General features: G+C 42.2%; 1 protein-coding gene and 1 long non-coding RNA gene across 12 annotated transcripts; one reads left to right on the top strand and one right to left on the bottom strand.

Annotated features, from left to right (window-relative positions):
- Window positions 1-27,995: 27,995 nt before the first annotated feature.
- Window positions 27,996-38,298, bottom strand: LOC146346700 (uncharacterized). Its single transcript, XR_014790017.1, has 3 exons — window positions 37,958-38,298; window positions 35,837-35,968; window positions 27,996-28,915 (listed from the first exon to the last, which is right to left on the bottom strand). It is a non-coding gene; the product is annotated as an uncharacterized LOC146346700 (long non-coding RNA).
- Window positions 37,757-131,988, top strand: OXR1 (oxidation resistance 1). Of its 11 annotated transcripts, none has more exons than XM_084848956.1 (16): window positions 37,757-38,100; window positions 58,915-58,997; window positions 64,463-64,570; window positions 65,422-65,541; window positions 66,461-66,613; window positions 71,873-72,057; window positions 75,941-76,686; window positions 78,981-79,146; window positions 87,509-87,668; window positions 93,605-93,673; window positions 110,138-110,218; window positions 121,085-121,210; window positions 124,508-124,660; window positions 125,887-125,982; window positions 127,386-127,459; window positions 130,070-131,986. In XM_084848956.1, exons 1-16 carry the CDS (start codon window positions 37,944-37,946, stop codon window positions 130,203-130,205), a joined length of 2,613 nt encoding a protein of 870 aa, XP_084705082.1. In that variant the 5' UTR covers window positions 37,757-37,943; the 3' UTR covers window positions 130,206-131,986. The 11 variants fall into 11 exon arrangements, with proteins under 11 accessions (XP_084705082.1, XP_084705072.1, XP_084705071.1 ...); XM_084848952.1 differs by lacking the exons at window positions 37,757-38,100; window positions 93,605-93,673 and adding exons at window positions 38,440-38,602; window positions 38,794-38,833 and having other exon boundaries at window positions 87,509-87,672; window positions 110,142-110,218; window positions 130,070-131,988; XM_084848946.1 differs by lacking the exon at window positions 93,605-93,673 and having other exon boundaries at window positions 65,422-65,535; window positions 87,509-87,672; window positions 110,142-110,218; window positions 130,070-131,988.
- The last annotated feature ends 12,191 nt before the right edge of the window (window positions 131,989-144,179 follow it).

The raw sequence follows: 144,179 nt of genomic DNA, 5'->3' as shown, positions 1-144,179 counted from the left end.
AGGTTGGTTTCTCTGGAATCCAGCTTCATTTGAGTCTGCAGCAGAATTCTCTGCCATCCCTATGCCTGCTACTGATGTAAGCAACAAACTGGGATGGGTCAACTCACAGGAGGATTCCTCTAGCAAAACAGTAAGCAACAGATGGTTCTTTAGGCAATACAGGACCAGGATGTCCTGGGATATCTTTGGTGGTCCCAGGCTCTCTATCCTCCCCATCTGGATTTGGGCCTGAAAGACTAAGGAAAAGTGTGGGTGCATGAAGAGTAAGTTGTAAGCAAGCACAAATTGTGATATTGTACACTATTACTTTTTAAAAATTTAAAAAGGCAAATAGCATCAGCTGTGGAGGGATATCAAAAGAATGGGTGCACCTCTGCTGTAAAAGATTTCATTTGGTCTTGGTAACTTTATTCTTAAGCAACACTAGCAGGAGTCCATAAGATAAAAAGGGAAGCAGGAAAAATGTCAGAATAAGAATGCAAGAAGAGGCCAGCTTGATCAGACCAAAGGTCTGTTTCCTTTGTGACCGAAAGGAACTTCTCACAGGAGGACATGATGAAGGCATCAACTTCCACTGTTGTTTGTCCCCAGCATCTGGTTGTTGTTCAGTCGTTCCGTTGTGTCCGACTCTTCGTGACCCCATGGACCATAGCACGCCAGGCCTTCCTGTCCTGCGCTCTCTCCCGGAGTGTGCTCAAGTCCATATTCATTGCATCGGTGATGCTATCTAGCCATCTTATCCTCTGCCGTCCCCTTCTCCTTTTGCCTTCAGTCTTTCCCAGCATCAGGGTCTTTTCCAGGGAGTTTTCTCTTCGCATTAGGTGGCCAAAATATTGGAGCTTCAGCTTCAGTATCTGTCCTTCCAATGAGCACTCAGGGTTCATTTCCTTTAGGATGGACTGATTTGACCTCCTTGCAGTCCAGGGGACTCGTAAGAGTCTTCTCCAGCACCACAGTTCGAAAGCATCAATCCTTCGGCGCTCAGCCTTCCTTATAGTCCAGCTCTCACAGCCATACATTACTACTGGGAAAACCATAGCTTTGATTAGACGGACCTTTGTCGGCAAGGTGATGTCTCTGCTTCTTACTCTGCTGTCTAGGTTGGCCATAGCTTTCCTCCCAAGGAGCAAGCGTCTTTTAATTTCATGGCTACAGTCACCGTCTGTGGTGATCTTGGAGCCCAAGAAAGTAAAATCTGTCACTGCTTCCATTTCTTCCCCTTCTAAATGCCAGGATGTGATGGGGCCAGATGCCATGATCTTAATGTTGAGTTTCAAACCAGCTTTTGCACTCTCCTCTTTCACCCTCAACAAGAGGTATACTGCCACTGAACATGGAGGTTCTGTTTAGCTGCTATTGCTAATACCCATTGATACATCTGCCTCAGGGAAGGGCTGTGGCTTAGTGGAAGAGCACATGCTTTGCATATAGAAGGTCCCAAGTTCGATCCCCGGCATCTCCAGGTAGGGCTAGGAAAGAATCCTGCCTGAAAAAAAAATCGCAGAAATGCCAGTGTCGATAATACTGGTCTAGATGAACCAATGGTCTGACTTGGTATAAGGCAACATACAAAACAAAGAATAACATCTGTAACTTTTAAAAAGAACTCCATAAGGTCAGCTTCCTATGTTCACTGAAGAATAAAGCTGTTGTAGGATTTTTACATATTTGGAAGGGAAACATTTGCTCTTCTCTTCTGTGACTACTTGCAGAGTTTTTTCTTCAATATTTACCTATCAGCTATATTCTGCTCTGAGGCTGGCTTATTGCCATCATATCTAGGCTTCATCCCTCTTGTGCTCTGGTTGTAACACAGTTTGGTCAGCTATTGCATAAATAAAATGATAGCCCCCTGAGGCAGGACAATTAGTTATATGTTCAGCTTTATAATTCTTTGCTATAAGCGAAAATATACTTCCAGTAGTTTGTCCTCTGCAAAAATAACTGATGTAGAAAAAGAACAACTAGTAGCTATGTATGTGAACATAAAAGCAATGTTGGATCAGGTCAAAGATACATCTAACCCAAGATGCAGCATCCACCTTCCTAGAACAGCGAGGCAGATCCTTCTGGGAAGCCCATAGTAGGACATTACAGTACTAGCTTTCTCCCACCATTGCCCTCAGCAATGGGTATTCAGATTTATATTGCTTCTTCTAACCATGGGCATTCCGGCTGTCATGGCCAATGGCTGCTGATAGAAGGTATCAAAGGCAAAGACTTCAGAAGGTGTACAGGAAGGTGTGCAAAACCTCAGGAACTCTGTTGACAATCTGGAAGGCAATGAAAAGTGAACCCTGTGGACTTCGAATTTAGTCAAAACTAGAGTCCCTTTCATGTATTAATTATGCAAAGGAGCTCCATGTGATTAAAGGGACAGAAGGGATGCACTGCTCATCCTGACACCAAATCCAGACTGCTCCCACCACCTGATATCCACACACTGAATGTGTGGATATACCATTCCACGCCTAAGAAGGGGACACCTATGCACATAGACCTTTGGGGGTAAAACTAGCTAAACAGATAAGGGCACAAAGGCAACAACAACAAAAAATCTGACACCTTCCATACAATCTGGGATAAATTTATGGATTTTATTAACAAAGTTCTCAGAGAAAGCCACCAGCATTTCATAGACAGATATGGAAAGACACATTTAGATAACTACGACCAAATCTTAAACCCCTGATGAACTTCTATGGATAAATATATAAGGTTATTAATATTGAATCTCCTGTCAACTTTAATTGGATTTCCTATATAATGTTTGTGTTTTGCTAGTTGAAAAAGTTGTAATATTTTATGTTGTTGTTTATTTGGTCAGTTACTTCCGACTCTTCGTGACTTCATGGACCAGCCCATGCCAGAGCTTCCTGTCAGCTGTCGCCATCCCCAGCTCCCCCAAGCTCGAGTCCGTCACCTCCAGAATATCATCCATCCATCTTGCCCTTGGTCGGCCCCTCTGCCTTTTGCCTTCCACTTTCCATCAGCATCTTCTCCAGGGTATCCTGTCTTCTCATTATGTGGCCAAAGTACTTCAGTTTTGCCTTTAATATCATTCCCTCAAGTGAGCAGTCTGGCTTTATTTCCTGGAGCATGGACTGGTTTGATCTTCTTGCAGTCCAAGGCACTCTCAGAATTTTCCTTCAGCATTTTATATACTCAATATTTTATATACTCATTAATTACATTGAAAACATGTGATTAAAACTCAATAAAAATAATTATTAAAAAAAACCCAGAGTTCCAGATCCCGTGGAAGCCTACATCTGTAGAGGTCTGCCTCCATGGGCTTCCCCTTTTCAGCCATTTGCTCTCAATGTGTGGATGTCAGGGGCAGAGAGCTGTGCGGCCTCAGGGATGGAGCCAGCGGTGTGGCCCCACTGTTACTTCATTTGTGGGGATCCCTTCACACTATTTGTGCATGAAGGTGGCCCAGGTAATGCCATGATGTAACACAATTACCTCTGGATTCAGAAGCTGGAATTCCATTGGGTTGGTACAGACCCATTTTATGGAAGCAAACTCCACTTGATTCAATAGGGCTTGCTTCCAAATAAGGCCAAGGAGGATTGCAGGTTTTATGTATCAGATTCCCCCCAGCTCTAGCTTTTAACTAACAAGTGGCAGTCAAGCCTCTTCATCACAACACCTAGTACTACCTAAGCTTAAATCTATGCATCTTTTAAATTAAGGAAGGATGCCTTCCCTATACTTTGGCTGTGGAACAGCTTTTTGCAGTACGTGAGAGGATGTGCACTGATTAGACTCTTCATTGACTGTAGGAGGGATACTAATTTTAGTGTGTTTTTGCCTGTGAAGCAAAACCTGCTTGCATTTGTGCCATAAATCTGGCTGTTTTAGGATACGGGGTATCCCATCACTGAAGACACCTCCGCTGTACAACGGGGAAGATTTGTTTGTTGTAGATCCTTTGGGCTCATATGATCTGTTCCATTATTGTTAGGAAGTGTTCTTGCAGCCTATCTTAAATAAACAAACTGCTAGTCCAACCAGTATTTCATTATAGGTCTTTTCTCCATTACACCTTCAGACTGCAGCACCCCAACCCAGCTTTTTGCTGCTTCTTTCCATACTAACATCTAGAGCTCAGCAAGAGGCAGAAACTGGTTTTGCAGGCTTCTGTAGCATGTGAAGAGGGGTGTGGAATGTTTACTGTAATTAGTGCTTATAATATCCACTTGGATTTGTGTTGGCAAGTACTGATAATTTATTAGCAAGTGCTTTCTGGTATTTATTTACCCATTATGTTTATATCCACCTTTCCTCCAAGCATCTCAACATGACATGCATAGGGTTCCCAAGCAGTGTTGCAATGCAGGTGGCAGTTGCCATTTTTTAATTGTAACTACACAACTGTGTCCTAGGTTGCAACAACCTAGGACAGACACTGATGCAATGAAGCTTTTCCTGGCATGCAAGTAAGGTTTAAAGCTTCACTTCCTAAATGTCTATGACTGCCATCCTATACACATGTACTTAGGAGTATGTCCTATCAAACTCAGTAGGATTTACCTGAGTAATGCATAGGATTGTACTTCACAGCTGCACTTCTGTAGTTCCCCTCTACTCAGCACTAGTTAGGCCTCATCTGGAGTACTGTGTCCAGTTCTGGACACAGAACTTTAAGAAGGATGCAGACAAACTGGAGAGGGTTCAGAGGAGGGCAACAAAGATGATCAGGGGACTGGAAACAAAGCCCTGTGAGGAGAGACTGAAAGAACTGGGCATCTTTAGCCTTGAGAAGGGAAGACTGAGGGGAGATATGATAGCGCTCTTCAAGGACTTGAAAGGTTGTCACAGAGAAGAAGGCCAGGATCTCTTCTCAATCATCCCAGAATGCAGGACACAGAATAATGGGCTCAAGTGACAGGAAGCCAGATTCCGGCTGTACTTCAGAAAAACTTCCTGACTGTTAGAGTAATATGACAATGGAACCAATGACCTAGGGAGGTGGTGGGCTCTCCCACACTGGAGGCATTCAAGACGAGGCTGGACAGCCATCTATCAGGGATGCTTTGACTTAGATTCCTGCATTGAGCAGGGGGTTGGACTCGATGGTCTTACAGGCCCATTCCAACCCTACTATTCTATGATTCTATGACACAGTGTTTGTTTGCCATACAGAGCAACATTGCTCCAGTACACCCTTCCCTGTCCTTCCTATAGAGAAGTGGTCAGCAACTTGTGGCTCTCCAGATGTTTTGGGCTACAACTCCCATCAGCCCTAGCTAACTTAGCCAATGGTGAGGCATCATGGGAGTTGTAGGCCAAACCATCTTTATAGCCATAAATTGCCCACCACTGCTAAAGAGTTTGTATCCAGAGATGGCTGCATCTTTCCGTTATGCCCGTCCAGTCAAAACAACCCTGTTCCCCCTTAATGTTCACATTTTTCCAGGGCCTTCACATCTCTAGTTCTACCCCTTTTAAGCTGGGCCACATCCTCAGCATTGCTTTGATATCAGATGTATTTTAAGAGTTGGCAGCCCCACGACATCACAAGGCCCTGCCCCATGCCCGTCCAAATAATGTTATGTGACATGGTCTATGATAAACCTCATGGAACAACGTAATAAGAGAGAAGATGCCTGATTATCATTATATTATTTACTGAACACATTTTATACCATACTTTCCCAAGGAGCTCAGGAAGGTATGAGTGCCTCCGTCCCATTATCACAACATGGTGGGATTGAGTAGGCTGACATACTTGTTCAGGGGCACCCAGGAATCTTTGGGGCTGAGCAGGGATTTGAATCAGTTCTCATTCCACTACACTACACTGGTTTGATGTGTTAATGGAGCCCCAAAGAGATGCATTTGTTATTTTCATTGATATAATCCAGTTTCACTCAATAATGGATCTAAATGGATATTTACTATATTGTGTAAGCTCAGTGATTACCATCCATGCCCCAATATTTATTTATTTATTTATTTCATTTCTATACCGCCCAATAGCCGAAGCTCTCTCCAATATTTATTCTGAGAAAAGGCCATATTTCTAATTGCACCTCTGTATTAATTTCTTGCCACCATTTTACTTGTGCAGCTCAATCCTATGCATGTTTACTCAGAAAGAAGCCCCCCTGAGTTCACAGTGGAGCTTATGCCAAAGGGTATGCAGGATTTCAGCTATAGACCATTTATTGGAGGGAAAGAAAGAGGACTGGTTCATTCTGGAGAGCTAGTCTGTGGCTAATATTGCAGCTCAATGCTTGCAAATCTAGGCATTTCCTTATGTGCAAAGCATGAATATTTTCACACCACTGCTCTGTTCACCTGCCTCTCTTTCACTATCTGAAGATATTTTGTGACATGGTGGCCAGTATGACAGCTGCCATTCTCTAGTCCCGCAGTGCTTTCCTCTTTATAGCATTTCAGGGTGCAATCCTGTGTATGTTTGGGCAGAAAAAAGCCCTACAACTCCCAGCATTCGAAGTTGTAGGACTTTCTTTTGTCTAAACATGCATAGGATTGCACCCTCAGTCTTTCTTGGTTCTAGAGATGACTGTACTCCCAGAATTGACATTTTGTTTTGTCAAGAAATGGCAACTGAAAACCAATAAACAAGAATTCAGCCCACTAGCAGAGGATATATTTACGAAGTGGAATAGTCAGGCAGCATATGCTATGAATCTAAAGTAAGAGATAGAACTGTCTAAAGAAAAGCTATTGAAATCCATTGCCTGGTAGATATCTACAGGTTTAAAAAAAAAAAAAAAGAGAGCGAGAGAAGGAAAACAAGCTACTCAAGCTATACAGATACAGGAATGGAATACAACATACACGGAAATAGATCGGATATTAAGCATCTGCTAGGTGCCATCTGTTCTGTGCCGTCTCTCTTCCCCTTACAAACAGGAAGAAAATAATTTCATTAGATATAATTTCATCTTAGTAGAGCATGTTGATCTCTACTCCTAAAATTCAAACTATTTTCTGTTTTGGTCAAGAGCTCTTATTTAAAAAAAACATTTGTTGTTTTTTTTAAAGACCCTGAAATTTATGGGAAATATAACAAATATGTATCCTGCTACAGCAAGGGTTAACACATGTACAACTGATGTAAGCTCATATTATGAAGCTCATCCATTCACCATTGAATACAGTGGATATATATACCTGACATGGACAGGAAGGTCTGTCTGGAACTATCTAAATGTAGCAAAGGGCTCCTTCACACAGAGCTTTTATCCTGCTATTGAGATTGCTCCTTCATTGAAGTTTGCAGGCTCTTCCCATGTCGCCTGTGATGCTGCCATGACCCTCCAGGGCATCTTCTGCACTAAATGTCCTTTGTTCTGTTTTTAAATAGATCACAGATAATGAGCAATCAAATTACCCCAGGTTGTATTCCACTTCAGTTTCCTCCCTGAAAAGAGTAAAAGCAGCAAGAACAGGAGCAAGATCAAGGAAAGATAATGGAAGACTCAGATAAGGAGAGAACAAGGGGGGAAGGAGAGGGGGGAAAGGAAGCACATATAAAGGGAGTCCATTGTGATCCTGCATTTAAAATGGAAGCAGAAAGCCCTGTTTTAAATGCAGGATTTTAGGCTGGTGTAGAGATGCCCCAAGTGCACTTACTGCTAGATTGAAGCTGTGACCAAAAAACGTTCTCAACAAGAGCTGTGAATTACATGTTCACAGAGCTAGCAGCTCCAGAATAGATGTATACTCAGGAGCAAAACCACCTTACAAACCGGGTCTTTGCCAGTATTATTTAGTTACTGGTTTTTAAATGACTTCCTTGTCTTAAAATGTGAATAGGTGGTAATGTTCACTTTTGCAAAAAACAGTAACAACTTCTTTAGGGAGATATAGAGCTTTATCCTATGCATATTTATTTGGATATCAGTCCCACCCCTTTTAATGGATCTTACTTCTAAGTAAGCATGCCTTGGATTGTAGTCTCAACTTTTAATTTTTGCTACTTCAGGGACACTGTCCAGAAAGGAACACCAGAATTCCTTTCACATCTTTTCGTTTTCTCTGGACTTCTAGTAAACCAAAGGCAAATCAAGAAATGTATCATTCTTAAATGCTTGATATATTAAAGGTCAATGATATATCATCACCGAAGGTTGTTTTTGTTGGATTTTAAAGCATTGTACATTTTGGCCGTGAACTTAGATTTTATCTTCATGCCTACAGTATAAATGCTCTTGCCTGATACTTCTGCATATAATATACTGGAAGTCGGGTGAGGACAGAATCCTGTTTGTTTTATATGCCTATGTTATAGGAGTGTATTTAATCATTCATTTTTAGATAACTTCATTAATATTGAAAAGTGTGTGTGTGTGTGTGCACATGCACGCCCAATCTACACCTACACACACACACTCACACAGATAATTGATCCGAAAGCAGCATTTTTATGCATGAAATTCAATTTTAAATAAGTAGAATGATTAGCAAAATAAACAAGTAAATATTTGTCCATAAACATACCAAGACATGCCTGATTATCAGAGTTCCATCTACCTGCCAAGCAAGACTGCCTAACCAAATGACAGCTGCCATTCAGTCCTTGTCATTCAAAGGGTCCTCATCCAGGACACAGTAGCAAACTAGAAAGCCAACAACCTTTTCAGTGCAACCCTTGAAAGGCCTAGATTTAAAATGAAGTCCTTACATTTCCTTCTCCCAGGTCTCTCAGTCTTATCACTATTCATCCATCTCCAGGGCTGGCTCTTGCTTTAAGGGATCCTCAAAAAAATGTTTTCTTGCACTGGTCCCCCCCCCCCGCCCACTAGCTTTATAGAAGACCATCCTCTATTTGAAGGGTTGCCCAGTCAAAATCTACTTTAAAGAACACTAAGAAGTGAGAGCAGGGGCCTTGAAGTTGCCCATCAACAGCCCACACCAGGACAGCAGACTGAGAAAAGCATGCAGGTCACATGGTCACAATCTTCCATGATGGTGAGATGTATTGTTTTTTAATTTAAATTTTAGTAATTATTTCTGTGTATCTTCTAGACATATACATTAACATGTGCAAATTTTATGCAAATGTGGTCTCCTTTTTGGCAATGCATTTCTTTTTTGGCCACCCTAGTTTAATTGGCAGCAGTGGTGGAGAGCTACAAGATACCATTTTAGATTTTCCACAGTGCCCCAACAGTATCACTCTGGGGGCACTGTGGGAAATTTAAATGGCAGGTCTTAGCTGCTCAGTGCAGGGGCCCTAGGGCAGAGTGCTAGAAGCTGCCCAGCAGTGCTGGGCGCTAATGCCAAGACTGATGATCTTTAGTAGTTTCTCATGTGCCTACTATATTGCCTCTCCTCATAATAAATTAGACAGACTGAGAAATACTTCAGATTATTTGCAGTTCTTTGTTAGACTGACCTGTTCATATGTCCCTTAAGTTTCTATGTAGTTTGTGTTGCAACCCTTAAGCTTACTAGGATGAACTCAGACCTGGTTCCCACAATCAGCAGATGAGGTGATGACAATGTTCTTAGCTGCCAGTAGCCACTGTTGACAATTGAATTTTCCTTTATACTAAAAGAAACAAACAACAAACCTCTGAACATCAAAACCTTGATATCGGGAGAAAATTATTTATCCCAGCTTCCTCCTTGATGTGCTCATTTTCTATATGCTGAGAATCTTTTAAGCATGGGGAAACATTCAACCATGCCATCCCATTTCTGTAGTCGGATGCGGTGTGTACTGTAAACAGTGTTACCACCTCTTCTTTGTGTAAACTACTGAGTAAAAGCGGGGTGGTGGTGTTGTTTTACTATAAACTATAGTAAAAAGTTTACTGTTTGTGTAAACTTCTGAGTAAAAGATGCTTACGATTATACTGCTGGTCTTGCATATCTTGCTTGTGGATTTGTATAGACTAGAAGGTTTTTACGGGTATTCCTGTCTTTTAAAATTGAGGGAGATAATTCCTGGCTCAGTCTTGTCCGTCTGAGATGACAATTCTTCAAAGATGACTATGAGAAGGTATCAGGGGTCACTGTACAATCCCCTAGGTATTCCTGGTTGCCTAGCAGCAGTAGCCACTCACAGTTAGGGCTGGTTAAACAGAGGAAAAGGGAATCAGGACAGGGGCTCTTTAAATGAGTATAACTCTGAGGGATGAGGATGAGGTGGGGCAGCACAGGACAAAGCCTGAAGGCTAGAAGCTCAGGGGAAGAAGAAAGAAGGAGCTGGAGTCAAGAGGCTTGGGAAGAGTGGCTGAAAGGAGCAACTAGAAGTAACAAAGACTGGAAGGCAAAGAAGGGAAGAAGAACAGCTGAGCTTCCTTGAAGGCCAGGGACCTAAGGTAGAGGAGGGTCTGCATCTTCTTCTTGAGGTGCCATCTCCTATCGGTGGTTAGCTATCATTACAGCTATTTTCATTTTTGATGCTGCTGCTCTGAATAGTTGTATAGAAGTACAGCTCGACCATTCCCTCAGATTCTTTAACCACAATGTTAGTCTTCTTCCTATTGATCTTTTTTCCTTCCATTGTCCCTTGTAAAATGAGTTGGGGTATGGCATATTTTTCTCCTTGGATAATATGACCAGGGTATTGTAACATTCTTCTTTTGATGGCCTTTAGCAATTCTGTTTGTTTGTTTACTCTGTATAGTACATTCTCATGTGTTACTCAATCATTCCATGGTATTTTCAGCATGTGTTGGCATATACACATTTTGAATGATTCAATTTTCCTCAGATTGTTCTTTTTAAGTGTCCAAGCCTCCACTCCATAGAATAATATTGAGAACATGTAGCATCTTACAATCCGAATCCTTACTGCAAGATGTAGGCACCTACCTGTGCAGACAGCAGCAGTCAGAAGCCTACAGGAACTGGTGGGTAAGAAAAGACTGGCTTATTCCCCAGCAAGCTCAGGAACAGGTCATCCAGACTCTGCAACTTCTCATCACCCTCAAACAGCAGTATGTAAGCAGTCCTCAGATTCTACAGCTACTGCTCTGGGGTTATGTAATCCAACCCACAGCTACCTGCACCGTAGATCTTCAGCCTCCTCCAGCAGATACTTACCAGTATTGCCCTGAGAGTGTCCATCCCAGTACTGCAGCTACTTACCTCACGATGTGATCCAGGACCCCTGCAGATTCTTACTGTAATTGATTGAGAGACTCTGTGCCTTACTCTGAAACTACTTACTACAGGTACCTAGAGGAAATTCTGATCCTGCAGCTACTGGTTTGACTGATTCTGTGCTGTAACAGAAATCAATAAAGTCTATAATTGCTGCATTTATGTGGTCCCCATAGTCATTTGGGATGGAAAGAGGACAGAAGGACATGTTTCCCTTGACAGAGGGGGCACACATGACAATGACAAAGATAACAATTCGAACACTCAAGGAACTCTGCCTTTCTTCCTCTCCCACCCTGCCCCCTCCACTTGGCAGTGTATAACTTTTGAACTATAGGAAAGAAGTCATACAAGCCATAATAAGACCTTGGACCAAAATCTGTGAATTTGTTGAATCCAGTCCAAGTGTCGGCTTTGGCCCTGGCCCCTGAGGCAGGTGATGCCATTCATGCACATGAGAGAAAGAGGATTATATATGGGAGTGGGGGATGAGCACATGTGTGGGAGAGAAGGGGCAGGCTGCCCAGGGAGGTAAAACGGGTTCCTTTGTGAACAGTAGGCAGATATAATGACTATTTTATATCTCATAATAATTATTTAACACTATATTTAATAATATCATTTAATAACAACGGTAACAATACAGCACCATCAATGCTCATGGCACTTTATACAGGATGTCCCTGCCTTGAGGAGCTTACAGTTTAAAATTCAACAGAGAACAAGCAACAGGGGACGGGAGCATAGTACATGGAAAGAATGTTCAATTATTTCAGCTATATGTACTGAGGGTTTGTTAGAGGATCAGTAATGGCAGGAATTGGGAACTGAGAGCATTCAGGGAATGCCACTTTTCCACTGTAGCCAGAAGGCTGGGTGGTCCGGCTGGTCTAGCAGGCAGCCAAAGAGACAGAGGCACAATTCAGTGAAAAAATGTGGACCCAGTTGTCTTGGCAATGGGGCCATAATCCCACAACACCACAAGACTTGGCAACGTGGGAACTGTCAGCCTGGTTGTTGAAGCAAAGATGATGCAGTCCCCAATTCCTCAAGACCTTTAAGAAGGAGCAGAGAGGATACATGACCCCGGAAGCTGCTTTTAATGGCTGGGATTTGGAAGACAGTAGTTCAAGGTTTCCCTTTGGCTTTGCAATGTGCCAGGAGCAAGAGCCCTGGGAAGAAGGAATGTGGGGGTGTTTGCTATCCTCTGCCTCAGTCTGAGGCCATTACTGTTGTCTCAGGAACTGCAGTCAGCCTCCCCTTCCTTAATCTTCCACAAAGAAAGAGAGGCAGGCAGTGGATGTGTGTGCAAGAGAGACAGGAGTGCAGCACGAGAGAAACAGATGGGTAGTGCAAGAAGGGAGGGGAGAGACAGAAAAATAGGGTGGGGGTGGGAAGAAAAAGGACAGTGATAAATAAGCAGGGCTGGCAAAAAATATTTTGCTTCCTGAGGCAGAGCATCATATGATGCTGCCCCCCCCTTCACCCTTGGGTGCATAATACCTAAAGCCAGCCAAGTTATTACCTGCATTGACACTTTCAGAAAGAGTATCTGAAGCAAATAATGGTGACTAGAGAAGTTCTAGTCAAATTGCAATAGAAGTTCTGTTGAATAACAGATCAACACTAGGTCCAGATGGTATCCATCCAAGAGCTCTTAAGGAACTCAAATATGAAATTGTGATCTTCTAACAAATATATGTAATATGTCATTAAGATTGTCCTCTGTACCAGAGAACTGGAATATGCCAAATGTAACACCGGGGGATTCAGGAAATTATGGGATGGTTAGCTTATCATCCAGGTAAATTGGTGGAAAATGTTATGAAAGATAACATTATCAAGCATATAGAAGGACAAGTCTTGCTGGAGGAGAATTAACATGGCTTCTGCAAAGGTAAGGCCTGTCTCACTAACCTTTTAGAGTTCTTTGAGAACATCAGCAAGCCTGTGGATAAAGACAATCCACATTGTTCAACTAGACTTTAAAAAGGTTTTGACAAAGTTCTTTGCCAAAGCTTCCTGAGCAAACATGGGATAAAAGGAGAGGTGCTCTTATGGATGGGTAAATGGTTGAACAACTTGAATTAGAGTAGGAATAAATGGACAGTTCTCTCAATAGAAGTATGTTACCAATGGAGTCCCCCAAGGATTTGTGTTGGGACCAGTGCTTTTTAACTTGTTTGTAAATGGTAGTAAGCAGTGAGGTTGCCATTTTTGCTGACAGCATCAACAATTTAGGGTGATTAAAATAAAAAGGGATAGTAAAGAGCACCAAAAGGATTTCTCCAAACTGGAGGAACAGGCATTAAAATGGCAAATGTAGTTCAGTGTAAGTGTAAAGTGATGTATGTTGATGCACCCCTCCTCCCCCTAAATTCATATATACGTTGATGGCATCTGAGCTGCTGGTGCCTGGCCAGGAAAGTGAACTTGAGCTTGTGTGGGTTAGCTTGATGAAAATGTTGAATTATTGTGTGGCTGCTGTGAAAAAGGTGAATTCCATGTTCAGAAATCATTAGGAACTGAATACAAAATGAAGCTGCCAGTATCATCATACTTTTATATAAATCTGTGGTATGACCATACTTGGAATGCTGTGTACAGTTCTGATCACTGCACCTCAAAAATACCACACAGCAGGACAAGGTGATGAAAACAACCAAGAGGCTGGAGCGACTCCCCCTCTAAGGGAAGGTTAAAATATTGGGGGGGGGGTTAGCTTAGAAAAAGGGTAAGGGGGACTTGACAGAAGTGTATAAAATTATGCATGGTTGGGAGAAGATGGATAGGGAGAAGGTTTTCTTCTCCTCTCCTAATACCAGAAGTGCCACCTAGTGAAGCTGGTGGAAGATTCAGGACAGACAGAAGAAAGTACTTCTTCACACAATGCATAGTTAAAATATGGAATTTGCTACCACAAGATGTACTGACAGACATCAGTACACAGCTTTATTGCACAGCTTTAAAAGATTAGTTGAATTCATGGAAGACAATGGCTACTAGTTATTAGCTCCAGTATCAGAGGCTGTATGCCTGTCAATACCAGTTGCTGGAGAACAGGAATGGGAGTGTGCTATTGTGCTTATGGGATATTTGGTGGACCATGGCGGGAACAGAATGTTGGACTCTATGGACCTTTGGTCTGATCAAGCAGGGCTATTCTTATGTTTGCTTGCTTGCTTGCTTATTTATTTTCTATACTGCCCAACAGCAGAAGCTCTCTGGGCGGTTCACAAAAATTAAAACCAAACAGCACACAATAAAACAATTTAAAACATATAGAACATTAAAACCACAGTATAACAATACAACCAGAATGAAACCTAAATGTTCTCATTTTGACACCTTGGGTATTTTGTCACTTCTCTCCCTTCCTGGCAATAAAAGAACAACAATAATAAACTAAGGCTACAATCCTATACACACTTACCTGGGAGAAAGTTTCATTAAATGAAATGGGACTTCTTTCTGAGTAGACATGCACAAGATTGCACTGTAAATAACATAATTTGCTGCCCTTTTATAACACCCCACATCAGCTGCCTGAGGAGCTGGCTTTGCCTTATGGTAGGGCTGGCCTGCCATTGAGTGAGAGAAAGCAATACAGGAAAGATTATTTTCCAGTATGCCAATTAGGAGGGGTGGAAAAGTTCTGTGCACTGGATTTACCAGCTAAAACACTAGGCCTTTTATCAGCAATAATGTTAGTGTGTTAAGTTCTCTGCACAGGGTCACAAGAATATGTGCTGTTGCTAAGAATAGAAGTAGGAGTCTTCTGACTTCTTTCTCCTTTTCTGCTTTAGCCACAAAACCCTGTTTCCTTTTGTTGCTCAAAATATGTTAAATTGAAACTTAACATTTTACTAAGTATGGCTGTAGAATCTTATACTCCTCTATCTAACCGTGCGTAATTCTGCGTCAGGCACCATGGCAAATAATATTCACTGTGTAATACTATCTGTTCACTACATTTTTGTACAGTGTAAATAAAAAGAGAACTTCACAATGTGCTCTTGGTATTTATTTTTAAAGAGAGAAGGAAAAAAATAATCCGATTTATATTAGTACTAGTGTCCCTTCTCATCAGTTAACAATTTCCTGATTAATTAGTTAATCCCTCAGATCTGTAGCTATCTCATTATTTATAATGCTTGTGTCCTGGTGTGACATGCTGACAACTTAAACATATCAAAAGTTAAACCATTGGTTCATAAACCTATTTGCTTAGAAGTAATTTCCATGGGCATGATTCAACATTTAAATTTGGATGATTTCAACTGAAAATTAAACACATGCTTAAATCAACCCTAATAAAATAAATGGGGCTGAAAAGCAAGGCTGGCCCTACCATTAGGCAGAGTGAGGTGAGCGCTTCAGGCAGCAGATGCTGGGAGGTGGCAGCTATATGTGTTGGGAAGAAAAGCTGGGTACCAATCAGCCGGGCCTGTGCCTACCTTGTGCTCCATAAGATAGCTTGTTCCCTTCAGGTGTGGTGGAGGATGTTGACCCAACACCAGTGTTGAAGAAATATTCAGTTGCCAGTCCAGTCACTTTTTGTACATGGAATGGGAGGGGGTGCCATCTTGTTCTTTGCTTCAGGCAGCAAAATGACTTGGGCCAGCCCTGCTTAGAAGTGTCCAACGCTGGTTGCATTGTATCTCAAGTATGTACATACACATGTTGATCTCTCAAGCAATTGTACAGATGTACACCCATAGGCTTTTCCACATGATCAGGAACCCTGTACAATTGGGATTTCTGCTTGCACAGAGATGCCTATGTGCATACAATTTACCCACATAGAATCTCCATTCTAACCTTCCATCAGATAGGTGGAAGACAGGGATTGCGGGCAGGGCCAGCAGGCATGGTCCCACTCATCTATGCTTTCATGAACTCATGAGGCGCAATTGTGAAAAGGGGCTTATGTGTCTTAATTTTTACGAACCTTTACATAAATCCAGCAAGACTGCCAAAAAAGGTGGTGGTGGTGGGAGAGCACTTTATGCTCCATATTCTGTCCTCATTCTCCCTTGCTGGAGGCAGGATGGCCATCTTTTGGTATGCTCTAGCTCAGGATTTCCTATATCAAGTAGGGTTTTTTGACTAGATAGCCTACAAGAGGAATGGGCTTTAGGTAGATCTCCAAAAAGTTTGGGACTTCAAGTCACATAAACTCCTGCCAGCATAGCCAATAGTCATGAATGCTGGGAATTGAAGTCCAAAACATCTGGAGCTCTACTTTCTGCCTAACCCTGGCCTACAAGACCACTCCAACTCTATGATTTTGTGATGGGGTGTTACCTAGGGGTGGAGGAGAACAGCATGGACCTTTCATGTATTTCCATTCAGAAAGCGTCCCGTAGCCATTTAGCCAGCCATCTCCCTAAGAAAAGATGTGCCTGGCTGCATTGCTGCTGACTATTTAAAGAACATTTGCGGTCATTCTGGCCCTACTGACCATCTCCTGTCTAGCCTCCCCCCTCCCCCACCCAGCCCCATCTCACAACAATACAAATGCATCACATCAATTTGTGTGAGTTTCAAATGCATCAGAGGATAGATTTCAACTGGTAACTTGAGAACCATTAAAATTTCTGCTGGGGAAGAAATACAAACTTTGCAAGCCCATTAAATCAACTTGTCACATTGTCTTCCAGTTTACATGGTTGAATCTGTCTCAAGCTTCCCATTTATCTTGTGAAAGCGCATCCTCTTAGAGCCCAATAGAGCAGGCATCTTTGTGGGAAGGCAGCTATGAAACATTTTGGTATATAAAGCAGCACCATGTTTTGCCAGGAAAGTATCACAGTTCCTTGTTGCTTATCATCCTCAGTTGACAGCCGTTTAAATTGTGCAAGCAAGTAGACCATACACCAGCCCTCCATGCCTGGTGGAAGATTGATGTTGGAGCTCAGACGAGCAAAATTACAGAGGAGAAAAACAGATTTAGTTTATTATTTCTGATGACAGGGGGGAATATATATCAACTGCATTTAGATGCACATATATTACATTTAGAGACAACAGAGACATAGAGCAGTTGTATTCTACACATTTTTAAAAAATATTTTGCATGTAACAGAGGAGGCCTAATACGGTAAAGCAATTGCATTTTACATTAAAAGCCTCAGCAAAAATAGCAATATACTCTCAAGCAGGCGTAACAACTTTGTCTTCAGTTCAATTTTTGCCCTTTAAACCAAGTCTGGATTTGACAATATGAAAATTGAAAATGGCTAATTTGAAATGAGACCATTACATGATTTATCTGCAGCATTAGCCTTTCACACAGTGTGCTACTATAAGGGATGCTTGAAGAATTCGCTTTAGCAAATTCAGATACAAACTGACGCACCTCCCAGACTAGGGTGTGGATCAGAATGTAGCTGTCCATTGGATTTTGCACTTCTCTGAATGTTGTGATAGTTCTCAGCTCAAAACATGCATCAAGATGCATTTAAAATGCATATTTTGAGAGAAAATAACTTAGAAATGCATACTTTGGATGAAAATACATCTAGAAATACATATTCAAATGTACATTTTGAGCAGTTTTTTTTTTTTTTTAAATGCAGATTAATGTGGAAATGGCACAACAGACGCATGAGTGAACACATGTAAAAGTGACATGAACCGGAAATAGACTGATCCATCAATCCCCAGCTGCTATTTCTAATGATTTGTTACCACATGTTCCTTGGTTGTGCAAAAATCACATTTCTCTGCCAGGAAAATACATTAATACAAATTCATTAATCCAAACTACATTAATCCAAACAAATGATCTCTACCCTTTGTTCTAGGACGCAAAAACTGGTTGCCTATGACTGTCCACGTCTCCTGCCATCTCTGAAATTATTTTTTTTGCCTGATTGTCTCCCCTCCCTCTCTCATAACACTAGAACCCGGGGTGGAAGATTCAGGACAGAAACTGGTTGCTGGGAGATTCAGGACAGATAAAAGGAAGTATTTTTCACAAAGCGCATAGTTAAACTATGGAATTCGCTACCAAAGGACATAGTGATGGCCACCAATTTGGATGGCTTTAAAAGGGGGTTAGACAAATCTCTGGAGGAGAAGGCTACCAATGGCTACTAGTCCTGATGGCTATATGCTACCTCCAGTATCAGAGGCAGTATGGCTGTGCACACCAGTTGCTAGGGAACATGGGTGGGAGGGTACTGCTGCACTCCTATCCTGCTCCTGGGTTTCCTGTGGGCAGCTGGTTTGAACAGAATGCTGGACTAGATGGACCCTTGGTCTGACCCAGCAGGGCTCTTCTTATGTTCTTGAGAGACAGGGAAGGGACTATAGCTTAGTGTAGAGTGCATGCTTTGCAGGCAGAAGGTCCCAGGTTCAACCCCAGGCATCTCCAGTTAAAAGGATCAGGTAGCATGCGATGGCAAGGACCTCTGCCTGAGACGGTGTCGAGCCACTGCTTTGCACAGATAATACTGGGCTACGGACAAATATTCTGACCTGGTATAAGGCAGCTTTCTCTGTTCCTATGACAGACTTGGCCCAGGGGCTTCCAAGTTGCTGAACCCAACTCTAACAAAATCGAGTCTCCTAATTTGGGAACATCCGAATGTCATGTGACCTGGCATAGAGCCAACTCTGCTCTTTGTATGTGTGCCTTGCCTGGCAAGACTTCCAGCATCTGTTATTCTGCATATGCAAAACAAAGAGGAAGGCCATTTCACCTTCACTCCTGATGCACCCCAAATCAATTTCACACTTCTAAACTTGAACACCCTCCTCAGCATTCTGCTGCTGGTTATACTTGCTGAAAAACTGGGGCCTCTGGATCCAGCACAATGTCTTGCCCCATCCCTGGATCCAGTATAGTGACTCCCTTCTCCTCCGCTGGGAAACAGCTCAGGCTGTTTCTCAATTTAGCACCAACATTGAGATGTGTGTCCTTGAATTATTAAAGCAATCTGGAGACTGTCTGTTTTGCTTCTTCAGGGAAAATTTTAGTATCAGTAATGGACCTCAAAAGGGTTGAATGCCTCAATGCATTATAGAACTCACTGTAACTAATTCAGTTAGTTCTATAACCACACGTTTCCTGTGGCTACTGTTGGAGTTACTCCAGAGGGGTGACTGAATCACTAAAGCAGAGAGGGCATGTTTCCTAAAAAGGAAACCGATATCCCGCTCCTCAAAGCACTTCACGTGAACTAGAAGCAAACAGCACCAGTGAAGCACTTAGTTTGCAGGCTGGAGCCCAAACCATTAAAAAGCAGAGCTGTCCTTTGCTAAAGCCAATATAGCACTTACAGTTCCTCATTCAATCTGAAGACATATACAAAAATGCTCCACTCACAAATGAAAAGGTATGTCTAGTTTGGATTTTCTAAAGTATTAGTTTTGATATTTAAACAAACATTTAATGCAGCAATCCTATGCACGCTTACTTAGGCATAAGTCCTATTGAAATCCGTAGGATTTACTTACATGTAAACATGCACAGGTTTAGGCTGCACAGTCTATAACAGGGCTGGGGAAAAGTCCCCCTGCTCACTTTGGCTGGACCTTTTTTCTGATCAAGGTTGGGAAATTTGGGGACATTCTTGAGGAGGGAGAAATTCTCAAGACTTTCAAGGGAGAAAGTATACTTGCAAACTCATTATGAGGCGGTTCAAGTGCTTCTTAATTACCCCCCTCTAACCATTTAACCATGCTGCCAGCCAGTGGTACAGGTCTCATGTGCTTTAGAAATGGGTCCACAAATGCCCATGGAAGACGCAGCATGATGTTGTTTTGTGGTTACCATGGCATTGTACTAAAAAAAAGATGGCTGCCTGCATGAGCTGCTCAAGGGGACAACTATGTTTTTCAGTACAATGCTATGGTAACCACATGACATCATGTTCTGTGAAAAGAAAAGAAGCCCTGGGACCTCCTCATTATGAGTTTGTAAATACTTTATTTCCTCACATCCCTACGATCTAAACATCCATCTCCTCCCCTCCCAATCTTCGGCAGGGTCTTCATCCCTAGAAAGACCCAGACCACCACAGAATTTACCTGGATGGAATGTGTGGCCCAGCTGTAGTCATTATTTCTTCCACTTTGCAGATGAAATTGAGACAAAATATATGTGTAAGTCTTGCCCAAGGGTATCTAGCTAATCCCTGTCAAGCCACACATTTGAACTCAAACCTCACTGCACTTTTCAGGTTTTCTACTTAGATGGAAACCTTTTTATGCTGACTCATCTTCTTATCCTTGAATGTCTGCCATGGAATCCCTGTGCATTGCTAAGGATTCTGGGACATATTCTAAGGTTAATGTGGGGCACTGGCCAGATTTATTGGGCCTAACGTCAGCCTGTGAACTGGAACATAACAGTTCTCAGTTGTTACCCTTGCAGGTAAGATCGTTGCTGCTGGGCAGGCTGTCATTTAGGGACATTTGCCAACTCACTGAGGAGCCCTGACAAACATCTGAAGAACATCAGGGCAACCCAGAATACAATTTGAAAAGCCCTTGCTGTATCTCCAGATACCATCATCTCCAAAGCTGTGACTGAGTTCTGCTCTTCTCCCAGTCCATCCCACTCTGCGGGACCTTTTCCAACTGTCACAATTGACAGTTGGTACTCCTGCTCAGCAAGAGAAGTGTTCCATGACCTGAGAGTGAAGATCTGCCTGTCTCCTGGGTAAACCCAGGGGGTTTTAGGGGAAGGGGCATAGCTCATTGGTAGAGCACATGCTTTGCAAAAGGTCCCAAGTTCTATCCCCAGCATCTCCAGGTAGGTCTGGGAAACATTTCTGTCTGAAACCTGGAGAGCTATTGTCAGTTGGTATAGACAGTACTGAGCAAGATGGACCAGTGGCAACTTCCTATGTTCCTAAAGCTCCAGAGACACTACCACCACATCTGAACTAATTAAGGACGGCAGTCCTAATTAGGTTAGTCTCTGCTAGGTGGGAAATGGTTTTAGGATGCAGATGCTGCTGGGACCGGGAAAAAATAATGCCTGTTTTCCTCCAAATCTAGCAGTTACTTAGATCTCTATCACAGATCAGAATATATGGGTCCTTTGTAAAGCAGAGTTCAGAAATAAAGAGAAAATGGTAGTCAAAATCATTAGCAAAGTTGGAGATTATTTTTAGGTAATAGGTAAATTTAGCCCTAGGTAAAATGAGTCAACAGAAGCCAAACTGGGCACTGTTTAGTGACTGGAAGTACCTTAAAAGAGTATCACACACATCACAGCGCATTTGAAATGTCTCCATGTAGATCTAAATATATAATTTGATACCATCGACCATGGTATCCTTCTGGATAGGTTGTCTGGGTTGGGACTGGGAGGCACTGCATTACAGTGGTTCCGCTCCTACTTGGATGGCCGACTCCAGAAGGTGGTGCTGGGGGATTATTGCTCTGTGCCATGGCAATTGTGCCATGGGGTTCCACAGGGCTCTGTTTTATCCCCGATGCTGTTTAACATCTACATGAAACCGCTGGGGGAGGTTATCCGGAGGTGTGGGCTGAGGTGCCATCAATATGCGGATGACACCCAGCTCTACCTCTCTTTCTCATCAAATCCAGGTGAGGCAGTGGCTGTTCTGAATCAGGGCCTGGGCACGGTAATGGACTGGATGAGGGCCAATAAACTGAAACTCAATCCAGACAAGATGGAGGCACTGTTAGTCAGTGGTTCGTCTGCCCAGCTAGGTGATATTCAACCTGTTCTGGAGGGGGTTGCACTCCCCCTAAAGGATCACGTTCGTAGTTTGGGGGTGCTCTTGGATCCAGAACTGTCACTTGAGGCACAGGTGAACTCAGTGACACGGAGCACTTTTTATCAGCTTAGGCTGGTATACCAATTACGCCCTTATCTGGACAGAGATAGCCTAGCTGCAGTTATCCATGCTCTGATAACTTCTCGTCTGGATTACTGCAATGCATTATACGTGGGGCTGCCTTTGAAAACGGTCCGGAAACTTCAGCTGGTCCAAAATAGGGCAGCAAGATTGTTAACAGGGACTGGCCAGTGAGCTCATATTACGCCAGTACTTTTCCAGCTGCACTGGCTGCCAGTCCATTTCCGGGCCCGATTCAAAGTGCTGGTATTAACATTTAAAGCCCATAATGACTTGGGGCCAGGTTATCTGAAAGATCGCCTCCTCCCATATGTGCCTGTCCGGACCTTAAGATCATCGTCAGCGGCCCTCCTCCGTGAGCCCCTGCCAAAGGAAGGGAGGCGGGTGGCTACTAGGAGGAGGGCTTTTTCTGCTGTGGCACCCCGGCTCTGGAATGAGCTTCCTAGTGAGGTTCGCCTGGCACCTACATTGTATTCCTTTCGGCGCCAGGTGAAGACCTTTTTATTCTCCCAGGCATTTTAGCATTTTAGCTTTCTGAATTTTTAGCTTTGTTGTTTTAAATCTGTATTTTAAACTCCTGCACTGCTGCTAGGTTTTATTGTGGTTGCATTGTTATATTGTGGCTTTAATGTTCTATATATTTTATATTGTTTTATTGTGTGCTGTTTGGTTTTAATTTTTGTGAACCGCCCAGAGAGCTTTGGCTATTGGGCGGTATAGAAATAAATAAATAAATGCTTGTAACTGACAAACTGAGAATCAATAACAAGAAATATTTCACAAACTAGCATATGGGGTAAATCCAGCCTTTCTTATGATCCAAAGGTTGGTGAAAGCAGATACTGCATGTGGCCAAGAGTTATTAGAAATTTCAAGGTGTTTTTTTTTTTTTAACTTAAATTAAAATTATGCATTTCCAGAGGCTAGACACAAGCTATTTATAGTCTGCAGATCGCATTGTGCATATTCAGACTGAGGCTAGTCATACCACTATGAGAAATGAGTGTGTGATTACTGTTGACACGTTCTTTGTCTCTTAGGTCTCGAAACTCAGATTTTGTACAGTCCATGTGATCTAATACTTTGCAGCTGCACATTATTTTGTCTATTATCAAGGCACCCTGGGAAATCTCAAATTCTGTGCTCTGGGTAGTTTCTATAATATAATTATTTTAACCCCACCTCTCCACCGCCATCTTGATCCCATTAAGCTCCAACTATATACCAGGCACCATATGGGCAATAAAATCAGTTCTTTAACCAACACAGAAGATTAAAGTCATTGTTCTCTAGATAAAAAAAGAGCTAGGATGACACATTTGGAAGTTTTTAAAAATTACTAATTTTTATCCTGCCATTTCTCATGGAACTCAGTGTAGAACAGAGGTCGGCAACATGTGACCCTCTAGATATTTTAGCCTACAACTTCCATCAGCTCTGGCAAGCACAGCCAATGGTGAAGAATGATGGGAGTTGTAGGCCATAACATCTGGAGGGCTACAAGCTGCCCACCTCAGATAGCATATATGTTCTTTCCCCTACTTTTATTGTCAGAACAAGCTGGGTTAGGCTCTTTGTGTGTGACTGGCCCAAGGACTAACCTGATGAGCTTCATGGAGATTTTAACCTGGGTGTCCTCAGTACTAATTTGACGCTCTAACCATTGCATCACAAGCTAGAGTTGTAAAGCTAGAGTTGTAATGGCCTCAAACATCTATGTCTTCTACAATGAGGGAACAGAGACAGGAATAAACATTTAGTAGAAGGTAACTGAAATGAGATGGTGGCTGAAACCTTTGCACACTTACTTGGGAGCAAGCCCCAAATTAACACTGGGGAAATGACTGGTCTTACTGTTAGGAAAGGTAGTGCAGCCCATCTCAAATGGCATTTGTCCGAGTACCTTAAAGGGGAACAAATTGTTTGATATTATATTTACCACAATGGGGTGCCATTTGACTTTTCAGCTTCAGGTAGTCAAACCCCTGCATTGTCATAAAGTGGGATTTCTTTCCAAGGGAATGTTGGGAATGAGGCTGCAGTCTTAATTGTACTTACTTGGAAGTACATCCATTCACATCACAAAGATTTACTTCCAAGTAAAGGGAGGGAGGGCTAATGATTAATTCAGCCCTTAGTAGAAACTACCACAGAGTTTCTGCCTCTCCTACTCTTTCTGGGGAATTTTGTAAGGAATTCCTCCTACTTATTAGCCAGCTACAGGATTCCTCGATAGAAGGTGACAAGTGAGACTTGCAACACAGTGTTGCAGCGTGGAGTCCTTCTATTCAGGGTTCCAGGCAGCTATGCCCTCTTCTAGGATATTCCATTCCACCCCCTCCCATTTCCTCCCACCCCAAGAGGGACTCAGCATTTTGTGGCCATTGAGCATGCTCAGTCTTCACTGGGCTGTGGGGGGGGGGGCTGTTCCCCCTCTTAGGTTTTCCCCCTTTAAGATTTTTTGGGACTTCTGCAAACCTGAGGGTTCTCCCAAGCCTGCTGATACTTGCAAGAGGAAAGGGATTGTCATACTTATTAGTCAAGTACTGATCAGTAGTATTTCCAGTAAATACAGTTGAGATGATCAAGGCTGCAATTCTATGCACACGTATGGGAATGCATCCCACTGACCCGTGAAACTTACTTCTGAACAAACTTGAATAGGAATGCTCTGTAATATCATGTACATCTACTTGAGAGAAAGCCATACTGAGCATAGTGGAATTTAATTCTGACTAAGCATGAACAGGATTTGGCTGCACTTCTGTGTATACTTACCTGGCAAAAAGTCCCACTGAACTCAATAGTTTAGAATAAACATGATGGGATAAGGCTGTAACTATTTTAGATGCTAAAGTAAATAACTATTTACTTTACTATGTAAAGTACATGTACTATTAGTTCCTATACAAGACACAAAGGCAGCAAGTAAACTTGGTTATCTAAGCAATAACATCTGACAGGCATGACTTTTTTGCTTTTAGGCTCATTAGGCTTCATAAGGTAACAGTAAAATCTGAATGCATGCCAAATATAAGAATCTTATGAGATAGTTAACTGAAATGAAATATTATACAAAAATGGAATCTAATACTCATTGCTGCACAAGTAGTCCTTAAGCCTACAAGAATAAAAAGGCAAGATTTGTGACTGAATTGCTGTGGATACAATCCTTTGCAAACTGGATGGATTTAAGGCTGCAATCCTATTCCCATTTACTGAAGAACAATCCCCTTTGAACACAGTTGAACCCACTTCTGAGTGGCCATGTATAGAATTGCAATGTACATTTTCAATATTTTATTTATTTATTGCATTTATATCCTGCCTTTTTTCCTCTTGCAAGGAACCCTATAGGGCTTGTATGTTCCTCGTATGTTGTTCCTACAGCCGGTGTTTGCTGCAAACTCTTTCCCCTGAGGTATAAATGGAAATATGTAATCTGCTGGGACAGTTTTAGTTCAAATGTGGAACTGGATTTCTTTATGTACTTATGTTAGTGATTTCAATGTTTTAACATTTCCATATTAAAAAATAACAATGAAACTTTTGTATGCATGGTTGGAGAAAATGCAGTAATACAGTCAAGAGCTTTACTGATTGTCACATACCTGAAGAGGGTACACAGAATTTCCAGGTCTAGCCCATGTAAGGGCATGTCAGTTGCATAAAATGTATGCCTAATTCAGCCAAAAACTAAAACAGCTGCATAAAGAGGTGAATATAGAAAGGAGCAACTTTAAACATATATTCTGGATTTGCCCTATGGTGGTGTCATTGTAGCTGAGCAGTTTTCAGCATATTGATGAATCTAGTTCTTAATACTGTGTATACTGTACATATTTATTTATTTAATTTATATCCTGCCTTTCCACTTCCTCTGAAGCAGGGGCAGGCAACGTTAGTAGCTCCAGGCACCAATATTAACCCCCCAGCTCCCCGGAGGCTGCACTACCGAATTTTGGTGGTGGCAATGGCAAAACAGTTGGCTGCTTGCTGCTGAATTTTGGTGGCAAATAGCCAATCATTTTGCCACTGTCACAAAGTTGAGAGGGGGCAGCGGGGGGGGGGCAGCACACTTAAGGCTGGGTGTATGTGCATGCAGACTGTGGGCCATGAGTTGCCCACCCCTGGGGGTGCTTATAGATCCATCTTTATCATTAGAGGCACAAGTGTCTTCTGTAGTATGAAGCACCTTCTACCAATTTAGGCTTGTATGCCAGTCTGATCCTGCCTGGATAGAGACAGCCTGTCTTCAGTAATCCATGCCCTGGTAACCTCCAGTTTAGATTACTACAATGTGTTGTACGTGGGATTGCCCTTGAAGATGGTTTGGAAACTTCAGTTAGTACAAAACATGGCAGCTAGGGAACTGACTGGAACTAGATGCTATGATCACATTACACTAGTGTCTATCCTCTTCAGTGGCTCCCAGTTAGTTTCTGGGCCCAATTCATAGTAATGCCGCTAACCTACAAAGCTTTCCACAGTTTGGGGCCACAGCATCTGAAGAACTACCTCTTCCCACATATTTTTACAGAAGCCCTGAAATCATCCTTGGAAACCCTGCTCTAAGTGCTCTCACAGGCTGAGATTTGGCAGGTGGCTACTTGGCAGCATGCCTTCCCAGTAGTAGCCTTCCCCTCCCCTCTACCCCCAATTATGGATACTGTCACAGGAACATAGGAAGCTGCCTCTTGCTGAGCCAGACTGTCAGTCCAACTAATCCAGTATTGTCGATACTGACCAGCAGCAGCTCTACAGGGTTTTAGGCAAGAATTTTTCCAGCCCTACCTGGAAATTCCAGGGATTAAATCTGGAACATTCTGCATGTGGAGCATATGCTCTACCACTGAGCCATGGCTCCTCCCCAGAGAGGTCCTCTTGGCACCTACTTCATTGTCTTTTTGAAATACCTTTTCATTTTCTCAGGCATTTCAAACCTCTGTATCTCTGTTGTTATGCTGTGTTTTAAGTAGTTTTATCTTATAGTTCTTCTTCTGATCCCTGTTGCTTGACTCTGTTGCTTTTAATTGACTGATTGTTAAGAACATAAGGAGAGCCCTGCTGGATCAGACCAAGGGTCCATCTCGTCCAGCATTCTGTTCACACAGTGGCCAACCAGCTGCCCACGGGAAACCCACAAGCAGGACATGAATGAAACAACATCCTCTCACCCATGTTCCCCAGCAACTGGTGTACATAGGCATACTGCCTCTGATACTGGAGCCATCAAGATGAGTAGCCATGGATAGCTTTCTCCTCCAGGCATTTGCCTAACGCCCTTTTAAAGCCATCAAAATTGGTGGCCATCACTACGTCTTGTGGTAGCCAATTCCATAGTTTAAGTATGCACTGTGTGAAGTACTTCCTTTTATCTGTTCTGAATCTCTCACCAGTGAGCTTCATGGGATGACCCCAGCTTCTAGTATTATGAAAGAGGAAGAAAAATGTCTCCCTATCCATATTCTCCACACCATGCATAATTTTATACACCTCTATCATCCCCTTACTTGCCTTTTTTCCAAGCTAAGCAATCCCAGCTGTTGTAACCTTCCCTCATAGGGGAGTTGCTTCAGCCCCTTGATCATTTTAGTTGCCCTTTTGGGGTTTTTTGTGTGTGTTGTTCCTGTTTTTAAAGATCAATTTTTATCTTTGTTTCTGTTGCCCTGAGAGCTTTTAGCTATAGGGCTGAAATAAATATTAGAAATAAATACATTTCCCTATGTTGTTCCTTGTGTTTCCATATGCTATTTTAGGTTATATATACCAATAACATGAGAATTATCTGATTCATGAAGCAACCTGGCTCTGCAGAGCTGCTATAGTAGCCAAGAAAATTATTCTTCTGCATTAAAAAGCAACTACCTCGCTTGAGATTCATTACTGCCTAGAACTTTCCTGTTTGGCAGCCAAAGAACGGGTGACTTATAAAAAATGGAATGTGCTCGATACTTTTAAGTACTATATGGTTCCTTGCTCTTAAAATGTGTTTTAGTGAATGCTAACTGAAATTGGATTTGTCTTCATTTTTTCCTGAAATTCTTTCTTTTCCCTTCTATTTTAGTTTCTCCTTGATATAATGTCATATTGTGTGATATGTGTGTTACTACAACTGTATTAGTGCTGGGCTAGAGAAATGGGAAGGGGATCGCTGTCTGGGTAAAAAAGGATGAATCAGATATGGATTAGGGGAGGATCTACTGCAGAAGCAGGTAACGTTTGTGAGCCCGTGGGCACGTTTGGAAATTAGAGAAACTGTCCTGGACACCAACACAAAATGGCTGTCATGGGAATTCCAGAGGCATTCACAGGAAATTAAGATGGCAGCTGCTGGAGGCCCTCACTTTGTTTTGAAGTGAGCCCAGATGCTGGTAGGAAAATATATTACTTTTTAAGTGAGAGGGGTAGGCACCTTGGTGGACACGAGAAGCATTGGTGCCCGCGGATGCCATGTTACCAGTCCCTGATCAACTGAGATTGCAGTGCCTTGGTATATTTTCTTTATGCTTTGTTGAACCTCTGGATATGACAATGGACTGGTTAGCATGTAAAGACAATTTTTTTTAAAACGGTGAGTTGTTGTGAACGAGGCAGCATACTAGTGCACACTGCCCAATTGCTCCCTCTGCAAGCGGGCATGGCTAAAGAATCCACTGACCGTCTGTCTGTGGTTTATATAGTGTTTATATGAACCAGGACCTTCGGTTTGTTTTTCCCCCAGCAAGCCAGAAAAGCAACCCCAAAACAAACCCTGTGCTGCTGCGCTGCCTCATCCACAACAACCCACAAATTTTGTTAAGTTGTGGGTTGTCATTACATATAAACCAGTCCAATATGTACGGATTAAAAATAAAACGCTCATTACAAAAAACACACACACACACAACCCTACCAGGTGCAGCTTCTTTTCTCAATGCATCATTCTGATGGGTAGATGTGGCCCATGACTATATATGCCCTTTTATGTAGCTCTGAAAGAAAAAGGATAGTTATCACAGTCGGCACCTGGCAACGCTAGATGCACACTGATGGCATGCCCTAAGACTAGACAGCATGCTGGGGCCTTGGGGCAAATGGGGCTGTTGGTTCTTACTATGGGAGCACTGATTGCCCATTGTAAGTAATGGCCAGGTTTATCATTGTACCAACACTACATGTGTGCCTGGGCAAGGGCTAACACAGGAGATGTGGGAAGTTAAAGGACTACACCGAGCCCTATAGCAGTGTTCATCACTGCTAGACCCAAGGGCCACTGGAGGACCCCATCCACCTCAAGTGCAGCTCTCCACCTTTCTCTATCATTCTGTGTGCGTGCCTCTCTCTCTTTGTAGTAGCTGCTTACTCTCAACAGGGGCTGTCTAGCTTTATATTTCTTTTTGCTTCAGCAGTGGGCTGGCTGCTGTAATCTGGGCTAGCAGAGGCAGCTCATAGATGGGGAGCCAGGAGACCTGCCGCTCTTCAGCTGTAAGGTGGTGGTTGTGGGGGGCCAAGGGAACAAAAGACAGGAGCAATCAGGCAATTAGCTGTCCTCGGGGAAGGACCCAAGAGGAAAGGAGCAATGTGACTGGCTAGCTGCAGTGGAGCTCTGTGCAAGTGCTGGATGGGAAATGAAACAGAGAGAGAGAGAACAAACATTGTGGACCTGCCCTGGAAGGTTTTACAGCACTGAGTAGAGCAGAAGACTTAGAGATGAGAAAAGGGCCCATTCCAGTCCAAGGGCCATGAGCCTGTTGGAATAGTCAAACAAAATGTAGTCCAAGAATCTGGAGTCCAAGGGTTAGTAGCACAAAGGTTCAGCCATGGAGCAAAATCAGAAGTACAAGACCCTAGGAGCCAAAGTAAGCCATTATTCCAACTAGAAAGCTCTAACTGAAAGCTTATAGAGCCAGAGCCCTTCCAGGGCTAGGCTGCAGTTCATCACAGGCCCTTTAGCAACAGTCCTACTTGTGAGGGGGGTCTTGCTCCTAAGGAGCCCATTTGTCTTGAGGAGTCCTCCTTTGAATTAGAGCACTCCTTTTCAAAAGAACCCTACCGGCCTGCCTCATAAGACGATGACACACTAAGGGGCTAGGTTGTTGCCCAGAGGCGGAGTTTCTCTCTTCTTGTGGGGATGGACCTGCAGCCATCTTCCCCGAGGTTCCAGGCTCCCCAGGGTCTCCTGATATGGGCTGTGACATTGTCCATCTCCGGGAGCTCCAGCTCCTCCTCTGAGGAGGATTCCTCCAGCAGGGGCATGAGAGCTGTCTAGGGATCCCATCCCATGCATGCACCACTGAGCATACATGGGAGGGACATGATTGTATTGTAAATTGTTCACATTTAAGATCTAACTCAGATTTAATCAACAGAGAAATAAGGGAACTTTTTTGCTTGGCACATGCTTATCTGGAGCTCAAGAGTATCACAGAAATTTGGCAGGAATGTCTTAAAAAGGCTCACAACTTATTTAGGAGCTATGTGTGCAAGCAGAATTCTCAGAAACCTCACACAGCATCTACTGGCATTTTGCCTAGTATTCACTGCTGCAATTAGCACTTATTTTTATTGGCACCACATTTGTCCCCAAAGTAATTATGGGTCACTGCCACATGCTGTTCTATAGTTCTACCTTTTCCTACCTTAAATCTCCATCTTTTAGAAAAACGTCCCCCCTTGTTTCCTTTTCACCCATTTTGTCCTGCTTTTTTCCCATTTGATCTGGTGTGAAGTGGTGAACCACGGTAATCCACCATCAGAAGGAAAGACGCTGTATGTTTCTAAAATTAACTTCAATTATACTTACACAAAGGGCGGAACTAGACATTATATGGTACACACTTGTTCTCAACCCCCCTTTTTCTTAGTAACGCTAATGAAGGGCTGGGGAGGAGCAGGGGAGAATCAGTAGGCCCAAAGAGATTCTTATTTGTTTAACCCTTCCCTCACTCATACACTGCCATTTCCAAAATATCTCTAGCCTGCACTTTTCAATGCTTTTCTCCAGCCAAACCAGAAGTGAACCCAGATGAGCATTTGCAAGTGAGAATGGGAAGAATTAGATGCCCTGAGCTGGGGTTCTCGTTACCTCAGCAAATGCAGGATTGTGACCAAGGATTTGCTGAGATAACATCGAGTTATCTAAGAATATCTAGTTCGTAATGTTTAATGTTTTTAATGTTCTTGTTTTTACTGTTGTAGGGTTTTATTGTTCTAAATTGTTGTAAACCACCCTGATGGCTTTTTAGCAGATAAGGCAGTATATAAATGTTAAACAATAAATAAATAGTTCTGCCCAAAGTTGAAATCCAACTTAGCTGTTACCTGCCAAGAAATAACTCTGGAAATTAAATCAGCACTGGTTGACGGCACGTTTCCAGGCTCATTCCAGAGCGCTGGTGTTAATCTTTAAAGCCCTAAATGGTTTGCGGCCAGGTTATCTGAAGGATTGCCTTTACCTATATGACCCTGCCTGTGTTCAAAGGTCATTATTGGAGGTGCTGCTTGTTTGCCTGCCTGTAAAATCTATTAGGCTGACAGGCACAAGAGATATGGCCTTCTCAGTGGTGCCGCTTGATTATGGAACTCCCTTCCTACAGATTCACGTATGGCCCCTACAGTGCAGACTTCAAACAAGTCTTAATAACACTTGTCTGGGGTTGCTTTTTCCTGAGGTTGTGGTGTGGCAACTCTGGTACTAATTTAGATTGATTTGAAGTGTTTGTGGTGTGATCTGGCCTATGTATTGGTTAAGTTGCTTTTTTATTGTGCTGTAATTGGTTTTAAAATTGTTGTTTTATACAATTTCTTAGGTTTTTATGTATGTAATCTGCCTTGTGAGGGCTGTGCCTTAAAAAAAAGATGTGGAACCTCTGGCCTGTAGACTGGACAGCCTGTGGGGATACCTCCCCTGGGCCGCCAGGTTCTTCCCCAGGTCCCTCCTCTCTCCCAGGAGGTAAAAGCTCCTATCTCCGATCAGCAGCTGATCAGAGATGATAGCTTTTCTCTGCTGCACAGAAAAGAATAGAACTTTTGTCACTAGGCCGCATGGAAAAGCTCTTATCTCCAATCAGCTTAAAAGCTTTTCACTGCAGGAGAGAAGGGGTAGGGCCTAGGGAGGAAGCTATTGAAACAGAAATCCAAAAATGGAAGGTGTGTGTGTGGGGGGGAACTCACCAGTTGTATTTTTGCCTGCCATATAGCAATTAAAGGCACAAGGCCCTGCAGGAAAAATGATGACAGTCCAGTCTCCATTTGCCCCTCCTTTTCTCACATTTTCTGTAGCAAACAGACCATGTGGTAACAAGGCATTTGGTATGTACCTTCTATCTTGTTACCACGTGGTCTGTTTGGTAAAGGAAATGTGAAAAAAGGATGGGCAAATGGGACAATCAAGCATCAGAGAGGGTGTTGCTACTAATTGTCCAGCCAGGAGGGCTCTCACAGACAAGGTGTAGGATCCAGGTGTAGGTCTGGTAGCTTGCCTTGAAACATCTGACTATTTAAATGTGCTATGCAGAGCAATATACATGGCAGGAAATCTATATTTTGAATATATATATATATATATATATACACACACACACACACACACACACACACATACATATATATACATATATATATATACACACTTCGAAGGGATGTTATTTTTCCTACAGAAGTGTCTGAGTCATTTTCCTCAGACACCTGACTCATGTTTACATGATGTAAATTTCTTTAGTGGAACACACTAGGAAGCCATAGGCCTTGTCTGGGTGGATCTAATGCTATTTGCAGCAACCAAGAGTACAGTGTATGAGAAGCTGAGCTCTTGTGTAGTAATGTAAAGCACATATACCAAAATTACTCCAGGATATAATTTCAGTCAGAGTTCACCACCCCCATCCCAAACCTCTGTGTTAATAATGGATTATAATACTATTATTAGTTAGGCACCAAAAAAGCCTAGGCACTACACAAGTTATTAAAAAGTCATAACCTGGCTTGCAAGCTTACAAGGAAAAACACATAGCACACAGATAAACACAGAAAAAAAATGAATGTCATGTTTCAGATCTGAGGCCTTTACAGCCAGATTCGATGCCTATTTACTCAGATGTGTGTCAAGTAAGTATGCAAAGGATTGTAGCTGTAAAACAGTAACAGAGAACCCCTGTTGAATTCTGTATGCAATGCTTTCCTTTCCTCACCTGAATAAGTCACAAACATCCCCCTCTGCATTTAGGGGGAAAGAAATTTCAAGCAAAGTTTGACTACACTGAGTTCTTGGAGAATAAAATTGCCCAAGAACATCAGAGTTTTGGAGTCCTTTACCACTGTCCCACTTTGCTTTATAACATAGCACCTTGCCAGGTTTTTTTTTTTTTTTAAATATTTGGCTATGGCTCAGAGAAAGAATAATATAATGGGATATTAACTATGTAAAATCTTACTTTTTAGCCGCCATGAAAGACAACTGGAAGGTTTGTTGGCAGGGTGCATTTTAAAACTCATAAATAAGAAGAGCCCTGCTTGATCAAACCTAAAGTCTGTCTAGTGTTGCATTCTTTTCCCAAGAGTGGACAGTCAGATGTCACTGGGTCAGTTCACACGTAATGATAACCCAGGGTCCTGCTGCAAGCCAACAACAAACCATGGCCACCTTTATATTCAAGGGCTTCCATACCCCCCCCAAACCTTTTTCATGAAGCCTTTGGCACATGGCCCTTAATTCTCAATGTCCACTGAAACCAAGCCTCAGGCTGCACTCCTAAACACACTTACCTGGGAGTATAAAAAACCAAGATAGTTGCACTAGTCTATGAGAAAAATATTCAAAACCCACAGTTAGTCAAACCTTTATTGTTGTTGTTGTTCAGTCGTTCAGTCGTGTCCGACTCTTCGTGACCCCATGGACCATAGCACGCCAGGCCTTCCTGTCCTGCGCTCTCTCCCGGAGCGTGCTCAAGTTCATATTCATTGCATCCGTGATGCTATCTAGCCATCTCATCCTCTGCCGTCCCCTTCTCCTTTTGCCTTCAGTCTTTCCCAGCATCAGGGTCTTTTCCAGGGAGTTTTCTCTTCGCATTAGGTGGCCAAAATATTGGAGCTTCAGCTTCATTATCTGTCCTTCCAATGAGCACTCAGGGTTGATTTCCTTTAGGATGGACTGATTTGACCTCCTTGCAGTCCAGGGCACTCGTAAGAGTCTTCTCCAGCACCACAGTTCGAAAGCATCAATTCTTCGGCGCTCAGCCTTCCTTATAGTCCAGCTCTCACAGCCATACATTACTACTGGGAAAACCATAGCTTTGATTAGACGGACCTTTGTGGGCAAGGTGATGTCTCTGCTTCTTACTATGCTGTCTAGGTTTGCCATAGCTTTCCTCCCAAGGAGCAAGCGTCTTTGAATTTCATGGCTACAGTCACCGTCTGCGGTGATCTTGGGGCCCAAGAAAGTAAAATCTGTCACTGCTTCCATTTCTTCCCCTTCTATATGCCAGGAAGTGATGGGGCCAGATGCCATGATCTTCATTTTTTTAATGTTGAGTTTCAAACCAGCTTTTGCACTCTCCTCTTTCACCCTCAACAAGAGGCTCTTTAGATCCTCTTCGCTTTCTGCCATTAGGGTGGTATCATCTGCATATCGGAGGTTGTTGATAATTCTCCCAGCAATCTTAATTCCGACCTCTGATTCATCCAACCCAGCATTTCTCATGATGTACTCTGCATATAAGTTAAATAAGCAGGGTGACAATATGCAGCCTTGTCGTACTCCTTTCCCAATTTTGAACCAATCGGTTGTTCCATGTCTGGTTCTTACTGTTGCTTCTTGACCCTCGTACAGGTTTCTCAGGAGACAGGTAAGGTGGTCTGGAACTCCCATCACTTTAAGAATTTGCCACAGTTTGTTGTGATCCACACAATCAAAGGCTTTAGCGTAGTCAATGAAGCAGAAATAGACGTTTTTCTGGAATTCTCTTGCTTTCTCCATGATGCAGCGAATGTTGGCGATTTGATCTCTAGTTCCTCTGCCTCTTCTAAATCCAGCTTGTACTTCCGGTAGTTCTCGGTTCGCATACTGCTGAAGCCTAGCTTGTAGGATTTTGAGGATCACCTTGCTGGCATGTGAAATGAGCGCAATGGTGCGGTAGTTTGAACACTCTTTGGCGTTGCCCTTCTTTGGAATTGGAATGTAAACTGACCTTTTCCAGTCTTGTGGCCATTGTTGAGTGTTCCAGATTTGTTGGCATATTGAATGCAGCACTTTAACAGCATCATCTTTTAGGATTTTAAATAGTTCGGCTGGAATACTGTCATCTCCGCTAGCTTTGTTGTTACAAATGCTTCCTAAGGCCCACTTGACTTCACTCTCGAGGATGTCCGGCTCAAGTTCAGTGAGCGCACTATCATGGGTATCAGGGACATTCAGATCTTTCCTGTATAGTTCTTCTGTGTATTCTTGCCACCTCTTCTTAATCTCATCTGCTTCTGTTAGGTCCCTGCCTTCTTTGTCCTTTATCATGCCCGTCTTTGCACAAAACGTTCCCTTGAGATCTCCAATTTTCTTGAAGAGATCTCTAGTCTTTCCCATTCTGTTGTTTTCCTCGATTTCTTTGCATTGTTCATTTAAGAAGGCCTTCTTGTCTCTCCTTGCTATTCTCTGGAACTCTGCATTCAGTTGGGTATATCTTCCCCTTTCTCCCTTGCTTTTCGCTTCCCTTCTTTCGTGAGCTACTTGTAAAGCCTCATCAGACAGCCACTTGGCTTTCTTGCATTTCTTTTTCTTTGGGATGGATTTCGTTGCTGCCTCCTGAACAATGTTACGGACCTCCGTCCATAGTTCCTCAGGCACTCTGTCTATCAGGTCTAATCCCTGAAATCTATTCCTCACCTCCACTGTATATTCATCAGGGATATGATTTAGGTCATACCTGAACGGTTTAGTGGTTTTCCCGACGTTCTTCAATTTAAGCCGAAATTTTGCAAGAAGCAGCTCATGATCTGAGCCACAGTCAGCTCCAGGTCTTGTTTTTACTGACTGTATGGAGCTTCTCCATCTTTGGCTGCAAAGGACATAATCAATCTGATTTCAATATTGACCATCTGGTGACGTCCATGTGTAGAGTCTTTATTAGGGCCAACCAAAATGCCACAAAAGAAGGTCAAGCTCTCGAGTCCTCCAAAACTCTTAATCAGGTTAAATGGTGGAAAAAGCAAAGTTGGTGATTCATTAATCACCAACTTTGGTAATATAAAGTCATGTTTCTCTTCTGCTTTCTGCCTACTCAGAAGTCTGAGTTACAGCTGGCCTTTATATTTTCAGAAATGGGGGTCAGCCACTGCATTTTTGTCCCAGAGTAGGACCTAAATCCTATTCATGTTTGACAGGAAAATGTCTTACAATTCCCAGTATGCCTCAGCCAGCCATGTTGACTGGGGCATCCTGTGTAGGACTTTTTTCTGTGCAAACATGAATACGATTGTGGCCTAATTCATTCAGTCTGCAATCTCCATCTTGAGACTGAGTCTAAAGCGAAGACCTCATGGCCATAACATCTGGCCTAATCTTTGTACTTTTTGTCCCTCCCCTACTCCTGCTTTTTGTACCATCTAGCCTGATGAAGAGTTCTGGAGAACTTGAAAGCTTGCACACTCTTTTGTGGCATTTTGGTTGGTCCTAATAAAGATATTGTAACTGTGGATTTTGGATTATTTTTTAACCTGGTGAAAATTAATCTCTCATAATCCTAAGGGACTTACTTTTGAGTAGACCTACATAAATGTATTAATCTATGCATAGCTACTTTAGAATATATATACACACACATATGCATATATTAATGATGTGTGAGCTGTGTATGTATGTATGTATGTATGTAAAAAGAAAGAGTCTCTGTGGCCCCTTGAAAATTTACACATTTATCCTGGCATAAGCTTTCGTGGACTGTAGCCCACTTCGTCAGTTGCACAGATGCTATCAGAAATTTCAGAATGTATCAGAGGAAGTGGGCTATAGTCCACGAATGTTCATGCCAGAATAAGGGTGCAACCCTATTCTTGTTTAGACAGAAAAAAGTCCTACGACTGCATGGCTGGCTAGGGGATGCTGGTAATGGTAGGCCTTTTTCTGTCTAAATCATGCGTAGGATTGCACCCTAAATGTGTTAGTTTTCAAGGGTCTATAAGACCCTTTGCTGTTTTTGCCGCAATAGACTACACGGCTACGCTCTGGAATGTGTGTATGTGTATATATATTTGCATGTGTGTGTACATATTTACATACACATGCACACACATATGCCAGAGGGTAGCCATGTTAGCCTATTAGTCTATATAATTGTCTGTATTTATATACGTATAGGTGTGTGTATGCGTGTGCGTATATGTGTGTGTGTGTGTATATTTACAGACATATGAAAGTACACACGCACGAATACACACACATTCCTGAGGGAAATCGTGTTAGCCGATTAGTCTACAGAATTGTCTGTATTTATATATATATAGATAGATAGATGTGTGTATGCATATGTGTATATATGTTTGTGTATTTACATACACATAAATACACACACTCCGGAGGGGAGTCGTGTTAGCCTATTAGTCTACAATTGTCTGTATTTATATATGTATAGGTGTGTTTGCGCGCGTTTACAACACACACATGCCTTCACATATAGGAACACGGGCAACATCCGTAACATCACGACCTGCTGCGCGAGGAGGGCCCTCGTGCCTTCTACCCGCCCCCGCCCAGCGCGCGGCGCGGCCCCTTTAAGCGAGGGCGCCTCGGGGCGGAGCCTGCCCTAAACTTTCGCCCAAGTTTTTTGACCGAGGGAGGGAGCGAGCGCGCTCCTGGCTGGCCGTGTGCGCTGGGCCGGGGTTGCTTGCTGTGCCGCTGCCCCGAGAGAAGGAAACGCCTTTCGCTCTGCGGCCGGCAGCCCCCTGAAGCGGGGCAGGGGGTTCCCGCGCGGCCCCGTAGGGCTTCGCCTCGCCCCGCTCCCCCCCGCAGGGAAGGGCTCTCCCTCGCCGGCCCGCATGGAGTACCTCACCACTTTCACGGGCAAGAGCGGCCGCCTGCTGAGGGGCACCGCCAGCCGCCTGTGGGGCGCCGCGCCCGGCGCTGGGAGCCTTCGCCAAGTCCACTTCCAGGACTCTCTGCACGACGGGGGGCCCAGGTCGGCGCCCCCGCTAGGTAGGGGCCTCGCGGGCGGCAGAAGCCTCGACAGCAGGGCGGCGGCGGCGCTGGCGCTGTGCGGCGGGGCTGCTTTTGAAGGGTGGGCTTCGGTGTGGAGGAGGAGAGACTTCCCCCGCCGGGCTGGGTGGAAGGCGAGACCCTCCCCCTCTCTCCGCCTCCTCGTAGTCACACAGAAAAGCCTGTATTCACACGAGGGACGTACAATCCGTCGTGTGGAGCTTTAATATAAGTTACAAGGTGCTGCATGTGGAGCTTTGAAATAAGTTGTTTGGGGCATAGTACTGGGGCGGGGCGGAGCTAGGAGTAGGAAACGGCGGAGGACTTGAGTCTGAGTGTGAGGAGGAAACTGCTTTAAGGCGACGTGGACCTAAAAGTAAACACTTCAGTTCGGATTAGTCAAAACTGGAAGAACCTGCCCCCCTCTTCTCTCCAGCGCTGTGCTTGTCAGGCTTGGTTGCAGGAAATTGGCGCGGGATGGTGGAGCTCAGCAACATGTCTGGTGAGGGTTCCCTGCCCGTCTCCTTGCTCCCTCCTGTGCCCAGGCCTCTCTGCAACCGTGCCAAGAGAGACTTGGCAGATTGTGGGTGATAAGTTGGGGAGGATTGGGCCGGGGGGTGGTGGTGGCTGCCAGGAGAAACAGCTACTATCTCTGTCCATTTTCATTCTCTCTATGCCTGGGGGATGCAACAGAGAGGTCTCCACCACTGTGCCTTCCAGAAAGAGAGCAAAGGTATGCAGTAGGACAGAGGTATCAGAGACAGTTTGCCTACATACATCAGTTGCTGGGGAACATGGGAGGGAGGTTGCTGTTGTGCTTGTGTCCTGCTTGTGGGTTCTTGGTGGACAGCTGGTTGGCCACTGTGTGAACAGAATGCTGGACTAGATGGACCCTTGGTCTGACCCAGCAGGGCTCTTCTTATGTAGGTAGCAGCCGCCTCACAGGAACATAGGAAGCTTTCATATACTAAGACAGACCATCAGTCCTTCTAGCCCACTATTGTTGATACTGACTGGCAGTGACTCTCTAGGGTTTCAGGAAGAATTTTTTCCAGTCCTATCAGGAGATGTCAGGGAACGAACTTGGGACCTTCTGCATGCAAAGCATATGCTCTGCCACAGAGCCATGGTACTTACCATATGAGCCATCATCCCACTTGTGGTCTCTCTCTGGGCTGTGATACAAGGGAGCTCAATCCTCCCTGCTGCACCACCTAGACAGAGAGGGGCAAGTGAGAAAGGCAGTGATTGTGTCTTGCAGGAGCTTCTGCCGCGTGACTGCTCACCCTGTGTCTTCCTCTCAGGATTGGGGAAGTGACAGTTTCAAAAAGCTCACTTTTTGATCGCTCACTTGCCCTCTCCCCCTGGAAGGCTCAACCTGTTTCCTTGCCCTCTCTATCTGGGTGGTGTGGCAGGAGGACTGAGCTTATTGAGTCTCCTTCCACCAAGAGGAAGAGTGCAAGTAAAGAAGTTGTCCTTGCATGTGCCCTTTGCAAACTTGTGCTTTCCTGTGGGCAGCGTATTGGTGGAGAATGAAGATTGGCACAGTGAGCCCAACCTGTGCCATCCAGAGAGAGAGGGCAAGCAAGCAGGCAGCAGTGCTGATAGTTTGCGTTCTGTCTCTAGGTAGCACCATGGCTGCAATATTTCACACTGCTTGAAGAGAGAGGCCGAGCTAGAGAGATGAGGTAGTTGCTGTTCCTGCAGGGAGCAGTCACTGCCTTCATTCTCACAAGTGCACTGCGGCAGCTCTGCTGGGTCTCCCTGCTGAGAACAAGAGAGACCAAATCCTTACCACTGCATCTCCCAAAGGGAGAGGGCACAGTTGGGGGCAAAAGTGATCATTTTTTGCAACTACCATTCAGTTCCTCACCTTCAAGAGTGAGCAGCAGCTGCCCTGTGCCACCTCTGTCTGGGTGGTACATGGAGGAGGCAAGGAGAAGCATATGTTGTGTACGAAGTTGCTTGTGTACAAAGTGGGGCATCTGGTCAGTGGTTGGTGCCAGTGGGTCCTCATGAGGTGCTAGAGCCTGAGCACCTACCTCAGGGTGCAGGCCCCTGAAGGCAACCTTGGTGACTGTAATCCTGAATTAGAATCCCTATGCTTCCTTCATCCCCTCCTCTTGAACTAGCATGATGAGGTGAGAAAAACCTACTCTTCCAAATATACTTTACAGTTACCATGCATAAGCACATATAATAGAGGGCAAGTTCCATTGAACTCTCAGGACTTTGTGTCTGAAATAGATAGGATAATGCTGCAGAGCTCTGGGAAATAGTACAGAAGTGTTCAGGAGTAACTCATATGTGCTCAGTAATTTTAAATACGTGCCTCAACGATAGCATTATCCCATAGACACTGGTCTTTAACTGGTTTGTCAGGACCCCAAAGCAGGCTATACCTCACATCAGTGACAGCACTACCATTTATTTGTTTAGGGTTTTCAGAGAAACCAAGAAGAAAACGGATACAATGACCAGATGGACAGGAGAGCAGGCTTCCTATCATCTTTAACAGTTGTGTAGAAGAGGGGCTGTTGGCAGTCGTAGCTAACAAGAAAAGCTGCATTAGCCAGAATTACCTTTTCTCCAGGAGCCTGTCTTTCTCTGCATCTGGTCATGTTGGAAAAAAGAGGATAAAGGTAAGACATACATTAAAAAAAATAAAATGAGAATTGGAGGTGCTAAATCAGGACAGAATTCCCCCCCCCAATTTTAAGTATGAAGGCAAAGTGAGATGGAAGGTGTAAGCCTTAATTTGTGTTACATTGTGTAAACGGACATTATATAGCAGGGAGGTGGGACAAGCTAGGAAGACAACACTGTACAATGTTCTTAGATGGACAGATTGTAAGTACAGCAAGTCATTGATAAAAGAACATGGATGCATTGGAGATTAGACTGCTTTGACTTTGCTTGCATTAACCCAGCATAAATTTCTACAAGGACAATGGGAATCAGACAGCTGTTTCCTGTTCTCTGAAGTGGGAATGAGAGCCTACTCAGTTCCTTCTGTGTTCCATTTTCCGAGTACGAGGAGCACAGCTCGTTGGGCCATTCTGTAGTGCCTCAGTCTGCCTTTCTGTTGTGCTGACAGGGCTCTCTAGGGTGTGTTGGTGAGGGGAACCTTTTCTCATAATAGGCCCATCTAATTTCCTGAGGGGTACCTTCTGAAATGCAAAGGCAAGGAGAATGCGGTGAGTCGATATACACATGTGCCAGCCAAGGATATTTATGCTGTTTTCCTAATTGGCTGCATGGCGGAAGACCTTATGTGTGGATTTAGTTCCCATCTTTAGGAGAAGGAACCGAAGACAACATGAACTGGTGATTGTTGTTGTTGTTTAGTCGTTAAGTCGTGTCCGACTCTTCGTGACCCCATGGACCATAGCACGCCAGGCCTTCCTGTCCTCCGCTCTCTCCGGAGTGTGCTCAAGTTCATATTTATTGCATTGGTGACGCTATCTAGCAATCTCATCCTCTACCGTCCTCTTCTCCTTTTGCCTTCAGTCTTTCCCAGCATCAGGGTCTTTTCCAGTGAGTTTTCTCTCCGCATTAGGTGGCCAAAATATTTGAGCTTAAGCTTCAGTATCTGTCCTTCCAATGAGCACTCAGGGTTGATTTCCTTTAGGATTGACTGATTTGAGCTCCTTGCAGTCCAGGGGACTCGTAAGAGTCTTCTCCAGCACCACAGTTCGAAAGCATCAATTCTTCGGCACTCAGCCTTCCTTATAGTCCAGCTCTCACAGCCATACCTTACTACTGGGAAAACCATAGCTTTGATTATACGAACCTTTGTTGGCAAGGTGATGTCTCTGCTTCTTACTATGCTGTCTAGGTTTGCCATAGCTTTCCTCCCAAGGAGCAAGTGTATTTTAATTTCATGGCTACAGTCACCATCTGCAGTGATCTTGGAGCCCAAGAAAGTAAAATCTGTCCCCTTCTATATGCCAGGAAGTGATGGGGCCAGATGCCATGATCTTAGTTTTTTTAATGTTGAGTTTCAAACCAGCTTTTGCACTCTCCTCTTTCACCCTCAACAAGAGGCTCTTTAGATCCTCTTTGCTTTCTGCCATTAGGGTGGTATCGTCTGTGTATCTGAGGTTGTTGATAATTCTCCTGGCGATCTTAATTCCGACCTGTGATTCATCCAACCCAGCGTTTCTCATGATGTACTCATGATGTACTCTGCATATAAATTAAATAAGCAGGGTGACAATATGCAGCCTTGTCGTACTCCTTTCCCAATTTTGAACTTACTTACTTACTGTTGCTTCTTGTCCCTCGTACAGGTTTCTCAGGAGACAGGTAAGGTGGTCTGGTACTCCCGTCTCTTTAAGAATTTGCCACAGTTTGTTGTGATCCACACAATCAAAGGCTTTAGCGTAGTCAATGAAGCAGAAATAGACGTTTTTCTGGAATTCTCTTGCTTTCTTCATCACCCAGCGAATGTTGGCGATTTAATCTCTAGTTCCTCTGCCTCTTCAAAACCCAGCTTGTACTTCCGGTAGTTCTCGGTTCGCATACTGCTGAAGCCTAGCTTGTAGGATTTTGAGCATCACCTTGCTGGCATGTGAAATGAGCGCAATTGTACGGTAGTTTGAACACACTTTGGCATTGCCCTTCTTTGGAATTGGAATGTAAACTGACTTTTTCCAGTCTTGTGGCCACTGTGGAGTGTTCCAAATTTGTTGGCATATTGAGTGCAGCACTTTAACAGCATCATCTTTTAGGATTTTAAATAGCTCGGCTGGAATACTGTCATCTCCGCTAGCTTTGTTGTTAGTCATGCTTCCTAAGGCCCACTTGACTTCACTCTCGAGGATGTCCAGCTCAAGTTCAGTGAGCGCACTATCATGGCTATCAGGGACATTCAGATCTTTCCTGTATAGTTCTTCTGTGTATTCTTTCCACCTCTTCTTAATCTCATCTGCTTCTGTTAGGTCCCTGCCTTCTTTGTCCTTTATCATGCCCGTCTTGGCACAAAACGTTCCCTTGAGATCTCCAATTTTCTTGAAGGGATCTCTAGTCTTTCCCATTCTATTGTTTTCCTCGATTTCTTTGCATTGTTCATTTAAGAAGGCCTTCTTATCTCTCCTTGCTATTCTCTGGAACTCTTGGATATATCTTCCCCTTTCTCCCTTGCTTTTCGCTTCTCTTCTTTCCTCAGCTACTTGTAAAGCCTCATCAGACAGTCACTTTGCTTTCTTGCATTTCGTTTTCTTTGGGATGGATTTCGTTGCTGCCACCTGAACAATGTTACGGACCTCCGTCCATAGTTCCTCAGGCACTCTGTCTATCAGGTCTAATCCCTGAAATCTATTCCTCACCTCCACTGTATATTCATAAGGGATATGATGTAGTTCATACCTCAATGGTTTAGTGGTTTTCCCCACATTCTTCAATTTAAGCTGAAATTTTGCAAGAAGCAGCTCATGATCTGAGCCACAGTCAGCTCCAGGTCTTGTTTTTACTGACTGTATGGAGCTTCTCCATCTTTGGCTGCAAAGGACATAATCAATCTGATTTCGATATTGACCATCTGGTGATTTCCGTGTGTAGAGTCGCCTCTTGTGCTGTTGGAAAAGAGTGTTTGCTATGATCAGTGTGTTCTCTTGGCAAAACTCTATGAGCCTTTGTCCTGCTTCATTTTGTACACCAAGGCCATGCTTGCCTGTTATCCCGGTGATTTCTTGACTTCCTACTTTAGCATTCCAATCCCCTATGATAAAGAGGACATCTTTTTTTGGTGTTAGTTCTAGAAGGTGTTGTAGGCCTTCATAGAACCGATCAACCTCAGCTTCTTCGGCCTCAGTGTTTGGGGCATAGGCTTGAATTACTGTGATGTTGAATGGTTTGCCTTGGATTCGTACTGAGATCATTCTATCATTTTTGAGACTGTACCCCAGTACTGCTTTTCCCACCCTTTTGTTGACTATGAGTGCTACTCCATTTCTTTTAAGAGATTCTTGCCCACAGTAGTAGATACGATGGTCACCTGAATTAAATTCGCCCATGCCTGTCCATTTTAGTTCGCTGATTCCCAAGATGTCGATGTTCAGTCTTGCCATCTCATATTTGACCACCTCCAGCTTACCTTGATTCATTGATCTTACATTCCAGGTTCCTAAACAATATTGTTCTTTACAGCATCAGACTTTCTTTTCACCACCAGACACATCCACAGCTAAGTGTCCTTTCGGCTTTGGCCCAGCCGCTTCACTCTTTCTGGCGCTACTTGGAAATTCCCTCTGCCCTTCCCCAGTAGTATATTGGACACCTTCTGACCTGAGGGGCTCATCTTCTGGCGTCATATCTTTTAGCCTTGTGATACGTTCCATGGGGTTTTCTTGGCAGGAATCCTGGAGTGGGTTGCCATTTCCTTCTCCAGTGGACCACATTTTGTCAGAACTCTCCACCATGACCTGTCCGTCTTGGGTGGCCCTGCACGGCGTAGCTTATGGCTTCACTGAGTTACGCAAGCCCCTTCGCCACAAGAAGGCAGTGATCCAGGAAGGGGGAACTTGTGATAGAGCTTGCCTAAGATCACAACTGGCTTTTTACATTAGGTATTCACATGATAAAATGGTCCTCTGATCACCTAAGCGGTTCTCTAAGTACCTAAGATTTGAGGATCCTGTGGGCAGATGTTCCTTGCTGTCTTATGGCGTACACTAGAATTGTAATGTGTGAACGAGACCTGCATGTTCTTCCAAATATGCATTATAAAAGTATACTCTGTTCCCTGTCGGGCAGCTCCCTGTCAAATATACACTTGGCCACAAAATTGGGTTTCCTGCCAACCTATGGGTAGAAAGACCCTTGATTTACAGATGACACATTTGTGATGAGAGCTGTAAAAAAAAAAAAAAAAAAAAACCTCAACTGAGAAGCTTGTCTCTCAAAAAAAGAATAGTTCTTGCTGCCTGTTGTAATCCATTTGAGGGGATAGGGACAATTGGGCAAGAGAAGAGATTGAAACTTAAGCTTAAATGCATAAGGGCGCAATCCTATGCTTGTTTAGACAGAAAAAAGCCCTACAATTTCCAGCATTTCCCAGCCAGCCATGGTGGCTGGGGAGTGTTAGGAGCTGTAGGAGTTTTTTCTGTCTAAACATGCACAGGATTGCACCCTAAAAACCTCTTATTTAGTTTAAAACGAAATGTAATGTTCCTTGTTCGTTGCTTTTCCCCCATTAGGGAATACCTTTCAGATATGAATAGAGACTTTTGCCAAACTAGAGCAGAGAAGAAATTGACCACTTATTAGTTCTTTCTTCTCTTCTAGACTATTCTTATTGCTAGAAATATAACAAGACATGGGATATTTTCACTTTGTTGCACAAACAAAGGGTGGTAGCTAGGGTAAAGTGCTCAGGCAGTATAATTGTAACAGTGGCTATATTGATATACCCTACTCTGGGTGAAAGGAGAGAGAAGTTAAAACTCAAGTTGAAATGTAAATAAATGCTTTGCTTTGAGGGGAAGATGCTGAGTCACTGAATGCCCTGTTATCTGTTTCTTTGAAGTTTTGTGGTAAACAAGACCATGTGGACGAAGAGTAATAGTTTTTTTAGGCTCAAGAACTGTTGGCCCATATTTATTGGTTTACAGTAGTCAGTTTCATGTAATCTCTACTTAAAGGCTCACGGGCAGACTGTAGATACCTGAGAAGTCAAGATACAGCTGGAATACCTTTTTTTCTTTCCTTTTATCTCTTTGAAGTCTTAACATTTGAAAATTAGGAGCTGTTGCTACTTGCTCTACTGTTGCTCTGTTTTTGAACACCTTTCTTGACCTGATTGGCAGTTTATACTTTCTCAGTCTTGCAGTAATAAAATACAGTAGTTCATTAATGACTGTTCAGGGTAGTAAAGTCATAGAAATTAACTTATCCAAAGAAAAGCTCTTATCTTTAGGCTGAAACTGTTTTAAGCAAAACAGAGAGGGAAGGGAGCTGAAGAACTGGAATGAAGTGGAGGCTTTGCATCTGTGGATCTGAAATCACTTAAAATTACTTTTCTTGTATTTATAGTTCAAACCAATTGGAATCAATGAAACTGAAATCCTGTTTATTCTGAAATAACAGCTCTTGACTTCACAGAAACCTCAGAATTTTATGGGTGTGCATTTTAGGGATGAAAAGGGGTTGAGGAACTGGTGGCTTTCTAGATGTTGTTAGATTTCACCTCTGATTATCCCTCACCATTAGCTGTGCTGCCTAGGGCTGATGGGAGTGGCAATCCAACATCATCTGGAGGGCTACAAGTCCCCTCCCCCCCAAATTAGAGATTGATGCGAATTGGAGGTATGGTAACTTTGCCTAGCATGTTTCAGTTTAGCTTTCTACCTTTTTCAGAAATTGTTTCCTTCTTGTTCTCACCGATATGTTTGCATGGATCTACACTTCGTCGTATGTCAACCAGGATGAATAATATCAATCTGTAAACATAAGGGTTTAGAATTTGAGCTATAAGCCGGGAATTCCGTTTTTCAAATCTCAGTTCAGAAAGGAGGTTTTCTGTCTCAACTTCACTCTGAATTAGGTTCTTAAGATACCACAGTAACATGGAAAAGTGACAATTAGCAATGGTCAGGCAAAGACTTGTATTTTCCCAGGCTGTTAAAATTTTGTTCAGCTTGTTTAATCTGTTTTAGTTCACTTTTTTTCTCTGCTTCTCAGGTTTTGTGCTGCACCCTATTTTGTTTTTTATGGTTATAGATACCGAATTTTTAACTTTATCTTGTGTGCTTCCCTGAGAACTTTTTGATATAGGGCAGCCTGTAAATGCTGTAAGTAAATACATATTACCTCAAGTAATGTTGAAAAGTTTTCTGAGATAGGCCAGTTAATGTAAATTACGTTGTGCTAGTATAAGGGACCTCTAGTGCAATGCCAATAGCATTAGCTGGCACGATGAGATTTCCTGGAAAACCTGCTATTGGCATTGTGCTAGAGGTCCTTCACACTAGGGCAACATAAATTATGTTAGCAGTCATATCACATTGGGTACCACAGATAACGTATTTGAAACACCTTTAATGCTCAGAAAATAGGCATTTATATATCTCTGACCATTTGAAAGTGCATGATAATACTGATCTCCTGACTGCCTTAACTTACACAAAAAATTCCGCACCTGTTTCCCAACCTTGATTAAAAAATACTTCAGGCATGTGTAGTTTTCCATTTTAAACTTGCATAAAGCACAGCACCACCTTAAAATGAAGTTAGTTTCCCCTGCCTTGATGTTAAACATTGTTTTATTGTTTAAAGAAATATTTTAAAGTAAAATAATAAAATGAGCATTTATAACCACGTATATGTCTGGTCGATCACTCCTAGACTATAAATGTTTTTAAAAGTGAGGATGCTGTAGCAAGCAGCATCAGCCCTGGTAGATCCCAGTATGCCCATGCTGACCCAGGTGCTAATACTGGGCTTGTTAGCTGCTGCCTCCATCACTTGCTGCTCTCTTCTAAGTGCTGGACTTGGCTAAAAGGTCCAGCCCAAGCTACACCACTGACTACCTTAGATGCCCTATGCAATGTGTTCTTCCTATGACTTTGTCTTCATCTTTTTCTTCCTAAGTGAGGCATAATTCAATTAGCAAAAGTTTTCAAACTTGTCTCACTTTCACCTGCTTTGCAGAGCAAATGTTTCTGAAGACCCTGTAGTACTTGTCTTTCAAGATTGCATCATGCTCTAAAGATGTTTCATAAATGTGACAAAGAATTCTTAGGATATTGGTATCGTTTGGTGACTATTGCTGAAACACCACTTAAAAATTAAATAGAAACATCAGCATAGATATGTTTTTAACATAGCTCAGTGTTGGAAGACATGCTTTGCTTGCAAAAGTTCCAGATTCAGCCCCTGGCATCTCCAGGTAGAGCTGGGAAAGATTCTGTCTGAAACACTGGAGAGCTGCTGGCAGTCAGTATAGACAACTAGCTCCATGGACAGGTGGTCTGATTTGGTATAAGAAAGCGGGAAATATTTTTGAAGTGTGCTTTTCAAATGAATAAACATTACAGACAAAAGCAAAGTTGCTCCATAACACTGGCAAATTACGGAGTTTAGCCTTTAAAGACCTTGGGAAGCACTCCTAGAGTGAATTAAAACATTATTTGCCGTAAATACAATACTATGTCTCTGGTAAATCTTGTCTCACTAGTTTGTGTGCTTCTAAATTTCAATTTCAATTCGAAGAGGCAGAGGAACTAGAGATCAAATCGCCAGTGTTCGCTGGATCATGGAGAAAGCAAGAGAATTCCAGAAAAACGTCTATTTCTGCTTCATTGACTACGCTAAAGTCCTTGATTGTGTGGATCACAACAAACTGTGGCAAATTCTTAAAGTGATGGGAGTACCAGACCACCTTACCTGTCTCCTGAGAAACCTGTACAACAGTAAGAACCAGACATGGAACAACCGAGTGGTTCAAAATTGGGAAAGGAGTACGACAAGGCTGCATATTGTCGCCCTGCTTATTTAACTTATATGCAGAGTACATCATGAGAAATGCCGGGTTGGATGAATCAGAGGTCGGAATTAAGATTGCTGGGAGAATTATCAACAACCTCCGATATGCAGACGATACCACCCTAATGGCAGAAAGCGAAGAGGATCTCAAGAGCCTCTTGTTGAGGGTGAAAGAGGAGAGTGCAAAAGCTGGTTTGAAACTCAACATTAAAAAAACTAAGATCATGGCATCTGGCCCCATCACTTCCTGGCATATAGAAGGGGACAGATTTTACTTTCTTGGGCTCCAAGATCACCGCAGACGGTGACTGTAGCCATGAAATTCAAAGACGCTTGCTCTTTGGGAGGAAAGCTATGGCCAACCTAGACAGCATAGTAAGAAGCAGAGACATCACCTTGCCGACAAAGGTCCGTCTAATCAAAGCTATGGTTTTCCCAGTAGTAATTTATGGCTGTGAGAGCTGGACTATAAGGAAGGCTGAGCGCCGAAGAATTGATGCTTTCGAACTGTGGTGCTGGAGAAGACTCTTAGGAGTGCCCTGGACTGCAAGGAGGTCAAATCAGTCCATCCTAAAGGAAATCAACCCTGACTGCTCATTGGAAGGACAGATACTGAAGCTGAAGCTCCAATATTTTGGCCACCTATTGCAAAGAGAAAACTCTCTGGAAAAGACCCTGATGCTGGGAAAGACTGAAGGCAAAAGGAGAAAGGGACGGAAGAGGATGAGATGGCTAGATAGCATCACGGATGCAATGAACTTGAACACGCTCCGGGAGAGAGCGCAGGACAGGAAGGCCTGGCGTGCTATGGTCCATGGGGTCACGAAGAGTCGGACACGACTGAACGACTGAACAACAACAACAAAATTTCAATTAGTATTGTGTATTTGCAGATCCACTGTCCAGTATTAATATGTAATATACTGTTCTCTTTTTTCTTTTTTAAAAACTTGCTCTTCTGAAGGTCATGCCACATTGGCACTAATCTGTGCAGGCTAATCTAGTGAAGTGAGAAATCTGTACTGCAACCTTGCCTTTTGACTCACCACTGAATGACAGTGTTTTACTAGGAGCTTTTGTGTATAGATGTTGTGTAAGATATTTTGTGCAAATATCTTGTAGAGATTGCATGGATTAGGCCTACACTTGTAGTTCTCTGTTCAAACTAGATGTCCAAGACATGGATGTTAAGCAGGCTTGCAGTTGTGGGAGGAGTGGATGTGTGACTGAGAGATCACAATTCCCCACTGTTCAATGGTTCTATACAACTCTTGCCACATCTGCATAGAGAATTTGATTTGTGGAATCCATTTCTTCATGCAAATCCGTAGTGTCCGTCTGAAGGCTATCTTGAACCTGCAGTTGAGTGGCTTTTGGAAGTATTTCTTATTGGCTGGTCTTATTAACTACATTAAAGGCTAACAAGAGCTCTTGATTTTCTTGTTCCAGTAGAATGAAGGATGTTCAGCTAATATGTCAGGACAAAGTATAAGGTGAAAGTAAGAGGATTTTGGTAAATCTACATAATGTATGAACAAATCCAAATTTTGGATGCTTCTTTGCTCTGTACAGTTAGAATATTGTTGGGATTAAATAATTGTAAAATGTTAATTCTTAAGTGAAGTATCTAACATACCTACTACTACTATTAATGAAAACAACTGATTTTATTGATCATACAGTTAGAAAAGACCTCAGTGTATCTAATTTGCTTATATTAAACATTGCTTCTTTTTTACTTTTCTGTTTCAGAAATGGATTATGATAACTACTGTAGTTTTTAAAAAGGTGGGATGGGGATGTCTAGCTTCCGTCCTTTCCAAAGTCCTAGTAGATATTATTGTCTAACATAATTCCTTGTTTAGATTATGGCTCAGTTCACACAGAATGGGAAACCACAGTTTCCTGTTATGAGAATGAGCTATGGTGAAACTGAAGCTTGCATGCCTGTTCTGTCCTCTTTAATGAGCCAGAGGAAGAGACTGAAAGCTTCCACGTTCAATTTTAAACTAACTATAGGGATCCTGTGACATTCAGACTTGGGGAACTGTGGTTTTGTTTAAACTATGGTTAGAGAGAATACACCAGGTTCAAATGGTAGTTTGAGATCCTGGTTGTTCTCTCTAGGCATAGTTTAAACAAAAGCACAATTCCCAAAGTTCAGTTATCACAGGGTCCTGTGGCTAGTTTAAACTGAAAGTGATAGCTTTCAGTGACTTCCTCTGGTGTGTGAAAGAGGAGCAGGAAAGGCTTTCTGTGTGAACCATGGTTTCCCATTGCATGTGAACTGAGTCGTGTCTTTCTACACAGGAAATAGGATGTCAGAGCTGTTGGGGAAGTGGCTCTTACTAATTGGTCTCCTAATACCCTCATTCTGAAAACATGGTGTGAATGTGAGAACCGTCTAGTCTGTAGTTAAAAATGATATTTTTATGTGTTAAATTGTGTTTTGAATTATAAGGTTGCTAACAAGTGGTTGGTAATGGAATGTGAAGTACAAAGGAAAGGAACTTACAGAGGAAGTATTCAAGAACATGTTTTGTTAATATATTTTGTGTGAAGTAGTGTGTGAAGTAGTGTGTATTTACTATGTGTTTTACCCTTTCTCACCTAATAAACGTATATTTGTTCCCACAATCCTAAACCCTATCTGACTGACTAACTGTCAGCTTATCCTTTCTATAACCTTAAAATCCTCTCTCACACACACCGCCCCCTCCCACCTTTCACTCACTCTCTGGCATACTATTAACCCTATCTTACTGGGGTTAAATTTAACAATATAAAAACATACATAGCAAAACAGGCAGATGTCACACTTGCCCTAGCAGTTTTTAAGAGTTATTTATAGTTATGTTGAAGATTATCAATTTGTGTCAGGATATGCTGGCATGATATGGCGCAAACATAGAATTGTGATAACATGTTAAATGCCTACATCACAGGTAGGGAACATTTTTTAACCAGGGGCTGAATTCCAGTTTGAGAAAGGTCTAGGGCACCACATTCCATCAGTGGGGCGAGACAAAGGCAAAGTGGGCATGGTCAAAGGCAGAGTGGGTGAGGCCATAATGTTGTTGTTACCAATTTTAAGCCTACTTCTCCATGTCTACTCAGAAGTAAGCAAGGCTGAATCTCTCAGCAGTATTTTCAAATAGCATCCCATATGGACATCCCTCTGCATGTGTACTTAGAAGTAAGTATGGGCAGCATGTCTGTTCGCAAATAAACAGGGCAAGCCTTAGAAGTAAGCAGGACTGAATGCCTCAGCAGCTTCTTCCCTGGGGTGCACCACCTCAGCAGCTGATCAAAGATGAGAATTTTTCCCTGCTACAGTGACAAAGGCTCCCTTTCTCACTGTGCAGCAGGAGAAAGCTCTTATCTCCAATCATTAGCTGATCAGAGATAAGAACTCTTCCTTGCTGGGAAAGGGGAAAAGACCTGGAGAAGGAGCTGGTAGGGTGGATGGGGAACCTGCATGGGCTGTATCCATCCTGTGGGCCAAGGTTTCCGATCTTTGGTCTACATATACAACCTTTTAAAACTATATCTGTGACCTTGTCCAACCTGACATCTTCCTTGTGGATGCCCCTTCACTGATATATCTAGGCAAATAGCGATGGAAGGTTTTTGAATGATTTCTGAATATGTCTTATGGGTCTGTCCTCTGGAACACCTAAAAAATTATTTGGAGTTAAGGAAATCTGAGGTTAGGTTGAACAGTCAGAAATTTATTAAAGCACATCACGGCCGTGGGAGAGACAGGCAAAACTGTGTCTCCTCGCCCCCCCCCCCCCAAGAAAACAGGATGCATTTATACAGACTGAAAGCTGGAGAACAAAGAAAACACACTACGCATGCTCAGAAACCAGTTAGTACTCAGCAACAGTCTTATCAGCACAGCGGCCTTCTTATCTTTAGGGATGAGTTACTTTGGTGGATAGGAATTCCTGCTTATGAGCAAGTTACAATTACCTTCTCATGGTCAGATAAACACATACACTCTCTCAATCCCTTCAGGTACCTCACCTGAACCAAACTACTTATGAGGCCTAGTCAGGCCTACTTTCACAATCCCCCTTTGAGCCTATCAGGCTGACCATCTATGTTTGTATTGTTATCAGTTGTTCAATCTCTTCTCTTTCTCTTTTCACATTTCTCTTTGCATTCCACTGACCATCTGGTGCAGTTCAGCTTTATGTATAGTTTTAGTAAGGAATTTGATACAACGTTTAATCAAAGCAATGATCACATAGAACAAAACAATACGAACAACAATTTTGCTTATTACATCGCACATCTTGCTAGGTGGCTGTTTCTGGTAGATCTAGGTAATAGGGTTTAATAATTTTAGTCTGATTTAGTGGGATTTGGATCATTGGTGTGCCTTTATGGGCATGGACTGGCACGTGGCTGCAGATCTAGGAGTTGGATACATTCAAGGCTACTTGAATCTGGTTCATTACTTTCAGGAAAGTTCTTTGCTTTCATGCAACTGAAGATATCAAGCAGCAGCAGGATGCAGATGGGCCACATCATGAGAATGTGTCTCTGGTGGATGCTGAGACAATTCTTTCTTCACTAGCATGAGCTAGGCTCACTGCTAGGCATATGCTCACCTCACCAGCAAGTGCTTGGCTCTATTGGTCTTTTAGAGGTGACTGATTTGTAATCCAGAAGAGGCCAAAGTGCCAAAAGTCTAAGAAGATTTCACACAGTAGCAGGAAAAAAGGGCAACAAGCCAGTACTGCGATGGCAACCAGAGATGTTCTTCTCTTTTGGTTCCAAAATGACTCAAAGGACTGATGAACTCTGTGTTAGGGCACACCCAGCGTTGTCTGGTTCTGGGGCACGTTGTCTCCAGGGGTCAACACTTTGTTGCAGTGGGATGCGGGGATCCAGCTAGGCTGTCTTTGCAGCTTCATGGCAGTCTGGATGATCAACAGCACCTGATGGGATCTTTTCCAGTGAGGCTCAAGGGAAGACTTCTTCTGATGGACTTCAGTGGAGACTCAGTCTCTAGGCTACAGGTTGTAACATTATTGTAGGAACGTCTGGAAGCACTTTTTAACCTGGAAAGCCTTCACACACTTCATTAATGCTTGGCAATAGTTCATCATTAAGTCCCATCACTTAAGTGCAAGCTAGTAAGATGTTCTTTAATAAGTGCTGAAGATGGGAGTCTCATGGGCAGTCTTATAACAATTTCATGGGCATTGAACACAGTTTGTTGGTGTGCAGTGGCACGTATGTTTATCAGGGCTAAAGGTAGAGCATCTGGCCATTTAAGTCCAGTTTTAGCACAGATTTTGGCTAATTTGTTCTTTAAGACTCCATTCCTTTTTTTTTTTTTTTGTACAAGCCCTGCTGGCTGGAGATGGTAGGGGCACTAGAAATGCTGTAGAATTTGCAGAGCTTTGTACGCACAACTACTAATACATATTTAAAAGAACATTTCTTCATCTGAATGAAATCTATTTGTATGTAAAAAGAAAACTTACACGTCTTCAGTGGCTGGTTATCTGAGCAGATGGTCATCTTCTTTCTCTCAAACGAGAACAGATAACAGGCTAATTCATTCAGGTCTCAGCGAGTCTCACTGAGTTAGAAAACTGTCAGAAAGTACACACACCGCTGGCCCCCCTTCACGAAGGCCTTTCTGTTTTGGCAGCAAAGTAAGTTTTCTCACAGTACAGAAAGAAGCATTCCTTATCAGTTAGAAGGTATACAGTGTGAAGAGCAATTGTTTTAGCTTCTGTTAGTAGCAAAGAAAGTGGCTTTCACTTTCTGTGAATACAGCTATGAGAACAAACTCTAAAATCATGAAAATTGCTAACTTTCTAGCAAGTCAGTGTACTTGTGCTATTGATTACTGCATTATTACCACATATAATTCTGGGCAAATTCGCACGTGACTTCTTGCCAGTCTTGTGAAACTAAATCTAATACACTCTCTCTTTGAATTCTCACAGATTCTATGTGCAGTTGTTTATTAAACAATTAAAACAAATCATATATCATTAAGCTTGCTAGGCTACATACAAAGCAAAAAGACAAAGCAAGAAAATAACAATAACACAACAATGGGACAATGCACAACACATAGGATTTCAAATCCACTGTTACCTTAGACTACTTTAAAACCTCATTCTCATCTTGACTATATCATTCTAGCACATGCAGCATCCCTCAACAAACATTCAGTTTAGCTCGCATTTTCTTCATTGTGAATTAACACTTACTGGTAACTAACACAGAAGGTTGAGCCTAAGCTACAGTACATGTTCAAACACATTAACTAATACATGACCATACAGACAATCCTCGGCCAACACTCACTCCCTATTGCCAGTCACACACAGTCATTGCATCTTGATTTTTACATGGGAGAAGCTACTGTTGCTTTTAGGTGGCATATAGGACAATCTGTCTAGCAGACCCAAAGGGCAGGGATTTGATGACTTAAGAGGAGTAAAAAAACTCACACTCCTACATGGTGAGAACAATAGCCACAAATACAGATATAAAGACATCTCTAAAAGCAAAAACAAAGTTATTGAGTATGTTAAATACATTCACATTTATGCAACTTGCTTGATCCAAATCATTGTAGCACCTTTACCTGTTAGGGATTGACTCAATTGACTGTACCCTTCTTATCTGCTACTACAAGGTGGGGAACAAGGACCATGGGTGCTAACAGGCAGCTGTCCGGGGAGCGCCACAAATTGTCAGTGTACTGACAACAACTAGCCAGTGTCTGCTTTTCTTAACATATGAACCTTATTTTGGAGTTGTGCAGCATCTTCAGAAGTTGCCATGGGAGACTGGTTTATTGTTGAAAGGAATAAGGCAATAACCCTAGAGAGGGCAAAAAGTTCTGCCACTTAAGCAGAAGTACAGTTAGGCAAAATAATTTTGTTCTATTACAACATGGAAAGTACAGACAGCATACCTCTTTTAGCATTTCTTTGACAAGACCTGTCTATAAAATACAATTTACATTAGTCATAGGCTCATCTGATAAGTCTGGACGTAGCTTTGCAAGGTGCTCCACCACTTCTAAACAATCATAAGGGATACTTTCAGAAGGATCAGGTAGCAAAGAAGCAGGATTTAGAGTATAGGGGTAATATGACTACTAGAAAGAAGAAAAATGTCATCCTGGAAGAAGCGTGATTGAGATAGGTGCAGTCTTTGTTTTAAGTAATAGAGCTGCCACTGACATAGACAAAGAGTTAAAGGAGAACATAACACAATATTTTCAGAGACTTTAACAAGGAAGGCAGCGGCTGCAGAATCAAGGAAAGTACTGTAATATGTTACTGCTCAGTTTTTATTTCCATGCTTTTAGGCAAGCACACTAAGAGCACAATAATTTTTTTTTTTTTCATAACAAAAGAGTGAACGGAATAATTGGGAAGCCCAAGTTGTTTTAGAACAATGCTTGTTTTGGAGCAGTGGAAGCAGATTCAGCTTTGGAAGACTAGGAAAGTGGCTCAGGAATATCTGAATATACTCTGTCAGGGAGCAAAGATAGTACAACTAAGATTACACAAAAGGTCTCTGGTCAATATGAAAGAAACCTTACAAACGTCTTGGCTGTCTTAGAAGTTTTGAGAAGGAGGGGGAGGAGTGGGAAGCCGATTGGCAGTCTGAAGTCTTTCCATCAGCTGGCCAGTCTAGTGGGGACACTTATTTTTCTAATGCTCAACTTGGCTACAGAAAAATGGCAGCAATGCTAGAATATTTTTCTGTGTGCTTGGTCTAAAGTATTAAGATCAGCTGGTTCTTGATTTGGCCAGTTTGCTTGTTCTTTCAGTCTAGTGCGCACTTCTTGGGGCAAAATAACTCAGATGAGTTGGTTCATGCTAACCCAATTAGGATTTTAACACGTGATCACTGTTTGCAGTTCTTCTCTAAATTTCTGTGGCTTTTCTCTGATGTTTCAAAATTTGACCTGGTCTTTCAGTTTTTCTGGGGAGTCCTTAAGACTTCACTCCCCGGGACTTAGGTGACTTTTTTTATTTGACATTTCAACATACCAATCAAATAATGCATTCTCATTGACCCTGTGCCACCTTGGACCTTGAGATTCCAAGGCTCCCTTTAAATGCACAGTTCTGTCCAAATCAAAGGTCCCAACCGAGGGAAATTGTTTGGACTTTTTGGCAATCAGTCCTTTGGATTACTAATCTTGGGATACTAATAGAGCTGGTTAGCAAAGATTGATATGACTTGCTTGCTTCTAAGGACATACCTAATCTGGTGGATATAATCCTCACTGACAGGAGAAATGGAGCCATGAGGTTCATCAAACACCAGCCTGTCTTAATACCACTGTAATTTACAGGAGTTTTGTCAAAAGGATTGCACAAACTCTTGGCCCTGTTAGCAAAGAGAGATTGTTGTTGAAATATAATTTTCAGCTTTTTCTCTTGGTTAGAAGGTGTGCTTAAATGATTACTAAACTTTTCTAATGACAAATAGAAGACATAGGGGTGTAAACTGAAGGTCTTTGATCACGTTTTAATATAGCTTGCCAAGATACCCATGAATAATGTGATGTCTTGCTCGTTTTAACTAGTAATGCCTATAACAAAACATATTTATACTGTGGTGCAGTGCCTCCAGAGCTTCATATAGATATGCAGGAAGGTGCATTAATATTTTGACCGCCCCCTTGATTCTAATTGCTCTTTAAATATTTAATGTACCTTAGGGTTTTTTTTTTATTTAAAGGTTTGGCCACTATAACTGTGTCTTTGGTTTTAAGCGCTACACATCAAGTTATGTGATTGCTGAAATCCTTTGTTGAGGATGACCTCAGCATTTCTTTTCTTTTGCATAGCTTCTTCAGAACTGGCATATTTTGGGGATAACACTGTTATTCTGATAGATGTGTTGGCCGGGCTAGAAAAGGCCCCAGGTACCATATGTCATACTGGTACCTCAGTATTTGTTAAAATGGTTTTCTAACCAGAAGGTGGACCACACCACACAGACAAAACATGAAGATGCAAAGCTCATGAACATAAGACAGATTTATTAACAAGCTGGATTCAAAATTCACTTAAGTAAAAGGTTCCCCAATCTGGAGCTGGGTTATTTCTAAACATGTACTGCCACAAATATAAATGACCAACAGATGGGGTGTTCTCCAGTGGTGCCTTTTTTTTACTCTTTCACAACTATGATTCTCAAAATGTAATTTGAGGCAGGCCTTCTTGTGATGAGGCAGGCAGTCCCTAAGAGGTGCTGCTTTGTTGATGCCCCAGCTCAGAACTTTTATGTGTTTTTTCTTGTTTCGATTAGGTTGACACATCATGCAGAGTTCTGAATTGGTTTTGTGACTCTCCATATTCTTATAGTAGTGGCTGGCACTGAAAACAAGCGGGACTATCCCACCCCAACTCTCTTGCCTGTACATCTCAGAGGCTGTGATTCCTCCTCACCTCCCCAAACAACTCTATCTTGTAACCTGAGAGGTGGGAAAAGGAAGAGTTTGGAACCAGTTTTTTTCTCTGATTTTAGGACTGTTTGTGCAATAAGTTATACTAATACCATTAGTCCTACTCCAGGCTCTGCTTTGCTTATATGTTCAAGGAATGAATTCGAGAAAAGGAGCTAGCTAGAGAGAGGGACTGAGACACATTGCCTCGCTTTTCTTGTGATCAGTATGAAAGCATGGACTTCTGAGCAGAGTTCATAGTCTGTGCAAATTCAGTTAGTTTTGAATGTTTCAAAGTGGTCCTGAGTGGAACGTGGTGCTGCAAACACTGAAAAGATGTTCTTAAAATATTATACTTTTACTTTAGTTCACAAAATGACACCATTGTATGTTTTCATAGAAAAACCAAGCCTTCCATTAAAGTGTTTGTGTTTTTGTGCTAATACTTTTTTTTTTTTAAGCTATAGCTTTAAACTGGGTCTGATCTCAGAAACTGTGCATAGTCTATGGCAGATGACAGGCAGATCTTTTGTAATGTAGACCTCATGAAATACGTTAGAATGTTGCCCTGTAAAAATCTTGTCATTTAGCATTTTGTGAATTAATAATACCATGATGCTTGCAGGTATTTATGAAGCTAGGGCATTCCCAATCACTGGAGTAGCTTATATTGGTCAAATCTTTAAAGGAAAGCAGAGGAGTGAAGTCCCTTTTCTGCCAGCTAGTTGTCTGTTAAGCTGAGCTGAGAGTCACAGGATATAAGCTGTGTAACTGGTGAATTAGATGTCTGCCCGCGGGGCTGTAGTCAGCAGCCTGTGACAGTACTGAGAGGGAGAGAAAAATGAATGTAACGCGTGCTTTGCCTCAATTTTTTTCAGATACTGGCCAGAAGAAGACCCTAGACAAGAAAGATGGGAGACGAATGTCTTTTCAAAAGCCTAAAGGGACTATAGAATACACAGTAAGTAGCTGTTTTGCTACATAATTTAAAAGAGAAATGTTTGAAGATTGAGATAATTTTAGTAGTTTGCAGAATGCTATCTAAGAAAAAGAGTGGTGCATGTTACCTTTTGTTTGTTCAGCCTGTAGCTCTGGCAGGCAGCTGGTCATCTTAACAGGATTGACGAGTACTATTTTGAGTCTTTTCAGGTATGATGCTGAGTAATTCTAGAGAGGCAAAGTTAACCGTTCCAGTATTCCTGTGGATGTTATACAATAACTTTAACTCAATGGAACATTTCCTTTGATGCACGAATTATTTTACTTTCAGGAGAGAACCAGATTTTCAGAATCTCTTACTGCTTCTAAAGCTTTCAATATTGTTAACGGCCTGCTGAACACAGGTGAACATAATGTTAGTCCATCTCAGCAATATCTTTGAAAAACATTATTTTCTCCTGGTAATTTCCATTGATCTACTGCTACTTCAGACTCACTTCTGTTTTTCTCAGCAACATCTGAAAATGGAGCCTTTCTCTAACTGTTATGTTCTTCAAATGACCCTCAAACAGTGCTGCAGTCAGTGTTTCGTATTTCTGGTTACTAGGGGAAACTGAATTGAGAAATGTTTGTGATATTGCCTATATAACTAAGGGTCTAAATATATTATAATTAAATGGACACAGTCAGTGTGGTTTTTGAAATAAAATAATTGTGTTTGAAATAAAACAAATAGCCTGTGTTTTAGTAAGTTCAAAATATCAGGGTTCTTTCTGTGCATATAATGGATAATATATGTAACTGTCAAACAGCAGAACTACTCTAAAGTTGCACTGCCAACTTGCTTTCATTGACTGGAATTCCAGAAATACTAACCAGTTTATAACTATGAAATGTAAGTAGGAAGTGAATTTGTTCTTTCACTTTAAGTAAATTGCTGGAGTAAACAAACTGATACAAACTGATCTGTCGGCTGTTATGCATCTGCGTTTAACAGAATGGGTTTGAATATCTTGTCTTATCCATAAACATGCAGCCTCTCTGCAGCCTTTGAAGGAAGTCTCTACCTAATGTGGTGGGTGTGCTATTTTTATGAATAGATGTAAGTAAAATCAGGCAATAATTGGTTCAGAGTTGCTATACTTTAGCGCAGCTATTATCTTCTGTTGTACTTCAGCGACTTTCAGTAAATCAGGCTGTGGCAGCTGGCATGATTTCCTGAGAACCATCCCCTTTTAGTGCTGTGTTCAGTCACCCAATACTATATCACCTGGTGAGAATTTTACCTAAATAAATTGCATTATTGTACCAAGCTGGCAATATTCCAGAGTGTACATGTACAGAACATAAGTCTGTAATTCCTTTGCATGTTATCTAAAATAATGTTGCTAAATAAACGTAGCAGTAGTAATTTAGATCCTCAGAGTTGCATTATTGCTAACTCCACTCTCCCAAATTACACTTTCCATCCTTTGGAGTGGATAATAAGCTACTGATGAGACTGAAAACCTTTCATCCAACATCTTCACACTCCACCTCAATGTTCCATAAAAACCATTGTTGCGTAATACATTAGGAGTTTGTTATTTTCTTTCCTTTGTTCAATTTTGCAAGTGTTATATTCCTAAAGCAGGTAACTAATTTCACTATATAAAATGGAAGAAAATATTAATCAGTTCCTTCTTCTCCCATATGCTTACCCTTTCAATTGGAAAGGCAGTTAATAAGAAGGCTTGTATAGCAACTTGGAAATACTTCTTGATGCTAAATTTTGTAAATACTTTAGTAATACTTGGAAATTAAACACTTCTGTGAATGTGTGTTCTTTGGAAGGTTTTACTTGAAACCATCCTTAGAGGAAGGAGAGGTTTTCTTGACGACCTAGATGCCAAACTTCTTCAGAGTAATAATTTATTTAGTGCTGGAAAACTCTGGCTCCAAATTTTGTTATTAGCTCCAAAATAAAGGGAAATGTAATTTCATGTGATAAGTATTATGATTAGCCATCACTTAGAGCAGATCATCAAGTTAGTCACAACTTCAGTTGTCTATAAAAAGTAAGGAAGCATTAGTATACGTTTACCTAGAGATGTTGTCAGTGTTGCAGTCTATCCCATTTCCTGCTTTGATTTTTCATAGAATCATAGAATAGTAGGGTTGGAAGGGGCCTGTAACACCATTGAGTTCAACCCAATGCAGGAATCCAAGTCAAAGCATCCCTAACAGATGGCTGTCCAGTTTCAACTTGAATGCCTCCAGTGTGGGAGAGCCCACCACCTCCCTAGGTCACTGGTTCCATTGTCGTATTGCTCTAACAGTTAGAAAGCTTTTCCTGATGTTCAGCCAGAATCTGGCTTCGTGTCACTTGAGCCCATTATTCTGTGTCCTGTACTCTGGGATGATCGAGAAGAGATCCTGGCCTTCCTCCCTGTACTTGAAGAGTACTTGAAGAGTACTTGAAAGTCTTCTCTTCTCAAGGCTAAACATGCCCAGTTCTTTATGCAGTTAAACAGGCACAGAGCATGGGTGGGCAAGTTGTGATCCTCCAGATGTTTTGGCCTACAACTCCCATCGGCTTTAGCCAGCATAGCCAATGGAGAGGGATGATGGGAGTTGTGGCCCTCCATATGTTTTGGCCTACAAGTTGCCCACCCCTCCTCTAGTGACTCATTCTGATTAGGTTTATTATATATAAAAATCATTTAGTGATTGAAAATATATTCTGGTAACTACTCAAATTAACATAACCTCCATGGATTACGCATCATAGGGTGTTGACTTTGGAAGAGTCATACAAAGTAGCAAATATCTCTGTCATACGATTTCAGGGAATTTGTATGGGTGGAGAGACGGGGGAGAACTTTGAGTTGAGTTTCTTGTAAAATTGGAACTACATTCTCTCCCCGCCCCCCCCCCCCCATTTCTTCAAAGTAGTTTTACTAAAATGCATTCTTGGCCCAGTTGTTGAGTTACATTGTTGTTTGGAGGTTAAAAGCTTGTAATGGGTATCGTCAGTGATACCCAGTGCCTGGTAACACTACTTTAATAATTTATATCTTGCCTTTCCAGAGATTTTGGTTAAGGCACCATAAAGCAGTTTAAAGGCAAATTGCCTAGATACAGTGCGTGCTGTTCCCTGGTTGATTAGAAACTTATCTGCCGCACCACCTTGGCCACTGTGGCTCGTTAACTTGTACCAAACAGTTTTGCCTTGTATTTGAATCCATATTCAGTATCCTTTGACACTTTATATTATCCATTATTAAAATGCTGGCTTGAGTAAAGCTTAATGTAAGCAGATTCTCAGGGGGCATCAGTGAGTCAGCAGACACTGTTTTGGCATCTGTTTTGTCAGACCTTTGCCCTTGAGTTTTCCGTATAATTAATTTATGTTTGAGTCCATGTAAAAACATTTAGAACACCTCAGTCAATAAGAAAAACTATTTTTGCCTTGTTGTTATAATTATATCGTAATTATATTACTTATAATTTAAGTAAATCATCTGAAAAATAACATACAGAATTCTGGACGTGTAGTTGCAATATGTGTCAAATATGGTTACATTTCAATTTTAAGGATTGCCAAACTGGTTTTCCTAGTTTAGTAGAATATTTTATATGTACTCCACACGTGCCTCATTTTGTGATAAGTAGCGCTGTTGCTTCCCCCCACCCCCACCATTTAGAATCATAGAATAGTAGGGTTGGAAGGGGCCTACAGGGCCATTGAGTCCAACCCCCTGCTCAGTGCAGGAATCCAAGTCACAGCATCCCTGACAGATGGCTGTCCAGCCTCGTCTTGAACGCCTCCAGTGTGGGAGAGCCCACCACCTCCCTAGGTCATTGGTTCCATTGTCGTATTGCTTTAACAGTCAGGACGTTTTTCCTGATGTTCAGCAGGAATCTGGCTTCCTGTCACTTGAGCCCATATTCCATGTCCTGCACTCTGGAATGATCAAGAAGAGATCCTGGCCTTCCTCTCTGTGACAGCCAGTACTGTTCAAGTACTTGAAGAGCGCTATCATATCTCCCCTTAGTCTTCTCTTCTCAAGGCTAAACATGCCCAGTTCTTCAGTCTGTCTTCATAGGGCTTTGTTTCCAGTCCCCTGATCATCTTTGTTGCCCTCCTCTGAATATTTCTTTGCATATTTTATTACTTAAGAGCACAATCCTATGCCTATTCATAAGAAAGCTCCACTGAAGTCAGTGGGGCTTATTCCAGGTAAGTGGCTGTAGGATTGCAGCCTAAGAGGCCTAGAAAACCCCAATTCTATTGTAATACCTATGTGCGTGTTGAATTAAAGGCACCACCTTCCCATTTCCAAAGTGGGAATTAGTGCTATATGTGTGCCGTAGTAAGCTGACTGTGGAAAGCTCTTGCATATGTGAAAGAACTCTGCAAGGACATATTATAAGAAAGCCATATGCTGTCTGTTAGATTTGGGGAGAAATTATTCTTTAGAACAAGCCTCTTAGGACTGGTTCTTTAGTAAGCCAAGCACTAGTTGCTACTGCAAATAAGAATTCTACTGCTACTGCTCTTTTGGGCTGCATTAATAGAAGCATAGCTTCTAAATCCTGGGAAGTACTAGTTCCCCTCTACTCAGCACTGGTTAGGCCTCATCTGGAGTACTGTGTCCACTTCTGGGCACCACACTTGAAGAAGGATGCAGACAAACTGGAGAGGGTTCAGAGGAGGGCAACAAAGATGATCAGGGGACTGGAAACAAAGCCCTATGAAGAGAGACTGAATGAAGTGGGCATGTTTAGCCTTGAGAAGAGAAGACTGAGGGGAGATATGATAGTGCTCTTCAAGTACTTGAAAGGTTGTCACAGAGAGGAAGGCCAGGATCTCTTCTCGATCATCCCAGAGTGCAGGACACGGAATAATGGGCTCAAGTTACAGGAAGCCAGAGTCAGGCTGAACATCAGGAAAAACTTCCTGACTAAGAGCAATACGACAATGGAACCAATTTCCTAGGGAGGTGGTGGGCTCTCCCACACTGGAGGCATCCAAGACAGGGCTGGACAGCCATCTGTCAGGGATGCTCTGACTTGGATTCCTGCATTGAGCAGGGGGTTAGACTCGATGGCCTTGTAGGCCCCTTCCAACCCTACTATTCTATGATTCTAAGAATGTGGGATTTTCAAGTATTAGTTCAGTGCATTGGGCTTTGTGTGTTTTGAGTTCATTCAAATCCAGGTGTTTTTGTTCTGAGCAACGTTTAATATGGTGTACCTTAGTTCTTTGTATCTTATCAAAGCCTGCTTCAAGCTGGATTCATTGAAACATTAGTGTTTTTAGAAACATGATGATTTGCACTTGTTCTGCTTCCTTTTCTTTTTTTTAGCTTATGATGCAAATCTTCACAGAAACAGTTTTCCGGACTCCCATTTACAAACAATGTATAATGTACTAGACTTGCAAACTGAAAATAAATAAAACTTGAATTCTATATGTAAACAATCTGTATCTTCTCTTAACAGGTTGAATCAAGAGATTCTCTGAATACCGTTGCCTTGAAGTTTGATACAACTCCTAATGAACTGGTTCAGTTAAACAAGCTGTTTTCCAGAGCAGTTGTTCCTGGACAGGTATTACTTATTGTATAACATAAGTGAGGAAGATGAGGTAGATCTATTCAAATGTTCATTCATCACATTTTTGAATGCTCCTTCACGTAAAGGAAGAAAAGCTCTATGTAGAAAACATATATATCGGGGAGAGATTCATAGAAGAGCACTCAAAAATGCAATTGCCCACAACAACTCTTATGAACTTGCATAATTTAAGTACGCTTCCACCATGGGAATTTACTGAGAAGTGTACATTCATCTTGAGTTTTCTGTCATAGGCCATTCTGTTCTTCATAGGTTATTTAAAAAGAGAGTGAGATTCCTGTTAAAATGTTCAGACTGCCTTTGCAGGGTACTAGGCCCAAAGCTGAATATTAAAAACAATCTGAAGTGTGGTTAAATACAAGTAATATCCAGGAAGCACTAAGAAATTAGTAATTTAAAATAGGGGTATACACCTTAATATTCTTCAAACATTTATTAGGAAAAAGGGTTTAGCAAGTCATCTAAAAAGCAGGGAAACTGAATATAGCAGTCTTGTTTGGGGAAGGTGTGCCATGATTGTACTAGAACCAAACAGAAGGACCTGCTTTTTGCACTCATAGATTTGCTCTCCTGTGGATGTGGAACCCTGAGTAAACTGTGCGGAGATTATACAAGAGAAGGTGTTCAAAACCAAATTTAGAATAGTTTTGACCATTGCATACAAAAGGATTTGTAATTCTTCCAGACACATGTATGGAAACATCTTTATTACAAGGCCTCTCCAAGCAATGTATTTCCATCTTAATTACTAATGTCAGAATTTTGGTAATTGGTGACATCTTAATCAAAAGTGTTTTTTTTTATTTATATATATATATATATAGATTTTATATGTTCCTGATCCAGAATATGTTTCTAGTGTGGAGAGTTCTCCTTCACTTAGTCCTGTAAGTCCTTTATCACCTACATCTTCGGAAGCAGAGGCTGAGAAGACAACAGTAAGTGTAAGTAGATGTACTTTGCTAGAATAAAGCAAATTAACTTTTTTCCAAGGTGGAGAGCATTTCTGAAGGGCACTTTGTGGACGCCACTGATCCACAGTGCCAAGGTGCAAAAACATTTCAGCAAAGAAGTTATCCAGATTATTTGAAACATGATGAGGATGTTGACCTTGGGGAGAGACTTTGCCTTTAATATCTTTAGGGAGCAATCTTACGGGAATGCCCCTCAGCCTCCAAACTTGGAGGCTGACGGGCATCTTATACAGGGAAAGAGTGTGGAGGCGATCATCGCCTCCGAACCTTTCTTGCCTTGCATATTCACTAGATGGGCGATTTCACCCATCTCGCTGGTGCTCTGTGGAGAGGGAGGGAAGGAGGCTGGGGCGGCCAGAGGAGTCTTTGTAAGCCGGCCGACCTGGTCTCCTCCTCTCCCTACCCCCTTTCCCTCCTCTCCGAGCTAACGTTTGTGAGCTTGTAGAGGCAGCCGGTGCAGTTCTCTCTGCGCTGGCTAGGAGAGGGCTCCTGGGTCTGAGGTCCTGGGTCCGAGGTTGGAGTGCAGTCTCTGGCATTGGATCCAGGAATCTGAAATATCCTATGACACCCCCCCCCCCAGATGTGTCTAGGGGCCATAGGATTGCTCCTTTAATATATTTCGTAGGGGTTTATATTAGTCTAGCTGTATATGCAGGGTTTTCTATCATTTTTCATGCAGAAGATTGTAAAGGGCCTAAGTTGTTGTAGATTTCCAGTATGTCATACTTAATATTGTCTGCTTATTTTAACAGGGGTTTAGCAGGGTTTTTTTCTCAGTTTCAAACTTCTCTGCTGTTGTTCCAAGGATTTGGGCAAGAATGTACAAGGTTACAGGTGCTATAAGACAATTCTCATTTGTATTGCACCAATCTTCTTTTTGTCTCTGTAGGATTCAGATGGGGTACATTGGAAAGAAGCAACAGCCACACCAGCTTACACATGTGTTCGGTCTACAAGAGTGGTGTCATCCACATCAGAGGAGGAAGAAGCTTTCACAGAGAAATTTCTCAAAATTAATTGCAAATACATAACTAACAGCAAGGTATAGTAGGCTTTACCTCCTATATAAAATGGTGTTGAAAGCTCTGTCCCCTTTATAAAATATCTTATGCCTCAATTATTTGAGTGTCCTTCCATGTATTGAAATGGAAGCATGTGCTGGTAATTTACAGAGAATTAAAATGCAGCTTAAATCTATCAATGCTATACATTTAAAAAGTATATCCTTCTCTTTTTCTTTGCCACTGTAGTAGTAATCGTTTCTGGTAAAACAGAGGTACTTATGGATATGAAAGATGCAACTGAGACTTCACATAAGATGAGGGCTTATACTCTGTTCCAGGGATAGGCAACCTAGGGCCCTCCACATGTTGTGGATGACAACTTCCATAAACCCTGTCCATGGGCCATGCTGGCTGGGGCTGCTGAGACTTGTAGTTCCCAAATATCTGGAGAGTAGCAGGTTGCCTGTCCTTGGTCTGTTCCATTATTTTCTAGGAATAGCATGTTCTTGTGTGCCATGTTTTCGCAATAATTTATATTTGTATATTTGGATTATTCTTTCTTTTCTCATACAGTGGTCAGGAGTAGTGGAAATTTTCTCAAGGCAGAATTTGCGCATATTGTGCTTTGAAAGAAAGGGATGCTATAGATTTTGCTATAACATCTTGCACATTTAGTAGTATTCTTGGCCAGTTATGAGAAGAGCGCTTTGAGAAGAATATGGGAACCATTAATTCAATTCAGGCTTTGGAAAACTGATAGACAAGGCCAAAGACAACCAACTCCCCCATTAAAAATTGGATCTTCTTCCAAAGCCTTCCCATTTTTTTAATGGAACTCCATAAAAAATAAGAATGCGTAAGATTCAATAATGCCAGAATATTCAGCAGAAGACATCATGTTCAGAATGTGAAGTATCTTTCTCAGTAAGGTTTGTCCAGTCTTTGTTACTGAAAGCATAGTCATGTGACTGTCCTTGGATGTTTTCAACTCAGTCTACCTTACTGTGTCCTGAGAGTTGACTTTTTCCTTTTCTTCCTATCCCAAGGCAGGTGAGCTTAAAAATCCCAAGAATGCTACTTTTATACTTTCTGTGGTAACGGTAAACTAAAAATGGTGCTCAAGCAGATGAGTTAAAGGTTAATTACTAGCTATAAGTTCAAAATTGGGATAATCCTGTACTTCTGATTGTCCACAAACCTTCAAAGAGAAACACCACACATCAGCTTGATCCAATTTATAGGAGAATACCTACCTTTTTAAAACACTGGCAAATGGCTTCTATTTACACAGAGCTTGGGAAGCCTATTATCTCATCCCAACAATGTGATGTGGCTGCAAAAAAGGCAAATGCTATTTTGGGCTGCGTTAATAGAAGCACAGCTTCCAAATCCCGGGAAGTACTCGTTCCCCTCTACTCAGTACTGGTTAAGCCTCTTCTGGGCACCGCACTTTAAGAAGGTTGCAGACAAGCTGGAGAGGGTTCAGAGGAGGGCAACGAAGATGATCAGGGGACTGGAAACAAAGCCCTATGAAGAGAGACTGAGAGAACTGGGCATGTTTAGTCTTGAGAAGAGAAGACTGAGGGGAGATATGAACAGTACTGGTTGTCGCAGAGAGGAAGGCCAGGATCTCTTCTCGATCATCCCAGAATGCAGGACACTGAATAATGGGCTCAAGTTACAGGGAGCCAGATTCCAGCTGAACATCAGGAAAAAATTCCTGACTGTTAGAGCGACATGACAATGGAACCAATTCCCTAGGGAGGTGGTGGGCTCTCCCCCACTGGAGGCATTCAAGATGAGGCTGAACAGCCATCTGTCAGGGATGCTCTGACTTGGATTCCTGCACCGAGCAGGGGGTTGGACCCGATGGTCTTGTAGGCACCTTCCAATCCTACTATTCTATGATTCTATGATTTTACTTGGCTCTTTAACTTCATTATAGATTTGACACATCTGGCTTTCTTAGAACACTTACAGAACTTGCAGATAAAGTGTTCCTTCTGTTCGCTATTCTACTAAGCCTCAGTCTGTTTTATTTCTGAGAGAAAGTTCCCACCTTTTAAAAGTATCACATTCACAGACTGTCATAAAGAGTTTAGTATTCACTAGTAAAAACACACACACACACGCACACACACACAACTAATCAAGTGTATGATTGATTAGGTTTCTGTTGTCCTCGTATGCTGTTGGCTGTTTCAGTTGGAAGACTTGTATCCCTCTCCCCCTACTAAAGTGAGAGTGGCCCATCAGGGGAAATTCACTTCTTGTCATATTTTGGTCATTTGCTCCTTCCTTCCCAGTAACAGCTAAGTAGTCTCCACGGAAAGCATGGCTTAAAATCAGTTGGTAGGGTTCAGCCCTGGAACATGTTTCTAATATCCCTGATTCATGTGAAATAAATAAAAAGTTACATTACTTTAATAGAGGCTTGTCCAACATTACTGATATTCTCATAGAGCACACAAGGTTCCATACAAACTCTTGAAAGTTAACACTTCGCTTATGTTTAGGGAAATGGTGTATTTCCTTCCTTGGTTTCATTCTGTTTGAAAAGTTACAGATGTGAGAGAAATTAATGAAGCCTAAAGTCTGAAGATATGCATGAAAGCTTCTCATAGTCACAGAATGAAACTGGAAGGTTCAGTCATCATCATATCATCATCATCCTGCCTTTACAGTGCTCAAGGTGGCTAATAATAAAATGCAGGTTAAAAACAAAATCTTAATTAAAATATAACATAAAAACACAATGAAAAACACAATAAAAGAAATAGACAGCACCCAACCAATTAAAATCCCCTTAAAAAGTGATGGGTCAATCATCTCTCAGCTAAATCTACCACACAGAATAGTAGATGTGGATAAAAATGAGAGAATCTCCAAGTACGTTACCCTGAGGCAGAAGGATGGGACACACATTTTATTAGTACAGGGGTGGGCAATCTTTTTGGGCCGTGGGCACATTTGGGAATTTGAAAAATTGTCTTGGGCACCACCACAAAACAGCTGCCATGGGAGGTGTGGCAAAGCACAAGTAAACTGCTCAAAAGACCGAGTACAAGGCAGAGGTGGGGTCTGAACCCCAAGAAACTAAAACCATTTGAACCCACAGTTTTCAGCACCGAGAGAAACATATTTCACAGCAATACAAGCTGACAGTAAGAAAATGTGTTAATTAAAAAAAAAAGTTGGAGGGGTGGGACACCTTGGCTGGTGCCAAGAAAGGTGTCCAGGGTATTAAAACTATCTAAACAGTGCATAATCCACTTCAGGGAAAATGTGTAGGAACAGAAAGCATAGTGAATTAAATAATCCCTTCTGAATATGGGTATTGTTTAATTTGCTTACATTTGTGTTCCTGTTTTGTATAACTGCAGATTATTTAAATTAGATTCTCTTACTGTTACATGAAGGTTGTTGTTGTTCAGTCGTTCAGTCGTGTCCGACTCTTCGTGACCCCATGGACCATAGCACGCCAGGCCTTCCTGTCCTGCGCTCTCTCCCGGAGCGTGCTCAAGTTCATATTCATTGCATCCGTGATGCTATCTAGCCATCTCATCCTCTGCCGTTCCCTTCTCCTTTTGCCTTCAGTCTTTCCCAGCATCAGGGTCTTTTCCAGGGAGTTTTCTCTTCGCATTAGGTGGCCAAAATATTGGAGCTTCAGCTTCATTATCTGTCCTTCCAATGAGCACTCAGGGTTGATTTCCTTTAGGATGGACTGATTTGACCTCCTTGCAGTCCAGGGCACTCGTAAGAGTCTTCTCCAGCACCACAGTTCGAAAGCATCAATTCTTCGGCGCTCAGCCTTCCTTATAGTCCAGCTCTCACAGCCATACATTACTACTGGGAAAACCATAGCTTTGATTAGACGGACCTTTGTTGGCAAGGTGATGTCTCTGCTTCTTACTATGCTGTCTAGGTTGGCCATAGCTTTCCTCCCAAGGAGCAAGCGTCTTTTAATTTCATGGCTACAGTCACCGTCTGCGGTGATCTTGGAACCCAAGAAAGTAAAATCTGTCCCTGCTTCCATTTCTTCCCCTTCTATATGCCAGGAAGTGATGGGGCCAGATGCCATGATCTTCGTTTTTTTAATGTTGAGTTTCAAACCAGCTTTTGCACTCTCCTCTTTCACCCTCAACAAGAGGCCCTTGAGATCCTCTTCGCTTTCTGCCATTAGGGTGGTATCGTCTGCATATCGGAGGTTGTTGATAATTCTCCCAGCAATCTTAATTCTGACCTCTGATTCATCCAACCCGGCATTTCTCATGATGTACTCTGCATATAAGTTAAATAAGCAGGGTGACAATATGCAGCCTTGTCGTACTCCTTTCCCAATTTTGAACCAATCGGTTGTTCCATGTCTGGTTCTTACTGTTGCTTCTTGACCCTCGTACAGGTTTCTCAGGAGACAGGTAAGGTGGTCTGGTACTCCCATCTCTTTCAGAATTTGCCAGAGTTTGTTGTGATCCACACAATCAAAGGCTTTAGCGTAGTCAATGAAGCAGAAATAGACGTTTTTCTGGAATTCTCTTGCTGTTACATGAAGGTACCATATGCTAAAACCTTGATAATTTTAAGTTCACAGTGAGGAGCATCACTCTATTAAAGATTCATTCAAAGAAGATTTAAAACTGTATTCAAGGAACGTTTTGAAATATAGTTACTGGCTACTGTTATGAGTTGTCTTAATTTTCCCTTTAAAAACCATTATATTTTCAGATTGTCAACATTTAGAAAGCTACCAAGAAGAGGCTGCTTCTCTCAGCATGTACCTAAGCCACTTGATTTATAGAAAAGAAACCAAAGGCAAATGATTCTTACATGTCTCGTTTTATGTAGCCTTGGAGCTAAACGTATCAAGGCAGAGGTGATACTAGCACAATATTATTCATATTGATGAAATGTTTTTATAAGCTTTTAAAAAAATGTTATTGTCTAGGTGGGAGAGAGTCTTTCACCACTTGCTAAGCATGCTGAGAGAAGGGTCTTACAAGGTCTCAGAGATAAGGCAAAGCAAGCTGTGTTGGTTTTTTCAAAGCAGTGATTGCTCAGTATTGATACGGGATCTGTTTACTAGGGAAAACTGTTCTCTCTTAAATGTCATGTTTCCCAGGAACTGTTGTTCTGTCGCTCACTGGTTTACAAGAATGTTGAGTTTGTTAGATAGCTTTTAGCATAAATTTTCAGTATTCATTAAACAATAGAAGTATGTTGTTACTGGTAAAAATGATTTGATAAGTGGTGACTAATCTTGGGAGGAGAATGTTTGATTATCTATCTTCTTATCTTAGGGGACAGTCAACGGTGTGCTGCTAGTGACGCCAAATAACATAATGTTTGATCCACATAAAGCTGATCCATTGGTTCAAGAGAACGGCTGTGAAGACTATGGTATCATGTGCCCAATGGAAGAAGTGATGTCAGCTGCTATGTATAAAGATATTGTAGATGGCAAAATAAAGGATTCATTACCCATGTAAGATAGATGTGTGTGTGTATGTGCGTTGGCGGTGGTGGGGTGGAGAAAGATGAATGAAACTTTAAATTGCATGGCAGTGGTATTATTTACTATAGTCATTGTACAAATCCAGTCCTAAGCGACACATGACCTTTTATTACAACCCTAAGAGACACATGACTGCTTTTTCTTTATGTTATGTTTCTTGCATCATTAATACGTTTTTTTCAAGCCAACGTAAGTTAATGCCAGCTAGCTCAGTTTTGGTTAACATTCAGAAAGCTTGCTTGCTTGCTTTATTATATTTCCAAACTGCCCAATAGCCAAAGCTGAAGAGGTGATCTCTGTAAATACACACAATAGCTTATACCGTCCACCTTTTGATGAGTATCACTCTATTTAAAACATCTAAAGATAACTTGCGTAGAGAGAGCTGCTGATTATTTTATCTTGCTTCAAGGTAGTAGATTTTCTTTCTTTTTTTCTTTCTTTTTTAGCATTCTTATGAAGATAGTGTTCCCTAATCTGTTTGCTTTATTTTATTTTCTGAAGGACAAAGCCAACTCAATTCAAGTAGAGTTTAATTCATTACTACTTCAGGGCTTTTAGACAGTTACTTTAGACAAGTTTTCCACGCCACTAGATTAATTCTGATATTGTCTACAATCCTAGCAAATTATTAAAGTAGTACGCCTGTGCGCCTAACCATACTGTTCTAGGTAACCTAAAAACATGTAAGGAATATAAGATTCCTGTGCGTTTTGCATTGAATAGAAAATTAAGGACAAGTTAATATCCTAAGACTTAAATATTGATATTTTCAATGTAGTTCTTATTGTCTTCGGGATCCTGAACTGGAGATTTTGAAACATCTTTTGTAGCATCTCAAGTTTTGTAACTTGAGTTAGGATGTTAAAAGATACTAGCTGCATATTTGCGCTAACCCATGTATTTTGTTTCATAGCCTTGGAAATAAGGCATGGTTAGATTCTGTGTGATACTGTAATTTTGAAATGCAAGGGAGATGGGGAGTGTGTTGTCCCATCTTTTCTCTTCTAACTGAAGAGTAGAAATCTGTCATATACCCCTCACGTTTTTAGCTATCATAAGAACATAAGAAGAGCCCTGCTGGGTCAGACCAAGGGTCCATCTAGTCCAGCATTCTGTTCACACAGTGGCCAACCAGCTGTCGACCAGGAACCCACAAGCAGATCCCACTTTACTGTTTTATCATTGTTACTTTTTATAGTTGCATCTGCTTCCACTAATTAGTTATATAGGATTAACCCCTTCTTGTTTTCAGTCAAAGGCTTCACTCCCTGCAAAATATTTAAGGAGATTAATTTGTTTTGGCTTAACCTGAATAAATTCTTTGCTCTGGCACTGACTTTCCCACAATGTGGGAATAATCTGTCTTGTGCCACATTAGGTTTTCTTGGGTTACACATGCTTTCAGTATTCAATGCTGATGCCTAATCTTTGTCAGTTCAGCCTGAAGTTACCATTAACATGGCTGTTACTTGATTCCTACCTCCAGTAGGGTATCTAAAGTAGGATATCTGTTATACTTGTGGGCAGGTCTTTTTGTTTCTTAAGATCTGGTCCTAAGAATTCATGCTTTGCCATATAATACTTAGGAAGAGGCACTTGATGCTGTACCAGTATGATTATTAGATCTGATTTTATGGAATGTTTTTAGTTCTGCATATGAATTTAATGGCAGAGCAGACTCATTGGTTGGCACAAATGTTTAGTCTAGAGATTGCCAATACCGATACTTTTGTAAAACTATTTCAGTGATAATAGAGATACTCAGAAAAACGTTATGCTTGTCACCATGTTGAAACATTGATGCCTAATAATAATACTGAACTTAATAGTTAATAAATTCAGTACTCTATTGTGGTGTCTCAGCCAACCTATTGCCATGGCTGACTAGAGCGTTTGAAATGCAGCATGAGGTCAGGGAAAATCACCTGCTTTTTTCAGCATTAAGCTTGGAGCTGGGGGGACTCTGGCCAATGCAACAACAAGCACCCAGCCCCTTTCCAGCTCAGAGCTTGAGGAGGGGAAGAGGTGTGCCTTGGCTCTGCGCTCGTTGGGCACTCAAGAGGCTGTTAGGCATGTCCACGCAACTCTGCCTCCCACCTCCAGCTTAGAACTTGTTATGGCTCTGAATAAAAAGAAACCTCCCAGGCTTCTGCTGTACTTTGCGGCTGGGTGGTTTATCCCCTCTCTTCTACAGCTCATTGGTTGTGAGGAAGCCTTGGACTCACCTTACTTGAAGAGCCTGACTGTCCTCTCACCATGGCAAGGGGTGCAAGCAAGATTCTTGAATTCTGCATGGGAACTTGAGTTTAAAATGTTTACTGCTTTCTTATGAATGGCAGAATATAATACATGCACATTCGCAAAATGCTTGGATCTTGATGAGGGCCTGTAGGTCACTGGTAGATAGGGATGGATGTGGCTCCTATCATCTGGGTTCTCCGGGTACCTGCCAAGCCTCCGCTCGCATGCTCCTGGACCCGCACCCCCCCCCCCCGCTCACCAAGCTGCCTGCACTCACACCAGGCCCATCCAGCAATCTCTGTGCCCACCATTTTGCGAAAAAAAGGCAGGCGCAGATATGCACACATTTGCTCTTCTGCAAAATAGCTCTGTGATTGGCCTACATATGCAAGATATACAGCTTTATTTTATAACTTGATTCATTCTCAAAAAGGTAAAATGACTATTTTAAAACAACTTGATAGGAAAAGGCTTCTAAATATATAAAACTGAGAAGCCTCAATTCCGTACCTTCTCCCTTATTCTATCTATATTCCATATTTCATCAGCATCGTTGTCTTTCACTTGGAACGTATTAAACTAATCACACATCTATAATATACTACTTTCAATCAGTCCCACAGTCCATTTTGTACTTAGAGTTGTAATGTAACATGGTTAATACTGTGGTATAGATAGGTTTCTATTAAGCCAATGAGCAGTTTGTTTTCTTCACTCTGTGTGTGTGTTCTTTTTGTGTATGTTTTGTTTTTGTTTGTTATTCTTTTGTGAACTGATTTGGGATTTGTTTCAAATGAGAAGCGATAAATACTGTTATTATTATTATTAACAATAATTATTATATTATTATTAACTTATCATTATTTTAAAAGCTAGAGTCACAGCACTTTGTCCAAAAGTATGGGTTTGCTTAAACCTTTTAATGTACAAAATTCAGGGCTGGAGAAAATGGAATGTTTTACTGGTCTGGTCTTATAAATAAGCTCTCAAAATTTACTAGGCAGCAAAGAAACAAAAACAAAATAGCCTGCTGGGGGATGGCAGAGCAGGGATGGAATTCTCCATCCTTCCTCTAGCAGCCCACTTGTTTTCTATACTGGGTGCATGGGTGGGACTGAGAGCTTGGCTAGATCCCTCACTCACCCACATGGAATTCTAGGCATTCACCTGCATGTATTGCCTGTGGCTACCAGGCTAACACTTTAATACAAGGCAGATCTAGTCCATCTATGTACTGTAACGCAGAGTAATGTGCTGTTCTTCATAGTTGCCAAGGCATTTTGTGGAATTGCATTTGACAGGCTGTCATACGTGTAAAGTCCCAGTTTATACAATTAAAATGGGTTAACTTCAGTGTTGTGTGAATGAAGTTCTGCTTACACAACAGAAATTTCCCTTGCTCTTCTTCCCTGTGCATCCCCAAATTTCTCCAGAGATTCCCCAACCCTCCGGAGCACATTTGGGGATCTGCAGGGAGGAGGAGAAATCTGTTCTTCTTGTCCTTTCTGTTCTGCTGGCAAACAGCCAGTGCTGGATGCGTCCAGTAAAAAAGTTGATATGTTTTCAGGTTTGGCAGGTTTATAACACAGAGTTCCTCTTTGCTTTATAGTGATGTTGATCAGTTATCAGTAAAAGATCTCTGCCACTTCAAGAAAATTACAAGAAGCAATACTGATGAAACGGACTCAAGGATGCGAGATACAGGGAATGATAGTGCCAGCACTGCTCCAAGAAGCACAGAGGAATCTCTTTCAGAAGATGTGTTTACCGAATCAGAACTTTCTCCAATACGGGAGGAGCTTATTTCTTCTGATGAGCTTCGACAAGATAAATCTTCTGGAGCCTCACTGGAATCTGTCCAGACAGTAAACCAGATTGGCGCAGAACATGTAGCAGTTACTTCAGACTCTGCTAATGTCCTTGCTGATGCAAATTCTAGTGTAGAACAGCCTTTGAATCATGACAGCAAGTCTGTTAGTGATACTGTGGGTTTGGAAGCAGTAGAGACAGTACTAAAAGGAGTTCAAGACACTGTAGGAGGAGCTACTGCTGATGCACAAACACAGCATGGCACAAATCTAAATGTTAGCACAGATCAAGGATCTGTGATGGAAAATATACCAGAAGGTCAGGAGTGTTTGCATTCTGAAGAAAATAATTCTAAAAGTGAGATTACAAATAAGGGAAAACTTGTGAAGCAGCCAACTCGAGATTCTGAAACAGATATCGAGGTGCTGCGGAAACTTTGGAAGAGCCATACTATGCAACAAACCAAACAACAAAGGGAGAACATGCACCAAGATTCACATAATGAAATGAAACACAAAGTGGCAACAGCAGATGGAGCAATAGAAGGTAAGAGTTTGATGTTAACAGAATATAAATAAACCACAGATGTTTTTCATTTGTTATAACAAACTACTTTGTATGTGTGGTTCAGAAAATATCTTCCTGTTGTTTTCCCAATGGAATTCTGACCTAGATGGATCATGTGTAGTATGAAATACCTGCCATCTTAAATATTAAATTCCTCTAGGAGATAAAGCCCCATGTTACTTTAACTAACAGTTGGAAATAACTCAAGGGGAAGTGGGTAGGGTAATATGGGAACTGTCCAGATATCCAATAGGGAAAAGCCATAGTGCAATGAAAGAACAAAGGAGTAAAAGTGAGAAGAAATGACAAGATTTCAAATGTTTTAATAAGATTAGTGTTGGAAGAACAAAACAGTATGTAAAGATAAAGTACCAAAGGACCCTTCAGAAAGAGAGTGAAGACATTTGAAGGAGTTTCAATACAGGGAGAAAGAGGCAGACAGCAGAATTTGGGACATAAGAAATGGTTTCATAGGAAAAAAGTTTCACATGAAAAGAACACTAACAATCAAGACTGAATAATGAGAGAATAACCAGGACTTTAGTTAGACGAGGAGAGAAGAACCAATTTTAGAACTATTAACAGTCTGACTTAGATCTACAGGAGAAAAGAGAACTGAAAAGGACATTCACATTTTTCAACCGGGAAGAATGGGTATAATTTGCAAAGGTTAAAAATAGATGAAAAAAGTAGACTTGAAGGAGAACATAATTTAGTTTTTAGTATAAGATAGCGAGAGGTCATCCAGCATGGCATAGCATAAAAGCAGAGACATTTGTAAGAGAAATCTGGGGAAGTGAACTAAAGGTGCATAATATTTAAAGTAAAACAGTTGGGAAAGTGGAATAGTGGTACCAAATCCCTAAGGTATATTTAAATTTGGATGAATTAAACTGTAAAACAGGGTGGCTGTACGAGCATCTGCTATAAGGGAAATGCATACATTGTATGCCAACTCTTGATCATGGCCATGAATACTTTGGAAGGCCTAGTGATTGGAGGACCACAGCATTTGTGGGAATGAACTATAAAATGCTGGGCAAAAGCAGTGGTCTGGCTCCCCAATGGTGCTTTATCCACCTACTTTTTATCAGAAGAAAATTTTATTTAGATCTCTTGTTTTTTATGTGCTATAGCACATTTTTTGTTTTTTATGTGCTATAGCACACTAAGTCTAATAAGGTAATTGGGCTAACAGTTAAATGTAATTTAAAAAATTGGAAGTCTTGGGCACACTTTTATTAAGAGATCCATGTGCAAGAGTAAGAAAATTTATTTTTTTACAGTGATACAATATCCCCTAACATCTTGCAATAACTGTTAAGAGCCTGGTTTTCCAAATAACAACTTCACCTTTTGCTTACCGTTTCAGAACGTATCAGCTGTAACTATTACTTAAGATTAGTAGGTGTGCGCCTTCATTTTTTCATCAAGTGCCTGCAATTTTCACATTATTTCACCTGTAAATACAACTATATTTAAATTAAATAATTATTTGTTGGATCTTTCTCAATATACTCTTGAATCATGTGCTGTAGTGGCCAGAGTGTTACTTTTAAACAGAGTAACAATAAACTTTAAAATGCATAACTTTTAAAAAGCATGGTTGACAGGCACCCCTTTAAAGAGGTATTCCTACCCTCAAGATGAAGCCCGATGTGTAGGCTTTTTTTATTCAGAACTATTGTTTATCTGCATATTTATCCAGTCATGCATTGCAGTCCTATACAGTTCACTCAGGAGTAAGCCCCACTGATTTCAGTTGGATTTACCCACTAGTAAGTGGACGTGAGATGTAGCTGTAATAAATATGAATAATGCCATTCAGTCAAGATTTTTAAAATAGGGTTTGAATCCTACTTTTGAATCTAGGAAATCCCAGTTTAAATTACTTCTCAGTTGTGAAGCTTGCAGGGAGTCTCTATGTCCTGGGTTAACCTACCCAAGAGGGTTGTTGCTAGGATAAATAGAGGGAATCTAATGTATGCCCTTTGACTTACTTGGATTAAAAATGGTAAAGTATGTTAAATTAGAAGTAAGTGTGTGTGTGTGTGTGTGTGTGTGTGTGAGAGAGAGAGAGAGAGAGAGAGAAATAGTAGTTTTAAGAATAATATGAGACAAAGCTTTGTTTCTTGTAGATGCCATAGTATAATGTCAATGGCACCGTTAAATGTCCTATTAAATAAAATAGAACTGATAGGTTACCTATTAACTAGCCGATCAAACGTGCCAAGCAAGATCTGGCATTTAATATCTTCTTTAATTAATGAAAGGTTCTCTAATGAAAGAGAAGAGAAGACATCGATTACACAAGTTCTTGTGTCTCAGAGTTGGCAAGCCAATGCGAAAAACGTTCGTATCACAGGCAAGTGCATCAATGCAGCAGTATGCACAGAGAGATAAGAAACATGAGTACTGGTTTGCTGTGCCACAGGACAGGTAAGATGGACTGTTTTCTCTGTAAATATAGTTATCATAGAGGAGTGCATTCTCACCTTTCCATTTTTAAATTACTGCTTTCTTTCAGTATACTAAGACGTTAATTACACTCTTCCACCAGACTCTGAAAGGCTTCAGCTACAGCAGGAAGTTTTATTGCACGTTGCCATGTCAGGTTTCTGACTTGATTGTATCATGTTGAGTATCATGTCAGGTGCATGCTTCTTATTGGGTAGTTTTACAAGCCACATGGTTTAGAATAATTCCAGTGAGTTTGGCAGTTCATCACAATTGTGACCCAGTGCAGTGGACGTACCTGGGATGTATAAACACTTGATTGGCAGGAAATCTGTTTCTCTGAGTACCTTTGGGATAGTCACTGGCCTAGCAAAGACAATTGTCCAAACCATAGTTTGAATGATTTGAAATTAACATGGACTCACACACTTCCATTCCTGTTTCAGCACAAGCCATAGTTTGCTTTGAGGTCTGAAGTATTGGACTGTGGCTTGTGCTTACTTTCCAAACCACAATTGCAAACATAGTGCAAAACATAGTTCATCAATTCAGACTTCAATGTAAACTGTATTTTTATCTATAAAGCAGCTAAAAATTTTCAAGGCATGTACAAAGGTTAAAAAAATGATACAGACTCTGCCCTCAGGCTTACAGTCTAAAAGACACAGTACAGAGGCAAAATGGTATGAGTAGGGAAAAGGAAAAAAAGCAAATTCAGGTACCCAAACCTTCCAATTAGGTAACTGTGATTTGTGCTAAACAAGCAATTGATAGTGAAGCCACTAACGAGATGGGACGACAGAGGATGCAAGCGTGCACTTCATTTTCATTAATCTTTTTTGAGGATTGCTTGAACTGGGCTACTGTCTCAGCCTTGATAAAAAATAGATGTTTGCCTCTTGATAGATGTTTGCCTCCCAAATTCCCAATCTCCACTAATATACTACTTGGATCTGAACTGACAGTGACAAGCCAGGAAAGAGATCTTGGGGTCATGGAAATCATGACCCCAGTATGCAACAGCTGGGAAAAATGTGAGTTCCATTCTAAGGATTATTAGGAAAGGTGCTGAAAATAAATAAACCTGTCTGGATGATAATGCCCTTATATGAATCCATGGTGGGGCCACACCTCAAATGCCCAGTACAGTTCACCCCATCTCAAAACAGATACTGTAGAGCTGGAAGAGGTACAGAAATGAGCAACAAAAATAATTAGGTGACTAAATCAAGGGTCCTTTCCTACAAGCATTTGGTGTGTCCCAATTTTTAAAAAAAGTATGAGTAAGGAAGCATAACATGCATGGTGTGGGGAAAGTGGATAGAAAGAAACTTCTCCCTCTTTTGTAATATAGAACTTGAGAGACATCCAGTGAAACTGATTGGCAGGAGAGTTGGGACAGAGAAAAGAAAGTAAGATAGTCACCAACTTAAATAGCTTTAAAAGAAGATTAGACAAATTCATGCAGGATAAGACTATCAATGGTTACTACGTATGATGACTAGAAGGAATCTCTAGGTCTGAACCAGTTCTAAAGTCAGAATGCCTCTCAATTACCAGTTTCTGGCAACAACGGGAGAAGGCTATTGCCTTCTGTTACAGACTGGGAGGGATGATGACTTTGCATACTGGTGGCCCCCTTATTTATAAGGGTTCCCCCCCAATAATTACTGATAGGCTGCCACCAGCCAGGATGAACATTCTGAAACATCCTTTTCTATCCAACTGCTTGAGGAGTTTTCAGCTGTTCTGCCAAATTCTCCTCCCTTCAGCTCAGCTCTAAGAAAAAATAAAAAGTGCTTGGGCTTTCTTTCTCAAAGCCCAGAAACACACAACTGACAAAAAATATTGTGAAAATCCTAAGAACACAAACGGTGGTTTTGTAATCATGCAGTCCTTTGTGCGGGGATGGTATATGAGAGAACATCTTGGCCTCTGATTAAATGTTATTTGGAAGGCTGTGAGTGAACTCTTATTTTTATGGTAATCTGAGTTCAGTAAAATCTGGACCCTTAGCAGAGTCTGCTGTTTTGTCCAATATCATGTAATAGCATCCATTTCTGATGTCAATAGTCTAGCTGGCAAATCAGAAATTTATTTAGTGGATGAACCACCTTCCCAATGACTCTAAACGTATATCTCAAAAGACTCAGCTGGTTTGAACCAGTTGGTCCATTATAAAAGGGAGCGTAAGTTTTGTAACCTATTGGGAAAGAAAGATGAAATAACCCTATTTAGGTGGCCCAGCGGGGTGCTAACATACCAGACACTGTTGAGCTACATCAGAATATAGGGGTTTATTACACCTTTGTATCACGTTTCTGGGTTTTCCAGAGGCATATAATTCGTCACTATGGAGAACAGGATGCTCCCTAGATAGGCATTAGGTGTAATCGATAAAAACATAAGGAAAGTTGTGCTGGATCAGACCTCCAGTGCAGCTGTAAGGAATTCAGACACTTCTGTTTCCATTTTAGACTAACTGCCACTTAGGAACATAGCATATGAACATAAGTGGCTGTGACCTGATGATGGTGTTGAAGGTGCTCAGTCTGCCACATGTAATCTCAAACCTTGCCCATCATAGCTGGTAAGAGCTAGCCAGAGGGGATTGACTGGGTGAATGCTTTCTTGTGGGAAGATGTTGTGTCTGTTACCTTGAAAGAGATTGTAGTATGCCCCCTCTCAAGGGGCCTTCCCTGGACCCAGAAGTGTGTGATAACCACCCCTCAGTTGCAAATATTCCCTTTTGGGGGAAGGTACTTGAAAGGGTGGTGGCTGGCCAGCTTAAGATGCACTTGGAAGAAGTTGATTATTTAGACCAATTTCAGTCTGGCTTCAGGCCTGGCTTCAGCGTGGATTTGGTTGTCCTGACTGATGACTTGTATTGGAGGGGGACAGGGGGGATGCAATTGTATTAATACTCTTTGATCTCTCAGTGGCTTTTCATGCCATCAACCATGGCATCTTTCTGGAGCAGTTCTGTGAGTTGGGAGCTAGAGGCACAGTATTACAGTTGTTCCATTCCTTCCTCCAGGGCTGTTTCCTGAAAGTAGCAATGAGGGACTTCTGCTTGGCCTCTGGGCAACTGTGCTGTGTGGTGCTACAGGGATTCATCTTGTCCCCTGTGCTATTTAATACCTTTATGAAACCATTGGGTGCAGTCATCAGAGGATTTGGGACAAGGTGCTTTCAATATGCTGATGACACCCAGCTCTCTTTCCATTGATATCTGGTGATGCTGTGCAGGTGCTTGATCAGTGCTTGGAAGGTTGGATGGGGACCAGTAAGCTGAAGTTGAGTCCTGACAAGACGGAGGAGCTCTGGATTGGTGGGTCCAGGAATTAGGGGAGTGGTCTGCTGTGGATGGAGTTGTACTCGCATTGAAGGAACAGATGTGTAGGCTGGGGGTACTCATTGATTTGACCATGTCACTTGAGGTTCATGTGGTATGGAGTACCTATTTCCAGCTCTGACTAGTTTGCCAGCTATGGTTGTTCCTGAACAAGGATAGTTTAGCTGCAGTAATCCATGCTCTGGTAACTCCCAGTAAGACTGTTGGAATGTGCTGTATGTGAGGCTGCTCTTGAAGATGCTTTGGAGATTGAAGCTCATGCAAAATACATCTGTGAGGGTGTTGACTGGTTCGGCAGCTTGAGACCATATAACATTGGTTCTTATAGAGTTGGACTGGCTGCCTATCTATCGCCGAGCCTAATTCACAGTGCCGGTTTTGATGTATGTAGTCCTAAATGGCTTAGGACCTATCTTCCTAAAGGAGTACCTCACCTGTATCTGTCAGGCTGGACTTTCTGACACATTCTGGCACCCTGACACAGGACACAAATAACAGCAAAACTCTTTATTGCAGCAGATCATGTTACACAGATCAGCTTTCCAGAGCTTGCGGCAAAGGTTACAGTGTTTATATAGACTCCTATAAATCAGATAGCCTTAGCAGAGGCTATTGGCATGTTGCTTTGTTCAAGAGAAAGTTCCAAGGCTAGAATGCACACACAGTCAAAGTTAAGAGTTCAAGTCCAGCAATAGATTCCAAGTCAGGATCTTAGCAGTATTCAAGGCAGACAACTTTACAGTATGTCCAGGCAAAAAAAGTGTTCTGGGCTGTTAAGACATTGTTCCCAGCAATGGCTCTTTGGTCTCTGCACCGGCTTACATACATGGGAGGGGCTGCTAGAGCTACCCTTCTGACAATCTATCCTGACAGGGGAATCTGATCTGTAAGCAAGCACTGTGTCTAAGAGTGTGGCTCTGTTCTGCTCTGTTTAGTTGATGCTTTAACCTGGGAAACACCCTTCCCCCGCGGAGTCTTCTTCCTGCTCAGTTCGCACAATCCCAGGCTATAAATTAGAGGCCTCACTCAAGGCCATTCTTGAAACTGTGGCTCAATAGGGAGGATCACCTTCCTTTGGCCTGCAATCAGATGGAAAGCTAGGCAGAGCTGAGCTCTCAGGCCTGAGCTTCCCACTACTGCACTGGGTTCTATATCATCCTGCTCTAACCCTGAATCAGACTTTGGCTCCAAAGCCATAGGGCCCACAGCTGTGTGTATGCTAGACCTGACAGTAGGCCCATGACTTGAGATCTGCTGGGGAGGCTCATTGGGTTGTACTATGGGTGTATAAAGTGCAGGCGGCAGGTGGCTTCCCATGGTGGCCCCCAAGAACCCCAGCATCTGATGCCACTGAAAAAACGGGAAATGTCTAAGGATGGCCTCTGTAGTTGCTGGATGTGAATTGGGATAGTTTATGTATTTGTGGGGAGCTTGGGTGGGGCAGTCCTGACTGATTGCCCCCAAAAGAATGCGGCACAAGTTGCCCACTCCTATTTTAAGCTGAAGGGTTTTGTTATATTGGAATGTATACAAGACAAGCAGTGAGGGGTGTGTGTGTGTGTGTGAGAGAGAGAGAGAGAGAGAGAGAGAGAGACTGTGCATGTTATATGTGATTGTGTGTGTGGCCCTTACCACTCCACCAGATACCCAGTGTGACCCTCAGGGTTGAAAAGGTTGTGTTATACCATCACCAAAGTCTGGACTTCTAGAACTCATAATAGTGCCTTCCTGGTGGTGGCATCCTGGCTGTGGAATGCCCCCCCCCCCCAGGTTAGACTATTGCCAACATTTCCAGTACCAGGCAAAAAGAATTATTTTCTGCCATTGCTTTTGCTTAACAATTGGGCCTATGTATCATTTGGGCGTATGTATATTGAATATAACACTGGGTGACTTTATGTATTTATAATGATAACATATATTTATATTGTGACTGCCCTGGGATCGTTTTACAGTGAAGGGCAGATCATAAAAACTTCATAAAGAAAGCAATATTGTTGTTGTTGTTCAGTCGTTCAGTCGTGTCCGACTCTTCGTGACCCCATGGACCATAGCACGCCAGGCCTTCCTGTCCTGCGCTCTCTCCCGGAGCGTGCTCAAGTTCATATTCATTGCATCCGTGATGCTATCTAGCCATCTCATCCTCTGCCGTCCCCTTCTCCTTTTGCCTTCAGTCTTTCCCAGCATCAGGGTCTTTTCCAGGGAGTTTTCTCTTCGCATTAGGTGGCCAAAGTATTGGAGCTTCAGCTTCATTATCTGTCCTTCCAATGAGCACTCAGGGTTGATTTCCTTTAGGATGGACTGATTTGACCTCCTTGCAGTCCAGGGCACTCGTAAGAGTCTTCTCCAGCACCACAGTTCGAAAGCATCAATTCTTCGGCGCTCAGCCTTCCTTATAGTCCAGCTCTCACAGCCATACCTTACTACTGGGAAAACCATAGCTTTGATTAGACGGACCTTTGTCGGCAAGGTGATGTCTGTGCTTCTTACTATGCTGTCTAGGTTGGCCATAGCTTTCCTCCCAAGGAGCAAGCGTCTTTTAATTTCATGGCTACAGTCACCGTCTGCGGTGATCTTGGAGCCCAAGAAAGTAAAATCTGTCACTGCTTCCATTTCTTCCCCTTCTATATGCCAGGAAGTGATAGGGCCAGATGCCATGATCTTCGTTTTTTTAATGTTGAGTTTCAAACCAGCTTTTGCACTCTCCTCTTTCACCCTCAACAAGAGGCTCTTGAGATCCTCTTCGCTTTCTGCCATTAGGGTGGTATCGTCTGCATATCGGAGGTTGTTGATAATTCTCCCGGCAATCTTAATTCCGACCTCTGATTCATCCAACCCGGCATTTCTCATGATGTACTCTGCATATAAGTTAAATAAGCAGGGTGACAATATGCAGCCTTGTCGTACTCCTTTCCCAATTTTGAACCAATCGGTTGTTCCATGTCTGGTTCTTACTGTTGCTTCTTGACCCTCGTACAGGTTTCTCAGGAGACAGGTAAGGTGGTCTGGTACTCCCATCACTTTCAGAATTTGCCAGAGTTTGTTGTGATCCACACAATCAAAGGCTTTAGCGTAGTCAATGAAGCAGAAATAGACGTTTTTCTGGAATTCTCTTGCTTTCTCCATGATGCAGCGAATGTTGGCGATTTGATCTCTAGTTCCTCTGCCTCTTCGAAACCCCGCTTGTACTTCCGGTAGTTCTCGGTTCGCATACTGCTGAAGCCTAGCTTGTAGGATTTTGAGCATCACCTTGCTGGCATGTGAAATGAGCGCAATTGTGCGGTAGTTTGAACACTCTTTGGCGTTGCCCTTCTTTGGAATTGGAATGTAAACTGACCTTTTCCAGTCTTGTGGCCACTGTTGAGTGTTCCAGATTTGTTGGCATATTGAATGCAGCACTTTAACAGCATCATCTTTTAGGATTTTAAATAGCTCGGCTGGAATACTGTCATCTCCGCTAGCTTTGTTGTTACTAATGCTTCCTAAGGCCCACTTGACTTCACTCTCTAGGATGTCCGGCTCAAGTTCAGTGACCGCATTATCATGGCTATCAGGGACATTCAGATCTTTCCTGTATAGTTCTTCTGTGTATTCTTGCCACCTCTTCTTAATCTCATCTGCTTCTGTTAGGTCCCTGCCTTCTTTGTCCTTTATCATGCCCGTCTTTGCACAAAACGTTCCCTTGAGATCTCCAATTTTCTTGAAGAGATCTCTAGTCTTTCCCATTCTGTTGTTTTCCTCGATTTCTTTGCATTGTTCATTGAAGAAGGCCTTCTTGTCTCTCCTTGCTATTCTCTGGAACTCTGCATTCAGTTGGCTATATCTTCCCCTTTCTCCTTGCTAAATCAGACCAAAGGTCTATCTAGTCTGGTATTCTGTTTCCACAGTGGCCAACAAGATCCGGATGAGAAGCCCACAAGCAGGACATGAGCACAAATAGCACCCTTCCATTTGTTTCCCCAGCAACTGGTATTGAGAGGCCTATTGCCTCCATTATAATGGAGGTAATGTATAGCCATCATGACTAGTAGTCATTGATAATCTTATCCTCCATGAATTTGTCTAATCCTCCTTTAAAGCAGTTCAAGTTGGTGGCCATCACCAGATATTGTGACAGCAAATTCCATAATTTCAATATGTGCTGTGTGAGGAAGTATTTCCTTTTATCTATCCTGAATCTCCCACCATTCAGGGACATTGGATGACCCCAAGTTCTAGTATTAGGAGAGTTAGAAAAAAACCTTCTCCCTATCCATCTTTTCTATGCATAAGTTTATATAACTCTATCACCTCTGTGGCCCCTTCCTTGCCTTTTTTCTAAGCTAAAAAGCCCCACGTGTTGTAATATTTTCTCATATGGGAATTGCTCAGAGATTTGACATTTTGGTTGCCCTTTTCTGTTCCTTTTCAGCTCTACAATATCCTCTTTGTGGTGCATTGATAAGAACTGTATCCTATGTGTTGTCCAGCAGGACTCCTCTTATGGTACAGGGTGGCTTGAATGTGAATAGTGATTTAAACACTTCATATAGTAACATAATGATCCACAGACAGGGGGTGGGAAGTAAGTTACTGGGGTGGAGAATAATGCGCCTGGTGCTGTAGAAATGCTTGTGCAACTCCTCTCCCTTGTATCAGTTTTGCCAGTCTGAAGATGTCCTGCATAAATAGTTGCGGAGTTGTTCTTAGTGCTACCTGGTTTTGTTTAGGGATGAATGGCAAAAAGATGGAGAAGAAGGAAACAGTTTATCCAGCAAGTTTAACAGGCATTGTTTTGATCAATTGGATTCTGTTGTCAATTGTCAATTGAATATTCTGTTAAAAGCTGTAATAAGTATCCTCTGAATTTTTATTTTAGTTTATTTTCAAAGAGAAAAGTGAATAAATGACCGTGAAAAGGTTTAGGCAATTATTACTTAAATAAATTCTCTCCAGCTTTTTGCAAGTCTGAAAGGTCGGTATTAATTTTCTCTTTCTCCTCTCTTAAAGGACTGAGCATCTGTATGCCTTTTTTGTTCAGTGGAGTCCAGAAATATATGCAGAAGATACCGGAGAAATAAGTAGAGAGCCTGGATTTGTCGTGGTAAAAAAAATCGAATCTGAAACTGGTGAGGATTTGGTTAATGAATCAACTGCTAAGGAGTGGGAGGTAGGTGCTTTTAAATGCTTCTTAAAGACTTTAGAAGGCACAGCTTTTGTTTGAAACACTTCAGCTTTCCATATAAAGAAGGTTCTTGGATAAATATAATTCAAATATTGCACAATAAGAGCTGTAAATATGTGTGTGTTCTGATCATTCAGTTGTTTAATTTTTATCATTCAAATTTTTGCTCTAACCTACCAGTCCAGGCAGCATTTAATGGGATATATTGTAGGCCAAACTGCTGTTCCATACATATGTGTGTAACATGTACTCTGTCACTCTTTAAACAGGAAAAGCCAGTTCAGGGTGAGGTGATTCGAAATTAGAAGCTTTTTATCCCCAGTAGCTTTTCTGCCACAGAAACTGCATTTGAGGAAGAATTAAGCACTCCTCGTGCTACTTCTCCTACCCCAGTCACTCACATCTACCCCACAGTCCTTTGCTGTTTAAAAAGTTCTGTCAGATTTCCATTACATGCTTTTTTTTGGCTAAAAGAAACTGATGAAGCATGTTATTGTGCAGAGAAGATATACATGTGGTTTTGTAAAACTTTACATTTTTTGCATCAACATGGGAAATACTTATACAAAAGGAAAAAATAGACCTGGATGTTCATTTGCTATTAGTTATCAGAGGCCTGAGAAACATCTACATTGTAAATGTAATAAGCAAAACATGATTGTTGCCTGGACTATTTTACCAGCATATTGTATGGTGTATATGAAAGTGCATAATTTTAACATATTACCTTGATTGTGCGTTCATGTCCTAAGCATATGTTCTTATGTGTTGCATAATATTGTCTGACTCAATGTATGTTTGAGTCATGCATGTACAGCTTGGCTCATATTTTAGTGATTGTCCAAAGGCTAATATTTGTTGTAGAGGTACCATTCTCAATGTAACAGTGTGTTTACTGTTGGATGTGCATCAGAATCTGCTGTATTTTTTTTTAATGGTTATGAAGTTGATATGCAAAATATGGGTGACGTAATTTGGCATCTCTGTGGAAACATATATAGAGTAAGCACAGTAAGAATAAAAAGCCACAAATTCTTTAGAATTAATTGTTTATATTTGATGTACATTCTTCAGTATTTTAAATGTTGTCAGTTCAGGAAAATAATTCTTCAGACTTAAATAGACTTTAAATAAAAAATCTCCATATTGCAGATATATATTTGCATACTTTGAGGGTATGAGCATTGGATAATTACTGAAAGTAAATTCATGAAGATCTCTGCAAAAATGTCAGTTTGTAAAAGTTAATATTTTACCAGGGCTGGACAGCTTGTGGCCACCCAGATGTTTTGGCCTACAACTCCCATAAGCCCTTACCATTGGTTACGCTGGCTAATATTTTACCAGGGCTGGACAGCTTGTGGCCACCCAGATGTTTTGGCCTACAACTCCAATAAGCCCTTACCATTGGTTACGCTGGCTAATATTTTACCAGGGCTGGACAGCTTGTGGCCACCCAGATGTTTTGGCCTACAACTCCCATAAGCCCTTACCATTGGTTACGCTGGCTACAGCTGTTGCTTGTTGTAGTTCAAAACATCTGGAGGCCCACAAATTGCCCACCACTGCTTTAGACCATGGACTCTTAAGTAACTTTCCCACTGGAGGTCAACTTCTTCATTTGCAATCTTTGGTATTCTTTGCAATGATCTTCATTTAAAATGGTTTGGCATGTGAAAGAAAGACATCTGCATTCCTCTCTAGAGACCAAAGTGGGCATTGTGGTATCTTTATCTATTAAGCAGACCATGCTGTTCCTGGAATAGTAGTACAAATAAAGAATTCTGGAGTCAACCATTTCATGGCTGTCTTGCAATCAGTAGGGTGTGTTTTACTTGAAGTGCGTGCCTTTGCTTTGGTTTATGTTGTGGAAAAACAACATTAATTCAACAGTGTGGGGAGGTTGTTTCGAATGCCAGAGTAGAAGAAATTTGCGCTGACAATATGAAAATGTGGTGTTCAGATACTGCTGGTGTGTGGATTGTGAAGGTGAAACATGCAGAAGAGCTAGCGTTAGGACCCTTTGAATATCTTTGGAATGCAAAGTGTACAAACACTTGAGCAATGCTATAGATAGTAGAGTTTCAGTGCCTTTGTTGCAGTATCTCTTTAAATAGCAACGTGGTTATTTATGACAGCAGTTTTTACTATGGTCTAATTTTTGGTAAAGTCAGTTTTCTAGAAAGCAAGCCTTGCTGTCAAGAGCTATGTTGTCAACAGAGACATAAATGCTTTCTGGTTATATGATAGAGTTACAGAGCAGTTGTCTTCTGCTCTGAAGAAGTAATTATTACCGTCTAATGCCTGAGGCTCTAGTTTATTTTGCAAATGTACCACAACTTTTAGCACTGTCCAGATGGAAAAAAGGAAGGGATGGACTTGAGTGATACAAGCCAACTGTTAAAGTAGCATATTGGAATTTAATTTTTCATAAACTTTTAATAATCTCTTTCTGTTTTGATATGTTCAGGTCGCACTTGATCGCACAAAGATGAATATTTGTATGCTGTTGGTTTTTATTTTAAACGGGTCTGTGGTATCTACTGCATTGTGTAAGAGCGTATCTTGGCACTTTTAACACTTATGTGTGTTGTGATCACATTGGCAAAAACCACACAGAATAACGACTAAACAAATGTGTGTGTATTGCATACTGTAGATAGACCTCAAATTGTTAAACATAATATGTTAGGAAGGGGTAAATAACAAAACTATGCAACCACAACCTTTATTGAAACTGTCTTTCCCACAAACTGTTCAGATGGATGCTCTACTCGTGTTAATAGTTTAATATCAGGCAAAGTGAACTGTGCTGGATCTTATGATTTTTCACAGAGGAGGAGCCATCATCTTATGGATTATCCCTCTTCCCAACATTAGGCAATGTTGTGAGTAGATCATCCACATTGCAATTTCTAGTGCAGGCCAAACAGTCCGCATAACATGTAGTATATGAAGCCAGGGGCTTGGCTGACACCAGGGGAGTGGATGCTCCTCCCAGCACTAGCCAAGTTCCTTTCTTTGTGCTGAGAGAGGCATGGAACTCTGTGCTTCTCCTAGCATGGAGAAAGGCAAAAAGGCTGCGGTGATCCTATCTGTGGGCATATTCAGCCTGCAGAGCATCTGGTAGGGTGGGAGGAATCTCCCCGCTCAGTTCTGGTTCTGCACCCCTTATGTATACAGTTTGAGCATACTAATTTTCTGAGTTGTTGGGTTTTTTCAGTAACTGCAAAGTTTACTAGTAGATTACAATAGCATAACCTTAAAATATGAACGTTGTGTCTAGTTCTTTAGTAAGCTGTTTGGAAGGAAGCACAGCATGTATTGATGCAGACAGTGAATGTAAAACATATTAAAAATATTAGCATTTAGATACTTTTCAGTAAAATGGACAATTTCAGTTGCTAAGAACCTTAGAATTTTTTCTTAATCTAGCAAACCTCACTGTAAATCAAGTTTGAGAATAACTTGTATAAGTTAGCCAAGGGCATAGTATTGACTAGCTAAAACCATGTATTTACATGTTAGCCGCAAATGTGTGTGTCCTGAAATAGGAATCCACAAAGTCTGGATACTATTTTTTATTTTCTGAGTATGCCTCTTCATGTGTCTCATTTCTATCAGACTTAGAGTAGTCAGACATAACAGGCAGGGAGTTCTGCAAAGTTAAACATGCCAAGGTCAAAAAATATGTTAACATGTTTGGAAGGGTTGACATAGGAGGGGTGAAATGAAGTGTGAAAGATCTTAAAGAAGCTTTATTTTTTACTATGCATGAATAACTTGTAAGCCATTCATTGCCTTATATCAATTTCGGGGACAGTGTTGACATTTTAAGAGTTTACAAGTTTTGTAAAAAAAAAAAAAGTATATGGTGTCAGAACTGTCAACTTTCCAGATTACTGCTCTCCTTTGGTATGTTACTTGTAAGATTGTTTGGAGTGACAATCCAAAGACTTCTTAACAATCAGCACTGATTAAATATTCCCATAACTTGTGTATGCCAGCCCTTTGATATAATTTATATCACTCCAGCTTGCATCTCTATAATAAAAAAGGATTATTTTTGTTTAGTTAATAATTTTTAAAATACCTGCTCAGCAGTTGGAGGAGCGGGTCTTTTCCTTCTCTGACTTTCTCCAGATGTGGCTTCTCCATTGATTCTTAAAATTGGTACCGCATTACTTTGTACCAAAGGGAGGCCAAGAAACTTCAATCCTTTCAAGGAGCATTGCATACAGCAGTAATAAATGTTATTGGTAATCTTAAAATATTTTTTTTGTAACAGACTTTAACAAAGTCACTTACCCCAGAGGCCCATACACTATCTTGGGTTTCAGATTGGCTATGTTGAAATTCGCAACATCATGTTTCTTGTAAAAACAACTTAGGTTTTGTAAATACAGACTTCAGCAGTGGGACACTGGTATGCATCTCTTCCTTGTAACTTGATAAAAGAAGATATCTTTAAATGTGGCACCCATCAAAATATATGCTAGATCCTAAACTGCTTGACTCTTAAAACGATGTGAATTCCCTGTGCCTCTGAATATTACCCTCATGTACAGAAAACAGCACTTCTAAGTATGTTGTCTTCTGTTAATGCCTGCCTAGGGCCATAGTCAGTGAAGTTACACTAACAAGTGAATTTCAAAATTTGGTGGAATATTATAATTTATTATATTGCCACTTGATATTAGATAATATCAAATATTGCCATTTGATATTAGAGGGCTTCAAGTGTATTTTATATAAAATGTATTTATGGCTTATAGGTGAAACTCTTGATATACTTAACAAAGCAATTGAGTTCTGTCTAGCATCGCAGTAGTGCATCATATTAACTTGCTCCTCTTGCCATCCTTGAGATTCTAGGTTTTATTGGACAATGAAATTTCCAAGCAGGATTGTCTGGAAAATCCTGGATTGTTTTCTTTCCATTCCTCATCTAGCTAGCAAAATGCCTGTCATGGTGGGTGTGTAGAGGAAAAGCCTGTCTATTGCAGGGCCTTTTGGCATGTCTGTGTCTGACTGGAATGAGGAAAACTTATGAACCAAGCCACAGTGTTTCTGTAGTTGTTTTATTTCTAGTCTCAGTTGCCCAAGAAATTCCCTTTCTTTCTTTCTTTCTTTCTTTCTTTCTCTCTCTCTCTCTCTCTCTCTCTCTCTCTCTGCCTCCCTCCCTCAATTTCACTAATATTTATAGCATTATTATCTCCACATTTAGATCTGAAAAACCTGGGGTGCAGTTTGCTCCATGACATTCAGAGCAAAGTTATCACCCCTAGCTATATAGATAAGACTTCCTTTTCTCTTTTGACATTTCTTTTCTCAAGTACTCAGATGCTTATCAGACATAAGAGCTAAGATGGTTAGCATACTATCAGCAATGTATGCTACTTAAAGTATATTTCCCTGTAAAAGCGGAGGTAAAAAAGACTGATCACAAATGTCTTCTGAGATTTCCTTTAGTAAAGTTGTGGTCACAGCAAAAAATAAATATGCTGAATTGCATGTGTAGTGGCAGTTTTCATTGAATGTTTTTAAATATGGATTATCAGTATTATGGGGAAAAATCTTGGAGGATACACAACTCTTTGTTTTAACACATTTCTCATTAGATTCAGAAAACCATGTCCTTTCTCTTTAAACTCGTTTGCTTTTTAAGCACTTCAGTGAACTGCAACCTCCCTTGAATATAGAAACCTTTCTCTTGTTCATTCATTGGGTAAGACACATCACAGTGATTATATGCTATTCACTGATTAGCTGTTCATTCTGTCAGTCAACTGTGTGCAACTAGCACGTTCTTCTGTCTCCTAGCAAGGCTCTGCTGTGCCTGGAATTGAAAGCAGGTAGAGGGAATGCTGGGGGGAAATTCTCATGTAAGGCTAAAATTTCTTTAACTACTTTTTCCAAAGGAAATGATTCGTTTCTGGTATGGCAAGAAAGGAAGAAAACATCACTCAATGAAAAATAAATATACCCTGGTAATGCCTTTGAGAAATATTGTTGCTATTGTTTTGGTAGTCATTTTGATGCTGCTGCCATGGCAAACAGTACTAGTCACTGCTTTTTATTGCAAGATTAATGGAAGAGTTCTAAATTTCAGGCAACTGCCACTTTCCAAAGATACTGTAATTCTGAACTATACTATTTTTACTTAAAAGTTGAACTTGAGCTTAAAAGTGATTTGGTTTAAACAGGAAAAATAATGGGTTGTAGATTCTTAGGGCAATGCCTGTTACGGAGTTTCTTGTAGTAACTTGCTTGTTCTTGTATATTGCAGTTCTTAACAAAATAAATTATTAATCTATAGTTAATAGATTTAAATAGCATGTAAAATGATTGTTTTACATGCTTCTCCAGATGTTAATATGAAATGTGGACAAATGTATCACAGGACCTTGTGTTGACTTGAGATTACTCTAGAGTGCAGGATCCAAAAATTCTTTAGCTTAATATTATCTGCTTTTAATTTTATACATTACTGTTCTGAAAATAATGCATAGGAAGCAATTAGTGCCACTTAGATTTTTAAAAGAATCATGGGGAAATGGAGGATGGTCACTATGTGGCTGTTTGGTCATTGTAGCTCAGTGAGTCCGCTATGTGACTGCCAGAAACAGCAAATAAACAGAATGAGCTTTCAGGTAACCTGGCACCAATACCATGCATTTCATGTTAGCAGATATTATAAAATGAATGGAATCTTCATGTGACTTGTATAAACTAATTAATCTTCATTTAGAGAAGTGTTTTCCCCACAGTAAGCAATTGCCCATTCGAACTGTATTTTTTGTCAAATACTATAGCTTCTCATTGGTATTTCAGGTTGCACCAACTAAACTGTAGAACCTGAAACTGTCTAAACAAGCCTTGCCCATCTTGGTGCCCTCCAGATATTTTGGATTCCAGTTCCTAGCATTCCTGACCATTGGCCATGCAGGCTGGGTCTGATTGGACTTGAAGTCCAAAGCTTCTGGAGGGTGGCCCAAACTGATTCTGTTTTTGTCAACCAGGAAATAACATTTTGATATATTTTGCTAGTAATTCACATCAGTTTGGACCCTCCCTCATTTGGTTATCGAGAAAAGAAAATTATGAACTGAAGGTTGCCTGGACATAATTTCAGGCACTGTCACTTGCATGCTACATCCCATGTTATTTTATTTTATTTTATTATTATTATTATTATTATTTTAGAAATAGACATGATAAAAAATTTCCAAGACTTGCCTAGAGGGCAGAACTTTAGATATATGTAAAGAAATTGTGTTTATGCATCTCTTTCTGTGAGAAGATGTTCCCAGTTACTACATTACAATTTGACACATAATTAAAAATAAAACTGGGTCTTCTGTTCCTTACAGCAAATTAAAGCCCATTATCCTCATCTCATTATGGTACATTGCTCCACTGGATTTAAACGGTGTTGTTGAGTGCTTAAAATGTGAGTAACTGGTTTAACTCCCCCAAAGCACTAATGATGTGAGTTAGCAAAATGAAGAATAAGCGCAGTGGTAGGAATAAGATAAGAAATAAGAATGTTGACTGGAATACTTCACATAGCTAAGATGTTTCTTACGGTCTGCAGGCAATGATGATAAACCAAAATTTTTGTATTACATTTTGAGTTTTGTGTGTGCTTATAATGAGAATATGATGACCTTGATACAGATCTGAAATTATTATAGTACAACACTGAACCAGCTGACACCAGAACAGAGGAAGTTTAGGTTTGCTTTTGTTGTTGTTATGAGGAGCACCCCCTCTCCATATAGGATTTCTGTAAAATTACTGTTCTTAACTCCAAGAATAGGCTTATTTTTTCATTCTAATTCTGATCTTATCTGAAACATTTTAGTGACTGGTTTTAAACTGTGTGGCCATGTTAATTCACTTTGCTTGTTTCAGTATTGTGTCTTAACTGGGATATTTTTCACTGGTTTACTACATCCTCATTTTCATACATAGATCACATGGTTGTGTGGAGGGAGGCAGAGTGTTAAGCAGTGAGGTCAGAGAGAAATAAAACCCAAAAAGTACAGAATATGAAAACTATGTTTATAAATGAATGTAAAATCGCTAGTGAGCATTCACAAAGCAGTGTTGATAACACGAAGATCCTGGCTTGGGTAAGCTAATGTAGTGGAATAAAAACCCGTTACCTCAGTTCAGGCCAGAATGGACGTTTTTAATACGTTGCAATTCAGTAGTTTCATGCTAGAGTCATTGAAGTTCTGAAGTCCCTTTGCTGAAGAATGACTACTTTAAGGTTGATTAAAAAGGGTGTCCTGGCAGGCTGAAGGTTGTTCTTTCTAATTGCAGATTTGTGTACTCTTGTGTCCGACTCTTCGTGACCACATGGACCATAGCACGCCAGGCCTTCCTGTCCTGCGCTCTCTCCCGGAGCGTGCTCAAGTCCATATTCATTGCATCAGTGATGCTATCTAGCTATCTCATCATCTGCCATCCCCTTCTCCTTTTGCCTTCAATCTTTCCCAGTATCAGGGTCTTTTCCAGAGAGTTTTCTCTTCGCATTAGGTGGCCAAAATATTTGAGCTTCAGCTTCAGTATCTGTCCTTCCAATGAGGACTCAGGGTTGATTTCCTTTAGGATGGACTGATTGGACCTCCTTGCAGTCCAGGGGACTCGTAAGTGTCTTCTCCAGCAACACAGTTCGAAAGCATCAATTCTTCGGCGCTCAGCCTTCCTTATAGTCCAGCTCTCACAGCCATATGTTACTACTGGGAAAACCATAGCTTTGATTAGACGGACCTTTGTCGGCAAGGTGATGTCTCTGCTTCTTACTATGCTGTCTAGGTTTGCCATAGCTTTCCTCCCAAGGAGCAAGTGTCTTTTAATTTCATGGCTACAGTCACCGTCTGTGGTGATCTTGGAGCCCAAGAAAATAAAATCTGTCCCTGCTTCCATTTCTTCCCCTTCTATATGCCAGGAAGTGATGGGGCCAGATGCCATGATCTTCGTTTTTTTAATGTTGAGTTTCAAACCAGCTTTTGCACTCTCCTCTTTCACCCTCAACAAGAGGCTCTTGAGATCCTCTTCGCTTTCTGCCATTAGGGTGGTATCATCTGCATATCTGACGTTGTTGATAATTCTCCCGGCAATCTTAATTCCGACCTGTGATTCATCCAACCCGGCATTTCTCATGATGTACTCTGCATATAAGTTAAATAAGCAGGGTGACAATATGCAGCCTTGTCGTACTCCTTTCCCAATTTTGAACCAATCGGTTGTTCCATGTCTGGTTCTTACTGTTGCTTCTTGTCCCTTGTACAGGTTTCTCAGGAGGCAGGTAAGGTGGTCTGGTACCCCCATCTCTTTCAGAATTTGCCAGAGTTTGTTGTGATCCACACAATCAAAGGCTTTAGCGTAGTCAATGAAGCAGAAATAGACATTTTTCTGGAATTCTCTCGCTTTCTCCATGATCCAGCGAAAGTTAGTGATTGGATCTCTAGTTCCTCTGCCTCTTCGAAACCCAGCTTGTACTTCCGGTAGTTCTCGGTTCGCATACTGCTGAAGCCTAGCTTGTAGGATTTTGAGCATAACCTTGCTGGCATGTGAAATGAGCGCAATTGTACGGTAGTTTGAACACTCATTGGCGTTGCCCTTCTTTGGAATTGGAATGTAAACTGACCTTTTCCAGTCTTGTGGCCACTGCTGAGTGTTCCACATTTGTTGGCATATTGAGTGCAGCACTTTAACAGCATCGTTTTTTAGGATTTTAAATAGCTCAGCTGGCATACTGTCATCTCCGCTAGCTTTGTTGTTAGTCATGCTTCCTAAGGCCCACTTCACTTCACTCTCGAGGATGTCCGGCTCAAGTTCAGTGACCGAACTATCATGGCTATCAGGGACATTAAGATCTTTGCTGTATAGTTCTTCTGTGTATTCTTTCCAGCTCTTCTTAATCTCATCTGCTTCTGTTAGGTCCCTGCCTTCTTTGTCCTTTATCATGCCCGTCTTTGCACAAAACGTTCATTGAGATCTCCAGTTTTCTTGAAGAGATCTCTAGTCTTTCCCATTCTGTTGTTTTCTTCAATTTCTTTGCATTGTTCATTTAAGAAGGCCTTCTTGTCTCTCCTTGCTATTCTCTGGAACTCTGCATTCAGTTGGATATATCTTCCCCTTCTCCCTTGCTTTTCGCTTCCCTTCTTTCCTCAGCTACTTGTAAAGCCTCATCAGACAGCCACTTGGCTTTCTTGCATTTCTTTTTCTTTGGGATGGATTGAGTTGCTGCCTCCTGAACAATGTTATGGACCTCCGTCCATAGTTCCTCAGGCACTCTGTCTATCAGGTCTAATCCCTGAAATCTATTCCTCACCTCCACTGTATATTCATAAGAGATATGATTTAGATCATACCTGAGCAGTTTAGTGGTTTTCCCTACGTTCTTCAATTTAAGCTGAAATTTTGCAAGAAGCAGCTCATGATCTGAGCCACAGTCAGCTCCAGGTCTTGTTTTTACTGACTGTATGGAGCTTCTCCATCTTTGGCTGCAAAGGACATAATCAGTCTGATTTCGATATTGACCATCTGGTGATGTCCGTGTGTAGAGTCGCCTCTTGTGCTGTTGGAAAAGAGTGTTTGCTATGATCAGCGTGTTCTCTTGGCAAAACTCTATGAGCCTTTGTCCTGCTTCATTTTGTACACCAAGGCCATGCTTGCCTGTTATCCTGGTGATTTCTTGACTTCCTACTTTAGCATTCCAATCCCCTATGATAAAGAGGACATCTTTTTTTGGTGTTAGTTCTAGAAGGTGTTGTAGGTCTTCATAGAACCGATCAACCTCAGCTTCTTCAGCCTCAGTGGTTGGGGCATAGACTTGAATTACTGTGATGTTGAATGGTTTGCCTTGGATTCGTACTGAGATCATTCTATCGTTTTTAAGATTGTACCGCAGTACTGCTTTACCCACCATTTTGTTGACTCCATTTCTTCTGAGGGATTCTTGCCCACAGTAGTAGATACGATGGTCACCTGAATTAAATTCGCCCATGCTTGTCCATTTTAGTTTGCTGATTCCCAAGATGTCGATGTTCAGTCTTGCCATCTCATGTTTGACCACCTCCAGCTTACCTTGATTCATTGATCTGACATTCCAGGTTCCTGAACAATATTGTTCTTTACAGCATCGGATTTTCTTTTCACCACCAGACACATCCACAGCTAAGTGTCCTTTCGTCTTTGGCCCAGCCACTTCACTCTTTCTGGCGCTACTTGGAAATACCCTCTGCTCTTCCCCAGTAGTATATTGGACACCTTCCGACCTGAGGGGCTCATCTTCCAGCGTCATATCTTTGAGCCTTGTGATACGTTCCATGGGGTTTTCTTGTCAAGAATCCTGGAGTGGGTTGCCATTTCCTTCTCCAGTGGATCCCATTTTGTCAGAACTCTCTGCCATGACCCGTCCGTCTTGGGTGGCCCTGCACTGCATAGCTTATGGTTTCACTTATGAGTTACGCAAGCCCCTTCGCCACAACAAGGCAGTGATCCATGAAGGGGATTCATTGCCTATAGCTCCTGGCTAAAACCATTCCATTGTATTATCAATAATCTACAAGTGTTAATTACCTTACTAATTCTTACAGAGATGTTCAGACATGCTGGTTCTCTGTCCACATGTAGTTATGCTTTATGTTTTTGTTGACATTACCCTGACAACTTGGCTCAAGAATCCATTTTGTTCTAGTAGCAGCGGCAGAACCATAGACATGGAAGACCACCAAGAACAAGAATAACGTCATGGTTGGTTGCAGAATGGCCAGAGTAATTTCTTTATCTACTTCTTCCATTGGTTAGATTAAAGAAAGTTGCTCCCATGGAGCTACAGAAAGATGCAAGTGCCTCCTGTCTTCCAAGTCCCCAGCCAACCAGCCCACAATGGTACCTTTAAGTTGGCCAATCCAGAGACTTGGCAAGGAAATATGTCCCAGTCCTGTAGTGTTTCCATCCACCAGACAGGTCAGGTTTAGATACCACTTGGGCACCCTTTGTGATACCTTTTGTTTTATATACCAGTAGTAAATTAACTGTACTTCTAGGGGTATATAGCCAGCTAGCCTTAACTAAATCAAATAGCTAGGAATTTCCCTGAGTTTACCTTTCATTAGAGTCAGACTATTGTTCTCTTGTTCTTTCCTATCCTCGGAGCTCTTGAGTCCGTTGTACTCTATGCTTTCAAGCCTATAACCGCCCTCAAGTCTGGATGCCAGTAGCCTTCTCTCATTGTTGCACCCAGTAGCTGGTATTCAGTAGCATACTGCTTTTGAACATGAAGGTTCCATAAGCCATCATGGCTAATGTCCATTGATAGCCTCATCATCCATCAATTTGTCTAAATTGTCCCCTTTTAAAGCTTAATGCCCATTGATAGCCTTTTTTGTTGTTGTTTATTCGGTCAGTCGCTTCCGACTCTTCATGACTTCATGGACCAGCCCACGCCAGAGTTTTCTGTCGGCCGTCGCCACCCCCAGCTCCCCCAAGGTCGAGTCCATCACCTCCAGAATATCATCCATCCATCTTGCCCTTGGTCGGCCCCTCTGCCTTTTGCCTTCCATTTTCCCTAGCATCAGCATCTTCTCCAGGGTATCCTGTCTTCTCATTATGTGGCCAGAGTACTTCAGTTTTGCCTTTAATGTCATTCCCTCAAGTGAGCAGTCTGGCTTTATTTCCTGGAGTATGGACTGGTTTGATCTTCTTGCAGTCCAAGGCACTCTCAGAGTTTTCCTCCAGCACCACAGTTCAAAAGCATCTATCTTCCTTCGCTCAGCCTCCCTTACGGTCCAGCTCTCGCAGCCATAGGTTCCTACGGGGAATACCATTGCTTTAACTATGCGGACCTTTGTTGTCAGTGTGATGTCTCTGCTCTTAACTATTTTATCAAGATTTGTCGTTGCTATCCTCCCAAGAAGTAAACGTCTTCTGGTTTCCTGACTGCAGTCAGCGTCTGCTGTAATCTTTGCGCCTAGAAAGACAAAGTCTGTTACTGCCTCCACGTTTTCTCCCTCTATTTGCCAGTTATCAATCAAGCTGGTTGCCATAATCTTGGTTTTTTTGAGGTTTAATTGCAACCCAGCTTTTGCACTTTCTTCTTTCACCTTCGTCATAAGGTTCCTCAGCTCCTCCTCGCTTTCAGCCATCAAAGTGGTATCATCTGCATATCGGAGATTGTTAATGTTTCTTCCAGCGATTTTAACTCCAGCCTTGGCTTCATCAAGCCCAGCACATCGCATGACGTGTTCTGCATACAGGTTGAATAGGTAGGGTGAGAGTATACAACCCTGCCATACTCCTTTCCCAATCTTAAACCAGTCCGTGGTCTGTTCCTACCGTTGCTACTTGGTCGTTATACAGATTCCTCAGGAGGCAGACAAGGTGATTTGATATCCCCATACCACCAAGCACTTGCCACAATTTGTTATGATCCACACAGTCAAAGGCTTTAGAATAGTCAATAAAACAGAAATAGACGTTTTTCTGAAACTCCCTGGCTTTCTCCATTATCCAGTGGATATTGGCAATTTGGTCTCTAGTTCCTCTGCCTTTTCTAAACCCAGCTTGTACAGCTGGCAATTCTCGTTCCATGAATTGCTGGAGTCTACCTTGCAAGATCTTGAGCATGACCTTACTGGCATGTGAAATAAGTGCCACTGTTCGATAGTTTGAACATTCTTTGGTGCTTCCCTTTTTTGGTATGGGGATACACGTTGATTTTTTCCAATCTGGTGGCCATTCTTGTGTTTTCCAAATTTGCTGGCATATGGCATGCATCACCTTGACAGCATCATCTTGCAAGATTTTAAACAGTTCAGCTGGGATACCGTCATCTCCTGCTGCCTTGTTATTAGCAATGCTTCTTAAGGCCCATTCAACCCATTCAACTATCAGTTGATAGCCTTATCATCCATCAATTTATCTAAATTTGTCTAAATTTGTCTAAATTGTCCCCTTTTAAAGCTAAGTAAAACTTAGTAGACATCACATCTTGAGGTAGGAAAGTTCATCATTTAACAATGTTAAAGGAATTATTTTAAAGGAAGAGAAAGGAATTACTTTGTTTTGTCTGTCCTGTATCTTCAACTATTCAGCTCTCTTGTTTGATCCTAGATTCTACCATTATGAGAGAGGGAGAAAAACTTGTCGTTACACTTCCTCTGTACAATGCATAATTTTGTAAACCTCTATCACGTACCCCCTTACTTGCCTTTTCTTAAAACTAAAAAGCCCCAACATTGTACATTGGGGAGTTGTTCCAGCTGTTTAATCATTTTGGTGGCCTCTTTCTGCACCTTTTTTGCGCTTTCCAGTATCTTTTTTGAGGTGCAGCAACCAGAACTGTACATTCCATATATGGTCACATAAGAAGCATTATGATATTCACAGTTTTATGTTTAATCCCTTTCTTTATCCCTGATACATGGAATACGCTGTTCCCCCCAGCTGTCTCACACTGAGCCAACGTTTTCATTGAACTATCTACCATGACCATAGTATCTTTTTCCTGGCCAGCTCAGATGCCATCAGTGTATTCATGAAATTGGGGGTAGGGGTGGGGGTTGCCCCAGTGTACATCACTTTACACTTGATGAGATTGAATTATTGTCCATGTACCCTGTTTGATAATTTCAACTTCAGTAATGCTTTCCATGAATTTACCAGAAAAGATGTTAAGCTAACTGGCCTGAAATTTCCTGGATCTTCCCTGGATACATTTTTGAAATTTGGTGTTACATTAGTAGTTTTCCAGTGCTCTGGTACAGAGGCTGATTTTAGCGACAAGGTAAAAAAAAAGAAAAAGAAGATCAGCAATTTGTCAGGTGCCCACCATCTGGACCCAGTGTTCACCTTTAATTTGTCAAGAAGACCCAGTGCATCGCCTTTTATCACCACTATTTTTCTCGGTTCTTCTAAGTCCCTTCCTGAAAAAGTCACTTCAGGCATGGGTATTTGCCCTATATCTTTTGCACAGAAGACAGAGAATTCATTGAGCTTCTCTACAATTTCCTTATCCTTCTTGAATACACCTTTAAAACCCTTGTGATCCAATCACCGCTGTAACCTCCCTGCTTCTGGAGTATGTAAATATTCTTTTATTGTTAGTCTTAACGTTTTTGGAAAGGCAGAGTATAAATGTAATAAAATAAAAAATAAGGTCAGTGAATGGTCGCTGTAATTATTTTAAATATATTTAAACTTTAACACAATTCTCAAAGTCTCTATTTCAGATTTCATTTCCTTCTACCATTACTGTTTATACCCCCGGTCCATGCATATATATATATATATATATATAGTGTGTGTGTGTGTGTGTACACACACGCGCGCACACACACACACACACACCCTGCCAATTGGGGATTACAACTTCAACTAGGCTGGCACCAGTCACACAATGCCAAAGCAAGATTTGGAAGGAAGTAGGGTGAATTTGTGCACAAGAGAGGGAAGGGTGGACAGAGAAGATACAGGCCAGCAGGTTTGTTTTTGTATTTTGTTATTCTTAATTGTGTGATCCTCCCTAGGCTATCAGAGATTTCCTTTCAGTGGTCTTGGGAGAGGTGGGGAGAGAATAGGAGATAAAGGCATGCAGGTATAAGGCTCTGCAGCTGTGTGTCCTAAGATAATTACAGAGGTTTGGGGCCAAAGGGAAACAGCCATTAGAGCCTATCAAAGATGCTGCAAGCCTCTCCTTTTACTCAATATCATGCTGACTGTAGGACAATTCTCAGTGGAATCTAGAGTGGTGCCATCTCTTTTTCCCCTGCCCCTCATGATAAAATGCATGCTGTGTGGGGGAGTGGGAGGAGGTTCTTTAAAGTTGTGAGCAATGAGGAGAGATAACTTTAACTGTCTTAGATAAATAATTACAAAGGTTGTGTGGCTATCAAGAACAAACAAGTGGGACCCTGCAACAAAACATTGCAATTTATCCCTGAGGTGCTGTGTTAGCTATAGCCGAGGGTGTTGAAAAAACAAAAGTCAGCATCAAAACATCTTTGTCTTGGATTTTACTTCATGTGTATTTTTTTTTAGGTTTGAAGATTTAAAATTGTAATCATTCTGTATACAAGTCAATGGAACATGGGGCCTCCACATGCAATTGAGTGTTTGATTTGGCCTAGAAGGATGTATAAGGAGTCAGTGTAGATTGACCTTTGCTGTAACCTGAGAATATGGGAGACGACTGGAAATCCAAATCAGCCTCGCAAATGATCTGACCTGCAATATTAACAGAAGACTACGTTGCAAGGCTGCTGTAAGCTATGCGCTCGCTCGCTCTCTCAGCACACCTGCAGTAGGGTATGGCAGTGAACTACGCCACGAGGCTGTTGTAGACTACTCTCTGACGCTAACCTGCAATGTGGGGATAAAAGCAATGGATACATTGTAGGCTTGTTTGTACTATCTCAGTTTCACCCCAGTCTGCAATAGGGGTCTAATACCACTGGAAACACTCCAGTGTTTTAAACCACTCTTCCAGCCATAGACCTACCAACTTGCAATATGGGGACAATGAACTACATTTGCTTTGGAATCTGGATTAGCAGGCTTTTAGAAAATTTCACACTAGATAAAAACAGTTGGAAAGAGAAGGAACACTTCTCTTTGCTGTTTTTATAGGGTGGATAGGGGTGTGTGTGTGTTGTACACACTGGTGCCCAATTTCAGCTATAGTAAAATCTTGTAGCTCTCCATTAATTTCTGTGGGTCCCCGAGAACATTTTAAAAGTAGCTTCTAGGGTGAAGCAGGAAATGACTATCCAGATAAGAGACAGGTCTCTCTGCCCTTCTTATATGTGTCAATTTCTCCATCCCACTTTTACTACCATTTCATTCCACCTTCAATCTGGTTTTCTGTCCCTCACCCCCACCCAATAGTCAGCATTCTGTATCCACTGAGCAAGCTCAGCCTTCATTGGGCTGTTTTTGGATGTTTTCTCCCCTTTGGGATTTTTTTCTCTCTGAAGAATTGTTGTACTTTAGATCTTGGTGTTTCCTCAAGTGATACCTTTCTGATACCTTTCTCCTGTGCATGGGTGCTGCCTTTTTTGCTACATAAACATGGGCACTCTCCCTTGAAGATCAAAAATAGAATATAAAATATTGTCTTTCTTAGAAGAAGGCAGTCTTAAGCAGGTTCATTGACTTCTGGAGCAAATTATTGCCAGTGGTTTGTTTCTATTGAGTTATTGTCAGTTAGAAAGGAGAGAATGTTGACACTACCAGCTGCCCACATCTTGCTTACCAGTTGGATTTAAGAATGTTGGTAGGGATAAATTATTGTATACCAAATCCTATTGTACCGCTAAACCTTATATTCTAATGCTGTTAATGAAGTTATAATCAGCAGTACTGAGTTTCCAGGAAAAAACTATATCTTGTTCTTCAACTTTTATTTAACTTACGTCTCTACTGTCTTCCAACATTTTAGGATAGTTTATAATATATGCTGTTAGCTAGTCATTTACTTATGGAGAGCTTTGACATAAAAAGAAAGCATACGTAAAATACCCCCAGAGATTTTCTGATCTGAGTATGTGGTTTGTTTGTTTAACGTGCTTGTTAGTCACCCTTCAGGTGAAGCTCTCAGAGTGGCATACAAAATCAAGACAACAAAAAACAACATAAAAATGATAAACAGGCTTGCGTGTGTGCTGAACTGAGCTAAGATAGATCCTAGGAAAACTTAAGAACTGAACTCCTTGCAGATGTGGCAGAGGAGGAGGGTTTTTTGTAAGTACACAAGACATATAAAATGATTTTATTGTTTGAATAGCATTGTTGAACATCAAATTTACTAACTTGATAAACGGATACAAGAAGTGAATTATTTCTTAATAGGCATGTAATTTCATCCATTTTAATAGTGATGTAATAATCTAGAATTATTTAAATATTTAAAAAAGAAACCACTCCTTTTCATTACTACTTAAACAACCTCCAATAACCCAACAACAGCCCATGGGTTATTGGAAGGTTGCTTTCCTCTCCAACAAGCCAAGGCATCTGGTTTGGATGACACAATAAGCCATGCCTGGGCCTACCCTCAGCTTAAACAAGCTACCATGGCTTCTTTAACCCACAGTAATCTTGCGAACCAGGTTGTTGAGTCCAGCCTTTCAATAAAACAGTGTTAGTAGGACAGCATGACTGGTTAATGTTTCTTAATGGTTCAGCATGGTGTTGATGTTTGTTTTCTTTCAGTGGGAGAGATACAGAGATCATCTGGAGTGTTTAACCCACAGTGATCATGTGAACCGGCCTATTTTCTCACTCATCATCATGAAAACTCATAATAATATTCTAATGCAAGACTGACTTATACTTCTGTGGTCATTGCCTGTGTGTGTGTGTGTGTGTGTGTGTGGAGATGGAAGCTGAATTTGCATGTAACACTAAACCATGGCCATAGTGTTTCAACATACAAGTAGTCCTGATTTGTCTTTAGTATATGGACAAAGATAACAAATGAACTGGGCAATAGCAGATAGTAATAGCAGCAATTGCTGTGCCTAGCAAAACTCCAGCATCATGCTGTTGCGCTCTATTGTAATAAAACCTATCCAGGTGGAGAGAGCTAATTCAGCCTTTTATAGACATGTCAGCACATTTCCAAAGCAGAGTGTTACACTGTGAGGCAACAAAAACTGTGGTAATGATTGGCTATTTTAGCTTGTATTGAGAACAGGATATTATCAGGTTCTCTGGGGCTAAGAGCATCCTTTATACCAGATAAAAGTCTATGAAAAGAAAATAAGTATGCTTGGTCCTTGCCAGTATACATCCTGTAAATAAATGGAGAGTGAGTATGTCTCAAAATAGACTGAGGTGTTCTTTTCTAGTTCTTGCATTCTGATTTGGTCTGAGAATCAAATAATAACTTTTGTAATGAGTAACGTCAAGGAGGGGTTCAAATGCACAAAGTAGTTACTACAAATGCCATAGATCTGGATTACTTTGTATTTTTAAATACGTCTATTTATATTTTTAAATACGTCTGAATATGGACATTAACTGCACCATTTTTGCATGAACTGGGTAACCATTATATGAACAATTTAATTCATAGTTAAATTGCCACACAACTACTGATCTATCAAACTGACACCTCAACAAAATGCTTCAGTTCATACTGACTGTCTTGCCCATTGAGAAAGTACTGCTGTTTTCATTTCCAGCCATCTTTCAAGGGCCAAGCCTACCTGGATGTAATTTTACTTATCGTAGTTTGGGGGTGCTGTTTGATCCAGAACTGTCACTCGAGGCACAGGTGAACTCAGTGGCACGGAGCACTTTTTATCAGCTTAGGCTGGTATACCAACTATGCCCTTATCTGGACAGAGATAGCCTAGCTACAGTGATCCATGCTCTGATAACTTCTCGTCTGGATTACTGCAATGTGTTATACGTGGGGCTGCCTTTGAAAACGGTCCAGAAACTTCAGCTGGTCCAAAATAGGGCAGCAAGATTGTTAACAGGGACTGGCCTGCGAGCTCATATTACGCCAGTACTTTTCCAGCTGCACTGGCTGCCAGTCCATTTCCGGGCCCGATTCAAAGTGCTGGTGTTAACATTCAAAGCCCTTAATGGCTTGGGGCCAGGTTACCTGAAGGATCGCCTCCTCCCATATGTGCCTGCCCGGACCTTAAGATCATCATCAGCGGCCCTTCTCCGTGAGCCCCTGCCAAAGGAAGTGAGGCGGGTGGCTACTAGGAGGAGGGCTTTTTCTGCTGTGGCACCCTGGCTCTGGAATGAGCTCCCTAGTGAGGTTCGCCTGGCGCCTACATTGTATTCCTTTCGGCGCCAGGTGAAGACCTTTTTATTTTCCCAGGCATTTTAGCATTTTAGCTTTCTAAATTTTTATCTTTGCTGTTTTAAATCTGTATTTTAAACTCCTGCACTGCTGCTATGTTTTATTGTGGTTGTATTGTTATATTGTGGTTTTAATATTTTTTATATTTTAAATTGTTTTATTGTGTGTTGTTTGGTTTTAATTTTTGTGAACCGCCCACAGAGCTTCGGCTATTGGGTGGTATAGAAATGAAATGATATTAAATAAATAAATAAACAAACAACAAATGTGTGGTTGCTCATTGACGCACAGCACATGAGCAGTTTCAGTATCTATTAGATATAGAGCTTTCAAAGTACATGCATCTGAGAACGGCAGAGGATGAGATGGTGAGATAGCATCACCGATGCAATGAATATGAACTTGAGCACACTCCGGGAGAGAGCGGAGGTCAGGAAGGCCTGGCATGCTATGGTCTATGGGGTCACGAAGAGTCGGACACGACTTAACGACTGAACAACAACAACAAACTTGGTGCCAAAAACTGTAGATCAGAAAGGCAGAACAGTTCTGCAGAATAGAGAACGAAAACTGGCTTTCTCTCAGGTATTCTTCTCTTTGTTTTAAGATACATACAAAAAGATAGTTTTAGGATAAACTTTGTCAGTTTATCCTAAAGAGCAGAGCCTTACAAGCTTTTTTGCATGCATGATGTATATCCATTGTAGACTGATTAGTAGAGCCAAATTAGTTTTTTCCTTTTCCAGTGCAAAATGAGGATAACTTAGAAGTCAAGGTATGCTAAATAACATAGAATTGAAGAGTGTTTCTATACATATAGAAATACTGCTCTTAAATTTCATGTTTCTTCAGCATTCTTATTAATATATTCAGCCAGTTCAGTTACAAACTTTGTGCACTCCTCATTTGAGTTTCAAGTCTGCCTGTTCTGAAAAGGCCTACATAGGAAGTATTAACTCTTTCTGGATAGCAGCTGTCCCTTCGTGGGGTATTAAGTGCAAAATTATCCTGCATCTTTTAAGAAGCAGGCAGTCACACTTCAGATGGTCCTTGCACCTCCTTGCAAGATCAGCTCCACTGACGGAAGTGTTTAATGTGCGTTTATGCATTGAGTATATTGCTATAGAAAGGTGGGATAATGTTGCAGATAAGTAAAATTACATCCAGGTAGGCTTGGCCCTTGAAAGATGGCTGGAAATGAAAACAGCAGTACTTTCTCAATGGGCAAGACAGTCAGTATGAACTGAGGCATTTTGTTGAGCTGTCAGTTTGATAGATCAGTAGTTGTGTGGCAGTTAGCCATCTGAGAGAAGGCACAGAAGCTGGAAGGACTGAAGAGCAGTGAGCGGGGGGAGGGGGGAATCAGGAGTTCAACTCTTGCTTGTTCCAATGTTGTGTCTTGCTCTCACTGTTTTTCAAAAGGCATGCTCTGTCTCAGACAGCAAGCAGGAAAGTTTTTATGGGACCAGGTGTAGGAGAGAGAACAGTCATGCAAGGGCCAGTGAATTCTGGCAAGATTCTAATTAAGGTTTAGAAAGTGCTAAAGAAACAGTTCTAATGAGTCTGGTTTGAGACCTCCCTTCGTATTCTCTTGCCATAAATAGGCTGGTTAACCCACATGGCTACATAAATGGGCTAAAGTTTCTGGGAATTCTTATACTAGAAATCTTTACTATAGTATTTTTGGACTATTAATAGCATATTAAAAAAATAGTGTTTTTGGTGAACAGAAAAGAAATGGAGTGTGGTGAAATTAATTCAGATCCAAGTCCTCCTACCTTTGGCATGTTTATACATCTCTTGCAGGTACTGTGTATCCAATCCATTTTACTGTGTTTGGACTGATACGTACATTTTAAAAAAAATGAAAACTATTATCCAGTCCTCTAGCTGAATCCAGTCTCCCTGCTACCATGCACAGTGGGATTCTCTTTGCGGTTAGTTTGATAGTATCGAAAGTGCAGTGTACTCCACAACTGTTATGTTTTTACCAGCCAGATTTTTAAGGTTTACTAGAAGTGGTCGTAGGAGTCCATCACTTGGACCCATTAAAAAATGTTATGGTTACTTAATTGCTTATGCTTCTAGGGCATAATATTCCTCCAAGGAATATTGGGCACAGTATTCCAAGTGTGGTTGTACCGTACATTTGTATGAACGCATTATATTGGTAGTTTTTTTCTTTTATTCCTTTCCTAATAATCTCCAACATGGAATTTGCCTTTGTACCTATTTGTTTTTCATCAATTAGCATTTATATCCACCTAAAAGCAGGCAGTATTTATGAATGGAAGTGGTTCAGTGGTGTGTGTGCTTGCATATTATTCTAGCAGATTTATTGCAATATGAAAATATATCGGATTTCTGGTGCTATTTTGTTGGAAATCCTAACTGTTACATGTGTTCATTTTTTTTGAAATTGAAATATTTTTGTGCATCATACCACTACAATGGTAAATGTCTTGTTACATTTTAATTTTTTTTATGTTACTGGTCTCTTCCTCCCCACCCTGTCCAGCTTCTCCATACTCTGTCATTTATTTTATTTTATTTTTTGCTCTTTATTTTTCTTTAACGGTGAGTGGAATTATTGTCTTCCTGTCTCCATATTCAGGTAGTGTCAGTGGCTGAGTATCACCGCAGGATCGATGCTCTAAATAGTGAAGAACTACGCACACTCTGCAGACGTCTCAAGGTGCTCTCTTCAGTAGTTAACCCTCTTGTCCAGAGGCTAGAACATCTTTGTCTGTAGTGTCCTTGATCAGGAAAAGTCCCATATTCAATGGGTTTGTCTTAACTACAAAACTGCAAGAACCCAGCAGAAAATTCCTTCCTTATGAGTGTATGTCTCTATGCAGTGATTTAGTTGGGTGCTGTGATGGTATTTTGCAACAAGTGAGTCACTTCTAGAGCTGAGCCAAATTTTGCACATTTCAAGTTCTGTGTCAGAATTTTAATGCTTGCAAATTTTGTACACAAAATACACTAAAATAAAGTATTTATCTGATTTTTATACAAATCCTAGTCACAGGTCATAAGGAGTTTTAGAAAAAACTCCCAAAGGCTGCTTTATTGTTCCAGGGAACTGTGCAGAACCCGAGCTCACTCACAGAACACATGTCAGAGAAGCTCCTGGTCCTTGAGAGCAAACATTTTGTAAAATTCCTGGAGACTGTTTGACTAAGTTTGGAATGTTCCCTGACCCACTATGCTTAAACATATGCAGAGTCCTTTATATACCCTTGGTAAGCTGTCCCCCACCCCTATGCTACTGTAGACAAGGCTAGGAGAGGGTTAGTGACTTTTCCTAATTATGTGGCCTAAAGAGTTCATGAATCCACAGTTCCATGTCCAGATGTCATGGCAAGCTGTGTTTAACCAGAAGTGAAAACTTGCGAACTTGTCCTTTTGGCACCGGAGGAGAAGGAATGGCGAGAGCCTGCAGGAGGCTAGGCTCATTCAAATATGATTGAACCATAGTGTAGCATAAGGTCCTAATGCAGCCATTTAGTATATAAAGTGACTCTGCATAAGCTTTAGCTCTTGGCTGGGATAGTTTTCCAAACTTCACTGGGCTGTAGGCTAACACAAGGGCTTCACAGTACCCTTGAGCCTTAAAAGCAAGTCTTTGGATTTACATACTTTCTTTTTAGTGCTGTGCACTTGAATAAAAAATAGATGAAAATTTGAGAGAGCAGTTGAAAGCTTGCCAAAAAATGGAAATACTTTTAATAATGAAAGTGAAAACAAAGCTAAAAAGACTATTTTGGCTTGGCTCTAGTTGTTTCAAACTCAGAGGAATTTTCTGTTTATCTTTTGAAGCTTTGTTCTCATTGCTGGATTTTTTTCAGACTGATGGGGACTTTGTATTTCACAGCTTGGGATGGAGTTGAATAAACACTTTTCAGAAGAGAATGCAAAAGGGCTTGTTTTAGCCCCAATTGCAAAACTGCAACATTTTTTTTAGTTAACCTTCCCTGCAAAACTTTGCTGTAGAATCATCTACATTTTTGGCCACAAGCCATTGATAGAAAATTTAAAGGTATACCCTAAATATGTCTCAGTACTCATGTGCAGGAGCTTATTTTCACCCATATTCGGTATTGAATACAACAGGGACTGGATGTACTACTTCCTTTCTCTATGGCTTTAAACTTATTCAGTAACTACAGCCCTTTGTAAGCTTCTTGGTATGTCTTTTGCATTCTCGGTAGATACATTCCTTTCCATTTGGACATATGTACATGTGAAGAATAGTTGTGTACATTAAAGCATATCTTCAAAACTGTATAAGCATTTTCTAAACTTGAAGAAATAAACTCTATTGGTATTACAGAATGAATAATAAAAGCTCTAATGCAGAGCTTGGTTAAGTATTTGGATTGAAGCCTCTTTAATGCCTTTCTCTTCAGTATAAGTAAATCAGTATAAATCCAAGGCATTTTTTACTTTAAAAAAGATATTGACCGAGCTGAAAGGATTTTTACATCTTTGGCTGTGACTGCGTAATATTTCCAATTGGCTGCACTGGAAGATTTGCTTTCATGGCTTTGTTCGCTCTGCTTACCAGAATAGCTAATATTTCAAGTAGTGCCTTATTGACCTAGTTTATGCCACCAGATTTGAGCTAGGAGTACCAATGCTATGAGTGAACTTATTTGATATGCTCTGGGATAATGGCTTCAGAAGGTTTAGTATTCCAAAAGAGAACTTTAATTGTTCATTTGATTAAATAAGTACAAAAGAACAAATTAGAAAGCCAGGATTTTACTATATTTCTGTTGGTAAAAATTTCTGTTGAGGGAGTCTGTAAAATATCTCTTGCCACATGGCACATAAATTATTTGCTAATTGCTGGTGTGGATGCTAAATTGTTTGTACTTTTGGCAATCTGTATTGACATTGCAAAATTAGTCCAGTATGTGAGTAAACTTGGCAGTGATTTTTTTGTAATAGCTGGAAGTATATAAATAGCACTTGTCACTAGGTAATAGGAAACTAGCTGAATGCTTGGAAGATTATATAGTTCCTGTCTCAAACTAACAATTGTTGGATAGCCAGTAGTGGCGAAACTTCGTAAACACAGTTAAAGGATCAGGAATGGTTCATAGGGCTGCAAATTCTCACCTCCTCTCTTTAACTGTTGTGAAGCATTTTGTCAGCACCAGCATAACTGTGGTTCTATTTTGGAACTTCAGTTTCAAACAGGTTAACAAATCCTAGTTAAGAGGGAGACCCTATTTTGCTTTAACCATGGTTAATGTTACTGCTAACAAAATGCTTAACTGTGATGAAGAGTGGTGGTGGGAAAACTAGTAGAAACTAAAAGGAGAGTAGAAACCCTGGAAATAGAGTACGCAGGTCCTGCAGTCTGCACCTCAGTTGGTAAACTACATTTATCTGTGAGTTTTTATTGGCTGTTAATGTAAAGATTAACATTAACAATTGATTACGTTGTTGAGACAAACACACCTTGCTTTGCAGTTATTATATAACCTTCCTTTGAATTCAGTCAGTTAGCTTGTAACAGAATTGTTATGTTTGGATTTGTTTGTGTTGTCTTTATTACTATTTCCTCCTTTTAAGTAATTAGAAAACTTTACTTTTCAATGGAACAGGCATTGAGCATGTTCACACTGAAAATGGTTATTTATTCCAGGATTCATGAAGATTATTGTGAGCCTACTTAATAAAGAGAATCAGAAGGAAAAATACACTTCAGTACTTATAATTTGAGTGATACTGCCTAAAACGTTGCGGCATTCTGGGCAGGTCTACAATTTTGAGCTGCCACCATGTGATTTCAGATATAGCTCTCTGAATGATGTTTTTCACTTCATGGATGGTATAGGGACAAATGCTAAATGACTGTGCAAGTAGAAGGAGCAAATGGATGCAGCAAAGAGTGAAAGAAGAAAATACAGAGGGAGGGAGGGATACATAGGTGGATGAGATGTAGAATAATGAGTACAAAAAAGGTATCACCATAATGTCACTTAAATAACTGCCTTTGCCCTATGATGGCCTCGGTGGGATGATTTTTTTTACAAGTACATCTGTAATAATTGTGTGATCACCTAGGCTTTTGGTTAGTGGTAATTTTTCAACTTACCACCACTTTAAGGCTACAATCCTATACTCACTTTGGAATAAGCCCTCTTGAACTTGATAGGATTTATTTCTGAGTAGATATGTATTGTATTGGGCTGTCTATATAGTAAAGAATCTTTCCCATATGTTCATTCCTCTGTTTGACTTGGGAAAGCTCATTTGGAGAGTTTGACTACCTCATTTTCAAAAGGTGGTCATGTTGTTTCAGAATATCATAGTTCCATGTAATAGACTTCACAGTTCTACAAAATTAGTACAGTTAGTACAGTTCTTAGGAGAAAATATAGCCAGTTAAGGATTTTTTTGTAAACAGCATAAGGTGAGGGTCTGTAGGTGAGTGGGTGGGGGATGGCTTCTGTATTTAATTACAAAAAACCTTGGGTTGTACTGCAAAACAAGTTCATGTTTCCATCTTCTCAGATTTAGTCTCTGAGCACTGAACAATATAATCTGAGACCCATGCATTAGAACAGCCTTCCCCAACCTGGTGCTCTCTAAATGTTTTGGACTACAACCCCTCATTCCTGATAGTTAGCTTTGCTGGCTGTGGCTGATGGGAATTGCAGTCCAAAAACATCTGAAGGGCACCAGGTTAGGAAAGATTGAATTAGCCTGTATTCTAATTCAGCCTATATTCTATCACCCAGCAGCTGTAAAATGGGAGCGGGTTCTGAGCAGATAGGCAATAGGAGGAATGGGATGCTGAACTCCTCCCCCTAGATGCTTTTCACCTACAATTTCCCCCTCCCCATTGATTCCACTCACTTAGCTAGACTTCAGTACTGGAAGTGAGCCAGTCTGGGAGAGGGGGAATATCTGCTGGAGGGAGTGGCAGGCAAAGGATCAGTTCAGCATCTCCATCCCACCAGCCATTTCTCTGCTTGAAATCGCCTCCCAACCTACTATTTTGTAGTCATTTGGCAAAGGTCCACATTCTCATTCTTTTCTCTTTTTTTTTAAAATACTTTTAATTCTATTTTAATCTTTATAAATGAAATAAACAATAACAACAACCCAAACATTATCAACAGTTTCCAACAATACAGTATTCTTAAGAGGACACAGCAATAACAAGAAAAAGAAGGGCGGCGGGGAGGACAAAGGGGGAAGAAAGCCAAAAGGGAAAAGAAAAAATATAAAAGTTACTTCAAGGGATTAAATTTAAACTTCATTATACAGAGACTTCAAGTATCATTCTATTTTAAAAATTATACCTATATCATTGCCATTATCACACTTCAATACAGCATAGATAATCAACCTTAAATTTCAGTATCATATCATCAGTCTTATAACACGGAAGGAAGCATACAATTCATTTCCACTGAGCATATATTGCCCTTCAGTTAATATATAATAATAGAGCTTAAAGATTTAGCCAGTTAAAAATATAACTAATCAAGGTCTCATAGTATGAAAATAATAATAGAAAAAAAAGAAAAAAAGGGTAAAAAATAACAAATCACTAACATTTTATATTATCTATCTTTTAAATAATATAATTTCTGGAGAGAGAGAGAGAGAGAGAGAGAGAGAGAGAGAGAGATGAATGTGTACATATATATATATATGCACACCCAAGTAAAAATTTTATATAAAGTATATCATATCTAATATAAAAAAGAAGTAAGAAGAAAACAGGAATATATATAAACAATCCTCATTACTGCCTGACCCTTGTAGCCTAAACAAATCCAAAGAGCAATCTTGATTGAAGAATTCTCAGCTCATGAAGCTAGAAAAGATGTCTCCTGCATTTTACTTTGCATATGCCAGCTAACCAAGCCTCTGCTAATTCATGATTTAATTTTTTTTTCATCTGGCCTTCAAAAAGAATACAAAATATAGCAGGATATTTGATATGATATTGTAAATTCATTTGTCTTGCATGAATTCTCACCTTGGTAAATTGCCTTTTTTGTCAGCAATTTCTTTGGTGTAATCTGGAAATAGCATAACTTTATCTTGATTTGGCCCTGAAAAAAGTCCTTTCATTTCTCTAGCCAAACATAGGATATGATTTTTTGTAGAGACTCTTGCAAATTGGACTATGACAGTTGCAGTCCCATTGGTGCCACGAGCTGCACCTGGAACACGGTATGCATGCTCAATATCCAGCAAATAATCAGCTGGCAGAGCAAGTAGCTCATGCAGAAATTTATCCAGGAATTTAGGCAGGCATATCCCATCAGGCACACCATTAATACCCAGGATGTGCAGGTTTGCCCTGCATGAGTATGCCTCCAAATGAGAAATTCTAGCAGACATGACATTATGACCGGCTTTCATTGTAGTTTCAAGCACAGAAATCTGTTCTTGGAGGGCATTGACCTTTAGTTCCATTTTTTGCCAAGCGTTATTAATTAAATCCACAGCCCCTTGAAGGATAGGAATGGAATCTTGGATTGTATCCAGCCTCTTAGCCTGTTCTGCTAGTTGAAAAGACAAAGTTTTTATCAAGGCCAGTACCTCCCCTAAATCTGCAGGGTCTTTAGAAGCCTTTAACAAAGGGAGGGATTGGGGGGGTTGACGGTGGTCCAACAGTTTTCTTCCTTCCCTTTGATGCTGCCATCCCCCCCTTCCAAAGATAAGGCAGGTAGAAATAGAAACAAACAGTCACATAAACAGTCACGTAAACAGATTTTGCAGGTCCTCAGATGTTGTTATTTTCAATTCAAAATTAATAACTAAAATTGGCACTCATCAGCCCTGAAGTCTTCTCACTATGTAGGAGTTTCCAAAACAACTTTGAGTAGATGACGCTCCGGAAAAACTGACCTTAGAATGCAGCCCTTCTGCCGCTTTTGCAAAAGGAGTTGTCCTTCCAAGATCTTATCCAGATGGAACTCAGGCTTTCCCTTTTAATTCCAGGGAAAGATGAAAAGGTTTTTCAACCTTTTAAAAGCTGTTTGAGGGGGCGACCCACGGAGCCTCCGCAGAACGCTTGCCAGAGCGGCATGGCACCAACCGGATCTCCACATTCTCATTCTTAAGTTTGTCCCTGTAATGTATCATTGGGTCTTGAGTAAATGTGGGTAAAGCTGCCCAACCTGCCTTGAAAAACAGAAAATATCAGCTTTTAAAAATGTAATGCAGTAAGATTAGAGTGGAAGCCTTTGAGTGCATACAGACGTTCATCATAATCATATTATTATATTTGTATAATATTTCTAAGCAGTCTACACACAAAATACTATAGAACAACTAAAATACATCTCTAACAATATAAAAACAATATAAAAATAATAAACCAAAACTTAGAGCAAGAAACAATAAATAGTAAAACAGAGCAGTATCATGATCAGAGAAACCAAATCAGAATAAGGTTATGTAAACAAATACATTTTCAGAAGGCATTTGAAACTTGTCAGTTTCTGCCTCGCCAATTGCATGTAGGAGGCTGTTCCAGAGGGTGGAAACCACCACTGGAAAGGCCTGCTTTCATGATATTGTGCAGCGGATTTCTGTTGGTCATGGAATGACAAGCCCTCCTCTGAAGATCGCAAAGGTTGACTGGGTTTATATAGGGAGAAGAAGCCTTCTAAGTATCCTGGGCCTGAATTATTCAGGGCTTTGTATGTCAACAACGAAACCTAGAACATGGCTTAGTAGCCAATAGGCAGCCAGTACAGTTCTTTTAATAAAGGTATAATATATAAACAGCTGGGCGCCCCACTGAGCATCCTATCTGCTGCATTCAGCACTAGCTGCAGCTTCCAAACCAGGTGCAAGGGAAGCCCTACATACAGTGCACTATATAGAGCAGTCTAATCATGAGGTTACCAGAACATGAAACACAGTTGCTAGGCTGGCCCTATCCAGGAATGGGCATAGTTGTCAACTCACCAAAGTTGGTAATGGGCGCTCCGGGCCCCTGAGGTTACCTGCACCTCTGGTGATAAGGATGGAGCCAGGAGCACCCTCAAACTACATACATGTTCCTTCAGAGGGAGTGCAGTCCTGTCCAGTACAGGTAAACAAAATCCTTGGACATGAGAACCACACACCAGTAGGGTCCCTGTCTTAACGGTGTGCCGTTTCAGTGTATTAGCCCTCATCCATCCCATGACAGGTTCAGATCGTGCATAGCCTCTCCTGATTCAGATGTCATAGAGAAATAGAGCTGGGTGTCATCACCATACAGATGACACCTTGTCCCAAATCTCCTACTCGTTATCACTCCCAACTGCTTCATATAGATGTTAAACAATGTTGGGGACACAATCCTGCCCTTTCGCACCCAACACTCAGTGCCAGGGAGCTGAGGCAAGTTACCCAGTGTTGTTCACTGGAACTGATCCAGTAAGTAAGAGCCATTAAACAGTGCACCTAATTCACATAGATAGTTCAGGAGTATACCATGGTAAACAGTATCAAAAGTCACTGAGGAACTGAGAGAAAGGGTTGCACTCCCCCTGTTCCTCTCCCAAAGAAGATGGTCTGTCAGAGTGACCAAGGTCAATTCTGTCCTGAAACTGTACCTGAATCCAGACTGGAAGGGGTTGAGGTAATCAGTTTCATCCAAGAACATGTGCAGCTGAAACACCACTACTCTATCTTTAGCATATTGCCCCAAAAGGAGGCATCCATGATTGGACTGTTGTTAGTATGAATCTTTGGGTCCAGGGACAGTTTTTTCAGAAGTGGGTGCACTACTGCCTCTTGCAAGGCAGCAGGGACAACTCCATCACTCAGTGATGCAATCACCACTCCCCTAGGCCATCTGGTCAGCCACCCTCACCCACAGCTAGCACAAAGGTGCCATGATGGGCAAGGATCAAGAGAGCATATGGTGGTTCACACTGAGGTCCGCATCCTCAGGCTTCAAAAACCAAAACTAACTCTACAAAACATGATAAGACAATGGACTGGACTTGGAAGATGGCTACTGTGTTAAGTCTCTTCATGAGGGTGACCAACCATGCATAGTAGTGCATAATTGCACCTACTGCATGCAACAGACACTGTATCAATAGTGGCATGCAAGTCTGCATGAAGGTGGACAATTTTGCCCTTTGAAGTGTTTTACAAGTTTGTCACAGCAAGCCTACAAGGGCTCCAATCCTGGATTCACGGGGGTCAATGAAAGCAGTTTCTGAACCACTTGGAAAAGCTCAGCTGGACGGCTTCTGAAGGATGCAATGGAGGTGGCAAAGTAAGCCTTCACTGTCACGCAGTAGGTGCACTTATGCACTGTTACACATGTTTGGTCACCCTCATGATGAGACTTACACTCCAGCCATTTTCCAACCTGTTTCATTGCCAGAGCTCCCTGATAAACCAGAGATCTATCCAGGCTCCACAGTGCCGAAGAGGACTCCTAGGAGCAATTGTGTGAGGCAGCTTGCCTTGCTATTCCACAGTGCAACAAGGGCCTTGACAGACTCATTAGCTCTGGCTACAGGACGCCCCCCCCCCCCCCCCCAGCATTCAGGAACCCATCAGATTCCTTAACTCTCCAGTGCTGGCCACTATAACAGGTCCACCACCTCTGCAGGGAGAGATTGGCATTGTGAGACCAAACTTCACCAGAAAGTGGTCTTTAACAATGGGGTGATACCCCACCCCCAATATCCATACCACCCCCTCTCATGCCCTGTGGCAAAGGCCAAATCAAGGCTATGCCCTGCCCCATGTGTCGGGCCAGTAACAAACTGATACAGCCCCATGGTTCTCATGAAGTCCTGAACTGGCCTTATTAAGTCAGCCTCAGTGTGGATGTTGAACTCACCCAGAACCAAAGTCCTCGGTTTTTCCAAAACCCCATTTGAGACTGCCTCAGTCAGGGAGGGAGGTACAGCTTCTCTGATGTGTCTCTTTGGCCCAACACAAAGTACAGTCCCTATAGCCTGTCCTAGTGCAGAAGCATTTCTTGGTGGGTAAGATGGAATTTTTATGCATCACAGCAACTCTCCCCCCCCGCCCGCCCCCCAAAGCTGGCCCTCCAGCCTGGCCTGATGCTGTGCCAGATACTCAGGTAGGCAAAGCTGTTTCAGGTCTACACTGCCCAACTTGCCCAGCTAGGTCTCAGTAGTGCACACCAGGTCAGCTCCCTGGCATTAATATAATGGATGAGTGAAGTGTTATTATGAACCGTCCTGACGTTCACCAGTAGGACCACTGGGCCAGAGGGTACAGTAACCAGGCTGCCATGAACCTGCAGGATGGGGAAGGGATCTAAGAGGGGGATGGCTCATACGTAATCTGAGCAGTGGAATGTACCCACTGCATTTTGTTCAGATGTACAGTTTCTCTTCAGAAATCAAGCACAAGTGAAAAAAATTGTGCTTACAGTAACCAGGCTGCCATGAACCTGCAGGATGGGGAAGGGATCTAAGAGGGGGATGGCTCATACGTAATCTGAGCAGTGGAATGTACCCACTGCATTTTGTTCAGATGTACAGTTTCTCTTCAGAAATCAAGCACAAGTGAAAAAAATTGTGCTTGTTTCCAGATAAATGTAATTCTGTGCTTAAGAAAAAAATAAATGGCAGAAAGCCAAATTGAGCATGGAGGTAGGAGAAACACAGATGTACTCATCAGTGATTCAAATGCTGATAAGCACATCGGTCATTTGCATTGCAACAGTGAGAAGAAGCTGGGCTTGCTCCTTTTTGGAAGCACGGTGAAGTGCACTGCGATTCCTGTTAGGGGATTAGCTTCTATGTATCCTTTATGTGAAAAGCCAAATTAATCACAACTACTAGGACTACCTAGAGGGACACTGCTTGCGCTGGTGTTTTCATGGCAGACTATAGCGGGGTGGTTTGCCATTGCCTTCCCCAGTCGTGACTGCCTCTCCCCCAGCAAGCTGGGTACTCATTTTACCAACCTCGGAAGGATGGGGGGCTGAGTCGACCTGAATACAGTAATATATTCTAGTAAAATATCTTACTAGAAACATATTTCTAGATCCTATTTTTCCACTTTTAACCTAAAATTTATGGCTGGAGTTCTGCGTGTTTAAAGCTGGATCTTTCAATCTGAAAGCTGAAGGATGAGAAGGACCAATTTAAATAGCAAAACGGGCTCACAGGTTTACCTCCCCACAGTCTACACACTGGATAAATGTGGGCTTGCATGGACTTCCATGGGACATATTCAAGTTTAAAAAACAAGAATCTGCCACTATTGTGTCTAATTTGACCCTGTGACATGCAAGTTAGAAAAGTTCGGCACGTTGCCATACAAAAATATTAATTTCAATGTTACAGGAGTGATGTGATGAGAAAAGGAGCCGGAGGCTGTTGCATGCATCATGTACTATGCACTGGAACATACTGCAGAATGTACAGCTAACTTAGAATAGGAAAGAGTGCCTTTATAAACGTCTTAAGGTTTGGAATTGCGTAGGGTACATAAGCATAGGTAGTTTTGACAAGTGTTTGCAGTTTTGCAGGTATGTCGCATCACATTTTGAATGCTAATTTAATTTTCTCCCTCTTTGCAGATTACCACAAGGGAAGATACAAATTCAAAGCAGGCGACAACCATCAAGACCGAACTGGAGCCTGAGGCATTTCGGCCAAATCTTAGTGAACCCAGTGAATTGCTACAAGTGGAACAAATTGAAAAGGTATGAAATAGGAAAGGTATGACATTCCTCATAATGCTGTAAGTTTTGCATTGTATTAAATAGTGCTGGAGAAAACTGAACTGTAGCAGTCAATATTGCCCACCTTTTCCTGAATATCTAGTATAAACAAGTGAGCAAAACGTAATTAAACAAACAAAAAAGATTAATCTGTTCACATGATAGTTCAATGAGAAATATTCAATCCTGGCTCCAAAATGCTTCTGGTATGGTTCAAAAGAAGATAATTCCAGCCTACCACATTCTTAATTCGTGCTGCTAGTAACTATATTCATTCTTACATGAGTGAGTTACAAAGGAGTAAAGTATCTACCCCCCAAAATGAATTGCAGAATTATCTCAACTTGTTTTCCTTCTTTTGTGTGAAGTTAGGGGATTGTTTATCACTAATGTTCTCCCTCTTTGTAGATTGCCACAATTAGCTTCCCACTCTTTGTTCAAAGTTATCAACAAAGAGACTGTCATGTTTGTATGGACATTGACATCTAAATGCAAAGGGTTAGAGCCAGACTTAGTCATGCTTAGAGTACACAAATGGAAATCGATGAAATCATTGAGGCTTAAGTTAAACGTAAGTAACTGGTACCATTAATTTTAAAGGGTCTGCTATAAGCATCACTAACTCTGGATCCAGCCCAAATTTAGGAATGTTATTTTGAATTGCCTCATGCACCCAGTCTTTGACATGTAAATTGAAGGTGTGTACACAATATGTTAATACATGTATACTCTGTGTTGCCCTTCCAAGATCCCAGCATTACATCATAAAGATATCAAGAACTGAAGGTACCTGCTTTTACATTTCAGTCCCCTCTTGTAAATTTCTTATTTACAATAACTCAGGAAGTTGGGCTATGCTGCCACTGTTGTTTGCTGTTAAAGTATGAAGCAAAAATGTGAATCAGTCTGTTATGCAAATATTCGTGTTCAGAATAGTAGCCTTAGGCAATATTGCTAGGCAAAAAGACGACATATAATTAAAATTTATGTTGGGATGAAGAAAAGAATGTTGTTGATGAAACCTTGTTGCTTTTCTGAACTAATCCCATTGTATAAAGCTGGATCAGTTAGTTCTAGTGATGGGCAGAACATGTAAATTAGGAAGTTCAATTAATTTAGGTTTGGCCATAGATCCTTCACAGAGTTCAGGCCTATCCATTTCTGTCTGCCTCCATGGCTCTTCAAACCAACTATTTCCCTTACCTTGGAGAGAAGGAATAAGATGCAAGTGCTTCATTGTGAGGTGGCAGTTCTGAAGATTTAGGCCATCATTTCTTCCATAGTTTTGTGTAGTAACAATGCAGGACCTGTAGGGATTGTGAGAATGGAATTCCCCTGGGTCCCAATATCCCCAGATGCTGCCGTGGGTAACATCCAGGGATGTTTGGTGCTGTGGGGAATATGTTCCATAGTTTTACAGCATCTCTGGGTGGTGCTGCAAACGCCCTCTTGTTGGCACTTGCCATAAGCCATTACTGCCGCTCTGTCGTAAGAAAGGGAAAAGGAAAGGTTCATGGTGAGATATAACAGTAGACTTCTGATAGCCACTTCATCCAATTTGGGCTCCCAGGTTATTTTATAAAATGTCAGGAGGAGATTTGGCAAGATGCAGCAGCTCAGCTGTTGTCAGGAGCTGCCCTTTTTCAGTGTGCAACTACCAGGCCAGGTTTAAGGTATTAGTACTAGTGTGCAAAGCCCTAAATAACTTGTGACCAGGATACCTGAGAGAGCGCTTCCTTCCTTACCAACCTGCCCGGTCACTGAGGTCATCAGAGGGCATGTTCCTGGTGGGTCCACATGGACCCATAGCCCAGTTGGAGTCCACAAGAAAAAGAGCCTTCAGTGTGGTGGCCCCCTTCCAGTGGAACTCCCTACCTTTGGAGGTCAGGCAGGTGCCAACGTTGCATTCCTTCCGGTGCCTCCTGAAGACATTGTTATTTCAGGAAGCCTTATTTGAGTGACCAGCCGCAGTTTATTAAATTCGGTCTTGTTGGAACTTGTTTCTTTTAAAATGTTTTAATTGTTTTAACATGGTGTTTTAGTCTTTTTTCCTTGCTGTTCACTGCTCTGAAATCTTTTGATGTGGAGCGGTATATAAATATTGTAAATACATAAATAATAAGATAATCTTAGTCCCCAAATCATTTGTAGTGTGGACTGTCCATAGTACTGTACTAATGCTCCAATCCTAAACACATTTAGGGAGCAATCTTATGGTCTCTGGCTGAGCATCTCAGGAACCATAGGATGTCTCAGATTCCCCCCTTCAGGGTCAGAGATGGTGCTCCAACTTTGGAAGAGGGAGATCCACCCCCCTTCCCTGCCCCCTTGAGGCCAGTGCAGAGAGAACTGTACCAGCTGCCTGTCTGAAGATGGAAAATCAACCTCAGAGAGTGGGAAAAGGAGGCATTTAGGTGGGGAGGGGAGGAGACCGGAAAGGCCAGGATATGATATATCCTGCTGTCTGGGGAAAAAAGGAACGATTAGAGGACAGGTAGGCAAAGATTGCCTCTGCCACTCCTTCCACCTTGTCAACTTATGTCCGGTGGGGCATAGGAGTCTCTCAAGCCTTCTTACTTGGAAGTAAATCCTAGTGACTTCCGTGGAACTTAAAACCAGGTGAGTTTGTGAACCGCCCAGAGAGCTTCGGCTATTGGGCGGTATAGAAATGAAATAAATAAATAAATAAATAAAATTACTTGAAAACAATCCATTTTTCCTTTTGAAATTTAATATTAGAAGCACTGGTGTAAAGTTTTTTTTAGGGCAGTTATAAGACTAAGGGCAGTATCCAACAGGGTGCTTATTTATGCCCGGCCAATTCTGTTGCACAAGCAAGTCCCACCGCCTGCACAATGGAAATTTAACACTTCCTAGAGGAAGCCGTGAAACGTGTGGAAACACTCATTTCCGGATCGGGGCAGGTTGATGCAGCTCCCTTATGCGAGCTCCGCTGACTTACCCCATTCCAGAAACCAGCGTTTTTGCTCATTTCCAGTTGCCCCTGGAAGCATTAAATCTCCATTCTGCGGTGGGTGCTACTTGTGGAAGAGAATTGGCAGGGAGAAACAGAATTGGCAGGGGCATAAATGCCCGGTTGGATAGCACCCTCAGTCTTGAAATAATGGATTGCAGAAGTTCAGAAGAAAGAAGAGAGGACAGACGTATTTCTATGTGTGTGTCTGACTGAATAGTCTAATCTCAAAGCTTTAAAAACTCTCATAACTTTAACCCATTTATTCAATATGCATGCATTAATTTGCATCTCTGTTTTATTAGTTAACGAAACACCTTCCACCTCGAACTATTGGGTATCCATGGACCCTTGTCTACAGTACTGCAAAGCATGGCATGAGCTTAAAGACCCTGTATAGAACCATGATGGGTCTGGACACTCCAGTACTAATGGTTATCAAAGATAGTGATGGGCAGGTATGGAAATAAGAACCACTACCTTTTTCTCTTCTCCCCACTCCAAAGAATTCCCAGTTTTAAGACCTCTTAACTCAACCATCTTAGAGCATGATTAAATGTTCCTTTTGCCACAGAGAAGGACAATTAGCCAGTAGAACAGTTTGTTTCTCTTCAGATTGTTTCTCTTGTCTTCAGTGGAGTGATGCTGGAGAAACACAGTTAAGGGCTCCTCCTGTGATCCTCTCTAACCACATCTGTCTGTCTTTGGGGGAACTTCAGAACTCTCAACACTCAGAGCCTGGCTTGCATGTGGCTACTCTTGACATTATGAATATAATATGTATCCAGGTTGTCTGTATTGGGCTCCTTGCACGAATTGTAACACAAGAATCCTATGGCACCGTAAAAGGCTGACAAATTTATTATTGTAGAGGAAGTGGGATCTTGGCTATGAAAGTATTGAAGTGTGAACTTTCACAGGCAAGATTCTGTTTCTTCTGATGAATTCACTGCAACAAATACGTTGTGGGTTTAAGGGGCCACAACACATAGAGCCTGTCACTGAAAGCCTGGATGCATTTTACATCCATATGATGATTTTTAATGAGATATGGGGTGCTTAATTCGTTGCAGCAAAAAAAGCTAACATTAGTGACAGGGCGAATTGATTTAAATCACGGCAATTTTAAATAATTGATTTAGTTCAAGTTTCCCATTGATGCTGCTTCATATATTTCTGAAACAGTGGTGCAAATCTAACCACCAAGCCATGTTAATTTACAACCAAATCACATAGGTATTATTTACACTGTTTCATTCCTACAACGAGATCTTGCATCTCTTCTTACTGTAACACATTTTGCATGCTTTCCTTCTAGCCTATCAAGGGAAAAATCTTGGCATCAGAATGTGATATGTTTACTACAGAAATTTCGTTATTCAGAGATCTATTTCCTCCAGAGAGATCATGATGTAGCTAAAAAGGAGTTTAAATTGCACATCAGCTACGTGTTTTTGCAGGAAGATTTTGCATCCCAGGTCCACGGAGTTATTTATTCAAAATTGAAAAGTTCTGTCTAAGGAATAGTTATTAGAGACTAGATATTAGAAAAAAATAGCTTGTTCACTCCCCCCAAAAATGGAACTGGTCGATTTGCAATAGACTTCTTGCTTTTCAATAAAGGTATAAAGACTTTGATGGAAATGTCATGATCACCAGATCATTTTTTATTCTTTTTCTCTAGATCTTTGGTGCATTAGCTTCTGAGCCCTTTAAAGTCAGTGATGGTTTTTATGGCACTGGAGAAACCTTTCTTTTTACTTTCTGTCCAGATTTTGAGGTAAGGGCTTAAAAGGATGATTGATGTAAAATAGCATCACAGTTCTTGTGAAATGTAATCCTTTTAAATGGGTGTTGATGCCTTAAATCCCTTCTAAGAGAATAAGTAGCATTAACTTTGGTCAGTGAAGTCTGTCATCTTTCTATAACTTTTCCTTTTGGTTATGGTTTTAATGAATGCTTTCCTTTTTGTGTGTGTAGAATCAGAAGTTTTAACAATAAGGCTGTTCTCCAAAAAAAGAAAAAGAAAAGCACACTAGGAAGGAATGCTAATGAACATTGCAAAATCCTTATTAATGGTGTCCCTTTAAAGTAAGATCAACCTATGTGTGTCTGTGCTTACATGTACATAACACACAACACACACTTACAGAACTAACCAAACTCAGTATCTACCTGAGTTTGTGTGTGCGAGTATAAGTAAATAAAAGTATAAAATAAGTATAAATAAATATTCAAATACCCACGGGTACTGAGTTATGATGGCTATGTAGCCAAAAGATAGCTGCTAAGAAATTCTGCTGTTGGGGAAAACCCCAACGTTTGCAGAAGTAAAAAGGAAAAAAAGGAAAGAAAGAAAAATGGTTAGGACCCCCCCACCCCACCCCACACAATTCAGTGAGCACTGAGCATGCTGGCTTTGGACATTACAAGATGCCACCATGGGTGAATTTCCCTGTGGCGGTTCTTATCGTGACAGTCACTTTGAATACTTGAGCCGCAGTGGGGCACGCCTTAGCTTGTTATTAAATGAAAACCCAGTCAGGGTGGGTTCTTGGGGTGGTTGACAAGCCACCCAGAACCCATAGGCTGTTTTAGGGTTGCAGGTAAAAGCAGGGTTTTATGGGTTGTGTCTGTTTTAGGGGAGTAAAAGAAAAAACTGGGGAGTGGGGGAATGGAAAGAATTAAAAGAAGGCATTGCAGGATGTCTGGAACACTTTACAGGAATACTCCATGCTTCAGTGTTTTGTTACATGTCCTACTTGTAAAATATGGGCAGGATCCAATGGGAGCCTTCCACATGTGGCCAGCCCCAGTGCATGTTCAGCCCCCACCACCGGCAGCTGCGATGTAGTGCTTCCGGGGGCAAGCCCTGGAACAAACAGAAACACTCGTTTCTGGAAGGGGTGTGACTTGCCCCTTCCAGAAACTATTGTTTCCACTCATTTCAGGACTTGCCCCTGGAAGTACTATGCCATGGCCGCCAGCACTAGGGGCCATGCACGCACTGGGGCCAGCAGGGCTGGCTGCATGCAGAAGGCCCCCATTGGATTCTGCCCATTGATTCCTACCTCTGTCTGAAGCAGAAACCAGTGATCGGGGTTTTTTTGGCAGTAACATGCTCTGTCTCTCTCTCTCTGTCTCTGTGTGTGTGTGTGTGTGTGTGTGTGTGTGTGTGTGTAGATCTTCAAGTGGACTGGAGACAATATGTTCTTTCTTAAAGGAGACATGGATGCCCTAGCTTTTGGTGGTGGAGGGTAAGTAATGAATTCGTTTCTTCATCACTACAAATTGTTCTGTTTTTGTTTTGTTCAGATATATGGTATTAACAGCATACCAATAAACATGGTGTGCTATTAATGATATTTACCTTTGTACATATAATACCCGAAGTCCTTATAAATACAGCTCCTATGGTATAGTTTTTATAGTCTTTTTGAAGTAGTATTTATTTATTTTTATATCCCGCCTTCTTTCCTCTCCAAGGAACCAAAGGCAGCTTACTGGTCCTCCTCTTCTCCATTTTATCCTCATAACAACCCCGTGAGGTATTCCTGTTTTGCTTCTTCCTTGCACTTCAAAACATCTTGGGTACTCACAGCTTTTGCTTCTTGACATCCTCTAATTAGCCCTACCGGTGTTTGCAAATACTTTTTTTTTTTCTGGGCAGATCTAAGAGTCTGTCTCCTCCTTTTTTGTTCATTATCTATTATGACTTTTGGAAGCATAAAATCATGTTTCAAACAACTACTAATCCAATACCACTCTCTCTACTCTCCCCACATCCCATCACAATGACTGTAATACTTGTCAAAGAAATCATGCATGTTCACACGTTTAAAGACGTTAATTGTATGCCAGCCTGCCACTCCTAACTGTTTGCTGTCCCTTAAATTTAATTCAACCTTCCATGGGATTTGCTTGTCCCCAGGTTTCCAGGCTGTAGGTCCATACAGATCAGGTGGTAACTTACCACAGTTATCTCTATTGCCCCAGCAAGTGGTGAGAGAGCATATTTCTGTACTTCATCTAAATTGTAAGAGAAGCAGGGGAGTGGTAGGTTTCTCCTTACCACCTGGCAAAACAATATAGATAACCAGTTTAACAAGTGGTTACAAAAACATACTACAGTATGTTAACACCTGGTGAGTGATTACTTGTATTCACCCTGTCTGGGCCTGTATCGTGCATTTTTCTTTCTCCGTTCCTTTTGATTGTCCCTGTAAAATAGGCCCTGAGCTCTTAAGTTCACATGCTCTATGCATGACTTCTAGTCTCCCATTATTATTACTGTTGGGCAAAGTGAGAGCCCTGAGAGGGACTGAGATTTGGGAGATCTGGTTTCTAGTCCCCATTCAGCTATGAAGCTCAGTGGGTGACTTTGAGCCAGTCACTGACTCTCAACAAGCCTTATAGGGTTGTTGTGAGGATAAAATGGAGAAGAGGAGGAGGAGGTATGAGCTTGGAGGAGACGCACAAGATACATCTAACAAACAAGCAAACAGCTGATCCTGAAGTTACTTTGAACACAGTCTCTTAAACTCTTGGCAAATCAAATCCGCTTACTTTTTACCATAGTAAAAGGAGCAGGAGAAAGCTAGAGGGGGTTGGAATAGGAAGCATGTACTCTTTCTGAGGACAGAACAAGAGAGGGGGTAATGTCTAAAAAGGCCCCTTTTGTCTGTCTTGGTAAGTTTTAGCATGTGTCTTCAGTTTGTGTGTTGGTCCCTAAGACCATGAATGGCTCAGTTTTTCTCACCCTACATCCAAGGAAAGGCAGTGATCATAATGTATAGAATAGTGCAAGGATGGGAAGAAGGTTCATCTGTATCTACTGGTTGATCTCTGGATGATTTGCATTAGATCAGCAAGGACCAGTATTAGAGGCAATATGCCTGTGTACATCAGTTGCTGGGGAACATGGGTGGGAGGGTCCTGTTGCACTCTTGTCCTGTTTGTGGTTTATTGGTTGACAGCTGGTTGGCCATTGTGTGAACAGAACGCTAGACTAGATGGACCCTTGGTCTGATCCAGCAGGGATTTTCTGCTGTTCTTATGGCTTCTGACTCCCAATTGTTTAACAATAACAACAACAAAATGACCTTTTCTTGCCCTAAATTAGACCGCTGAAATAAAGAAACCTTGGGGTAACTAGGAGTGGATATTTGTGTAGAAGGACTGTTAGCTGTGTTGAGTTCCTAAGCTTTAAATAAATTCCTCAGCTCAGAATTCTTTAATTCTAAGTGTGCCTTTTGCACCAGGCTCCAGTTGGTGGTTCTTGGGGTTCTGGTAAAAACAAAGAATAAAATAGATCGTGCAAGCCTGAAGTTTGCCCACCCCAGCATAGTGGCTAGGAAACTGAGCTATGAATTGGGAACTTCCTGTTTCGAATTCTTGACCATGCTGGTGATGATTGGAGTATCATGTATGTATCCAACACATAAAGAGGGTACCAGGTTGGAAGACTGCTGTAACTTTTCCCTCATATTTTTCATTGCTGACTAAACGTGAAGAAGGCTGTTACATTTTGTTTGGATCAAAAACTTTATGGGGAGGGGCCATATTACATTTCAGTTCTGTGCAATGTGTCCAGCACCCTGCTAGTTGTAGGCAACTAGTCAAAATGCTATTGCTTCCTGCTGTTTCTCCATTTACCCCTTAGTTGAATGGATGCAAAAATGTTCATTGCAAGGAAACAACCCTAGCCCTAACAAATGATACCGATTTTAAATGTAGCTACGACTGAATGCAAAGATGGGAAGGAAACAGAATATGCTTGTTTTTCTTTCATTCCAGTTATATATGCTCTTATGAATGCAAAGGGATTTCTAGCTTTCTAACCTATGGCAATCTAATTCTTTCTACAGGGGTGAATTTGCACTGTGGCTTGATGGTGATCTCTACCATGGAAGAAGTCATTATTGTAAAACATTTGGGAATCACACTCTTTCTAAGAAAGAAGACTTCATCATACAAGACATTGAAATTTGGGGCTTTGAATAAATATAAACTGCTACTACAAAAGGTTGTCCCAAACCTGCCACTGATCAGTGCAGCTCAAAAAGCCCTCGAAGCAATATAATGCAGCATACTTGTTTTGCAATGCCTTTCAAAATTCTCTGCATGGCCATCTGAATACCTTTTACATGAAACTGTGGATTGGGGTGGGAGGTGCCTCTTTAAGGTTCTTTTTCATGTTTTGAAAGTTGTAGCACTCTCAAATCATAACTGAGTATTTGCGTTATTGGGGAGGCAGGTCTCAATTGTCATGTGGCTCACACCCCTCTATTTTCTACTCAAATCCACCACTTCAGCAATCTCTCATACTTTTTGGGGGGACAACATTTAAATTACAGAAACTCATATGGAGCATTTGCCTAAATAACAGAGGAATGGAGATTGAGAACGCATTGGCAATGATTAGTCTGTGCTGTTTCTACCAATCAAACGGTGCCACTTACTATACAAAAAGTATTCATCCATATTCAGCGGTGCTTTTTCTTTGTTCACATGTAGAGAATTCATATCTGTTGTATTTTTACAGTCAAAACGTAGCTGCCCTGTTGATTGTATTGAAATATTTTGCACATGCTGTTAAGTGATCTGCAGGCTTGGGACAAATGCTGGGCAAGGATTGAGCTACATGGTCAAGATATGTAATATAGCGATGGGCAATTGGACAAAGTGAGCCTAATGCAGTTGGTAATTCATAGCTATAGCAGGGCATTATATGTACTAAGACTATGAAACAGATGCATTTTTCCAAACAGCGTATAAAGTGTCAGATATATATACTGTTTTATAGTTCTTCTGTTGTAGCCTTGTAGCACATCTTCTCCAAGAATTGCTCCTATCCAAAAGAGAAAAAATATACATGTGGTGTTTTCTCTTCTTTTGAGTGGATCTGTGTTGTAAACTGCAGTTAGCACCAGCTCTGATGCATTGGGGTAATGTACTCTAGATAGACATCGTAACTCAGTAGATGTGTAATATGCAAACTTACTGTTCTGTGACCTCAAGAAAAAACAAAAAAATGACAGGCTATAATATAGTGAATCAGTAGCTCTTGTCCACTTTTGTAGGAAAACTGAAAAGCCATTGTGGCAATAATCATTCAACAACAGTTTGTTTCAAAGCTTATATTCTATGTTTATGCAAAACAAAAATTTAAAAAATGCTGTTAAGTGTGACAGTGAATGACTTTGTGCTGAAATCTCAGCTATTCCAGATGAATATTGTATATATTAACTTGTAAATTAATGTTTAAAAGTAGTTTTTGTTATTTTAGAGGGGAAAGTGTTGATCGACGGGTTGCTTCTAGCACTTTAAATTATTCTAGAAATGGAATAAAAAGCCAAATGGTTTGGCTTAAATAATTAGCTATAGTTGTATAGTATGTCACTAATATCAAGTTGTTTCAGAAGTTTGAACACTTATCAGAAGAATGCTTACTGCTGTGGTAACGGATAAGGGGATGTTATATCTCTATATAATATGCTCATGCGTAATATGGCTAAAAATACAGGGCATCATTTTCTCTCTCAATGTAAACTGTAATCATTTTCTCTTTATTCCTATTAGAACTTAGTACAGTATATGTAGATTCAATGTTTACAAAGAAAAGAAACTGTAAATAAATTAAAATGGCTTTTTCTCCCCTTTGATTTTCCACAGCAGTATTATTGTCTTTGTGGGTTTAATAATAACTATAAAAAATCCTGTAATGGATTTTAAGTACTATAATAGTGATATATAGCAAATAAATCTAAATACATGTAAAATTAAACTTGAGTTGGGTTTTTTTTTGACACACAAATAATTCCAGATTGAGGGATATCATTCCATCAGTCTGGAAGTGTTCAGGTTAAAATAACAAAAAAAGCCATGGCACCTTTAATACTAACAAATTTATTCTGGTATAAGCTTTCATGGACACTGTCCACTTCATCAGATGCATGGTTAGCCTCAAATTGGCATATTTACATACATATGCTGGGGGGAGGGGAGGGTGGAAGAAAGGAGGGGAGAGATGTAAACTGAGTTGTCAGAGGAAACTGAAATGCAGAAAGTACAGACAGTGATAATTAACCTAAACAGTTGCCATTTAGAAACATTATTGGCCGATAAGATAAACATCACTGCAATGGTGAGATAAGTAACATATGTAGTGTGATCAAAAAACCTTTGTCCTTATTTAGACCATAGGAGATAGAGTTGAATCCTTGGAAAAATTGTACTTCAGCAATTTCGCTTTGATATCTGCCTTTGAAATGCCTTTGTGTAAGAATGGCCACCTTAAGGCCATTGACAGAGTGTCCTGGAAAGCGAAAATATCCCCCCACTGGTTTCTGAAAATTGCCATTCTTTAGGGGTGTACGAAACCCCACTTACCTGGCTCTGCCGGGTTCCACAGGTGGGAGGAGGCGATCCGTTCCTCCCCCCGGAATCCTCGACCGGGGGGGAGGCGATCCGTTCCTCCCCCCCCCCCGAATCCGGCCTGGCTGGCTCCACTCCACGGCCAGGCCACAGAGCTGCCGGCCGGGCCAGGCCGCAGCAGGGCCTCCAGCTGCTGTTGGGCTAGTGCGGACACAAATGGCGTCCCCTACGCCATTTGCATTCCGGCTTTAGCTGTGATAGGCTACGTAAATATTTACGTAGCCTATCATGGCAAAAAAAAAAAGGGAACGCAAATGGCGGCAGCTACGGCGGCCGCCATTTGCGTTCCCTTTTTTAGCCATGATAGGCTACATAAGTATTTACGTAGCCTATCACGGCCATTGGAAAGACGTGAATGGTGGCTGCAGACACAGCCGCCATTCGTGGAGCACTGGAACAGCCGACCAAGGTAGGCTCCGTTCCGGGCCCATTTCGTGGGGTGGGGGGGTGGGGGGCTTCGTTCCGCCACAGATTTCGGGGGGCTGAATGCGCTGGCCTTCGGCCTCACCGAGATCCGTGGCGGAATTCTCCGCCATGCCTATTGTTCTTTATATCAGATTTGGGTCCATTTATTCTTCTGCATAGAGGCTGGCCTGTTTGCCCTATGTAGAATGCAGTGGGGCATCGTTGGCAAACAATGGCATATAAGACAGGCCCCCACAGTTCTGACGTTCAGATGTCTTCTTAAAACTCATCTCTTTACAGAGGCTTTCCCCGAAGTGTGACCCATCTAGCTATAGGTTGTAGCACACAGAGTGGGTGGTTTCATTGCTAATTAATTTATTGTCTTGTTTTTATTGTTATATTTATGGTTGTTTTTATGCTATTGTATTTTACATTCACCGCTTTGAAACTTTTGTGGAAAGTGGTATATAAATCTGAATAATAAATATCACATTGGAAGAGGAGCAGATGTATGAACCCCTGATGTTGTGGATGGCATTATTAGGTCTTGTAATAGTGTTACCAGAGTAGATATGAAGACAGAATTGGCATTTGAGTCTGGCACAGGATCTGGTTCCTCTGTCTATATCTCTTGCAAAAATGTTCATCTTGTGAATGCTGATGCTTATGTAGACAAAATGGCGCCATTGACACACAAGAGGGGAGATATCAGCAGGTTAAAGGAACCCCAAGTTTTGCAGAAGTAGAAAACTTTTTTAGGGAAAAACCATAAGGGGAGAAATCCCCCAAGCAGCCCAATGACATTGGAGCATGCTCAGTGGCCACAGAATACTGGCTGGCTGTTGGGGGATGGGGATGGAATAGAGCATCATAGAGAAGGGACCTCTGAATAGGAGCACACTTTGTTACGGGTCTCACTTGTATATTATGTTGTGAACATTGTCTTCACCCTCTGAGATGGCAGTCCTCTCATTACTTGTATAGTGAGTGGCCTGGGTACTGGAGTTTGATTCAAAAGCTGCATAGTGTATCTAGGTACGGGGGCAGGGGAGTGAAACATTTGATTCTCCCAAACTTTTTTCTGCTATTCACTTCATCTGTCTGACGTTGGATGCTTTCATTTGTATACATTAAGTGTACATAGCTCAACATATGAAGATCTTGGCTGTTACTTATATAGCAAGATCTGTTCTGTATCATTCACCCTAATGTACAGCCTGCTAGGAAAACTGCTTATATATTTAAATGACTTGTTTGTGTTGGAAATTCAGAGCAGATGCTGTTCCACAATTCCACTGAGTATAATATTTCAGTTAATGAGTGGGTTCACATGATTGGCAGGCTGTTAACAAGCCACGGTGGTAACAAGCCACCTTGAACCCATGGGCTGTTGTAGGGTTCTGGGTAGCTTGTTACCCATGGCAACACACCACCCTGGGTTTGCACAATATAGCAAGCCATACTGCAAATTCCCCTGGCACGTGACTGGCATGTGCAGCAGAATTAACAAGCCATGGTGGCTTCTTAACTGCCTGCCAATTGTGCAAACCAGGCCAATGAGTTGGATGTCTCTAAGCCTTGTAACTGAGCTCTTCTGTTGGCAGTTGGGGATGGGCTTTGGAACCCAGTAATGGAGTCAGCATGAAGATGTGAGGCTGTGTCAAAATGTCTTGATAGAGAATTTGCTGCAGATACTTCATTGGAGCTAGTACCTAGGTTAGTTCATAAAGTGTGCATAAACACAGCCGGCTTGGTATAGCTACTTTATATCATTAAGAATTAAACAAATAGTTGAGTGGGGTTTTATTGCTGGCTGAGATGGTGCCATTTAAGAGTTTAGATGAGCAAGAATGAATTCATACATCACTAGAGACCATGCTGAAACACATAGGTGATGGACTTGTCAAGGTGTAAGTGGCCCTTTGTTGTTCAGTCGTTAAGTCGTGTCCGACTGTTCGTGACCCCATGGACCATAGCACACCAGGCCTTCCTGTCCTGTAAGTGGCCCTATTTCTGCTTAATTCCACACAACTCTGCTTGACCCTTTTACCAGCTTTTCTTCGTGCTCTTATTCAAGCAGGAACAGTAGGAGCTCTTCCTGCCTCCTGAAACAAACATGTTAATGTAAATTGAATATTGGAGGGCCTTAAGAAGTAGAATAGCACGTTGGGGATGATGAAGCTGGCCTGAGTGTCAGCCTTAAAAGGTGGCATGAAAGAAGGCATGTGAGCTGAAGGCAGACTCGTACTCCTTTCGCTGGCATCTTATGACTGCTTGGAAGCAGTCAAACTAAAAAAAATCGCCCCTCATGTTCAGTGCAAGGAGTCACGTGTCATAGGAAGCTGTCCCAGCCTCAATCTTGTATCCCTTACCTTGAAAACAATCTATGCTGATCTTTGGGCTTCTCCACATTTAGCAAAAACCACACAGCCTTATTGGAGCTTTGTCTTCCAGAATCTTCGCAGGTTTAATGATCAGCAAAATACACCCCCCCATGCTTGTTTTTTGCTGGTTCCCTCCCATATGTTTCATTGATAGCACCAGCAGTTGGTGCTGTTTTATTGCGTGATTTGGGTTTATTACTGCTTTTAAGGTGACTTTTAAAATGGCAGATTATCCCTAGGAAACAACGCAAGAGGCATTGGGAGGTTGACGACACGAAAAGGACCCGTGAACTTCCGTGAGTGAACAATCATGAGTGCATGATAAATTCCTTGTGTAGAGATGCTCTTTGTCTTCGACCACCTCAAAGAATAAGATGCAGTGGAAGTTCTTTGATATATAAGAGGCAACACAATCATTGGGCTATGTTCTCTAAAGGTATAACTCCCTTGTATGGTTGGACAACTTTAGCACTGAAGAAGAAAAGTCCCAACAGCTTGGAATTTTTAAAAGCATTTCAAAAGCTCAAGGTCTGCAGGAAAAACAAACAATTATGCATATAGCCCCCAAAACAGCTGCTACTTTTCTAAAGCACTCTGGTCTCTTGGCATCTTTTTTGCATTTAAGATTGTTCTAGCCAGCTTTCTCCTAGTTCTTCATCAGTGTTTACGACACGCCAAACTAGCTGGGCACAAGAAAAAGCATTATAACTCAAGGTGCAGCCATTGGGATAAATGTGTATACCATTCCTGAATATTTTGCATGGACACAATTTAGGCCAAGTCCATACTTTTGTTTAAGCCTGAAGGGGAAAGGATTAAATCAAATTTAACCTATTAAAACCTCAATATTCATAACCAATACAACAAAGCACTGATCTATATAATGTGTATAAATATTGTCAAGGAAAATTCGGTTGGAGGCAAATGTATGTTTAAATCGGTGCTCTGTGTGCTTGCATTACCCTTTCCAGAAGATGGAAAATATCTATCCTCAGTACAGCAGAATGGAGAGAGTCGTTAGAGGTCAGGCAGACAACTCCTGGTGTTCCCAGCAGACATGCACTGCTAACTGTAAGGAATAAGGGAGGTGGAAAAACATTACTACAAAAAAAGAACCTTGCTTTAATAAAGTATGCTCCAGCCAACAATCTGACACAAACATTTTTCTTGGTCTAGTATTATTCAAGTACACCATTTGAAAATCACTCTTTTAGACAATTCTTAACTTAGGGCCAGTTGATACTAGGCAGGGCACACAAATGAGCCCCCACACTCATCTATTCCATAGCCAGGGAACATTGTTTGCGAGCAGAGATGGGTCAAAGAAGACGCAGACAACAAGCTTGGGTTGAAAATTGGGCCACATTTATTGAAATATTTGCAAAGGGGTAACTAGGACGGGCATCTAACTGTCAGCGGCTAGCTGACACTTCTTGGGCGAAAACACACCCAGCCTGAGGGGTGGCGGTGATCTCGCCATCCCTCCGGACTGCCCCTTCTGGGGGAGGTAGACCTTCCGGTGTCACCCCCAACCCGGTGCCGCACAACACCTAGATGAGTCAGTAGGGTTTGTCTCCCAGGCAACCCTTATCCCCCCGCTGAGCCACACAACCCGTTCGGGGGGCCTCAGGCGTCACCTGTCACCATAAGGTGCCTCTGCATGCACACCATCCCTACTCCCTTTCCTGTTTTGCCCGTCCTAGCCGCCAAGTGGAATGTGACCGATGATATAGACTGTATTCCCTTACAGGACACACTCAACCCGGATAACAGTGTGACGTTGGCAAAAAAGACTCACAGTCCTAGGCCAATCTGGCTGTGAACCAAAAAATTCCTACATGGCTCCCAAAGGGGCAACCGGTAAAACCCACACTGCTAAAGGGAAGGGTGGGAGGGAGCTGCGTCGTGCCAAAGAGCTGAGATAGGGAGGGGGCTCGAGTTTAAGACAACTCGGCCTGCTCCTCCCCGACTGGTGGTGCGACTGGGGTGCACCAATCAGAGGCCCATACGTCTTATCACCCCACCCGCCCACAATGGCCCCCCCTTTCAGCCAGACAAGCTGGCGCCGGGTAGGGCATTTGCGAGCGGAGATGGGTCAAAGAAGACGCAGACAACAAGCTTGGGTTGAAAATTGGGCCACATTTATTGAAATATTTGCAAAGGGGTAACTAGGACGGGCATCTAACTGTCAGCGGCTAGCTGACACTTCTTGGGTGAAAACACACCCAGCCTGAGAGGTGGCGGTGATCTCGCCATCCCTCCGGACTGCCCCTTCTGGGGGAGGTAGACCTTCCAGTGTCACCCCCAACCCGGTGCCGCAGAACACCTGGGTGAGTGAGTAGGTTGGTCTCCCAGGCAACCCTTATCCCCCCGCCGAGCCGCACAACCCGTTCGGGGGGCCTCAGGCATCACCTGTCACCATAAGGTGCCTCTGCGTGCACACCATCCCTACTCCCTTTCCTGTTTTGCCCGTCCTAGCCATCACAGGAGTCACAAGCCTATTGCTTGTGAAACTCCCTCCACCTGCGCAGAAGAACTTCCCGCAGGCCCCTTTGCAGATCGGCCAAAAATAAGTCGTTGCCTATGTCTGACAGGTGGACGCCGTCCTGCCTGTAAAGCTCCCTCCTAGTCCAATGGATTCCTTGGTGGTTGATGCAACTATCACCATGCTCTGACAACCCACGTGCCAGTTCTCTGTTCAGCTTGCGCCGGGCCCGTTCCATGGCCGCATTGCTCTGCGCCCTCCACATGATTCTCGGGAGCATTGAGGACCATAATATGGTCACCCCCGGCCAGCGATGTTGGATCGTCCGCATATCAGCCAATGCCTGCTCAATCAAGCCCTTTCCAGGCTTGTAGCTCAGGTCGTTCCCTCCTAGGTGCAGCACCAGGACCTGTGGAGGGAAACTGACCAAACCTCATTGAAAGAGTGTGGGAAGAAGACCGTCCCATCGCATACCCCGTTGGCCGAGCCATTGTATTGCCACCTGTGGGGGAAACTGCAGCCGGGATCCGAAGGCCGACGTAGAAGCTCTGTGGGCAGCCCAAAAAACCATACTGTGCCCACAAATGAGCACCCGTACCGGCGTCGGTCGAATCCCATCTAAATAAAACATTGGGGAAGGCGAAGAGAATCATCATGAAGCATCAGGCAACTTGCGAATGTAAGAGCGGAAGGCCTTGGAGCACCATCTCCCTACCGCCTTCACTTGCTTGGAAGAAAAACCTATGGCAACTGCTGCAGAGGCCGCCCCTATACGGAATGAGTGAGTCCCGAAACGATAATGCCCCAGACCCAGTGTGGTCAAGGCTAACTTAGTGACTACCCAAAATTGGAACTTTGTCAGTGGTGAACCGTCAGCATGGCAAAATAGGGGACCCTCCTTCGCCCCACGATGCTCAATGAAAGCCTGCAAGGCCCTGACAGGGCATAACTCATCAGCCTGGGCCTGGTTAAGGGTCACCAATGCTCCCTTGCCTGACTGATCGGTTTTTGAACGTCGAATATGGAGGTGAATCAGGCTAGAATGGATCAGGATATCGGAATACCTCAAGGCACTCCCGGTGGTGTCGTATTTGGATGCCCAGACCAGTTCTGAAATCCTAAGGGCCCCAAAAAAGGCTGTTAAGGCTGCAGTGTGAAAGAGGGAGGCTTCGTATGGAGAAGAGCAAATGGAGGGCCACAATGCCCGAAGCCCTATAAGAATAACTGGCGACAAAGGATGTCTGCAGTCTGGCAGGGCGGGAGACATCCGTGCCCAGCCTTGCACAGCCTTCCTGATTCGGAAATCTGAGGTGGAGTCCTCCACCCCTCGAACTTTGGCCCAGAAGGCCAAAGAGGCGAGCTTCCCCGAAATGGTCCTAGTGGACAGTCCCTTGTTATGCAGATGTACGCAGAATTGTAACAAGTGGTCCACAGGTAAGGGCCACACATCCTGCAACTGAAGTCCACACCTGAAGGCGCTAAACTCCCTACCTGCTCTCTCGTAGGCAGCTCTAGTGCTGGGGGCTATAGAATTCAGGATAGCGTGTTCGACTTGAGAGCGCCAATCTCCCACAGTTCGTCTGGCATGGGGTCTGGTAGCGGACGTGCCCACGGAGCCAACGCACGGAACCGGTCGATCTGGTTTCGTGACAAAGCATCGGCTACAGGGTTCCCCAGACCCGGAACATGGCGGGCGCGGAACCATATGTTGTGGCGTAGGCATTGGAGGGTAAATGCTCTAACTAACTCCATAACCCTTTGGTTTCTGGAGGATAAAGTATTAATGACGTGCACTACAGCCAAATTGTCACACCAAAAAGAGTGACAGAGTTGGCCATCAATTCTGCCCAAATATGTACAGCCACGTAAATGGGGAAGAATTCCAAGAAGGTGAGGTCACGACAGAAACTGCCGGCAGCCCAGCTCTCTGGCCACTGGCCCCGGTACCACCGGTCTCGCCAAATTAGCCCAAAACCAAAGGTGCCAGCCGCATCCGAATGGATCTGCATGTCGGCTCGTAGAAGTAACTCACGCCTCCAAAAGGAGATGCCGTTAAAGTCTCTCAGAAATTTAAGCCATACCCGCAGGTCTATGCGCATAGCAGAGGTGACTCTGGTGCGATGATGCGGGAGTCGAAGACCCCGCATTGCCCAGCAGAGCCGTCGCAGGAATGCGCGGCCAGGGGCCACCACCCTACAAACGAAGTTCAAATGGCCAACGACCTCTTGGAGGGCTCTAAGGGAGACTTTACGAAGATGCAAGATGGATTGGATCTTATTCCTAAGTACCAGCAATTTATCATGAGGGAGACGAGAACACTGTGCGAGGGTATCGAACTCGATCCCTAAGAACGTCAAAGTAACAGCTGGGCCCTCTGTCTTCTCGTGTGCCAAAGGGACACCTAAATCTGAGGAAAGGGATATGAATGCCTTAATCAGGTCAGAGCATTGACTGCCGTCCCTGGGTCCAGCAAACAGGAAGTCATCTAAAGAGTGGACCACATCGCCGTAGCCCGTCTTATCCCGTATGGCCCATTCCAGAAATGTACTAAACATTTCAAACATGGTGCAAGAGATGGAGCATCCCATAGGGAGGGCGTGGTCGATGTAAAATTTGTCCTGGAAGGAGAATCCCAGCAAATCAAAATCCAGAGGATTGATAGGCAAAATGCGAAAAGCGGATTTGATATCACACTTGCCCATCAATGCCCCGCGGCCCAGGGCTCTTATCATGGCTACCGCAGTATCAAAGGATGTGTAACGCACGGAACATAGGGAATCTGGGATTTCATCGTTAACCGACTGGCCTTTGGGGAAAGAGAGGTCATGAATTAACCTGAACTCACCGGGCGATTTCTTGGGGATAACTCCCAAAGGGGAAATCCGCAGGTTGGGTAGCGGGGGCGAGGAAAAGGGGCCGATGACCCGACCTGATTGAACTTCTTTGTTAATTTTGTCTTGCACCAAGCGCCTCATGCTAAGAACAGACCGGTGGTTACCAGTCAAATACGGCTTGTGCAGACCCATAAAGGGGATCCTGAAACCCAGTGTGAAGCCGCGTTCCAAGTAGATCGCTGCCCGACGATTTGGGTAACGCCTTAGAAGTTGAAGGAGCGGAAGAATCTTAACTGGGCTGGGGCCCTTTGGGAGGGGGAGGATGCCCACCGCCCTGTTTTCTGCCACCACGGCCATCCCTTGGGGAACCTCTCCAACCTCTGGCTCTCGGGCAGGAGGAGCAGGAGTGTTGGCCGCCACAAAGAGAGCACTCATGCTGGAAGCGGCATGGGTTTCGGGAGCAGGAACCTTTGGAGCTGAACTCCCAGCACAGCCAGCGGTGTTGAACCCCTGGACCCGCAATAGGCCTAACGGCTATTGCGGGCGACAGCTTGGCCAGGATGTGGCCGCTGTCGGACCTGTCGCCGAAGCCTGGCCTAGAAGGGGTCATGAATTGGAGCCAAAGGTACTGGTCCTTCAGATCCCAGCGCATGGAGGGGTCAATGGCGGCCCTCCTACGAAAGGCTTCATCGTAGGCCAGCCATGCACTCCCTTCATATTCGGTGTAAGCCCTGTATATTATGTCAAGGTATTTGGTGAGAACCCAAGCACTCTCAGGGAATCTCTGTTGGAGGATGCCAGGGTAAATTAAAAAAAACCTGGCAACCAGTTCGCCCAGGTGCGAGGCACCTTGCGGGCTTTGCTCCGCTCAGGATCTCGGTCACGGGTCCTATCTTTATCGCTGGGTTCAGGCTCGAGAAAGAGCAGGGCAAAGACATCGGTAAATTCACCCCGCAGAATCTTTTCTCTGGTGGCAATGGTTAAGTGAAAACCAATAGGGGAGGAAGAAGCACCAGTGGGCATAGATCCTCGACTCAGGTTGGCGCATGGGTCAACCGAGGACAACTGTGGGGCTAAGAGAGGAGGAGATAGGGAAGCCAGAGGGTCCTGAAAAGAACCGGCGGGCCCCTGCCAAACACTGGCGGAGGTGACGTTAAGCAGATGAGGCTGGAACAGTGGCGGAGCCGATGTGGTGGCATCTCCTGCTAAAGGGTATGAAGCGCCAGGCCCCACTGAATTAGGTGGGTTGGCCACCGGAGCAGTTGAACTGAGAGGTGAGGCCGAGGCAACGGGCTGGGGCGTACTAACTGGGGAGGCTGAAGTAACTGAAGGAAGTGAGAAAGGGGGGACTGGGCCACCCTGAAGGGTAAACCACGGCAACCAACCCCATGGGGTGATTTGCCCCATGCCCGGCCATGCAAATTGAGGTGCCAAAGCAGTCTCACCTGTATCAATTGTGGGCGTGCTCTGATCCCTAGCTGGAACTGACGTTGCTGCTTGTGCGCCCAGGGGAGATGAGGCCACAGAAGGGAGGAGCTCCACTGAAGGCAGTGCGCCTTCTGGAAGAGCCGAGGAAGAGGAGGTGGATGCCTCAATAGCGTCCAGACGAGTTGAAATAGAAAGGAGCAACGAGCGTTGGGTCTGCTGCCGCATTCGCTCAGGCTGGACCGCTGAGGGTTTTTTGGGCCTGGCTGGGGGAGGGAGAGGGATCCCCGAGGAATGCTCAGCAGCTTCCAAACGAGAAAGAATTGCTGACAGTATTGGGTCTGAGTCCTCATCAGACTCAGAATCAGGCCTTGGCAGTGGTCTTTTGGGGAGGGGGAGGGGGAGGGGGAAGGGGGAAGGGGCCCTCCCCTCCCCTCCCCTCCCCTCCCCTCCCCTCCCCTCCCCTCCCCTTCCCTTCCCTTTCTTACCACCTTGGCCCTTCTTGGGAGGCATGATGCAAAAGGTGAGTTAAGCTTAGCTGCTATCGAAGACTTAAGTAAGCAAGTGGGCACCCCAGGCAACAGGCAACTACCGGACAACCTTCACGATCAGTGGATACGAGTTCCAGACCGAGAGATTAAAGCTCAAGAGGCACAGCAAAGGGTTTTTCCCCCGCAGAGAAGGAGATGCGTTTGAGCGCGGGCACCCTCGGCTGAGGGCGCCCTGGCTCAGGAGGCGCCAAACAGGCAGCCGCGGCTGCTTCCCAGTTTAATTAATTAAATAGTTAATTTGGGGGGGCGCAGGGGGAGCTGCCACCAGGAGAAGAACTAAGGCAAAACACCCAGTCTCTGGCCCTGCAGCCAGACTCCCCTCCCCACCAGGCCATCTCAACTGTCGAGCTTGGTGGGGGAGGCAGGCACACAGCTGCCCAGACAGCCGGAGCCAGCAAACACGGGCGCCGCGCTCAGCGTGGGCCGCTGACGCACCTCGCCGGCACCAATGCCTCTGAGGCCCCAGCGAGGCAAGCAGAAGGCCACGGCCGGCGGAGGCCGGCAGAAGGTAAGCCCGGCGGTCCAATAAGCAGGCCGGCCAGCAGACAGGCTGAGAGCTGGCCAGCCGGCCGACGAGCCGGCACACAAAAAGGATGGGCGGGCGACCGAGAGGGCGGGGGGGCGGAAGGTTAAGGGAACGAGCGGGTGATCGAGCAAGAAGTCGGGCGGGCGATCGATTAGGCAAAGGAACGAGGGGGCGGGCTATCGAGCGGGCAGGCGAGTGATTGGGGGGGTGAACAGAGGCCGAGGGAGCAGGCGTGCGCCGCCCCACCCGGACCCCCGGGAAGAAGTAAGGCGCCTCACCCGGGCGCGCACATGAGGAGCCGTGGCCGGCGCTCAGGACTAACGGCCGGCTGCGGAGAGGGGAGGTCTCGTGCTCAAGTGCTGCCGCCACGCCGCCGGCCAAACCGGGGCCGCGGCGGGCGCTTGAGGAAAAGAGCCGGCAAGGAGGGAGGGAAGGGGGGGGGCAGACACGATATCACCAGTAACGTTGGCTCTCCTGACGACCAGCAGGCACCGTCCCAGAGGGAGCGGCGCCGGAGCGCACGAGACCCGCCGCAAGTGTCGGCAACTCGATAGCCGCGCGTGAAGAGAAGCTTTGGCGCGCAAAAGCACGCTGAATCCAGGTGGCTGGAAGGACGACGACGAAGCTGGTCTCCAGCCGGCAAGAATCCCTTGTCGAATCCAGGCGAGTCTTTAGCTGTCAATAGCTGCGTCGCGCCAAAGAGCTGAGATAGGGAGGGGGCTCGAGTTTAAGACAACTCGGCCTGCTCCTCCCCGACTGGTGGTGTGACTGGGGTGCACCAATCAGAGGCCCATACGTCTTATCACCCCACCCGCCCGCAATGCCCCCCCCCTTTCAGCGAGATAAGCTGGCGCCGGGTAGGGCATTTTTGCTGTTGCTCCCCTACATGAAAGGCTCCTGCAAAGTACCACAACAGGGATCAGGCTGGACT

Source organism: Heloderma suspectum, chromosome 4 (assembly GCF_057233095.1).
Source record: "Heloderma suspectum isolate Gila_16-S chromosome 4, 16-S_ref, whole genome shotgun sequence".
Lineage (NCBI taxonomy): Eukaryota > Metazoa > Chordata > Lepidosauria > Squamata > Helodermatidae > Heloderma > Heloderma suspectum.
Note: the sequence above shows the minus strand (reverse complement) of the source record. Positions and strands in the feature narration are given on the sequence as shown.

What these genes read in the sequence shown, in the direction of transcription:
- OXR1 (XM_084848956.1), top strand. Translation starts at nt 37,944, where the DNA reads ATGGAGTACCTCACCACTTTCACGGGCAAGAGCGGCCGCCTGCTGAGG. An exon ending in AATACATAACTAACAGCAAG is followed by an intron (nt 66,614 to 71,872) that starts GTATAGTAGGCT and finishes TTCTTATCTTAG; the next exon opens with GGGACAGTCAACGGTGTGCT. An exon ending in TTTGCTGTGCCACAGGACAG is followed by an intron (nt 79,147 to 87,508) that starts GTAAGATGGACT and finishes CCTCTCTTAAAG; the next exon opens with GACTGAGCATCTGTATGCCT.